Source organism: Choristoneura fumiferana, chromosome 6, assembly GCF_025370935.1.
Source record: "Choristoneura fumiferana chromosome 6, NRCan_CFum_1, whole genome shotgun sequence".
Classification (NCBI taxonomy): domain Eukaryota; kingdom Metazoa; phylum Arthropoda; class Insecta; order Lepidoptera; family Tortricidae; genus Choristoneura; species Choristoneura fumiferana.
In genome coordinates this window covers 12,333,391-12,477,569 of record NC_133477.1, presented here as the reverse complement: position 1 = coordinate 12,477,569, position 144,179 = coordinate 12,333,391, and the positions used below count along the sequence as shown (strand labels likewise).

The following is a 144,179-nucleotide window of genomic DNA, read 5'->3' as shown; positions in this document are numbered from 1 at the left end:
AGTAGATTATCTTCACATCAATATTGAGTTTAAATTTGTCCACATAACACACAAGAATTTCGCCGAACATAATGAGCGAATATAGCTTAGGCACGAGATAAAGTAATATTACAGAGATTCCACATAAAGTATACAACATCGGAGCTCTTTGATAATATGCCTTTGATAGAAAACAATGAACTTGCCGTACACGTTACTTCACTAGAATATTATTTGGTAGGTAATATTCGCGGGCTTTTAAAGTTGCACAAAGTTGAAACGCTCCTATTTCGAAGATATTATTTTTGCTACTCTTAATTTTTTTTAAATACGACATTTATGTAGCTTTTTGTAGTCGAGATTATGCTCGATCTTTTAGCATTTGGCTGTCACTTTGAGCTTACTTTAGCAAAGAACCACGGATTAGTTCAAAACATTTCGGAGCATACCTCAAATACAACGTACGTTTGAACCGTGATTTTACCGTATACCTTAGATTAAATAAAAGACTCCTAAATGACAATCAAATTAAATTATTAATAACCGTTGCCATTTTGTCCATTGTCTCAGAATAAAGTTTTTTATTGCTATTTTATCTAAATTTCTCATAAAAGAGTTCCTCGTCACTTTGAAATCACTGGAATAAAAAGTACAACTTATTTAAGTAAATTATAACATAAAAAAAGATACCTACAAATGAGTTTTAATGATATTTTACATTTAATTTTCTTGGAATATTTAAAAAGTATACTTAATGACTGATGTACAATCAAGGCTCGTTAAATATCTTAAAGAGGCGTAAAGACCGTCTTTCAAATTGTCTCCTACTTTACATGAATAGACGTTAACGATGTCCGAACCACCGGGGAAATTACAAGCGAGCTGTGATTTGACGCACACTGGAGCTACCCGAAGACGAAGCCTAAAGTAGCGGGGCATTTGAAACGTTAAAAATTAAGTTTAAGCGTTAAACTTAGCTTTTACCATCACCTTCAGTTGCATTTTGAACCCTTAAATCTAGAAGTTAAATTGAAATTCCAGAACTTCACTAAATTTCCATGTAAATTTTGGAACATTAGTTTTTTTGTGTTGCACAGAGAACACTAATGCGGTATTATCTTACCCTTTGTTCGTGTTCTGTATGTTGTTTTGTCATCATAATATGCTACACAACAGCTCTCGCGCAAACCATCATTCAAATAATAATATTCGTCTTTCCTATAAAAACTCGCGTCGTTGAAAACTACGAGAAATTGCTAACGCTTTAAGTATTGCGCCTCTTAATTTACCATTAACTAGGAAAGTGGATAAATAATACAAGGGTGACTTTTGCTACAGCGCAAATAGTGCTGGCTCTCTTGAAAAGTAATGCATTTTAAGTGTTCCTAATTAGTTTCTTTCTGAGCCAAGAACAAAATGGTATGGCTGTCGCCAGTTCATTTATATTGCTTGGAAATCTCATTTATAAATATTAATAAATAAATTTGCAATTTTTAAATTTGTAGTACCTATGTTTTTTTGGAGCAGGGATTTGACGAAGTTTAGTGATGGTCATGGAAATATTATTTTCTACACATATATACAGGCACTTACAACGAACAGCCAGTCGCTTACTGTACAAATTTCCTTCACCTCAGTTTATCAGATAAACACATTTTGATTCTACTTCTTAGTAAGGTAAAATCTAGAATTCAATTCTACCATAAAACCCCTATATCAAAATCTCAATTTTCCACAAGATTGCTCGCACAAAGCGTTGTATTTCTTGGAATATTAATTGTCATTTTAAATTCCGGTGGGTAAAGACGGCGCTGAACGTATTTTGTGCAGTCGACAAGCGTTTTCCCTCGAGATAAAGAGGGCGAGTCGTGAGTCAATCTGCTCGTTACGCTCGCTGCATTTTGCGCCGACGACTTGTAAATGATCCACTGTGCAGTGCATTTTTGAATAGAACCCTAGGAATCTCTTAATACAATAAAAACTGATGTTTTTTAAACGAAAAATTAAACGGGGCTGTCTACTCGAGCGAAGCAGGAGGTGTCGTTTGAGTTTTGCATTTTAGTATTATTCATCTCCAGCTTTACTCAATAGTATACAAATTGATCTCGAATCTTTTTGGGCCTTTTCATAATTTACAGTCAGCTTTCTGAGCAGATATTTTGCCGTCAAAAACTTAGCTCAAAAATTCAGTTAAATACATTAATATTAGTGTTTTTTATTACTAATAAATAATGCTGCCAGCATCTTTGAGTCCATGCCGCAGGGAAACCTTTTACATTTTTTTGTAGTGATAGTTTAGATATTACTTACTTTTATTTTACTTTTTGCAATAATTTAAATTTATGTTACTAATTGAGGTACGGATAGGAAATCCTTCAGACAATATACCGGGTGTGGCCTGTAACACAGGCAAATAATTAAAACATAGATCGTACTCGTCAAACTGAACAACATTAGTTCAACTACTTTTAAAAATATATATTTATTTTTTATTTTTATTACACTTTAAAGTTTATTCGAAGAAGCAATGTTAAGCAAAATTTTTGATATTTGTAGCGTGACAGGCGACGTCAGTTGGGTTCTAGGATGGCGTACATTGAATTTACGATTAATTTTGTTAGAAAAAAAAACAAAAGTTAAGTTTTGATTTTAATTAAGTGGGACCATGATGATCCAATTATCGGTGGTGTTATAGCCTCTGTTTTTAATATTATCCCCGGTTCTGGGCTCCACATTGTAGTAACATCGATCAACCGTACCACATTGGCATGAACGCGACGCTTAAATAATTAAACCGTATACACCGCAAGTTCTTCTGACGATGCCTGCATAATTCAGTACTTTAGTGAGATTCCTGCAGCTAAAATTGCTAATTCTGTAGTTACTACCACTATGGAAAGCTACCCCTACGTTAGGAAACATATTATTATTCCAACAATTTCCCGCGCATCAACACGCGGTCCAGAATAGTTAGCATCAAACTAGATGGAAACAGATGCAGGGGCTAACTTTCTGATTTCACACCCGCCAAGTTGGAGCCAACTTCACCGTACCCTCTTTATATCGTATTTACTAGACGAATAGTTGACGAGATAAAAGGTGTTTTGCGTCTCTTGATTCAATATTGAATTTGCTTGATTTAAAATTGTATTCTATTCGTAACTTTTTAAGATTGAGACAGTTTTTCAAAGAAATTGATATTGAAGGTAGCAGATGCACGGATAGACTAAAATTAACTTTATGCAATTCAAGTAAACAAAGCGAATGATGTGTCTGATGAAAAAAATTGGACAAGTGATCACTCCGATGGTTTATGCTCATGACAATATTTTAGACTATCGCGGTCATTACTAATTTTATGAATTTAATTCGGGTTTTGTTTCGCGCAATTGGATTTTACCGAAGCTCGATATTTCGGCACAGTTGCATACGCCATGATCACGAGACGACTGGTATACCTGTCAGTCAGAGGTCAGGGTAATATAACTTTAATCTAGAAGACTGTTTTAAGTTGTCAAGTATCTACGTGGTCACCAGTGCTAAATAATACCAGTCTTGTTTCGGTAAACATTTTGTTCCTGTCGGCTTTGAGACCCTAGCTAGTTTAGGCCCACTTGCAGTAAGCACATAAATCTCGAGTTAGCGTTAAGGTCAGTTTAGTAGTGTCAAATTGTATGGAACTGTCAAGCTTAAGCCTGGATTAACTACTAAATCTAGATTTATATTTTCCTGCAAGACCAGTGTCAGTTGCAAAAAATCTAGTTTGAATTTGCATGATGGTTGAACGAAGGAAAGGAATTACGAACGAGAGTCTATTAGAAGCCCGAAGTCAAAGACTGAGGGCTTTAATGAGTCGATGTTCGTAATTCTAGTACCGCCAATGTTTTTCATCATATTTGCGAGTAAAATTTTATATTTGTAAATGAAAAAATATACTTAATTCTTCCAAATATTGCCAATACCTTAGGCTGCGCTCTTGGCAGCGCCGCCCTCCCCCTTAAGCAGCACGCGTCTGACGTGTGTGTGCTGGTCCTGCAGCAGCGCGCGCGCGCAGCTGCATCAGTACGGGCGATGACTCATTTACCGACTTTAGGCTTCATGACAAGAAAATTTGTACGCGCAATGACTTATTTACCGACCACGGGTTTCATGACAAGCACATTAAGGTCGAGCGTTTTATTTGGCGGGGTTGCAACCAAGGTAGCCTGCATGTTACGACACTGTTTACGAGCAAGTGTGATGAAAAATGCATTTTGTCCATTAAACAGATGAGTGAAGGACGGATTTTCTACTATTATGATTCCTTAACAAGATTGGCAGTACTCACTTTGGAAAAATATATTCCTGTACAACTTAACTAACTTTAAGTATTAGTGGCTTAGCAAGGTACGAAATTCCAAAAGGCAAATAGAGTGTGCTCATGAAACTCGAATAAACAAAATGTTCATGAAAATTCAGGTGGGATTTCAAAACAAATGTTACTAGCTGTCGCTAGGCAATGTACGTTGGCTTTACGCTCGTTTTATATAATGTTATTTGGACGGATCCGTGCTATTTCCGCGACTTGATACGTGATAAGTCCGGGAATGTACGGCTAACATAGCAGACAGAGATGTTCATTTTCTGAGAACGTGGTTCTGCAGCTTGGCTATTTTAGACTTAAAGTATCTAGTCGTAATATAATGATTGGTACATATAATATGTTGTTATTTTACGTTTTCTTGAATAAATGTATTTGTGTGTATGCAATGCGTAGCGTACTTCCGGAGGGTTCATGTTTGTGTCGCTCTACCAACAACTCGCCAAAAACTGCTGCACCATGATGACAGTGTGCACTGGTGACATCTCAACACCAGCGGACGGCGGGGTCGTCATATCCCCACGTGTTTATTATTATTATCATCTTATTATATCACTTATTTTTTTGCATTACATTTGCATAGGATTTGGGACAAGATTAACCCATCGAACGCCCTGCGCGCCACAGTGGTGCGTATTTAAGTACTTGTGATTAGTTCATTTTTGTTACCAGTTTCCATCACCCTTTAACATAGGGTACATGTCCAAAATGACCCAAAAAAATCGTTGGTCGTGCGACGGGTTAAAATTATCTATTCTGATATATTCCGTGAGTCACAGACGGTTCTGACAGAATATCGGCGCTGCAGGCGTCTAACGCCTCACAGCATTATGCTGAGTCAGCGGCCGTTTCACTAAAATCGTGTATTTTTATTTTTGTATTTGTTTTTTGTTTTGATTTTGTTGTATTTGTGAATGTGAATAAATGTCTTCTTTCTTTCTTTTTAACCGACTTCAAAAAAGGAGGAGGTTATCAATTCGGTTGTATGTTTTTTTTTTTAATGTTTGTTACCTCAGAACTCCGTCATTTATGAACCGATTTGAAAATTTTTTTTTGAGTTCGTCTAGGAATGCTTTCAATTAGGTCCCATAAGCAGCAAATTAGGATCTGATGATCGGATCTTAAGGAAATCGAGGGAACTCTTCAAATATTGTAGGGACACCTATGGTAATTTGGATATATTTAGCAGTAACTCGTGCATTTGCTCTTGCAAATCATAATTTGGTGAAGTGGAACTGATGATGAAGACCAGATTTGACCAACGGAACTACTACTATCAATAACAAGTATTTCACGGGTTAAATTTAAATTATCATGATTAATATACTTACCTAGATAAGCGACTAAGAAGAAGCTTTAAGTTAATGATTCTTTCGAACTGATCTGATGCTGAAGCCAGAAGGTAGGCAACGGAACTCTGTTATAAAACAACGTAACTAAGTCGTGTTTGGGCTTAATGGAATCGTTGTGAGATGTTCTTTGGCTACGAATCACTAAAAAGTGAGAAATAAAGAAAATTTTTAACAAAAAAGTAAAACCGACTCCAAAAAAATAATAAAAAAAAAAAAACAAAAAATGGAACCGACTACAAAACCCTTGAAAATATTTTTCTAGGTAAGTAGGTACGTACTAGCTCGAAGTCGGTGACTCAGCACGAGCCAGCAGGAGGGATTGAAACCCACATAGTATGTAGGTGAGGTAGACGACTCCTGCCCACTCCTGCTGGCTCGTGCTGAGTCACCGACTTCGAGCTAGTACGTACCTACTTACCTAGAAAAATATTTTCAAGGGTTTTGTAGTCGGTTCCATTTTTTGTTTTTCTTTTCTTTCTATATAATTTGTTTACGCAAAACGTAACATAGTGGGTCGTGTAGAAGTCACTTTATGGAAATGTGTGATAGACCCTTAAATCAGTTATTATTGTTTTGACAGCCTATGTATGTCTATGGACCGGTCAGTCATTCGGCGTCATTCAAAGTCATTTTGAGACGTTGCACGTCAACACACGTCAATAACGGTCTCAAGGTCAGAGCGGAGCTCTCAGTGTCAATTTGTGCTTTGTGTCATTTAAGTAACTAATCGGATTCGCGCTGTCATCGTTCATCTACCATTACCTCTCATATTTCGTTTTCTAGATTTTTTTTACCGTACAACGGCAAAACCTACTAGACACTGGCAAAATTGTCCTCCAATGGACAGAGCCATATTTTTCTAAAAAAACAACCAAGTAACTAATCTAAGGTCATCTCTATCATATTTGTAGAAATAAGCATTTGTACGGTGTCAGTAACGTGAAAATATAGTGGTGAACTCAATCGCGGTTTAATTTCAACGACATAACCTCAACCCTCCACAAGAAACCGGCGGCAGCTGGCCACAGGAGGCGGCAGCTGTTCAGACCAATCCCAGGGGCTCGGGAGAGGGTCTGCCTTCACATCAGCATCAGCATCATTATCGAGGACCAAGGCTGCGTTGTGGTCTAAGTATTGAACGAAAACGAAACGGGCGCGCACGCACGTTTCATCAATCATAATCAACCAACGACAATTCTCAGGGTGAGAATTGCAACCATTATTAGTTCTAACTTAGGCCGAGATCGGACTAGGCATCTGGCTGTAGGAACTAAGCCTATCCTTATGCCACTATCGTATCCTTCCTTAAGCCAGAAACCTGACGTACGTATGTATAGCAGTTCGGCTGAGGCTGGGCGTCGCGCGCGCTGTGTTCACCAAACCATTGCCCCTGTGGTACCAGTGTCAACCAAATGGGACTTACGTCGACAATCTAGCTCTGTCAGACCATCAGGGAACCACAAAAAAACAGGCGCTAGAAGAGTCTGAAACTACGAAAATAGCGAAACACCAAAGTCTTGTTTCGGCTACCTGTTGGCTTTGAGATCCTGCGTCGATGGGGTACATAGACTCATCAAAGAGTTGCAAAAGCGCCTGGTAGAACTAACGACCAAAGGGCCGTCAACTATCTCTCTCAACGAATTAAATAGTATGACTATACAACGAGGATGTGCTGCCAGCCTTTGGAGCACTATAAACGGACCCATTTCTAGATTTAATTTAGTTTATGCTTGGTTCTTAATATATTTTTCTCAAAAATGACCGTAAAAGTTGACATTATTCTTTACATATCAAAAGGTGAAGTGCATAGTTTATGGTCAGCGAAAAATAAAAAAAAGTCTCTCTCGACAATAATAAATTAGCGCGCCTGCAATCAGTCACAATTTAAAAAAAAAGTTAAAAAGGCCATGGAAATGTTGGCACAAATCGTATACAGCTAAATCTAATGGGCGGTATCAGATATTTTGTTGGAACTTCGGACTTTTTTTATTGGGACTGAAACAGCTTGTGGTGTTTTCGTTGGAAAAATACACATGCAGTTTATTTTTAATGAAAAAGGCGGTAAAGCATAAGAAAAAGAATTGGAATAAAATTAAATGTTATGATATATTTTGAGAAAAAGTTTAGGCTATTTCAGAATTATTCATCATTTTTGAGAAAAGCTTTATATTAGTCTCGGCTGGAATAGCAATTGCTGACTTCGTATTAGTTAAACGGACTCGCAAGCTCTCGCAAGCATACTCAGCCAGCAATTGGCTACTTCCAGGCCACGACAATAATCTACTATTAGTTTTATAATTATGTTACCTTTCTTTAAAAAATAAATTATGAATTTCAAAACAATGTTATTAAATTTTCTATTCAAATCACATTAAATGAAGACGCTCATTTTCAATTACATTGAATTAACTTTATTCAATCAAATCGAAAATCCGCATTAAATATCTATTCACAAAAAATGTGGAAATTTTTTGAAGCAGAAAAAGAAACCGTACAATTTCATACTGAATGCTGACAAGGCGCCACAAATTTTATCTCATTACGATCCGAACAATATCTATAGAGTAATCCCGGGCAGTGGAGCTGAATAACTTTTGCAAAAGTCACTAGCATGGTGATAAGATAATAATTGTTCTAATTTTTGCTAAGTGAATAGAATGTCGACAAAATGTATATAATTGCAATGGCAACAGACGGCAACATTGCTCCCGGGAGGCTATTCATAACACTGACTTACTTAATGGTTGTGAATATGGGAAGACTATTTTGTTCATCTTTACGAACACACTGATCCTCTAGGAGTAATGAAATTAATTAAAATCACATTCAAATTAAGGAGTTACTGCCGTCGCATCCTTCTTAATATTATACATAAATGAGAAAGTTTATGATCGTGTGAAAACGCATGGCTGAATTTAGATAAATCTAAATACGTTGGTAGATAGATCCTGGAAATAACACCTTACGCTGCTCTTAAAAGGTGGTAGGACCTTGTACAAGGTCCGCCCAGATTGCTACCACCATCTTGCTCGCTAATCCTGCCGTAAAGCAGCAGTGCTTGCACTGTTGTGTTTCGGCGTGGAGAGTAAGACAGCCGGTGAAATTACTGGCACTTGAGGTATCCCATCTTAGGCCTCTAGGTTGGCAACGCATCTGCAATACCCCAGGTGTTGCAGATGTTTATGGGCGGTGGTGATCTCTTACCATCAGGAGACCCACTTGCTCGTTTGCCATCAAGTCGAATAAAAAAAAAGTGAGGTACTGACGTGGACAGACAGACATAAAAAAATCAAGATTTTTATAATTATCCTATTGGTTGTGCTATAAGAGCTACCTTCAACCGGAAGTTTGTACCTTAGGTTTTTTTCATTTACGCAATTTGATCGCGTTAACTTCGATTTTTTTTCACTGCTGCAAGGAAACAGCTGAGCTGAGCGAGGCGAGGTAAATGAAGCGCTTCTGTTGGTTCATGAAAAACACATTCCTTGCACCACATCCTCACAAATCCCTAGTGGAAACAGAGCTTAATACCCATCTAAAGAAGCATTAGCGCAGTCCATCTGCTGGTGATTACATTAAGAAAACGCTTAATTACGCCACGTTGTCCCCGGCAAGTTACGGTTTACGAGCAAGACCGTGGGTCTACCGCAATCAAAATGTTACCAGTTTCCAACATGGATGTAGAGATGAGAGAACTTATGATCGATACTTGTTTAATCGCTTCGCGTGCTACATTCGAGTACGTTCGGCAAATAATTAGGCATATACAAATAAACTACCGTGAGACTCACTCATATTAAATATATTGACCCGAATAACTCACGTCTTAAATCGAGTGTAGCTCGACATGTTTCGGGCTAATACGTAGCCCTTCGTCTTCGGAGCAACGCGACTCAGCGGCTGCTGCAACTCGCGCACTGCGCGCCGCCGCTCTTCGTTGACATTGGGCTACGGATTTAGCCCGAAACATGTCGAGCTAAACTCGATTTAAGACGTGAGTTATCCGGGTAAATTTATTTAATATATAAAAAGAAAATTAGATACAAAGGTTATCCTATCACTTCAGAGCCATCTCTTCAGGGCTATTATTGAGGTGGATTGTGGTGGTGCTACTTTTACTTTTAAAATCACGCCTGAAGATGTTTACACACAAAGTATGCAAATTTAAACAAATTGGGACCCATTTATTTATGAGTCAAAAAAGTTCGTTCACAGTCTACGGAACGGACTTCATTGGGGCATATTCGTTGATATTGGTATACTGTTTGTCTAATATGCTTGTGGCTCAGCGTTAATTTGCTTCAGCATTTCTTTTACGATTACATAATCAGGATTTCTTTATATTGCATGAAAATTTAATATTTGTCTAAATCTAAGAATTCCAGGGCCCTGATTCAACACGCTGACAGGTGCGACTACTATTTTCATAGAGAGCCACTTTGAAAATACTTGTATATTACCTGTCCTTTCCAGAGGCACAAATTTGTGCCCGTGGGAATTCGCGAAACAAAAAGCGCTCAAGGTCATGGTATTTTCGAAAAATCTATTTTAGGCACAAATTTGTGCCTCTGGGAAAGGACAGGTAACCACAAAATACTACAATTATAACGCTAACTTGACATAGTCCTAATCTCATGTCAAGGTTCACCGACAGTTCTACATAACCAACACAAAGTTGGAAAACCCCCGACTTTGTCACTTCAAACTTCAATATCTCAAAAACGGTTGAACCGATTTTGATGAAACATCTCTAAGAACCACGCTAGAACCCTTGATTTAAATAAAAACCCGTTTAAGAGCTAAGGTGCCACAGATAGACAGACAGACAGACACACATGGCGGTCAAACTTATAACACCCCTCTTTTTACGTCGGGGGTAAAAAATAAAAGAAAAACTGAAACTATTTTATTCTAAGCCTAAATCTTAGGTATATATTTACAAATATATCACCCAGATCTCTGTTATTAAGAGAGTGTTTACAAGGCTGGCTACATTACCTCAGTGATTGGCTATGCCTCGCTCATTATGTTGACGGAGAAAAAATTTTGGTTATCTGTCAATCGGACCAATTTCCTGAGAAAAGTATTATTATTGTATTGTAAAGTTAGAGTCTCAAAAGCCCATCGTACCGCGTATTTACCACGTGTTATTAACTCTACAGTTAGATTAAGGCTACAGGTTGAAGTGAGGTAGGTAATTATGTTTTTGGCGCTTCCAGAACGCCCTAAATCTGCCCAAGCACGGGTCTGTAATGTTTTCACTACTAAGTTTACAGAGATGGATGGATCCATTTCAAAGTGCACGTCTAATTGTAAGTTTAGGTTAGTCGAGACTGGTTGGAGGGTGTCAGCCGATGTGTTTTGAATCCGACCAACTTAAGGAAAACTTTAAATATTGTTATAGTTGGATACTTAGCGGAAATCGTGGGCAATCAATATTGTGGAACTGCTTTCATCTGTTGGATCGCAAACTTCGTAGACCTAATTTGGTGACATCTTGTTGCGCAAAACTTATACTTGTTACAAATAGGTGGGTGCTGGATAGTTATATTATACAATTATGTATTCAATGTGTCAAATATTACATTCGTTTGTTTGTAAAATTAATCTAGTTTTTTTTTAGCTTTAGTCTTTAGCTGGCATAGGTACTTCTGACCCTTAATAAAAATCAATTAACAGTTTTCGATGATTCACAGTAACGGTAATTAGGTACTTTATATTAAGTAAATATAAATTGTAACAGAATGTAGTAGGCATAACCCGAGATTAAACCTTTAATGAGCTCCCGATATTTCGGTTAGTGATCATTATGCATATTAATAGCATCTAAATATTACGAGTATCTTCTATTGTCTATTACAATACAATACAATACAATACAAATATTCTTTATTGCACACCATAAAGCAGTACAAAAGACTTATAATATAAACACTTAGATTCAGGGTAGACAAGGGTGTCTATTATATAGTTCGCCAAAATTTAATGTAGCGTAACTAACATATTTCTGGAAAAGTATTGTCTTGTGTATTAAACCAATCTAAACAAACCTTCTGCATTCTATAAGATGACATTTAAAAACAATCGTGAAAACAGCATGATTGTCGGTATATATATATTTTATGGTAAACGTTGGTTGGCAAATGAAAGTCTGGGAAACGATTCGAAAAAAAAACACGGTCTACGACCCCTAGAAATATGTCGAATACCAATAAAGTTATAACTTACAGATTAAAACTTTGCGTTTCTTTTGAAGCTCGTAAGTATACTCGTAATTACTGTAGTAGATTCAATAAAAAATAGCTTTGCGCGATTCGCGCGGTATCTGTCACAACTGCTTCAGAAAGAAGACGTTACCGCTTAGATTTCACATTTATCTCAAAGGCGAGTGCTTTGGAAGTGCTCGAGGGTCTTCGTCAGGGTTGCAAGAAGTCAGGATTTATGCCTCGACCCGGCAATAAAACAACGCCCAGCGTGATACGTCCGTATTTAGGGTGCGGGCGGAGACAACCCTATTTCTCGTAGGCAAGTGACTTAAAATTAAAAAAAAAGTTGCTAAGTACGTGTCAGGATCATACGCAGAAAGACATGCAAGAAGGTTGAGACCACCTGTAAGTATAGGGATATCCCGTGACAGATTAGGAGATTCCGCTCCTCTAGAATCAAATATATTATATTCACAAGACAGGAACAATTAATTTATATTCATATACGGTTACATTTAATACCTATCCATTTTTAGGGTTCCGTACCTAGCCAAAATGGCAAAAACGGAACCTTTATTGTTTCGCTATGTCTGTCTGTCTGTATGTCCGTCCGCGGCTTTGCTCAGGGACTGTCAATGCTAGAAAGCTGTAATTTTGCACGAATACATATATAATGTAAACTATGCCGACAAAAAGGTACAATAAAAAATTAAAAAATATATATTTTAGAGTACCTCCCATAGACATAGTGTGGGTGTTTTTTTTTCTCATCCAACTTTGTAGTGCGGGATATTGTTGGATAGGTCTTTTAAAACCATTAGGGGGATGCTGAAACGATTTTTCGATTCAGTGATTTGTTTGCAAAATATTCAACTTTAAAGTGCAAATTTTCATTTAAATCGAGCGTCCCATCTTAATTGAAAAAAATCAGAATGGTAGTAAGTATATCAAACTTGCAAGGAAAACTATAACGGTTAAGTTTTCTTGAGAATTATTAGTACCTAGTTTAAGAGTAAATAGCAGCCTAAGGTATAAAATATACCTAAACTTGGAATATTCCGTACAAAATACGAAATCCTTAGAAAAATATTACTTAAATTTTTCGTAATGGCTACGGAACCCTATTTCGGGCGTGTCCGACACGCTTTTGGCCGGTTTTTTACTATCGATGACCTATTTGTAAACTTATAAAACCTATTCAACTTTGACAGTTTTTATAGGCTTTTATCTAACTTCACATATAGGTAATGTGTAAATATGTAAATACATTCAGGAAATTTGCAAATTTGTATCTGATTGAGCTGAAATTTGATATACTTACTTACCTTTTGTAAATTCAGTGACAATAGAATACTTTTTTAGTGAAATTCCGAATGTCCGTCCAGGATTATCTCCGCAGTAAATACAGTATTTATTACAAAAATCTAGACTTCTTATTCCGTATTAGCAGTTTGATTCATATATTCACATCCGTCACACACCAAATTACATCGATCAGTAGGTACTTACATGTATTACATCAAAAAAAAAAACGCAGTCGAGAACATACTTATTACTTATACGTATTTCCACCGCCAGTTTTTCTTTGCAAAAATGTTGCAAACGGGCGATTACGATTTCGTAAAAAACTATTTCTGCTTCGAACATAAAACGCTATTCCAGACTGAAGCTGATTCTCATTAACTTTAACCAATTAACAGCAAATAAATAGGTAGTACAGTATTTCACAAATATCAGTAGACCCAGTCAAGCCTTTTATGCCCAGCTATAAGTATACCCATTTTTCTTTATTTTTCAATGCTCTGCTTCATTCTACATGTTTTGTGAACTAAATATGAATAGATATAACACTTTTTTTCACCCCTCTTTTAATAGCCATCGCTTCTAATATAACATCCAACTCCACTCGTTCAACACCGTCTCTCGACGCTAAAGCGATTTGTCTTAATTCGGAAGCAAATTTTCATTTCCGTGGCTTACTTCGTTTTCCTTAATTGCCGCGCTATCTGCTTGGTAAATACCTGTCTCCGCGGATTTAGCGCTAATGAAATCAATAGACTGTCTAAACTTCATGTTTAGAATTACGTAACCCAAGTATTCCTTACAAATTAATAAAGTGAAACAATTTAATGAAATCAAATCGGAACCCTTTATGCGCATATTTGAATTTTAAAAATGAATTGTGCGCAGCAGACGCTACGAGTTACACGTCCAGAACACATTGCGTCTACAATACGAATAAAAAATGGTTTCCTATATTTAAAAGTGGATTCAATTTCAGAGGCGTTTCCACAAAAAGTATGTTAATTAAAAATGTCCGTTTGCAAAAATACTTCAACTGTGCATGCTGATTTCAATATACCTACTTACTTGCTGTGGGCTTGAGATAATGTACTCGTTCTTTTGAATACATGTTACATTCATGAGCAAGTCTTCTTTGTGACAGTCGCAAACTTAGTTTGATTTAATTTCGGTGTTTACACGACAGCCTAAACTCATTAACTTAACTCATATTACTTCGACAAGTCTGGTAATTACCGAGTCATGAGTGAATTACTTTACCATATCAAATGCTTTCCGGGAAGCAGTGGAGCGGATCCTAGACGCATATTTTCACACGCCATAAAACGTGGGGCGTAATTTGAAACACTCGGCATTCAGCTGGCTCTGAAAGGTCCCTTTGCCTATGACTCCGAGTTTTGCCCCTTTTGCAGCGTTCACAGCCGTCTCGCACCGAGTGTTTGTCACAATCGTCAGCCGGCAACAATGATCTTTTGACTGCCAGGACTTGGAAACAGCGAGCACGTTTTCGAGTGCAGCTCACTTTAAAAATGCAGAAAATTAGACTCGCAATAAAATAGTTTTCCATGAGTCACAACTATACACGAATTGCGACATTTATTCCTGGCTTGTCTGAGATCGTGTTTTGCTAACTCGGAATTACGATTGAGGCTTTTTTCTCATTAATTCAATCAATTGGATGTAGAATTGATTGCTAAGAATGAAAAAAGCCTTATTTGCAAAAAAATTGGATATGAGATGAGATGAAAAATAACGAAATAGGTTCTTCAGAACCGCGTTTCTTCATTGCAAACATCGTTTGATTTTACGATCCAAATTATCAAGTTATCTGTTTTATTTTCGCTCTTCTGTAAATAAGGGAGATTGCTTTTTCTCGCGGTTATAAAATGGCTATAATAAAACATTATGCGTCCCTGCCGACGGCATTATTTGTGGTTGCACTCCAGCTCTATGGGGTGAAGCGGTAATAAGGCGGAGATACACTGGAAATTCTACTCCAAGCAAGCGTAGAGATGTACGGATTCTATGTACACGTAAAAGCCGGGGCCAAATTAGTATCCCGCACAGTGTGTTCATAACTTTACAGAGGGGCGCGCTGACGTAGTTGGTACTTGGTTTTTCCTGGTGATATTTGCAAATCTTTAATAATAAATGCGCAACATAGGGGAGGGGGCGACGTTTTACCTTATCTGTGTGTAAACCATTGTCACCCATTTATGCGTCATAAATATACTTTTCGGATTAATAATGCATTTAGTATCTGCATAAATAAGGCATCGTGCAGCTGTGGTTCAGTACGTGCCCGCCATGCATAATTTTGTAATGTGTTGACGAACAGATATAGATGTATTTTTTTATTCTTATTTACATATATCAATTGTTTATAAACCTGTCTGGTCTGTTACTTATGGGCACTATGAAAGCGGAGCTATTCGTAATGGCCCGGTTTTATTGCTCGTGAACCCTAAATGTATTACCAATTTACAGACGAATAGGCGGAACTCTTTTTAGAGCTCCGTTAAAAGCAGAAACTTTACTGTCTGTTACTTCAATCAGGTTGGTATTCACGATCACACCCACACCCAGTTATGTTAAGCTTTTGGATGTGCTAAATGAAGTATAGTAGATTGTACAACAAGAGCATAAAACGGGCCATTTAACCCAAGACGTTCATTATAGCCTCCCGAGCCGGTACGGCGAGTCTACGTCGAGGGGGAAATGGGTTTAATGCTCGTGTTTTACACTCTGCTTTTCACTTCGATTGCGAGGAAATGAAAATAGCAACAGTGGAAACAATAATTCATTTTCTATGTACCTTTCATTTTTATGCATTATTATAATAATTCATTTTTTTTAATTTTATTGATTTATTATGATTGGTTTGATTGATTTTTAGTTTTGCATAAATTAAAAATTATTTTAAAAAATGTGTAGAAAGTTTTTTGTTTGTGGCTGTTGAGACCTGATTACCTTGGTCTTAAGTTGGTCTTAGACGATGCATAAACATTTAGAGCATAAAAAGTCATTTTATGTCGCCTAGATGCAGCATAAACACAAACTTTACGAGCATGAGAAGTGAAAAATATTTTACAAAGTATCCTGCTCAAATAGTAGCTTGTACAACAAGAGCATAAAACGAGCCATTTTACCCAAGACGTTCATATAGCCTCTGCTTTTCACTTAGATTGCGAGGAAATGAAATTAGCAGCAGTGGAAGCAAGTGCTCACTTTCTATGTGCCATTTATTTTTCATGCATTATTATATATATTTTTTGTTTTATTGATTTATTTTAATTTATGTTATTGTTTTGTTTTTTGTTTTGTATAAATTAAAAATGAATCGGATGTCATGGTAGTTAAGCATACTTAGTAATGAACTAAAAGAATTTCTTTGCTCACCCGCGACCTTATGATAGCTACCTACGTTTATGCAAGATTTCGTGTAACATTTATATATAACATCATTGTGGTGTGGCGGTGGTGAAAGATGTGTTTGTGTGACTTGTGTGTGTTCTTACAGTATGGGGGTGGAGGAACTGTATGAACACGCATATCTGGCATAAACGTATAGCTATCACAAGGTCGCGGGTGAGCAGAGAAATTATTTTAGTTCATTGATATGGACCTCCGCTAAGTAACGCCTGATTCAATAAATTAGTTAAGCATAGTAGTAAAGCTTATCGATTGAAAATAAATCTTGTAATGAATCTTCTTCTAAGTCGATACAGTGGTTGCGGCTGTCGGTTGAGGATCAGTATCACAAACAGCAAGCCCAGTAGGACTCTTGTCCAGAGTTCGTAGTTGGGTGGAAGCTTTTCATAATCAATTTCGCTATGATTTCTGTGGAAAATGTGTGGGATGTCAACATGACATTAGTAAGACAAAGGCTCCTGGTACGTGATTCAGTTTCCTTGACTGTACCTAGATAACCGCAGGACGCTATGAACATTGGCAGTTTGTATTTTTGTGGGTCGTTCTTTTGAAATTGCGTTTATAATGGCAGATTCACTTTTGATTTTTAGTACCTAAGGCATAGTCGCTTGAAACAAATTTAAGTAAATGAAAAATAAATAAAATAGGTGGCAAAAACAAATCTATAGGAGAAAAGAAAATTACTAAGTAATAACTATTATTGAATTCGTACATAATATAATTTAATATTTTGCTACTAGGTATTACATCTACGCCAAGCTTAATACTTAAAGTAGAACTTATCTTTCTGACCTATGATGTGATGTGGTGTGAAGGCTCTGTAACTTCGAGAAAAACAAATTGCTGAAAGGGCGAACATTACGCGTTAAAAATTCCTTGTTCAAAAGAAAAATGCTGACGTCGCAGTCTGCCTCGGCTCGCTGTCGTCCTTACATAGTTTTGTGTGCTTATCCTTTTTTATTTACCTTGGAACAAGCCTTTTTGCGAACCCGTCTTTTATAGCCCCACTTTAAATTTTCTCAGCTTAGGGTTTTCGAATTTATAAACGTCTATACTTTACGAGTAGGTATTTGTATAGGTATTAAACTAAATGTAAACAAAACAACGTGTAAATCTTCCATTAAACAATCTAAACATTTACATTTCTGTATTGAAAACATAGTTTGTATTACAATGATAGATAAGTAAAATGTTTAAAATCCTTGAATTTACCAAATCTGGCAGCTGAAGTTTGTTTACGTTTAGTTAAATAAGTACCTATTCAAACCAAGTATAATACTGCTTCCGACGCGGCATAGAGCAACACAAATAAAGGTCGTGTTGTATGCATAGTCTATGCATTTTTTTAGGATGTAGGTACTAATTTTGTTGATTAATAAGTTTTAATCACAAAATATTTTTAATGCAAGTGTTTTGCTGACTGAAGTTTTTGTTGATTGTATGATTGTACTCGCATTGCCATTCTAAATACATAAGTAGGTAGGTATAACAAATTTCGAGTCAATTTGACTACTGTCGATCGACGTAGCTGCGCCTAGGTCGACGTCTTCCTCTCTTCCCCTCGATCTCTCCTTCTAGTCACGACAAGATCGCTTACTTTCTTTTTAATGGTAAAATAATCGAAATAAAGGTACCAATAAGCTAAATAGGTGGTGTAGAGCATAGACTATTGATAAATTCAACAGTGATACTGTGCATGGAAAGGGTCACAGTTACATACTTACTATAATGCCATTTAACTTCATTAAAATTAATATGTCATTTACAAGACCGTGACTTGCAACCCTTTATTTCCTGCACGCAGGGGTTCACCCCACTACAAGCCAACACGATAAGTACCTGCCACTTCTCGCGTCGGGTGCAAAATGCAATTAATTGAAAAAAAAGGCCAAGTGCGAGTTGCACACGTAAACTGAGGGTTTCATGAGAGAGGGATTTGCTATGTTTTAAAATTGTAGAATTCTTATAGGTTTATTTTTATTTTATTTTACAAAGGTTAGGTATGCCGTTTCATCGTCCCAGCCTATATACGTCCCACTGCTGGGCACAGGCCTCCTCTCAGAACAAGAGGACTTGGGCCATAGTTCCCACACGGGCCCAGGGCGGATTGGGAACTTCGCACGCACCATTGAATCGCTTCGCAGGTTTGTGCAGGTTTCCTCACGATGTTTTCCTTCACCGCAAAGCTCGTGGTAAATTTCAAATGTAATTCCGCACATGAATTTCGAAAAACTCAGAGGTGCGAGCCGGGGTTCGAACCCACGACCCTCTGCTTGAGAGGCCATAGGTCAAACCACTAGGCCACCACGGCTATGCCGTTTACCTGAACTTAATCAGTTCCGTAAATTTAAAGGAAATTGGTTTTCCAGTACAAAACAATAAAAAGTTTTTTTTTAAACCGCCCATGTATTTTGTACCAAGATAAATTTACAGTCGGTTGTATCATTGAACCAAATATGATAACTTTAGGGATTTCCGATTTCATTTTTATGACCCGTTTCAATATTTGAATTCAGATCTACTGTTCAACTAGACGGCCGCTCGTAAATTTAACTGAATGCTGCAACGTTTCTTTCACCGACCGAGGAAACATAAAAGCAGTTATGGTTATTGGCTAGCGCAACCGCACTTCTTTACAGATATAAACGTGTAAGACGTACAAAGCCTCAAACCGGTATCAAAACTAACGGTATGAAAGGGGTTAATACCAGGAACCAGGGCTTGTATACCTGTGTAATATGTGTGTCTTCTTTACATAGAGACAAAGTCCCATCCTGCTGTCTCTCCCCCTTTAAGTATGTGTATGTACGCTTGGATCTCTAAACTAGGTACGCTAGGCCCTATACTACAAGTGCAAAAATTCGAACTTCGTCTGTTGCCATCCCGCTGGCGCCTATATTATTTAACACGAGAGTGAGAGGGACAGTATGATACGAACTTCGATTTTCGAATTACGTGGTAGCTCCCCAGATATTAATGCTTAGATATTATGCTGTTTCCATCAATAGATAGAGTACTTAATACAAGAGGAAGGTAACAAATCTTCTAAGTAGCTACACTCTTAGCAGAGTGGTCGTGGTCGTCGTATCAGTAGTGAACCTTCAATTGATCCTGGAAAGAGACAATCGTGGTGGTTTCTCCGTCCTTGCCACAGGTACTTGGAGTCTGGAGTTCGTAGTTGACAATAGATTAACGCTGCTGCCCAATCTCACATCGAGTCCCTGGGTCACCTTTTACAATGCCCACGGGAAGAGATGAGTCCGTCCTATTATAGAACCGGACACGGGAACATACCTAACTAGCGGCGCACCCCCTCTCGGCACGAGTGTAGTTTTAGGGTAAATAAAGTAAAAGATGTGAAGTTGCCGCCTTTGCTTAGAGGACTCTTTTCAAAGTTAAATCCATGCGAAGCTGGCGGCTCGCTTAGGTAAATAACATTTAAGGCTATCTATACTTTACTTACCTAGATAAGTTATTTTCTCGTTTGCTCATCGGCTGAATTTTTATTTTTTTCTTCTCTTTAAATACAAACTAGTGTTCTATATAACTGAATTTAAACTTCCGTTCTTATAAAACTAATCGATAGTATATTTAATTAGTGTTTGCTCCATGCAACGTCTGGAACTATGCCAGTGTTCAAAGCACATTAAATTGGCCGGTAGGGCTCCGAACAATAGCAACGGGACAGAGCGTAAGCCCCCGACATTTCTTGTTGCTTGACTTTACTTCGGAAGAATTGAAATAAATTTTACTATACTAAATATATCACACGACATCATCTCTGGCCTTCCTCTGGCCAATAAACGCGTGGCACTGCAGGCCTCACAGGCTTCTTCTCGAAATGAGTTAGTTCACGAGACATTTCTATTCATCTTGTCATTAGTTCTGTGATTTATTGAATCAATCGTTACTTTGCGGAGGTCCATCAATGAACTAAAATAATTTCTTTGCTCACCCACGACCTTATAATATATAAAAAAATATAGGCGGGTACTTCGGCAGTTACAGTGACAAATTAAAACGTGTGTTGTGGTTTGTTAGTCTAACATTTGGTAGCATGGTGTACGGTTGTGTTGCTCTGAAGACGAGCTCTGGTAGAGTTCGAAACGCGTCAGTGTAGTGTGGTGGTGGTGATTACTTTTTATTTATTTATTTTTCAATGAAAAATACAGCATTACAGTAAAATCAATGCAATTGTTTTTTATATTGCTTGTAATAAATACCTAAATGAAATGGTGTACCTACTGCCGTTTCGGCAAAATATTTTTCGCCAAATTTCACTTCCCAAAAAACTTATCGCAGTAGTTTCATTTCCCAAACGAATCTTTAGCATTTCGTATTTTATTAATTTGGTTAAATTATCATTTAGCATAATTTTACATTGTCAAGTTTTATTATGACAAACGTTTATTAAGAAAACGTTTTCTTTTGGCTAATATTATATTCCAAAAAAAATATTGTTCAAAATGACACTTCGCACACGAACCAACCACAGAAACTAACTGCTACCAGAAAAGTAGGTTAGGTTATGTTAGAACTGTGTCCCCCACAGAAACGAACTGCTATCAGAAAAGTAAGTTAGGTTAGGTTAGAACTGCGTCCCCCACAGAAACGAACTGCTACCAGAAACGTAGGTTATTTTGCCATGTAATATTTTGGTAAGAATGCTTTATATCGAAAATACAACTGAGACATGGATGCACAGAAAACCAGAAAAAGAGACCAGCGCTCCATATCCATGTCTCAGTTTGTATTTTCGATATGGTTTCACGGGATACCCGTAAAAGTAACAAATTTGGAGTTGAAATAAAAAAAAAATACAAAAAGACTCCAAATAACCAATCATAATAGAATGCTTTATGCCAAACAGTACATTTGACTAAATAATACTTGGTTATATGAAACATGACTAAGCAATTATTTTTGAAACAATAATTGGCCAGAAAAATATTTACTAACTGTAAAATTGCGATAAGTTGTTTTAGCAAATGATTTTTTGCCAATTATTGATAATTTGAGTAAAATATTTTGGGATATGATACTTTGGGAATAGTTTTTTGCCCATACATTAGTAATCCAAATGAAATATTTGTACGCCATGTGTCATGGTAAAATAAGGAAATGAACTGCTGACTGAAATGTAAAACCTATATTTAGACCCTTGTTTATTCAAATAAATATATTGATTGATTGATTGATGCGCTGTAAAATTTAAAAATTACATTTAAAAAAACACAGACATTAAAAAAAACGTAACGAAAAAAGAAGTTATTTAGGGATTTTTATTCTCGCTTCTCTTAAAGCTCGATAGATGTGTTTGTGTGATTTGTGTGTGTTCTTACAGTGTAGAGGTGGAGGAACTGCATGAACACGCATCTTGCATAAACGTATAGCTATCATAAGGTCGCGGTGAGCAAAGAAATTCTTTTAGTTCATTACTTCTGTGCTCAAACCATTATGCTACCAGAGCTGGATAAGTACGAAACTTATCGTATAACGTTCACTTGCAATTGAGCTTTCATAAACCGCAATTGTACAGAAAACAATAATTAAAGTCTGCCAAATAAAATAAGCTTCCAATAAACACCTCGGTCCGCCATCATTAACCTCTTGCAACAAACGAGAAACATCCCTACTAATTAAACTCTACCCCATGGCTGTTACCTCTCCTGATTTCATTTCACTTACCGGCGAACGTCGATTCGCAACCGATTGCCGATTCACTTTGAGAATTACATACACGTCACTAACAGCAATTACGTGAAGTAATTAACTTGTGACAAACTGTAGTTAGATGTTCGAATAAGTGATGGCCTTTGGAACCAATGTGTTCTTGAATGGCGGCCACGTGCCGGAATTTAAGACGAGCGTGAGCAATCCCATAAGGTGGACTGATAACCAGACGCCTTATTGTATTATGCAGTCAGGGGCGCTCGCTTGATGTTGAAAATCCACATCGTATACCGTGTGACTGAATGGAATAATGAAAACAATTGTGACTCCGAGTGCTTTAAATAATAAGGTGGCGGCGCAGGACCGAATGGTGTGTGGAGTTTTTCGGAAAAGATCTATGTTTAGCAGCAGTACATACCTTTCGACTGACTATAAAACTTTTGTATCCTTTATCATTGTTTCATCGATATGGGTCTCCACAAAATAACGCCTATATCAATGAATTATTATGTAGTAGTTACATCGAACGCAGATACCATTAATAACGGCTGTTATTGGCTTATATTTTCCGCTGTTTCTTATATGTGTACTTTGTTTGTTTATACTTATACTTTATTGTCAAAAAGGAAAAATAAAATTTCTTTATTTTAAAAATTGTTTTTATTTTATTATAAAAAACTTTATTGTAATGAGGTCAGTTCGTAAGAAATAAGGAAAATGCTTTGGTTTATTAAAAGCCGCATGGAAAAACCCATGTTACTTAGCAATAGGTACCTTACCTACTTAGCTTATTTGTCCCACGCAAAGACGAGACGACTAATAGCACAGCTAATAGCTCGTATTCTATTGAAATGATCGATTATTTTAATCGTTGCTAACTATTCATAACTGGAACTTGACATAAATTCTGTATAGTACGTTTCGCTTGTTTACTTGCTCGTTTACATTACTCCCTAGATATTTCTTTAAAATAAAACGTCTTACGGAAGAAAATCGCAAGAACTCATAACTATTTTTAATTGGTTACAGATGTGGTGAGTTAAGTTTTGAACATCGTATTTCATCGGAAAATTTCGTATTTATCCTGCTTTCTCAACTAGCTTACTGAATTTTAGTGAAGTTAATTGACAAAGCAAAATAAATACGACCTTACATATCCAACAAAATACAATGGAAAAAACATTATTCACTATTTCTGTACCTACATATGTAGGTATTTAATGAATCTGAAGAGTACAAGATCTTTAATTTTTTTACTAAGAACAAGCTTATTATGAGACATCGAAAGCATCCAATAATCGGTGTAATCAACTAGCTAATTTAACTAGTCTACGTCAGGCAATTAAGTGACAAATACCCACAGGTAGTTATAATTAAAAAGGTATACGATAAATTGTATCATTAGGGTACACAGTGTGACTGCTGACAGTCTTAGTCAATCACCGTTTATATTTGCTGTGAAAATGGTGCTATCAAATGTTTTTGTGTGTTTAATAAGTTGGATTTTGGTTGATACTGTGAGGACGCTAGGTATGTTGCGCATTCATACTGTTACTTATATTATGGCTAGCAATAGGAAATTTATCTGAGTATTCACCTATTTCATAGAATGTAAAATTTCTTTATTTTACTTTATTTGCAACGAGGTAGGTATCTTTTTCCAAATAAATCTACAAAGTATTTAACACAGTAGATACACTACAATAATAATTTAATCGCTGAACTAACAAGATAAGCCTTAAGTAACTAAGCGACTAGCCGTATCGCAGGCAGCTTTGTCAAGCTATTTTTACCTTTTTACAAACAAAACGTACCATTTAATTGGATTAAGGTATGTCTAACTAGGACAAATCCCGCTGATGGGTCAGTCCTCATAATCCGGGTGCACGTGACCCATTACTCTAGTTTTGATGAAACCTTTTTACCAGATCCTGCCCAGAGCTGGATAATTCTGTTAAGACGAGCGCGTTAATCGTCTAAACGTGATCATGGGATCGAATACACACTTAGTTCTATCAAAAGCATTCTTAACCGAACCTTTAAACTTAGTTGATGACAACTGAAGAAATAAACGACAGACACAGGCTTTCTCTTATAGTGAGGTGTTTTTGGACAGATTTTTGATATCATATCAGTAAAGATACATTTATAAAACAATAAAAATTTTAGTTGAATCGGAAATACAAGTAAAGTAAAAACGTATTAGAAAAATACACTTAAAAAGTAATGTTCTCAAATAATACCTACAAACCACACTAAGGGCGCGATGCTAACTAGATCCTAGATCCTGAAAGAAAAAAATATTACTAACTAACATGATTAACAGTCACGAATTAGGTATTATCATTATATGATAACATTACAATCTCATTTGGTTCCTTACCATAGACAAGGTGTTAATTAAATAACTGAAAACCTCAGACACCCCATTTTGAGTTATTTACGTAACTGCATTTATTTTTGAATACCTTCATTATTTTAAAAGATATTCGTGTGTTTTACTAAGTCAGTAATTCTACTTAATTTCTAACTCTACACTTATGATTTGTATTTACTGACAAATACAGCTTTTTAGAAGAAAATCACGTAGTGACAGCCAAACGGCCAGTATCAAATTACGAAATCGTATGTAACCTCACTAAAATATTTAATTGGCGCCTGTTGCAGTCGTAACTTTTAGAATGGGTACAATAAAAAAGGGATTTAAAAACATAAACACAACCTTATTTAAAACATATTGTACCTAATCAATTCTACTCTCGATTCTGAGCAAACTACTTTCTGGTTTTCAGTTACCAATTTAATTAACACCTTGTATACTGAAGCGTTATTTTATTTTTACTTTACACAGACGTATGCATTAACTGCGTACCGTTATCTGAGTGCCTGGTGTTCAATAACCTGACCAATGCTGAGCAAAAGCGATGGACTACTGATTTCGCTTGCAGTCTGCCTAAGCTTGATGATGGGAACGACTTCGCATTTCAACCTTATAGGAGAAAAAAATACGTAAGTAAATTTTACTTTGCTATCATCGATCATGTTATCTTTGTGTTCATTTGGAATTTTGAATTCGGCGCCTTATTATAGTACAAATATAATGATTATCGACGAATCCATATTAAAGCGCTTAAAATTCTTAGTCCTATTCAAAGTTAAAGTCAAAATATCTTTATTCAATTTAGGCTATATTTAACAAGCACTTATGAATGTCAAAAAAAATCTACCACCGGTTCGGAAAAACCTCTGTTGAGAAGAATCCGGCAAGAAACTCAACGAGGTATATTTTTTTTAAATAGACAGACAGCAGTTATTTTTTGTTCTACTACCAATTTGTATTTATAATCATCACTCTTCATAATTTATTTCATCATAACATTTTTTCATATTGTATTATGACTACCAACGCAATTCTTAACTGACTGTTAACATTTTTTTTTATTAAATCTACACGTTTTTGCCCAATCAAGCATAATACAGCAGCAGAATTCCAACAAAAAGGAGTGATCGCTGGTATTAACGACTTTTAAACATTTTAATCGAATCCTTTGTTAATAAAATTGCAATTTTAGCCAATGTGGCGATTAATCATCAAAGTTGCGTCATGTAGTTCGGCCGGTGCAGCATGATAAATTGCTTTCCCAGCCACATAATTACCGAACTCTGTTTCCCTTCGAACGTATTTCGTTGGGAATTCAATTCTAAATTTCCCTTAATTACATATCAAATAATTGAAACGCGATTTGAACTTGCGTTCGCATTTTGCGGTGAAGAATTGATTGTACAAATGACAACTTGACACTTGAACGTTTTGTTTTACAGATTTGTTGTCCGCGCATAAATTCACAAAATCGGGGAACAATCCAAACTCATATGGCTAGAAATAGCAGTGTCAATAGTAAAAGATCTGTCGGCAATTCTGAAACATTGCAAAATCCAAATACAGATTTAACCTACAATAGACAAACTGAAAACGTATGGCTGAATAACCAAGAAGATAAATCTGACTATTTAAGTAATGATGAATCAAAACAAACTTACAATAACAAATATAATGACGGTAACTACGATAGCCAACGCGCTCCATCATGGCAGCGTAGACCATTGAATTCACAAGGATTCTACAATGGACCGTTTCAAAATCCGAACGGTGGAAATCCATTTCAGAATCCTTATTTTATGAAGAATCCTGACGTTCAAAGTCCTTCTAACGGTTTCAATAGGAATAGTAATGCACGAACAACTAACTTAGGCCAATGCACGGGCTTAACAAGCTTCCCGCCAGAGCCCAACAAGGGATGCTGTGGCCAGGACGTGTCAGATGCCGACAGGATTATAGGTAAGTAGACTGAGTAGCATTCTTTTGTAGCACAACAAAAACGTACGTGGAAGTAGTGCTATTAGTGAAGAATAGTCGTTTTAATTAAAATGAGATGCTGCGGTTTTAATTATTGCTTCGTTTTGATGCGCTTGTTGGTTTATTGGTGAAAATAACCAGTTTTATTTCACTTGTTTATGTTTAGTCTTGACGAATAAGTAGCAGCAGTTTTATTGAATCATTAAACAGTCAAATTAAAGGATCCCCATGACTTCAGTATAAACCTATTTAGATTTTTATATTTTGCACCCTTTTGTTTGTGAGTATAACCTAACCTAACCAACCTAGAAAAATTGAAAAGCCCCTGACCTTTGTCATTTCAAAGCTCAATATCTCTAAAATGGCTAAACATAGCTAATTTCGATCAAAACATAGCTAAGAAACACCGCAACGAAAATCTGTCCATACCTTTCAGAGCTACAACGCCACAGACAGGCATTGGCGTCAAACTAATAACACCCCTTTTTCGCGTCAAAGGGTTAAAAAAGTTTATTTTCATCAAACAGATGCGAATATTGGGAATATACTTTCTAAATGCTAGTTTTAAAGCCTATTTTTTATTTGAATAGCTGCTTGTGTTTTATCAGTGCTTATCCTACATATATAGGCATTCAAACCATGATATCTTAAGTTAGGAATCTGAATATTAATCAATTTCACTGAATATGCCAAGTTTTATGTCATTAATTTCGTCCCGACAGGCGGTCAGACGACGGAGCTCGACCAATTCCCATGGACGGTGTTGCTAAACTCAAAATTTACTAGCGGCAGGAGCCAAGCCGAGTTTAGCTGTGGGGGATCCTTAATCAGTTCACGATATGTTCTCACCGCTGCACATTGTCTATACGACGCGAACGCCCGCCTCAGTGAGTAAGTTGAAGTTCTATGAAGCGCAAAATTTATAGCTAATTCCACCTAAACGCCGTAAAACTGAAGTGTTTCGCGTAAAATACAATGTTGCCAGCCAGTATATTTTAACTTTCATTGCTACTTTTAATGCTTAGTCTTGGTCACTCACGACCTTTATGCGGCTACAGAGACTTTTACTCTTATGTTGTTAACAGGGGAACGGCATACTTATCTACATCTCCCTAAGGCGGTTTGTTACTAATTTCTTATATAGATAGGTACATACGCGGCAAAAAGTTTTCAACCCAGGGACGAGATTTATATAGTTTATTTCATCTTACACTGCACGCAATAAATTAATCATTATTTACAGTTATTCTGATGGGTATTTTTAACATTATCTTTTTTTAGTGTCGAGGTAATTCTGGCAGAATACGACAAACGCACATTTCCAAGGGACTGCGTGGACAGTCGCGGTGAAGGGCAGCAATGCGTAGAAAACATAGCGATGCACGCAGAAGATGTAGTGTTGCACCCGCAGTATGACGACTCACGGTTACAGAACGACATAGCATTAATACGACTTCGTGGTTCCGCTCCGTACACAGGTATTATTTGTTTAGTTTAAGTGTGTATGTACAGTCACCAGCATTAATATCTGCCACAGCGGAGCGTGCAAAAATATCTGACACGTCCTTCCGGCCCTAGAAATAGGGTCGTATCAGATATTTATGCACGCTTGTTGTGTCAGATATTGGTGCTGGTGACTGTAACTGAGTTACAGTTCGGAAACCACGTTACGATACCCACGTGTAACTATGAATTTACGCAACATAGGGCGTAGGAAAACTCCCTAACAATACAATACTTTTACTTAATATTGTTTTAGTAAACATATTTTTGAGTAGGTTATGACATAGGTAAAAATTGTTTAGACTCTGGCCAGCGAAAGCTGTCCACGCATTTTTTACGAAACTTTAATCAGGTATCATTTTTGAGACTGTCAAAATTGACATGTTGTCATTCTAGCCCGGCTTAGATAGTTTTGATACTTCTGCTATAAGAAATAAATAAATTATTTTTTGTTTAATTCAACCTCCCTACCATCCTCAAAATGAAAATGTTATAAGAATAATGTTAGAATTAAAATCTGGTCAAAATGGTCCAGAAATTGATGCGCATGGACTGTACGTAAATGGTCATTAAATTTACCTAGAGACTCCTAAAGTGCATCATCAACTTTCACACATTACTACATGAATTTTGATGCAGCTCGAAGAGTATAATTTAATATCTGGAAAATTTAAATAATTATCTAATCAACAATTAAAGTATCAACATTGTTTAATCAGTCAGCAATGGTAGTCAGCCTCATTTTTTTTATTTGCCGCGGTTTCTCGTGGACAGCAGGGCTACTACGAAACTTGAAACTCGAAGTTCGTATTGTACCGTCCCTCTCGCTCTCGTATTAAATATATAAGTGTCAGAGGGACGGTACGATACGAGTTTCGAGTTTCGTAGTAGCTTTCGCTGGCCAGAGTCTAGTCATTCTATGACTAAAAACCGGCCAAGACATAAATATTCCACTTTTAAGTGCAAATTTTCATTAAAATCGATCGTCCCCGTCCCCCCTCTACAATCTAAACCGGTGGATGGAAAAAAATTAAAAAAATCAGGATGTTAGTAAGTATATCAAACTTTCAAGGAAAACTATAACGGTTAAGTTTGCTTTAGAATTATTAGTAGTTTGAGAGTAAATAGCAGCCTAAGGTATAAAATATACCTAAACTATGGAAGATTCCGTATAAAATACGAAATCCTGAAAAATATTACTTATTTTTTTCGTAATGGCTACGGAACCCTATTTCGGGCGTGTCCGACACGCTCTTGGCCGGTTTTTATCATAGTTGCACCCGTGCAAAGCTGAGACGGCTCGCTAGTTGCGAGTTGTTAAATATAATTTTATTTAATTTCAGATTTCATTCGCCCAATTTGCCTACCCCTAATCAACATAGACAGCCCAGAGTTCTCAAATTTGCCTTTCTCCGTGGCTGGTTGGGGCCGCAATGGTCGTTTCCAATCCGACGTGAAACAATCCACTGTCGTGCATCTAGTGCCGCAAAGAGAATGCAAGATACACTATCCTTACTTGACAAGACGACATCTTTGCGCAGCAGGGCATACCGGAGAGGACACGTGTAAAGGTGACTCTGGCGGGCCTTTGATGAGTCTGCATAGGGGGAAGTACTTTGTCGCAGGAATTGTCAGTGGAAAGAGGGCTGATTCACCCTGCGGATCGGCCGTGCCTTCACTTTATACTAACGTTTATAATTATTTGGATTGGATAAGAAGTAACATTAGAAACTAAATGAGAATAAAATAAAAAATTCAAAATTCAAATTCAAAAAATCTTTATTGCCACCAAAATAGTAAGTAAAACAGAAAATAATAAAAAATGATAAAATTAGTAAATTAAAAAAAACTGTACCTACTTAAATTATGCTGTGTGACAATGGGTCCCGGTCTCAGCATGTGCTGGACCTCGAGGTCCAGCGCTGATTTTCAAACTGGGCCCTAGACCGACCTCGGTCGAACGCGAACAACAAGGAATTCACGGAGCGTATTTGTGAGTATGTGTGATGTGTCTATGTGTTTTGTGCGTGCGTACGTGCGCGTGAGTATACGCGAGCGCTTCCTTGCTTGCGTACATGCGTGTTTGCGTGCATGCCTGCGTGCCTGCATGCTTATCGTGAGGGAGTGTCAGGTTTTTTTTTAAACCGTTTCACATCCATTTATGTTTGTTTGTTAGTACCAAGTCTTCAAAAAGTTAATTATTACATAAGCTATATTAATTATGGTTAGATAGGTACAGTAAATATAATAGGTATATAAAATTCTAAATTCACTGTGTTTGTGACCAAACTCATACGAAACGGCTTGACCGATCTTTATGTTTTTTTTGTGTATATTCGGTAGTTCAGAGGCAACAGCAAGGATTTTTACACTTTAGTTAAAGGTGGAGTAGGTACTTAAAGTGTTTTTATTAGAGTTCCGTGTTGGAATAGGTACGGCATTTATAACAACTCCTGGATTTGTCATATTCTGTATAATTATTATTATGAAAGTACTTACGTCAATACAATTATTAAGCAGTCATGAGGATTCTTAAAAAAAATGGCAATGAAAAGTTTTATATTATTACTGTACTGTCTGTCAGTAATTATTTTATTGCTAGTAATATCACCATCATCATCACCATCCCAGCCTATATAGGTACGTCCTTCTTAGATTGAGAGGGCTAGGGCTGTAGTTCCCACGCGGGCCCAGTGCGGATTGGGAACTTCACACACACCATTGAAATGCTTCGCAGGTTTGTGCAGGTTTCCTCACGATGTTTTCCTTCACCGTAAAGCTCGTGGTAAATTTCAAATGTAATTTCGCACATTTTCGAAAAACTCAAGACTTATTGTAATAATAGTATATTTTTTTCTCTGTATACCAGTTTTCTGTGTCGCTTACTATTACGATGTACAACAAAGATTCATTGTATTGTATTGTAATAAGTATAATAAACTAGATAGAACGGTTTTTGTGTTATTATTACCTAATGCCTAAAGAAGAAAAACAGAGAGATTTATTTTAAAGCGGAGCACTGTACTAATATGAATTATGTGAATTAAATATTCCCCTTACATTTCTGGTTTTTAATGTGACCTTTTGCGTCGCCTTTTTTTTTTAAAGAGCACATAAAAGTGCTTCCGCGTGAATGATCTCTCGTTTTTAAACTCCAGCCACTCTGCCACTTACAGTCACTTAATTAAGCGGCAAGCATTCAACCGATGAGAACCTTACCTAATACGTTGGTTATATAATGTCGCAGGAAAATGGCCAAAACAGAGATTTGAACAAATCTCTAAGGTATAGGTATAACCAAATCAAGCAGGATGTAAAAAATTGTGGATTGATTTTATTATTTGTCTAGAAAAACAGTCATTTTAAAAATCGCAAAGAGATATAAGTAATGAAGCAAAATTAAAAATCAATAAAAGTAAGCAAAAATATGTGATAAAAATGAAGTCTCCACTGTAACATGGCATAGGTGATTTGATCAAATCTCTGAACTGGTTCAGTGAAATTACATACCTAATTATGTACCTAGATAAAATGTAGAGATCGCTCTGAAGCGATAAGGCCGCCTATTGCTTATACCTTAGCGAAAATCTCTATATATACTCGTACTATGTGTTGGTGTGCGTTTCGTCAATTCACTGGCATGTTTCAGGGAGTTTATTAAATCACTAAACAAATGCGGCGAAATGCAAAAGCAGTTGTTTTTTTTGCTGATTTTGTAATTTTGCTAAACAGATTCAGGGATTGGTAAATACTGATTTTTTTCCGGGCAAATTTAGTCATATTCATAAGAGATTTGTTATGGAAATCTCTGTTTTGGCTATTTTCCTGCGACATATAGGTACAACGCTAAACACCGACGGAAAGTGCTCTCAATCAACGAGAATAAGCTTTTACGAACAGAAAAATGTTCCTGAATATTTGAGTTTGTAATAAATATTTTGTAGCGATTTTGCCGTGCTGTTGGCAAGCCTGTTGTTGCGCGTAAATTGCAGCGCAATGCCGCCAACTGCACTGGTGATTTATGCTGCGACGCGAAAAAATTGATAGGTGAAGGTACGAAAACATGGAATAAAGTGGATTTTTATTATGTCGAACGCGATCTACAGTTCCAAGATCAAAGTCAAAGTCAAAATATCTTTATTTAATTTAGTGCACATTTTTTTATTTTTATATATGAACACTGTCCCAAGAAGCTGGTTCCATACTCCAAAATTTCGATTCGACTGCGTAATCTAATTGGTTTTAGCAAGCGAAGCTGTGAGTAAAGGCTAGGTACCAAATGTATTACGAAAAATATTATTTTCACGAAATTAACGATCTTTTTTCTGTGGCAACATAGGTTTGTTACTACTTACGAAGCCGGGAGAAGGCTTGACGGATGATGACAGATTGCGGAAGCAGCAATTGGCCCGAGCATGGACTTACCTACCTGCAGTACTAGAGTGTGAATGACGAATACTTTATTGATTATGATTAGGTATACAAATAACAGAAAAAATAAACTTACGACTATAACTCAACCAACTTAGAAAAGTTGAAACATCCCCGACAGTGTCATTTTAAAGTTCAATCTCTCAAAAACGGCTGAACCATACTCATATACCTACCTAGCTAAGAAACACCACAAGAAAACTCGCTCACGATAAAAAACTAAATCGCAATCGGTCCATCCGTTTGAGATCTAGATAGGTATAATGCCACAGACATAATGGACATTGGCGTCAAACTTACAACACCCCTCTTTTTACATCGGGGGTTAAAAAGGCGAAGCAGCCTGAAGAATAGTGTCTCCATTGCGTGGATCAGTCTGTGGACGAAGTAAGAACCTGTTCTGGAGTCGCCAGCGAGACTCCGACGAGTTTATCTTACACTTTTCTTTGTGTTGAACGACCTGAGCCCAAAAATTTCTGTAAGTGCCACAAATACCAGCAATAAAGTTTTGCATGAAACTATACCTACGCGAAGCATCACTTCTTGTTTTAGACTACTTACTTATTAACTTATTAATACCTTAACGTTATATAACAAGAGCTATGCTGCTAAAATCAGGGCCCGATTTAAGGGGGGGAGGGGGGACGGCTAGCCGGGCTTTTTCCCAGAGTGGCAAAAAATAAGGGGCAGCAAAATTGACTTATTCCTATCTTCCATCCTAGCTATTAGCCATCCACCACCGTTAGTGTGTGTAAAGGGCGGTGAAAATTATCTTCGCCCGGAGCGGTTACATACCTACATACCTAGCTAGAACGAGCCCTGGCTGAACTTAGGCTATAAAAAAAACTGGCCAAGAGCGTGTCGGACACGCCCAAAATAGGGTTCCGTAACCATTACGAAAAAATTAAATAATATGTTTCCAAGGATTTCGTATTTTATACGGAATCTTCCAAGTTTAGGTAGATTTTATACCTTAGGCTGCTATTTAAGAGATGTACTCTGTGTTAAGAGTAAAACTACTAATATTTCTCAAGCAAACTTAGCCGTTATAGGTTTTTCCTTGAAAGTTTGATATACTTACTACCATCCTGAATTTTTTCAAATTTTTTCACCCACCGGTTTAGATTTTAGACGCTCGATTTTAATGAAAATTTGCACTTTAAAGTGGAATATTTCGCAAATTTTAAAAAAAGCCCGACTGCCAAAACTAAAAGGAAGAAAATAAGCCTAGTGGTCTAGAACTCTGTTAAGTACCTAGCTAATTTAAAGTTCAACAGTCGGGACCCATTACTAAGAGTTTTTGAGCGTCACGATTTAAATGGGTCCCGACTGTTGAACATTAAATTAGCTACTTAACAGAGTTCTAGACCACTAGGCTTATTTTCTTCCTTTTAGTTTTGGCAGTCAGGTTTTTGATTTTTTTAATTTAATGTTTTATTTTACACTTTTTTGATATTTATGTGAAAACGGTAGATTAAAATTATTATAACCCATATTATATATTTAGAATGGGCTAATTATTAGCTTTCATTTGATACCCATATTGTTACAATACAAAATATTATTTTTCATTCCTCCGCCATATTTTTTTTTGCAGACGCCATATTGTAATATTATATAGCCTATGTCACTCCGACAGTTATAACAAATCCAATGATACCTCATATGTTAAAATCCGTCTAGCCGTTTAGGCTGCAGCGAGGACCAAAGAAATGGACATACATACCCACATACATACATACATACATACGCTCGAAAAACATAACCCTCCTTCGGGCAGTCGGGTAAATAAATACGCTCGAAAAAACATAACCCTCCTTCGGGCAGTCGGGTAAAAATCAATGAATCGAAAAGTCGTTTTTATTGTACCATTTTGTCGGCATATTTAACATATATCCGTGCAAAATTATAGCTTCTAGCATTGATAGTACCCGAGCAAAGCCGCGGACGGACGGACAGACAAACAGACATGGCGAAACTATAAGGGTTCCGTTTTTGCCATTTTGGCTCCGGAACCCTGAAAAGTAAAGGTTCCATAAAAGGGTCATTACTAAAACCGCCTCATTTTCATGGTCACATTGTTTTATGAATGGGGTGTAGATTTTGGTGACATTTTCGATTATTTTGGATGTCCTGACTTCTACTAAGTCGATCACCTGGAAATTGTAACAGAATCGTCTACCATGTGAATGTGCCCACAAAAACCATACGAAATAAACGCTCGAATAATAACCCAGAAAACGCACACGCAACAGTGTTCGGTTTTTTTTTTTTTTTTTCGAACGGACTGTTGCTGTTAGCCTCAGACGGCTTTTACAGCTTACCGGAGAGAGGGCGAGCTGCCAGATGGGCCGCTCAGCAAGTGGAACAGTGTTCGGTTAGTTTTACTATTACTTATACTGTGGTTCGGTTCAAAGTTCTTTCCAACGAGTTAAAAAGATACATGTCACCAATACCGTTTCGCTCAGTCCACCGGTCATTCGGATTTTAAGGAAAAGAGCCCTCCAGGGAAATCTCGCCCTCGCCCTGATAATAGTGTTTGCTCATTTGAGTGTTCTTCTGCCGTATTATATTCCCGGCGTGTTTAATGGCGGGCCTGCGTTTAAGAGCCGTGCGTCAACACGGGTATATACCGCTTCAAGTGAGGACGAGTGTGCATGTATAAATGTGAGGTAAATCTTGAGGTGATTGTTACTTGGACGATGTAGGCTTCTTCGACACAGTCGAAGTGCGATAGAAATCGAGCAAAAGCTAGGTACTGTATCACTGACCCGCCTACTTCCGTCGACCGAGCATAAATTTCTATTGTTTTGCAAATGCACACACACACACACACACACACACACACACACACACACACACACACACACACATAAGCGCGCGTACCCAAAAACTTTCACATTTATAATAATAAAGTAAGTAGATAATGATTAATTTGCATTGTATAGGTATTGACTAAATAGCGTGTTACTTAGCATCCACCAGCTAGAAACAGAGTCATTTGTCACTGGTAAAAAAAACACGTTCCAATAAAGAGCACATAAATTTGTCACTGCTTTCATCAGTGATCCCTGGGATCCCAAATCGAGCTATATTTACAATCTATGCTCGCCGGTTCCCCATCGGCGGGAAATTTATGTAAAATCAATGCAACAAATAAAGAACGATACGGTGCGGTGGTAAATATATCCGTTTCACACGTCACAATTAGTACGTAACCCGCTGGGATGGGATACAGTTCGGGAATCGATACACCGCTTGGTATAGGTACATGGTTCGGTCGTTGTCCGATCGAAAACTTGTTTTGACATATTTGACTCTTAAAAAATCACAGGCTGTTGTCGTTTTAAACTGGAATAAACTTTTCAACTAGTTTTCACAACATGACATTTACTCGGAGGTAACTACTATTGTAATACTGTACCATCACCATCAGCCAAATAAGTGGTCTATCAATTTTTAAACAAGTTCCTTTCAAATGAATATGTCGCTAAAGTCGAACTTTTAAGTTGACAGACACGTCTATTGGCAACTCCATTGGCAATATTGTTTTATGACATGCAAACGATTATCAACTTCAGGGTGGTAGACCACATATTTGGCTGATGGTACCTAAAACTTTTGCATCTTCATGATCTCACGTAGGTACAACACTGCTGCGTCTGTACCACATGTATTGTATTTTCTTTCTTTCTTTTGTATTACAAATAAAACCCTGTAAGTAAAGCTTTTAGTCACTTCATTTTAGAGATTCAGATATGTAAACAAAGCCTTTGGCCTGCTGCTAATAATGACTTGCTGCTCGATGGTTTTCGATTTATTCCTTATTTATTTTTTAATGAGTTTCATTCAGAAAAAGTATAACTCGCTCACTCACTGAGCAGTATACGAGTACACCTAATTGGAAAACTTTTTGGGTAAAATATTTAAATCTTTTTCGCCAATTATTTCGGTTCCATGGATTCCATTTGCTACTGATATACGGATTTTCACATTTTGATTGAACCGGGTATGTACTTTTTTTTTCATGATTAATAGTATAATTTTATGACTTTCTTGCTTATTTACGTACTGTAGTCCTTTAAGGAAAATTAAATTATGATTTAATATTTTTTAAGAAATCTGGCGGTACACGATTCCACCTACAGTCGAACCATTTTGATTCCTGACCCACCATAGAACGTTTTCACTGTAAGTGTCGTAATAAGTTCCGTTGTCAAGCAATGTGATGTCATTATGACTTTCTTGCTTATTTACGGACTGTAGTCCTTCAAGGAAAAATAAATTATGATTTAATATTTTTTAAGAAATCTGGCGGTACACGACTCCACCTACAGTCGAACCATTTTGATTCCTGACCCACCATAGAACGTTTTCACTGTAAGTGTCGTAATAAGTTCCGTTGTCAAGCAATGTGATGTCAATATGACTTTTTCTGCGTAAAGGTTCCACAGTGGGTCACGATTCAATTGGTTCGAGTGTACAATTCCGTGCGACCAAACCACCGTATGTGCACCGTTTTTATCGCATGCTCTCCACACCGCTGCTTAAAATATACGGAATCGCAGTGACGTGCAGTATTAGGTCAGGACTTTACCGAACAAGTCTTGTCGTTTACGGCCCTTCACTGCGATTACGCACCGTTTGCGTATTTTAATAAGCAGCGGGTGGCAGCGGTGTGGAAAGCATGCAAAAGCAGCGGTTTGGTCGCACCTTTAAACACTATTATTATTATTATTTATTATTCTTTACTTTGTATTAACTTGCAATGTACCTATTTAAATGTTCGAATCAAATTTTAAAAATGAAATTTCACCCACTTCTAGTGGTCGAATCGTTTTAAAATTTGAGATACGAGATACGCCGATTTTTTCAGTCATTCATAAAAGTATGCTACGCGGTCGAAATTAAACTACAAGTACGTATACAGGTACGAATTACTCTTAATCGAATTTTAAGTAACATAAGCTCGTTCCTAATGTTTATTAAATTCTAAACCCGTAACACACAGTCACAAGTAATTAAATGAACGATTTCAAGAGGATCCGGTCGGAGTTTGTTTGCGGCCCAGCCTAGGGATTTGACGAAACACTTTCAAGTCAAAAAGATCTGCTCGTGAATCAAGTCAACCATAAATACAAGGTTGTTTCCGTTCAATAGCTCTAATCCCTCACATGGGTATTCGTGCCGAAACGTGCCTCTTTTATTGGCATCTCTTTGTCGTACTCGACAATTTCATCTATTGCCATCCCAAAACTAAAGTTATCCGTTATCTACATATGAATTTCAAAACAGAAGACATCTAAAAACCAAAATTGTTACGGACAGCAAAATATAAACATGAAATTCTCTTTTAATATGCAACGAAATCCCAAACTCTAAACTCGTTTTATGTGTAAGCGTTAAGATAGCGCAGCCGTTTGAAATTTCGAAATTTTTACTTATAATATAACAAACAATTAACTAGTATCAAAAATCATCATCAATAACTACCTACATTATCATTAACTATTACTACAACTGTCAAGCATTTAGTTCTTTGCCATATTAGATATGGTGACTTATTTAACCGGTAGCCGAAACCTAATGTTTTTGCAATTTGATTGATTTGAGGGTGGAAACCAAAAAGGTAGAATTAATTATTTGATAGTTAACCATACAAAGTCCACCTTGTGCAAAGTCCGCCCGGATTGCTACCACCATCTTGCTCGCTAATCCTGCCGTGAAGCAGCAATGCTTGCACTGTTGTGTTTCGGCGTGGAGAGTAAGACAGCCGGTGAAATAACTGGCAACTGAGGTATCTCATCTTAGGCCTCTAGGTTGGCAACGCATCTGCAACACCAGGGGTATTGTTTATGGGCGGTGGTGATTTCTTACCATCAGGAGACCCACTTGCTCGTTTGCCATCCAGTCAAATAAAAAAAAAAAGGCCAATTGGAAAAAAATCCGTTGTGACACGAAAATTATTTTCATAAAAATCTTTTATCTAACGACGTTGAGATGTCCAATTTTTTGAAATTCACCTGTAAGTTTTTAAGAGTCGATATAAATTTTTATAACTTGACGTTTTTAAATATCGTAATCGGAATCGCTAGCATGACGCTCACATTTTATATGCAACAAGTTGACCGAGGATCTTATTCGCCGCCAGTTTAGCTCCGACGTCAGTCTTATCTAGACTGCACTCGGAGAACTAGCAAACATAACCGTTATCCGTTATTTAGTACTGTTTACATCCAACTATAGTATTATCTGTTTGGAAGCGGTAATTTAAACACCTACAAGCTTAATAAAACTTGGTATGGCGCTGAAGAGAGTGGTGGCCATAACTGGATGTGACAGTGGACTCGGTTATGCTTTAGCGGCTAGATCAGCCCGTGAGGGTCTAGTGACGGTAGCTGGGATGTTGAATGGGATTGACACTAAAGCAGCGACTGCTTTGGCTAAATTGACAGTCCATCCTTGCTCCTTGGACGTCACAAAGGCAGAGAGTGTCACTGATTTTGGAAAGTTTGTGAGTGATCTACTTAAAAAAAATCCTAGTTACAGTGAGTATAAGTGACTTATAAGATGTAGTTAGAACTTCGCTGAAAAAAATAATCTACCCACTTGAAATTTTACTAAAATATTTATATCTAAATACTATTTCTTACGTAGATGCATGGATTGTTTTTAAATAGTTATTCTTGTAATGATTTTTTCTACTGATCAATAGTCGGATAGTCATATTATTACATCATCAAGTTAATTAGCTCGTCGAAAAAATTTGTAAACTATATGTTACATTAGGTATGATTTTAATACTGATTTTCACGTTATTTTTGATTCAATGGTCGTACAAAGTGGCTAGATTTAGACAACCTTTTAATTTCGTTAGTTATTTATAAGTTTGTTTTATTTACAAGATAGTAATTATTTAAAACCATGTTACTTTCAGGCTTACATGCAGTAGTCAACAACGCTGGAGTAATGACGATAGGAGACTATGAATGGCAGACGCCCTCGATGATAGAAAATACAGTGAACGTGAACCTCCTAGGTCCAATGAGAGTGGTCTCGACGCTCTTACCGCAACTTAGGACAAGTGTAACTGAGGTCAGTTAGACTACAAATGGTAGACACTGTCTGTTCTATGGGTTCTACAAGAGTAGTCTCGTTACTCTTAGAAAGGAAGAGAAAGATTTTTTTATTTACTTAGAATACATACATACAGATCTTACTACAAATTATTAGCATGAGTGCAGCAAAGGTAAGTTAAAGTACAATTGACAGATACTGTCAAAGAACATGATCATTTTAGGTTTTATGAGAGTAGTCTCGACACTCTTACCACAATTTTAGCGTGAATGCAGCTGAGGTAAGTTAGACTACAAATGATACTCACTGGCAGAGAATGTGAACCTCGTAAGAGTAGTCTCGATACTCTTACCTCAACTCATTAGCGTGAGTGCAGCTAAGGTAAGTTAGAATAAAAATGGCTGGCACTGTCAAGGACATGATCCTCATAGATTTTATGAGAATGGTCTCGACACTCTTACTGCAACTTTAGCATGGGTGCAGGCAAATCTAAATTGGTGGTCACTGGCAAATATCGTAAATTTTATCAAGCATGCCTATGACCAGCCGCTCACTGTAGCCCGGTAATCCTGTCCACGTATCCCAACCCTATAGATTCCATATCGCTTCCTGCCTGGCAATAGTTTGGCAACTCTGGATGACGTCCGCTAGCATATCTTTATAGTGTTTTAGGGAATAGACCTTCATAGTTGCGCCCATTCCTATCTCATGTATTTCTTTCCAGGGTGCATCATCTCCCCGTGTTATAAACATAGCAAGCCACTGCGGCCTTCAGCCTTTGCCAGGCTTCGGAGCTTACAGCGCCAGTAAGGCTGGCCTACTGGCTTGGACACAGGCCTTACGTTATGAACTGGCAGCTCACGGCCTGACGGCAGTGGCCTTTGTGCCTGGTGAGTCTGGTTACGATCTGTGGTGTAGTTCTAGGTACGTAGATAGATAACGTATTCTAGAAGCTTTGGACCCGAGGCCGTATTGTCAAACGCGCTGACATTTGTGATCGCATTCACCATCTCCCTCTATCCTCGTCCATAAAGTTAGCTACTTTCTTTGCTACTAAGCATCTTTCAAAACAAGAGACAGTTGAATAGCAGTAGGGAGGAGGTTGAAGTACAAAGTTAGAGAACATTATAAGTTACTAGATTTATGAATGAGGGGAATAGTTTGTACAACACAAACATCAATTTTCATACAGTATATTGTGTGATCGTAATAATCGCGTGGTAACGCAATCACCCTTCATTCAACTGTCAAATTACCAGAAACCACTTAGTTAAATTGGTAGCCCATACAACGCGGTGATTTTAGTCAATCTTGATTTGAGCAATAGCCATTAGAAGGGGATGGTAGGTAAATGGGTCCGAACCCACCGAAACGCGAACCCTACTTTCATCACATTATTTTATTAAGACTTGAGGAGAGATGGATGATTTTGTGAAATTGGGAGTTTGGGGAGGGATTTTTTGAAAGTTTAGGGAGTCTAAAGAGATTCTGTTTTAAGTATTTATAGACGTAGGATCGAAGTAGATCCAATGATTAAAACGAATATGAAACTTGAAGTATAATATCCTACCCCAGAATATCCTACAAATGTTCCTAATCTATTCATTTGATTTTGCAGGTGGGTTCATTGGCTCCAGCAACATACTATCAAGACAAGCCACCCAGTGCAACACGATGCTTGAAAGTTTAAGTGAAGAGCAGCAGTCTTTTTACGAAAAAAAAATAACAACTCTGCGGGATTACCTGCAGAACGTTTCACAGAATAACAAATATGATTCTTTATCAGATGTAGACATTTTAGAAACGTACATAAAAGCATTGACAGATGATAACCCCAAAGCAGTTTATAAAGTAGAATCATGGAGATACACGATTTATTACAACTTACTCAAATTACCATTTCCTGAAATTGCTCATCGCTGGCTGATAAAGAAATTTCTTTGTTTTCCTGATGTTTAAAACAATCTGTTTTGTTAGAATTTACGTCCAAAACACCAGCCAATTTTCAAAAAGTTTCTTGAGCAAAACATAAATATGTAGGTAGTCAAAGAGAAGTAAGTTGACGAGCCTGAAAAGATCTGTACAAGCTTCCCTTAAGATCAGTTTAGATACCTAGTGTTAAAAATATGTCAAGGTTGGTAATGAAAATAAATAAAAGTTACTAATTCTACCTACTAAGAGGTAGAATGAGTTATTTTGCTCCTTGTATAATATTCATGTCTCACGGTTTAGATCTTGTCAAGCTCTCTCACTTGTACTGCAGACTGTACAAAATTACCAAATAATATGAAAAAGGCGTTCAACAAGGTGACCCGCTATCACCCAAGCTATTCCCCAGCTCACTGGAAGATATCTTCAAAAGCCTGGTGGTAGCTTGGAAGGCAAAAGCACAGAATAACTAATAGTACTACCGTACAGAAGGGACCCTCTCGAACAAAAGTCAAGTTTAGGTATAAATCGTTGCCTACTCTTACGACTTGCACGCGAAATTGAAACTTATCATGTTACACGAGCGTTCATATTCCGTTGGGCACCGTTGACTCGAAACCGGTTTGGCGCCAAGAGCACAGAGTTCCCACTCGCCGATGAATAATGATAACAGTGGGTACTAATATGAATTCAATAAGCTACCTTTAATAAATAAGTAAATAAACTTTAATGGCTAAAGCTACAAAACAACAATATTTTATCAGCAACAGCAACCATTTGGTAGTAGGTACCTCTTTGTTCAATCTTTATTGATATTTTTGTTTAGTTTGTTTTAAGTTGGCTTGACAAAGTGCCTACTTACTTATAAACAAACATTTGAGCAAACTTAGTTACTTAGGCAATTGTAATTTGTTTTAAAATGGGTCTAAAGTGTTTACTTTTAGGTGAATTAAACGGTATTCAATCAATAAGCAATCGATCTTTGATTGTAAACCATACGAAAATCTACTAAATAAGTACCTACCTGTCGCAAAACTATATTCCTTTAGATGCCCTAAAATCCATGTAATACCTAACAATCTTGTTCTCATTATGCACCTACTACTCTTACAGAGTATTTAACTATATTATTATGATGGTATAAATTAAATGCAAGAAAATGGCTTCTTACCTTTCAATACCTATCTTTCGGAAGGTTGAAAAATGATAATTCCGATTCTTTTATCTTCTTTTTATTTATACAGCCGGAAACAATTTCGAAGTCATAGTTTGCAAAAAAAATAATTTGGTGGGTACCTACACAAATCACGTGCGACGCGTCCAGCATGCGAGCTAAGCCGGCAACCCACTGCCGTGCACCCAATGGTTGGGTGCGCCGGCCGAACGTACCTAAACTGCGGAGTGCTCAACCCCTGGCAAAAGGTGTTGTCGGCGGTAAAAGATTGACAAATCTTCGTTTCGCCGATGACATAGTCGTTTTTTCTTCTACGGCCTCAAAGCTCGAACATACAATACATCGACGAGTACATTTTTACTTGGGCCAGATAGTCTCTTTCAGCGCAATAGGCGCATCTTAACCTACTATGCCCAAACATGATCCTGAACCTAGATTCAGAAGTCCAAGTTGAAGGTTTGCCAGAGGGCTATGAAGCGCAGCATTTTGGGAGGGAAAAGGGTAGATCGGATCAGGAACACCACACTGCGCTCAAAAACCTGCATAGCAGATGTCGGAAGGGAAACCGCCAAGCTGAAGAGGGACAGGGTTGGCCATGACTGCTGCATGCACCCGGAGAGATGGTCACAGGTTAATACCCTGTGGGCGCCCCAAGATGGTCAACGGTGGCGCGGCAGACGAAGATAGAGGTGGCGACACGACTTGGACGCATTCAGAAAATAAGATTGGTTTTTTGGAGTATTTCTGTATTTTTTATTTCAACTCCAAATTAGTTACTTTTACAGTCAAATCCCGTAAAATCCAGCACGGAATGCAGAGAACCTGGGTTCGATTCCCAGCGCTGGTCTCTTTTCTGTGTTTTTACTGTGCATCCTTGTTTCAGTTTGTATTTTCGTGGCATACAAAAACGACTGGCAAAACTTAGCTGCTGACTGCCTTTACCCAGCAGTGGGACATAGAAAATGGCTAATTATAATTAAAATAATAATAATAAAAAATTATATGAGTTTGCAAATAGTATAGATAAATACTTATGCTTATTTAAATCGCAAATACGTAACAAGGGGCACTCACATGTGCGCAAACAAACGCATGTTTATTAATATTTGTAGAATGTAAGTACAAACATTGTACAAATATTATTTTGCGCGCTAACAAAAGTGGAAATCGAACCCAATCAAACACTATGTCAAATGTTTGAGATAGATTCGTGTGCGCTTTTGAGGTATGCGAGGGAGGTATGTCAAACGCCGACATACCTAGATCGTTTGTCAATTTTTGCTTTACAATGGAGGTTCATCTACTTACTTATTCGTGGGAATGTAAATGACTCAGCTTTACGTTTGCAACAGTTCAATTTTGATTTACATTGATGCTTGCTGAATTTTTGAAAATATCTTTTGGGCTGCCGAAAACAACTTAATTTTCATCACACTTGCTCGTATTAGTGTCGTAACATGCAGGCTACCTTAGTTGCAACCCCCCAAATAAAACCCTCGACCTTAATGTGCTTGTCATGAAACCCGTGGTCGGTAAACGAGTCATTGCGCCTACTAATTGTCTCGTCATGAAGCCCAAGGTCGGTAAATGAGTCCGTGCCCGTACTGATGGCGCCGCGCCGTGCGCGCGCTCTTGCTGCAGGACTACATGGACCACCACATGCACACGCACGTTGCGGCGCATGCCGAGGGAGGTTGAGGGCGACGTTGCCAAGAGCACAGCCTAAGGTATCGCCAATATTTGGAATAATTATATTTTTTCTTTTACAAATATAAAATTTAACTTGTAAATGTGATGAAAAACATTGTATGTCGCACGGGCGGTACTAGAATTACGAACATCGACTCATTAAAGCCCTCAGTCTTCGATTTCGGGCTTCTAATAGACTCTCGTTCGTAATTCCTTATTTACCGCCCTTAAGACACAATGTACTATTACGAACTACTCGCACAACTTTTACCTTACCTCTCCGCTTCAAACCGTATTATCATGTTAACATGCAGAACCCACCTTCCTTCTCTTATCAATCAAACATAATAAGTACATAATAATACACACAGGCCGAACTGTCACGAATGCTTAGTAAGTTAGTTAAACAACCAACCTAGCAAACATCCATAAACACATGCATGCAAATAAAGGAATAAACTAAAAAAACAACAGTTTCCTTTTCGCAGTCGAGTAAATGCATGGACTTAGTACCTTCGCTTTACCCGGAGGCTTCACTAAAAAGTTAAAAACCACTAAAAACCCATGTTTGACATGAACATTTAATTTTCTTCAACGTTTTGTTTGGCGGGACGAGATTCGTTTCCGCGGGTGTAGTTATTGTACGACCTGGACAATGCTCGACCGATTTTGTACGACCTGATAATTCAATCACATGTCACTTGGAACACGGGTCGAGCTTTATCACCCTGTACCGATAATGTTCAAGGTGCTATTGGACCACCTGATTTTCAGAGCCTAATAATCGGAGCACAGTTTTGACAGCAATCAATCGATTCGCACGATTGATCATGTTTTTCGTGTACACTGAATATTAATAAATTTAGTAGAAAATAATTTAATTTGGTCCTGGCACTTCGCCGGCCGCTGCCGTGGCACGCTCGCTACGCTCGCTCGGCTCGCGCATTGTGGTCACAACTGGACCTAACGCAACCTAACACAAATATAGGTCATTCGATCCGATTGGATTCCGATTATAACGACTTACAATAACAGGTGGAGCACTAATATGCATCATGAAATTATCTAATGTATTGAAAATAACAACATACCCAGTTAAAACAGCTTTCATTTGCGAATCTTTCGTTGCCAAGCAATGGATCCAGTTTTTACAAAAGACAGACACTCTATGTTATGGGCTATCGTATCCTAGTCTTTACTAATAAAAAAAAGAAAATGACATTGACAGTGACAGACGTGACAGCTATGTATTGACACTGTCAATTTGACAGTTCTATAAATTCCGTTCGCCTTCGTTCGCATGTTCTTGGCTTGTATAAAGCGGCTTTTTAAATACGGGGATTTAATCACAAAGTAAAGCATAATTGAATAACTACACCAAGTGCGTAACAAATGATACTTAATAATCTGATTCAAGCCAGATAATTATTGTCGCGCAGAAAACAATAATGGAAGTACAAGTCGGTCCAAACGCTCATGATGAACCGGTAAGATTATTATTTCCTTTAAATTAAGTTCGTATTCAAATTACACTACATTGTATACAAAAGTTAAGAAAAGTTCGCTAATACGTTTATAATTGTAATTTGACAAGATGTAGGTTAGTAAGATAATTTTTATCTCAATCGTCGCTAGGCTAGATGGACATCACACTGGTGGTTTTATGCTCCCTCTCGCGTAGCCAGCTTCTCATGACTTGGATTATCCCACTAACGTTGATGTGTTTGTGTGTGTGCGTGTTTTTCCGTCTTTATGCTGAAACAACAGACTGGACTTGCATAAAATTCGGAACAGATGTAATATATACCCAGTGCATTTAACACCACTCTATCATTTGTCTTTCATCAGTATATAATTATCTTTTTTCAAAAAATTATGAAGAGCAAGAAGACTGAAATCTAAGTTGAATGCGAGCAAAGCCATATGTCTAAGAAGTTATTACATATTACCCTGACTGATTTCAAGGTGAGTGAAGCTGCAGACAAAAACGAATAGTTTTTTAACAAGTATTGTTCATTTAATTCCAGCATCTCCTGTATAAGTTACAACGCAAAGTGAAGGTATTTAATACAAACAACCTGCTTCCAAACAGAGGTTACAACTTAGTGGCTAGCGTCAGCAAGTATGGAATTGTGTTTATTGGTTTACCCGATGGAAATCTAGCAGGTACATTATAAATTTTACTGGTTATGCTTGCATTGTTTGGATAAATCTTCTAAACTACTTCTTACTACTATGTATGCATAATAATATGTGCATATCGGTACTAGGCATTGCAGATACATACTTATGTACAAATGTACCCATTTGGATACATTTTAAACATTCAAGGCTTTAAAACAAACACTCAAATTTTTTATAGATGGAAAATATTTCCGTATTATCCCATGAAGTCCTATGGTTGATATTTGGCCGCAAATGAATGAAAATGGATTCCAGCCTAAGCACACAAAAATTAAAAAGTTTATAATTAAAAAAAAAACTTTTTTGCAGTTTATTACCTCAAGCAGCTCATTGATAAAGAATGTGATCCACAGCACATGCTGGTGCAACTCCAAGAAAATCCGACCCACATATCTGTCAGCTGTGACCAGGAACTCCTGGCAGTTACTGGAGGACAGTTGCTTGTCGTTTACAAAGTTGTAGATTTTCAGAATCAGGTAAAGAATTAAATGAGACACACCTTCTTATTATTTTCTAATGGTAGATCACTATCAAGCTTGCTTAGTAAGTATTACGATTTTATTGAGAAATGTAGCCATATGTACATATTTATTTATTTATTCCTAGGATTCCATACAAATTTGTAGGTATTTATGAATATCCAGTGTTAGCAGAACCCTGCTTGTTTCTAAGCGAAATGTATGTAGTGTGGGATTATTTTAGACCAATTACATATATAGACAGACAGGTCCCTAGAGTCTGGCTAATGAAAGCTGAACCTGCAAAAACCTGGCAAATTCAAAAATCTTTCATATGGTCCCAGGTATTACCACAGAATAAGTAATAGTACAAAGTACAGAAGCTTCTCTACCATACAAAAGCGACGTTTAGGCATAAGCATTGTGCCTACTTTATGCTTCTCTGTTTTTCGTATAACTCATGAACACTCGCTTGGGGCATGTGTAGGTACTAGGGTTGCTACTCCCGGAATACACTACCTACTGAAGGTTAGAAATTTCATCATCATCAAATTGCACATTTAACAATGAAATTAATTAAAACGCTTAATACAGATGATTAGATATTGCTTGACACTGCTTTTGAGATGACAGCCACATTGGATTTGTTTTTTTTTGTGAACAAAATCGCAGAGTGAGCCACGCAGGGTGACCAAAGTAGGATTAAATGTCTTTTTTTTCTTTTGTTCATTTTGGTAGGTACTAAGGGAGAAAACACGCGTACTTTTTCATAATACAAAAGCCCATAGTGATAAACAACTACACTCAAGTCACGGAATAGATAGATAATACACAATAGTATAGTACAAGCTCAAGTGTCTTCTAAATACTCTTTGGTCTGTTGCTCCATGACATTTGAATAATGTTGCCACTCAAATAATAGCTAAGTTCATCTTTCATTAGCCAAACTGTTTAAAAATAAGTTTTTAGATTTTTTCTATAAGTTATAAAGGATAAATTCATGCCAAATATCAAGATTCTAAGACAGCTCCTTGTTTAATGACTGCATATGTTTTGATTGCATTATGCTGTAGAGCAACTAGAAAAATTAATACCTAAATAATGGATGCAAGTTTTATTACATTTATCTGGATAATTGGTTATTACATTTTATTAGTCATGTCAGTCACCTTTTTTTCGTTTATTTTACAGAATGTCTCTCCAGCATTGTCTGTGAAATGTGATGTAAACCCATCAACTTTTGTTTCTGACTTGAAATGGAATCCTTGCATCCCAGACACAATAGCTATTGCATTCTACGATGGTACACTCACTGTCCTGCAAGCCAGCACTGGTCAGGTTAAAAAGGTGCAGTCAAAAGCGAGGTAAGCAAAAGAAAGTTTGAATTGAAGTTTTTTTGATTAACATGCCATTGGTTACATGGAGTGTAGATTAGACTAGTGGGTTAGACAACCCCGATGGTAAGAGAAGCATAAGTTAGATATATTTTCGGATGCGAAATTTCGCGGTGGGTCATCAGACATCACTAAAGTTACATAAAAAAATTAGGTTCATACTTTTTAAGATCTTCATCACAACATTTAATGCAATAAAGAGTTTGAGTTTGAGGCAACCCAGTGGGAACTGAGTTGTTACGGAGTTACGCCGCTGCATACCATTATGGTAAAAATAACCGGCCAAGAGCGTGTCGTACACGCCCAGGATAGGGTTCCGTAGCCATTACGACAAAATCTAATAATATTTTTCCAAGGATTTCGTATTGTGTACTGAATCTTCCAAGTTTAGGTATATTTTATACCTTAGGCTGTTATTTACTCTTAAACTACTAATAATTCTCAAGCAATCTTAGCCGCTATAATTTTCCTTGTAAATTTGATTTATTTACTACCATTCTAATTTTTTTTTAATTTTTAGTGGGGGGCGGACGCTCGAATAGATCACTGAATAGAAAAATTGTCTTAGCAACCCCCATGGTTTTAAAAGACCTATCCAACAATACCCCGCAATATAGGGTGTCGAGAAAAAAAAATTACCCCCAATTCACGTCTACGGGAGATACCCTAATTTTTTTTAAATTTTTTTTTATTGTACCATTTTGTCGGCGTGACTGATATGTATATTCATGTCAAATAACAACTTTCTAGTACTAACGGTCTATGAGCTTACCCGCGGATAGACAGACAGACAGACGGACAGACATGGCGAAACTATAAGGGTTCCTAGTTGACTATGGAAGCCTAAAAATGATAATGATATTTGACAAAGCGTTTTCGCTCGTCTTTTATTATCGAGACAGCTAAGAAGTGGAAATCTCTGTCAGCTTCTGTGTTCCCTGATAGTTACAATCTGGCTGTCTTCAAAATTAGGATGAATAGGCATTTATTGAGCAAGCATGCTCCATCTAAGTCCATAATCTTCGCTTACTATCAGACTTGATTGTGGTCAAAGTCAAGCCTATTTTTGTATAAATAATAAAAAACAACGAGTCAAAATGCTTAATGCTAACTTATTTTGTTTACAGATGCATCTGCTGGAGTCCTAAAGGCAAGCAGCTGGTGGTGGGAAACAGTGATGGCACCCTCTATCAGTACAAGCCAGACCTGTCACCTATGAAGTCTGTTCCTGCCCCAAACATTTTTCAAGGTTCACCAGTAGAAGCGCTGGCCATACATTGGATATCCACTTACCAGTTTGCTGTGGTCTACAGGAATGCTGCTGACAACAGTCGACCAGGTAATTTGTTAATTTATATAAAAGTATCCTGACCATAAATAAATGAGAGCTACATGTCGGTAAACAGGAACAGAAACAGTCTATTTACATTAATTCTTAAGCTCTTATTTAACTTGATGTGTATGCTTAGTTCAAATCTTGTAAGTCAGAATTGACCCACTTCTACTAGTATACATAGGAGATATGTAGGTTGCCTCTTGCCTGTCAATGCTGTCAACAAACAGAGCTTGTATTAAAATTGTTTTTTAGGATCGGTCGTATCTAAGGTAGCATGTGAGACTGCAACTAGAGCAATGAAGTGAATGTGAGATTGATATACTTAGAGCAAAAATTTTCTCACGATGCGCACATCAGAAATAATGCAAGTCTTTGACTCCTCAGGAAGTGAGATATTGAGATGCTCTGCTTATAAAATTTTGATTGTTTGATCTCTATTTACAGCTGTAACTATTGTAAACACGCCTAAAGCGGGGCAGCCGACGTGCCTCAACTATGAGGATATTTGCTACAGCATGGGTAGCAACCGACCCTGGTATTACTACTTGCATGGAGTTGCACAATGGTAAGCTTGCTTAATTGTTTTTTTATAAAGACTAGAGTCTAGCTAGTATTATCTGTATGTTTTTATGTGTGTTCAATAATGTCTCGATTTGATTTCTTATTTGTTTGGAGGGGTAAATTGATTTCATCAAAATAATCTGCAACTGCAATATTTGAAGAAAAAAAGTTATTGGCGCTCATACCTTAAAATTTTACGCAGAAATAATAATAAATAATAAATATCACGGGACAATTCACACTAATTGACCTAGTCCCAAAGTAAGCTTAGCAAAGCTTGTGTTACGGGTACATACTTAAATACATATTAAACACCCAAGACCTGAGGTATTTTTCATACAAATATCTGCCCCGACACGGGAATCGAACCCGGGACCTCAAGCTTCGTAGTCAGGTTCTCTAACCACTAGGCCATCTGGTCGTCTAAACGTCGTGGTGGTGGTAGTTTGAGGGTGTCTTACTTGCCTAAAAAATGGCAGTTATTCCTTGTCTTAGCATTGCCATACTGAAAAAAAAACCTACTGTATAATACTATACTGAATAAAAAAATTCTTTTTAGGAACATAATACTTTGCTCGTCGTCAAACAGCATGGAAATGGCTACATTGGGAACAGCTGATGGTGCTAATTGGTTACAGTGGTGTCAGGTATGCAATCAGTTTGTTAGCGTTTAGTTGGAAGTGAAATAGGTGAGGGCACCAGTTATGGACAGGAACCAATAATGGAATATTTTTTTCTGCTAACCCAATATTAAGAAACGGACGCTACTGAACAATAATTGGGTTCAGAGAAAAAAGAGTTATGACAAACATTACATTCGGACTTCCAATTAGTATGCCCCTTTAAAACATCTCTTTTATCAAGTACATACATATTTTTTGACCATACATATTACATTATACAGTCGAGGTCAAAGATATCTTTACACTTTACTTCCTTGTCGCTGTCACTTCATGTTTGAAGTTTTTCATAAAATTGTCTGATGGCATACAGTGACAAGGCATCTATTATAGTGTAAAAATATCTTTGACCTCGACTGTACCTAAAAAAAGTATAACATTTAGGGGCTGTTTCACCATCCATTGATTAATTTTATTTAATGGATAAATGTGATCCCGTCTCCGTCTATTCGAACAAAACAAACAGAGACGGCATCACATTTATCCGTCAAATAAATAAAAATAAAATAAATAAATAAATATCACGGGAAAATTTACACCAATTGACCTAGTCCCAAAGTAAGCTTAGCAAAGCTTGTGTTATGGGTACTAAGCAACGGATAAATATAATTATATAGATAGATACATACTTAAATACATATTAAACACCCAAGACCCGAGAACAAACATTCGTATTTTTCATACAAGTATCTGCCCCGACACGGGAATTGAACCCGGGACCTCAAGCTTCGTAGTCAGATTCTCTAACAACTAGGCCATCTGGTCGTCAAAAATAAATTTAATCAATGGATGGGGAAGCAGGGGGTAAATATGCAAGTATTAATTTGCAGCCTGATGAAGCGCGGCCGGAACTGCCGCTCACTGACAAGAAACAAGAGAACTACCCTGTGGGTATTTGCTTTGACACCGCTGCTATCCATCAACTGCCTTGGGGTAATTTGACAGTCATTTTTATCACCTATTTATAATAATGTCATGTCTGATCCTCGCTGGCTCGAGGGTAGAGTAAGTGGAACGGTGGCTCGAGGTGCCTGATGGCATTAGCCATTTCCCAGTTTCCAGTGGAAAATAAAATTTAGATGGCACTTTTTGAGAGTGCAGAAGTGATGTAGACAATCTCGCTCTGACCTGATCAAGAGCTAGAACCGGCGGTATGCATGATTATGGATGTTTCAGTTCTGTGATTTGCCTGTACTACCGAACCAATTGAATCGTGACCCAGAGTGGAACCCTTTCTTGGAAAAAATCATAGTGACATCGCGTTGCTTGACAAGGAAATTCATTATAACACGGTAAGAACGTTTCATGGTCGGTCAGAAATCAAATGGTTCGACTGTACCTACACTACCTTGAGATAAAAAATGTCCACCATCCCCTTGTCGCATATAGATTTAAGTCGTGCAAGAAAGGAACAGATATTTTCACGGAAGCTACTGTATCTTAACTTGACAGATATAATTTTAAGGATATCGTCATCTATCTTTTTTCGTGAATTCGAAGTTCCTTTGTAATTCGTAATTCGCATGTTTAGCGACACATTGTTGGATTTAAAAAAAAGGTTTTGCACTATTCTGGTCAATGATGAATGATGGATGAAAGGGTGGATAGCATAATAGTAGATTGTACAACAAGAGCATTAAACGAGCCATTTTACCGAAGACGTTCATATAGCCACCCCAGCCGATACGGCGAGGGTGGATAGACACGTCGAGGGGAAAATGGGTTTAATGCTCGAGTTTTACACTGTACTTTTCACATTGATGGCGAGGAAATGAAATAGCAACAGTGGAAACAATTGTTCACTTCCTATGTACCTTTTATTGTTTTGATTTGATTGATATTTAAAAAAATATGTAGAAACTTCTTTGTTTGTGGCTGTTTACACCTTGATTGCCTTGGTCTTAGACGAAGATTTGACTTTATGCACTAGAGCATAAAAAGTCATTTTATGTCGCCTAGACCCAGCATAAACAAAACTTTACGAGCATGAGAAGTGAAAAATATATTAAATAGTCAGTAAATATCAAGCGTTAAAAAATGAATTTTTGTTGCTACAGGTGAAAATGAGATACTGCCGCCCATGCCGATGCTCCACGTGGTCTCCCAAACGGGCCTCCTCACCATTTTCAACGTCATCAATTTGAACAGACAGTCACCTCTGATCACCGCCCAGCCTCAGATGCTGACCTTGCCCGCGGGTGCTATGGTCAGGTAATAAGTAACTTTGAACTAAGAACACACTTACTTATTCAACTCTTACTTCCCGAGTCCTGGCATTTTTCAACAGATGTAGTACTTAAGACTTAAAGTGGTTTTCCACCGGCGAGGCGAGACGAGACGAGAATTGAAATTTGTATGGCAGCGCTCGCGGCGGCTCGCGGTGGGCGCGCGAGAATGCATACAAATTTCAATTCTCGTCTCGCCTCGCCGGTGGAAAATCACCATTAGACGTGGGTCCGCTCTGTTATTTTGGATATTATTTCAACACTTAAAATTCTTTATTCCAATCAGTAATTTGTGCTTTAAAAAGTACATTCGACCGTTCGTTCTTTGTGGTAATTTGTTCTTTATAAAGTATGTAAGGACTAGCAAGGCTAGACAACAAATAAATTTTACTTACACTATTGCTTCAAGTCGGCGGGTAAATTTCGAGGATTTTTAGCCCTCCGGCCATCGGTCATACGCCATTCGTTGTCATTATTTTTACCACAACGGAAAGAAAAGTCGCAATAATTATCGTCGGGTGTCCTTTGTTTTGCCGACTAATTTGACATCCAATACCATAAAATCGACAAGGATTTATCGAATTTTCAGTTCTCATGAGTATTTTATTTAGCGTAATTTTGTTCTACGTACAGTCTGTACAAAGAAACAAAAATATGGATAAACGACTTTATTTATTTATGTACTTAACATTAAGGTTCGTGTATACTTGTTTTTGTAATGTTTTGGCTGTATCAATGCATTCGAATTCTTCTTATAGAAAAAGCAGTTCAACGAAAATTACATGTTGATGGTTGACCTTACTTACGTAGTGTCATATAGAGGCCCAGTTTTAGTTGTGATTGTGACAACTATGTTACTAATTCAATTATGATTTTATACAGTGCTGAAGTAGAACCTGTGTCGAACCCACCGGCTGCTCCGGCTTTAGCTGCCGCGTTACAAGCAAAGGTAAGCTTTTTTGTGTATATTTTTAGGGTTCAAAAAGGAAAAAGACCCTTATGGGACATTAGAAATTTCCATTATGGCCTGCAAAGTATGGGAACCCTCTGTAGGCTTTCCATTAATTGAGTCCGGTTTTTTGAAGACTTTCCTTCGTCACCATTAAAAAATATATAACAAATAACAAAGGTGCTTAGGTGTTAATCTTGCCCAATCATCTGCAAAAATACTCATGATTGACTTTATCCTCGTAAGACACAACGTCCTAAATTTAGGACATATGTCAACTTCAATAATTGACATTAAGTTCCAAATTCTAATGATCAAATTTGTGGGTCTTACGAGGTTAAAACAGTGTTTTCATTATTGCTCTTTGCAGCCAGCTCAACCTTTGTTGCCGACTCCACAGCCGGCCCAGGCGGTGTCGGCTCCAGCACAGTTTGGGTTGACTACTAATACTGCTAGCAAACCATTTAGCGCGCCCCAGCCTCAAAACCAACCGGCTTTTACTACAAGTAAGTTATCTATACCTATAAAAGAGCAATATCGTCACTACTTTAAAAAAAAAACTCGTACCTCATAATAGACAATTTTCTGAGTGAACTTTCTGAACATTATGAAGGTTCCATTTTGTTGACATATTGATTTTAGATACGAGATTTTTTCAAAGTAGTGACAATAAGTTACCGAATGACTGACTGACTGACAGATATTACGGACAACGCACACACTAAAACCCTGAAGCTAGCGAGTTGTGGCAAACATTTTCAATGAATATTCCTTGAGGGTCACAGAGTTGCACTAATAAGCGATTTTTAAACATTCCCGCTAAAGAGAATAAAAGTTTATTTTTATTTCAAATTCGCATTGGCCCAACGCGGATTTCCCCAGAGTTTTTTTATAACTACTTTATTTCATATAATACACTTATCTTACTTACGGACTTATCACGCTTAACTAAACAAGTAGTAATTACTTCGACGTTTCAGCCACGTCGCAGTGGCCGTGGTCACGAGTAGATTGAAGTGTAGGGTAACACATTTGCTTTCCAGTGCGAATCTTTCGAACTAACCGCACTTGATGACGATTAGTAATGGCACCTGTATCTACCCGTGGCGGGTCATTTATTCTGCGCTTCAAAGTACTGTAATTTCCCTTTGCTTTAACTGGCTCACTGGCAAAGCAACGCACCACCACTCTTATATCTACTCAGTCCGGGGATCCAACAACAATAAAAGGTCGCCCCCACTCCACTGGTCGTGACTTATGCGCTGGAGACAAGATATTACTATAGAGTAGGGATGGGGAAACTTTTTCCTTCGCGTGTCAATATATACAAACGAAATATATGCCGGCCAAGTTGTTGCATTTTTGGCTATGTTATTTAATGAAATAAAAATATTGATATGTATTTTCTGAAACACTAATTTATTATGCAATATTTTCGATTTTCGCTCATCCCGCCCGCGCTCGCAAAACAATGCGTGATTGTTGTATGCAAGCTGCATGGCCATTGCCAATGAGAATGAAATTTTTAACAATATCTAATCTTCTCTTGTTTTTTGTTTGATGGTCGCGGACCGGATTTCAAGCCTTCGCGGGCCGGAGATGGCCCGCGGGCCGCAGTTTCTCCATCCCTGTATAGAAAATACACTACAATCACTAAACGTTTGATACAGTCAAAGTAATGCTTTGTTAAAATATTATACTTTTTAAGTTGCAGCGCCCCAGCCTCAAGCGAATGAACCAAAACCACCTGAAACCAAACCAGCTGTAGTGGTACCAACGCCTACTCCTGCACCACAGCCGCAGGTAAACAGTTAACTGCTTTTTAGGGTTCCGTACCTAAAGGTCCAAATAGAACTCCATTGCTCTCGCTCCGCGTCCGCTAGCTAATTATCGTTCTAGCAACAATCTTTAAATTTTTACAGGATGTTACACACTACGGCCATAGTTAAACCAATGAAAAAAAAATATTTACTTCTTCTGCTTTTTCTTGAACATAGCTTGATATAATGATGAAATACAACTAAAAATTAAACATAATTATTTTTATTACATTATTTTTGCTTTAGCTTTTAACTGTATCTTTTAGTTTTAGCTTTTCTTTTTGATTGCATTTTTAGTTGCTCTTAATAATTGTTATTCTAATTGTACAATATAGTGGTATGGAAACACTTGCATACAAATCCAAACAGATATGACCGAGTTTTTTCAAGTATATTATTAAAACAGTTACAAAACACGGTGAACAATTTTTAAATTTTAAAACTAACAGGCTCAACCAAAACCTGCTCCAACACCGCAGAAAGATCAAACGCAAGAACTGAATGCAGCGCTCAAAGCCGAGCAAGAGTTAGCGAACAAACAGAAGGCAAACCAGGAGTTGAAAAGCATGCTTATCAGGGAAGTGAACGAGTTTCAAATGGAACTCTACAAGTTTGTGACGAAGACTCGGCAAGCACAGATCCAGGTTTGTACTTTGTTTTGTGTGTTCCGGTTCCGTGACTATTTATTATTTATCGATAAAAGTTTTTGTCTTAGGCCTGTACCTTTTAAACTGTACCAACTATGATTGCTTTAGTAACAAATAATAAATATAAAATTAAGTAAAAAAAATACCATACAATACATGACTCTATATTGTACACCATAAATAGTATACGGTTTCAGAAAGCAGGTACACAGAGATAAAATCACAAGGCGGCCTTATCGCAATACATAGCGTTCCCATACAAAACGTTGTTTTTCGGTATGGTATGGTATGGTATGGATTTTAGACCTTCAGTAATTGATATTGAAAAGTTCACAATCATATTCAAGGAAAACCTCCACACTTTTAATTGCAACGTGACCATGCACGTAGTAAATAATTTAAATTAAAAATAAGAAAACCTTTTGTTTTCAACATTGAAACGACATAACGTTAACCTCACTAATACTGGTACGATTATAGTTAGTACCCTTAGCTAACTGAACCCGGTAGGATTGGTCCTGCTTACATATCCCAAATAACACTGTATCAAGTAATCATTTACTTTGATTCTCTTGCAGTTCCACCGTGAACTTCAGGCTATAAGTCCAAACTCGGAGCTTCAGAATCTCGACGCGGATGCGATAAAGAAAGACTGCTCTCTAGAAGACTTGCGCAATGCCATCATCACGCTGAAGTTAGATTTAGTTCGCGCGTGCGCCGTTGTGGCTGAAGCTCGTACGCATTCAGAGTAAGTATTTTTGGTACCTATTTTTATTTCATGAACTGATTCCTTTTAGGTACCGAAGAATTCTCAAATGACCACGAACTATTTTTTTAACTTTCGCTGTTTCATCATCATCATCATCATCCAGCCTATATACGTCCACTGCAGGCACAGGCCTCCCTCAGAATGAGAGGGCTTGGGCCATAGTTCCCACGCGGCCCAGTGCGGATTGGGAACTTCACACACACCATTGAATTGCTTTGCAGGTTTGTGCAGGTATCCTCACGATGTTTCCTTCACCGCAAAGCTCGTGGTAAATTCAGATGTAACTCCGCACATGAATTTCGAAAAACTCAGAGGTGCGAGCCGGGGTTTGAACCCACGACCCTCTGCTTGAGAGGCGATGGGTCTTTACCTATTTTACATTGCTCGTATTGGTACCTATTTAGTCATACTGTTTCGTTCTGACCTTTTATTCATCATTGTAATTATCTCCGGCCTATACCAGTCCCATAGCTGGACCCAGTGCGGATCGTTAACTTTTCACAAAACATTGTATTGCTTCGCAGTTGTATAAAAGTCTCCTCACTATGTTTTTCTCCACTGGAAAGCTCAGAATAAATTCAAAATATAATTTCGCACAAACATTCCGAGTAAAGTGTAAGTCCAGATTCAAACCCACGACACTAAAAATTGTTGGATTACAGTTACAACATTTCTGAACCCACTAAAAATAAACAACAATGGTTTGATTGATCCAGACATTACTTTGCGGAGCTCGGATGTCAAATGAACTACACTTCTTTGTGTTTTAGCCGAGAAGCAATGTAAATTAGTATACATAGTTTAACAATGGTTTAATCCATCATTTCTTTTGCAGCGCCAAAGACCTAGACCAATGGACGCAAGCCGACCCTCTGACCACCAAGCGAGTGGCGTCTGTAAAGAAACTCGCCTACTACGTACAGTCCCAGCTGGAGCAGGCTCACCGAGCTCTGGACTACAAGTGGAACCAACAGGCTGAATTGGACATGAAGTTAAAGAAGTGAGTAAAGGACGAACCCAAGAAGCAGATAACCAGTGGAAGACTAGGCGTAATTTTTTTTGCAGGTCACTGATATCCTGTGGGGGATAGGCAGCGCTATCATTAGGAATCCTGGTTTTTTGCCGAAATCATTTTTCCCAAATTATTTATTTACCGACCGTTTCATATTGACGAGTGGTTTTTTTTCAGAATTTAAACTATTCAAGATTTATGTTTCAGACTATCCTGTACATTTGTACAGGATACATAGGTTATAGGTTAGGTTTGTTTTCTAACAATCCTGAAGCACCTACAGTTTAAAAAAATCCTCCACGAAAAACAAAATAATAATTTGGGAAAAATATAATCAGCGAAAAATTACAGAATCTTGTTATTAGCTTCCGCAATGGTAACGTAATGTAAAGTGACGGATATATTTAAGTGAGTACCTACCTGTACTTATCAAAAAACTGTATGTCGTTGTACAATTTCAGACCAGGCCATAGAATGATCCGGCCAATACTAGACGACGTGTACCAACCACTGGTGAGGCAGCAAGAGATCTTGAGCCGGCAACAGGCGCTTCTGAAAACACTGAGGAGCACCCTCAATGAATGCAATGTGACTCCGGCATTCAAAACTACATCTATATTGAGAACCACACCGTTCAAAAAGTAGGTTACATCATCCATTTGTATAGCTAAATATATCACTGTTTTCACTACCTCGTGCCTACATCCTTCCTTTGGGAAGGGCATAAGTAATAATTATAAAAGTCAAAAGTCAAAATATCTTTATTTAATTTAGGCTATAACAAGCACTTATGAATGTCAAAAAAAATCTACCACCTACTATAATTGGACTTGAGAAATAATTGGACATAAGAAATAATTATAATTGGATGGCCTTTGTAAAGTTCATAGTGAAAAACTAGTAGGAAAAGCCGGAGACTTTTTCCTCTATTTTTCCTGAACATCTTAAGCTCTAAGCAATATAGTTTGAAAGTTTCAAAAAGATATTCCTAAAAAGTACCTTTGGTAGGCAGGAGGTGGATATGGTCATAGAAGATACGCTGGTATTGTAACGGCCTAGGCTCAGTGTTGGCTCTAGCACTTCATCAAGATAGAGGGAGATTGTCTATACCGCTTCCGCGCCTCTCAAAAGGCGCCACCTGCCTAGGTGCTCAAAAAAATCAGAACACGCGTTTGGAATCGAACCTAGTTTCTCGTTATTCCCTGACGCGTGTTATTATCATCATACACTAAGCAATCATCTGAACAACAATATATTCAAACAATGAAACTATAAAAATACTATACTTATATCTAATGGAGACTCCGCTATACAATCATTATTTTATAGATATTATTTAAAACTAGCCGTTACCTGCGACTCCAATTATGCAATTTTCCGGGATAAAACACTATCCTATGTCCTTCTCTGGGATTCAAACTACTTGTATACTGAATTTCATCTAAATCGGTTAAGTGGTTTAGACGTGATGGAGTAACAAACAAACAGACTTACAAACTTTCGCATTTATAATATTAGTGGGATTCTAATCCACATTCCTATACACTTAACCTATTTTCGTCTTTTGATAAATATGTCAATACAATTTCAGAGACCCTCTTTCAAAACTGACGAAAAACATCCTGAACATGAGTATTGAACCGCAGAGCAAAGAAAATAAAAACTTGTTAACGTCACAAAAGTTGGACGCCCTTCGAGACATGCTCTCAAACCACAAAACTGTTAAAATTAAGCCTGTGAATGTCGAGATGAGACATCATTTGACGGCTATGCGGATAAGCTATGAGAAGAGTTTGAAAGAGAAGGCGAATGAGACGAAAGCGGTCAAGGTTGAGCCTAAACCGGCGGTTCAAAACGGTTAGTATCTAAATTTATACTGATATACTTGAGGACGGCTAGTAAGTACTAATATATGGCGCAACAAAGCGTGCATAAGACTTTATTTTAAGGGGCGGTAAGACGAGTCAGATATTAATGCAGATGACTGTACATACAGTAACTTAATCACTTTGATTCTTTTCCCAATATGTATGTACAGTCGAAGACATAATTATCTATACACCGATAGCGTCAAATATATGTATACAACGACCTTATAGCTAGTGGCATAAAGGTGTATAGTGGGTGTATATATATTTTTGACGTTTTAGTAAAGTATACATATTTATGTCCTTGACTGTATATGGCTCTACATTGTAACTTTTCTCCGCGCTATACAAATACTTGTACAGTTTATCAATACAGAAATGAATATCAATACTTTTTACGTGGAAATGTAGTGGACAGAGTCCTTTTAACTTAAATAATTAGTCATACTGATATGACAATTGACTTAACACGAAATACAGTCTGCTATGGCTGTGACCAAGTTTAACAACTCTTAAATATGTTTAGTTTCAGTAACAGCTCCACCAGTTAGTATAGTGAAGAAAGAGACAACATTGGAAGTTAAACCACCACTATTAAGTCAACCACCGACACAACAAATGCCTATCACCGTGAAGAAAACCACTGCACCCCAAGTTGTCAGGACTCTATTTACCGAAGGTAAGTTCAAAGGGACGAGCTACCAAGAAAACGACTCTATAAAATTGCCTTATGTACGTGGGGGAGGGGAAGTCTATGTCCAACAGTGGACGTCCTACCGCTGATATGGTGATGATGATGATGATGATGAAATGCGCCTATGCTAGCCTGCTTGTGCAATTTCGCATTTTACTCTTGCTACAAGCATACAATTTTCAATTCTGATTCCAAGCAATTAGGTAATTAGTAGAATAACCGGCCCGGGCGACTATACATAGATTTGCCCGACTAGCCGACTCATCGCCGCTGAGGTGACCGACTATTCGAGAACGCCGATCTTTGATTTCTGCAAGTGCGGATGTATTCGGTAACGTTCGTTAACCATTCGTAATGCATTCGTATTTTGAAAAATTTGTTTTACGAGTTAGTGCTTTACTTGGTGCTATACTGGTCGACTGGTCTCAAATTATACCAAAAAAAACAAGACAATACTGTGAAATTATCTAACTGTAGCATTAGGAATCTTTATCATGTGTTAAAAGAAAGCTTTTTGGTTATACAAATTCAACAAAAAACAAAATAAGAATCAACAACGCACCAGCTCGAATGTGCTCAAACCGACCGACGACGCGGTGACTAAATTCTCTGTTCACTACACGTCGGTTAACAGGCAACACTCCCAATGAATTTAGAACATCACTAGTTTATATTCAGACCGTGATGTGAGAGGTCGCAATCTTTCATGATCCTATAAAATCCTTTCAGAGCCAAAACCGGAACCGGCCAAGCAAGTCCAGGCTCCAGTTATACCCTAAACAGCCGCTCACGTTCGCCACGCCAACCGCCGCCCCAGTCAACACTCGCAGTGTACTCAAAGACTTGCTTCAGAACAAACAAGTCACTATTGAGACGAAGAAAGATGACAATGAAAACACTTTTATGGGGCAGAAAATTTGTTCGCCTTCTTCTGCCTTCAATTGTATGTATATATGACTGATTATTGATGGGCACGTATCTGAATACCGAAAATTGAAATGTCGATTGTTAAAATATCGAATTTTGACCGTCGATATAACCATCGAATCAAACCTCACCTTAACTACTTTCGATATTTTGACCGTCGACTTTTTAACTTTAGATATATTAGTTTTCGATATTCAGATACGTCGTTATTGATTTAACTGTAAAAAAAATTGCTAACTGATGAAACTTGGGACCAATTATTAACAAATTTTATATGACCTTCAGTAATTGTTTGAAATTGTATACCTTGTTTGTACACATATACACATACATGATAAATTTGACTTCTTCACACGACATTTTTTTTCCAGTTTCTTCAGTTATTGTTGCTACACCAACCTCATTCACTTCAAAACCTATATCGGAACTAAACAACATGTTCACTAAATTTGCACCGCAAGCTTTCGTGCCAGAGTCGAAATCCAGTGAAACTGGTGAAACCAATTCACTTCCACTGAAAGTTGATGCTAAAAAAGAAGAAAAACCTATGTCTAATCTATTTGCAATGAGAACTTCTACGCCTCTACAAGCAACTCAAAATGTACCTGACGTTTTAGGAGGCAATTCAAAAACGTTTACATTTAAAAGAGTAGAACCAAAAGCAGAACCAAAACTCGAACCGAAACCTGACAAGGTAATCGAGAAATCTAAAGAAAATGTACCCGAAAAGGCTAGCGGGAACGTGATACTTTCTATTCCGAAAGTAACCAAAGAGGAAAAGAATGAAAATGAGACTAAACCGTTGAGTGCACAAAATACAAATAAGCAGCTATTTGGCTCTAACACTCAACCAACTGCAAGCTCTCCCACTCCCAGTGATTTTACATCAGGTATGTCATACATTGTACAATCATAGTTTCAATGCAATTTTCTATGTGATGATTAAAGCTATTTTAATGCCACTTTAGATGAAGTTCCGAAGCCCATTGCGATTAAATCGGAAATCAAAACTGAAGCATTTAAAGTCGTGCCTAAGTCGGAAACAGCTCAAGCATCCTCATCTTCAATATTTGCAACTGCAAGTGCTACTATAACTGGTAAGACTAATAACAATAACAGGCAACGTCATTTAATTTTTTTACTACTTTTCTATTTTTTAAACATTTTTTCTTCAATTTCAGTGCCTAAACCACAATCTATCTTCGGTTCAAGTGCAGTTTCTTCTTCAACACCTGCAGTTGTTTCTCAAACAGTCACAATTGCAAAACCTCAGCCAACTTCATCAGCATCATCTATATTTGCAACAGCAGTCGCATCTTCTCCCTTATCATCTCCAACTAAAACGGAACCTGCAATATTTTCTGCAGCGGCTACTACAACTACAGTTTCATCTCCGACTAAAACTGAATCAACTTCAATCTTCGCCACAGCGTCTACAACCCCATCAAGCGTGTTTGGGTCATCGACTTCTATATTTGGTACAACAACGACTACACAAAGTTCTGTCTTCGCTACAACGTCAGCTACTGAAGCAAAACCAACTGAAAGTGTATTCAGTTCGACAGCATCGACTGCTTCATCCATTTTGGGTCGACAGCAAAATCAGTGTTTGGTACATCAGCTTTTGCTACCACAACCACTACAACTGCTGCTCCAGTTTTTGCTGCTCCTACTTCCACTCCCTCTTCCGATATTGACAGTACACCATCATCTACCCCTACTGCTTTCGCAACTGTTACTTCGACTACTCAGAGCGGATTTGGTTCAACAATAACAACTACACCATCAGTATTTGGCACTCCGGCTAGCAGTCCTTCTATTTTCGGGGCACCGACATCCACGACACAGCCATCTGTATTTGGCGGCACTCAAACTTCCGTATTTGGGAGCCCTCAGACATCTCAAGCGTCTATTTTCGGAACTCCTGCTACGACTCAAGCGTCTGTGTTTGGAACTCCTGCTACAACACAAACATCTGTGTTTTGGGACTCCGACAACTCAAGCTTCTGTTTTTGGAAGTCCAGCGACTACGCAAACGTCTGTTTTCGGAACCCAACAACGCAAACCTCCATGTTCGGTACTCCGACAACTCAGGCGTCCGTGTTTGGAACGCCTACGTCAACGAATCAAACACCTGTATTCGGTGCTAGTCAACCGTCTGTTTTTGGCGCAGCAGCAACACAATCGTCTGTTTTTGGTACTCCGACACAGACTAACCAGGCATCTGTTTTTGGGACTCCTACACAAACTACCCAAGCGTCGGTGTTTGGGACGCCGCCGCCACTCAGGCGTCCGTATTCGGATCATCTGCTCAGATTACACAAGCTTCTGTATTTGGAAGTCCCGCTCAAACGTCTGTCTTTGGAGCACCTGCTACCACAGCAAGCGGTTCGCTGTTTGGCGGCGGGGAATCTCTGTTCGCTTCGGTTAACATTTCTACCACTAGTGCACCTTCCCAAAGCAGCGAGAGCATATTCGGAGGAGGGTGAGACCATATTTCTTTTCTATTTTAAGTATTAAAATCACTTTTTTTCGTCAACAAAAAAATGTGTAAGTAAACGCGAATTGAAATGATTGCTAGTGCAATAGTTTTAGTAAGTATATGTTATTAGCTTACTCAGTTGCTTTTTGCTTGTAGGTCGTCTGGAACATCAGTATTCGGCAATAGCAATACCAATGTATTCGGCAGTAAAGCTACTTTCGGTCAACCGAACACACAGGCTTCGGCTATTTTTGGCGGATCGTCAACTTTCGGCCAAACTTCGGCTGCGCCTGCTACCAACTTCTGGGGCAGTAATAATAATAGCGGAGGAGGCTTTGGATCTACTGGATTTGGTGAGTAATCTAATACCTTTAAACGAGCAATTCTTGTATATATTTATATATATAAACGGCTCCAACGATTTCGATGAAATTTGGTATGTAGGGGTTTCAGGGATAAGAAATCGATTTAGCTTGGTCTTATATCTGGGAAAACGCTTGTTATCGAGTTTTAGCACGAGCGAAGCTTGTCGACCAGGTACCAATGATAATATGTATAGGTATTAACAGTAACCAAGTGAAGTCAGAAGAATATTCCTGTACAATGAACTATAAACAATTATTTTGCTCACCCGCGGCCTTACGATAGCCATGTCCATGCAACAAATGTGTGTTCATGAAGCTCCTCTACCTCCACACTACACTGACGCGTTGAACTCAATCAGAGTCCACCCCAAAAGCTACACATTCACTAGGTATGCTACCAGATGTTAAACTAACATCTATGAGTTAGGAGTTTAAAATTATTTAATCAATTAATTAAGATTTTGAAACCTATCGTCAACCGAGAAAGGTTGACATTACTTAGTTAGACGTTTGTCCAAATTTAGTATGTGTAGTTACATGGTAACGCGAAAATACGAATGTTTTCCCACAGGCCAGCAAGCGACCACGCAAGCGTCGTCAGTATTCGGCACCGGCAGCTTCAGTGCGCCCTCCGCGCCCGGACAAGCCTTCGGCGCCGGCGACAGCAAACCTTTCGGCTCGCCGACGCAGCAAACTGGTACAGACTTTATTTATACGGCTTTTCTTCTTAGAGCACCCCCACGTCAAACTAAGGCAAGCTATACTCAACTTGCGGCCCTCCAAACTTCTATGGACGATCCACACGTCGCTTGTAAAATTTTATTAGGCACGTAATTTTTTTATTATGGTTCTGACCATTAGAGAACCATTTTGCCAGCTTCGAGTGTATCTTGCCGTTGTTCGGTAAAAGAATCTAGAAATTTATTATAAAGGTGTAGTGGATGAAAAGTGACAGGGCAAATGGGCATTTTCAGAATCAAGTGTAACCTGTACTTTTTTAAACCTAACAAATTTGGGTTATTTCTACTCAGAATCACGAGCACTGTCGATTTAAGCAATAAAAAAAAGTGTCCCACTTTTAATTGACAGTTTTGTGACGCAGTTAACCATACATGTTGTATGGACCGTCACAAAACTGACTAATAAATCTTATATGGAAAATTAAGGATAATTAAGGCAAAACGGGTACATTTTTTCTGGAAACCCCCAAATAAAAATGATATTGACATTCAATTATTTCAATTTAAAAGTAGTTGACTATCATTGCTGCAGTAGAAAGTAAGCTGAGACTGCTCTAGTTTATACTATACTATAGGTCCAGGGGTTTGCAGGTGGTAGGACCTTGAGCAAGGTCCGCCCGGATTGCTACCACCATCTTGCTCGCTAATCCTGCCGTGAAGCAGCAGTGCTTGCACTGTTGTGTTTCGGCGTGGAGAGTAAGACAGCTGGTGAAATTACTGGCACTTGAGGTATCCCAGCTTAGGCCTCTTGGTTGGCAATGCATCTGCAATACCCCAGGGTAGATGCTTATGGGCGGTGGTGATCTATTATATTACCCACTTGCTCGTTTGCCATCCAGCAGAATAAAAAAAATGTACCTACGTAAGCCACGTAAGGTGGGAATGATTATTTTTCTAGTTTAGCTGTCATGACCTGTCTATTATTGTAAACATTATCTAAAATGTATACAATGCATGGTACCTAATGTAAACGGCGTGATCGCAGATCAGCGGATCACGTTCCGATGACCTAATAATCACAACACCAAAGATTAAGAAAGAACACACCTATCAGTAATGAAAGCTATCATTCTTTTACAACGGGTTATCATATATTAGTATATTGTTGTAGAGGCTCGAAAGTAAGCAATAGATGAACGAGTAAGTTTGAAGGCCGACCCGAACATGACATGAAATTCTGAAATGGGGAATGTCTGAAAAATTTGAAACGCTTGAAACTTTTATATCAATAGGAATAACCTTTCTAATTAACAGAAAAAAAAACATCAGATTTTTAAGTAGCATCAATTAATTTAAAAAAAGAGTTTTTTTTTTACCGCCAAATTAGGACAGTCCGGTCGATTACGGGTTGTTCCATAGTTCAGAATAAAAAACGGCGGAAAATGCTATATCAAGCTTATATATTTATTGCTCTTACTATGTGGCAGGTGGGTTCGGCAGCGGATTTGGAGCTAAAGCAACCTTCGGTCAGCCCGCTAGGTAAGTAACTACAACTACTAAAACAGTATTGATGATGTTCTCTGCGACATATCCGTCGATGGCGAACCCTCATATGCTGCTATTACATGAGTGTCGTCAAATACTAAGTACTGCTAGCGTACTCGTATAACTTGGAGTAAGTACGACCAACAGATGTGACATTTAGGACCTACACTAGCTGGCGCGGGTGCACGGAGCGAGCGCACACATGCAAGAATACTAACTATTACTACCTAAAGAAACGACATTCACCTCCTCCGGCCAAAACATCGTCGCCTGCGACGAGGCAGTCAACGAGGAGTCATACCGCGCTTGCGTCACACGGTTGTCAGTATTCAATCACTGCGTTGCGTGTTGTAAATTTGTCTCTAATATTAAATTATACTTTGTTAGATGCGAAACTTGTGAAAGTAATTGCTCCGAGAATAAAAATGCTTCGCTATTGTTCGGTATCACATATTTTTTCAGTAATTTGTTTAATATAAGTTCTTATCTGATTGAATGAGGTATTTACACTCATTCAACAAATAAGAAAAACGTAACCACCTTTAGTGACGTCATACTTATAAAACCCATCTCATCATTATTATAGCTACAAAATTGAGTGACGGCAAGCGAGAGGCGCGGCGGCGGCGAGCGACGGTCCTACATAGTTTACGCACACATTTGGCGCGTGTACAGACATTATGTTGTTTTATGTAGTAGTAGCAGGCTATCTCGCGCAGGCGGTTGTATGGACTGTCATGGGCCTGACGGTAGTGCGGGTACAAGTAAAATCCGCCGCTCGCGACGAGTGCAGTTAGGGGTGCGGTGTGCTCATACTATCTTTCAATAGGCTTCTACCCGTTTCGTGCAAACCGCTTCAGCTAGCGTAGGCCCTTTAATTTAATTTTTGTTTCTTCTTGCGGCATTATTTTCAACTACAAAGTCACTAATAAGCAATAGTGACTTTCCTAGGCTTCGCTTGCGTAAACCATTAGGTCTTTGAATGATTTAAGGACTGTTTCACCACTTGTCGACTAACTTGAAGTGTCAGATAAAAGTAATGCATCTTTGTTTATTCGGCAAAACAAACAGACGGCATCACTAATATCCGTCACTTGAAGTTAATCCCTTAATCTAAATCCGTGCAGGCGTGAAAGAGTAACAATGACATACACTGTTTGCAAATATTTGCATTTTTATTGGTTCGCGAATATTAACGAGTTGTTCCTTTAGTTTCGGCTCACCCACGAGCTCTGGTTTCGGCGCTTCGGCCTTCGGCGTTTCAACAAGAGCCCGGGAGGTTTCGGCACGTCAGCCACATTCGGCGGGGCGGCGTTCGGCGGTTCGGGCTTTGGCGGCGGTTCGCCGGGTTCCGTATTTGGAGGCGCCGCATCACAACCAAGTAATAGTTTATACGGTTTTACTTACTAGAAAAATAAAAAGGAAGTGTTTCTCATTAATAAGTAATTTATTGCTGAAAGTAAGACAGCCGGAATAATTATTACATACTAGCTTTTTTGCATCGATATCCCTCAGGAACTCTAAAAATTTCCGGGAAAAACTATCCTATGTTCTTCCCAGGTTTTCGAACTATTTTTATACAAAATTTCATCTAATTCAGTTAAGTGGTTTATGGGTGAACTTTCGCATTTATAATATTAGTAAGGATTAGACGACAGATAGCCTAGTGGTTAGAAAACTGGCTACGAAGTCTTAGGTTCCGGGTTCGGTCGATATTTGTACAAAAAAGGAATAGTTTGTTCGCCTATTTGAATGTTCAACATGTATTTAAGTAACCGAAACTCTAGATTATCGCCCAATTTACGTTCGTCCACTAAATTAATGTCACCTGCAGGTTTCGGCTCTCCGACACAATCCAACGCTACGTTCGAGAGCTTAGCCACTCAGAACACACTGACATTCGGCAACTTGGCGCAACAGTCGCCTCAGCAAGCCCAGCCTGCGCCAAGCTTTAACACGTAAGTATTAAAAAGTTAGAAATTTAGGAAAAAAAAAAGAATTATCACTTTTCATGATCGTAAAGTTCGTATTTATGCTGGATCTAAGCGACAAAATGGCTTTTTATGCTCTAGTATATAAAGAAAAATATTCGTCTTAGACCAAGGCAATCAGGTATCAACATCCACAAAAAAGTTTCTACATATTTTTTTTATAATTTTTAATTTATATAGGTCTCCATTTAAGCTTGGAAAATCCTGTCAGGTGGGGCAAATATAGTCTTAGTAAAAAAATATACTATAAATACCTTGCAGACTAACATAAATATTTATAATCAAAAATATTTAAACTAATTTGGTGACAAAGCGGCAACGGTATAAAACCTAGCCCTAAACCTGTCCTAGACTTTGAAATAAAACTACCGTAAAACGCAGATATATTTATTAAATTAAGTACATAGATCCGATCACTCATCTATTATGTATTAGCAGATTAGCAGTAGGTATGCCAGTGATAGTGGTGAAGTATAAGGTGCATGAAAAGAAGTGTTTGTTTCTTGACGTTGGCGTCACAAGCCATAAAACTGTATAAAAAATACTCTTAATTCTGAATGTGAAAAACTCAATATTTTCCTGTTTTGGAAAAATAAATGGAACACAGCCATGTCCACTAACATAGATACCTAGTAAACGTGTGTACCTACACACAGGTGTACAATAGCATGAAATGTATCTTTCTGACTTTTACTCTTTTATCATGCTAACGGTATTCCGGATTCCCCCCCATTCTGATTGCGTACGACAACTTATATCCTGCTCACACCGGTGTCCGTACTGTCTAACACGCGGGCACTCGCAACCACAGTAACCATCTTTTTCTACCGACATCCTATATCGTGTAACAAGTGGTGAAAGCGATTATGATTCAGAGTCCGTTAGACAATAAAGCCTTGGGTCTTAGGTCACTAAGCAACAGCTACCCAGTACAGAATAATCATTTTTTCTTACCAGGTCACCATCATTTACCGGTTGGCGCGGCTGATGACAACGTCAGAAGGAGCTTACAGTTCGCATAAGACATCATCATCATTGACTTGACAGTTGAACTGTAAATTTGTTGTCATTAACCCTTTCTCAGGCATATTGTGTATACAAACCACAATGGCAAAATTGTCCTCCACTGGACAGAGCCATATTTTTTTAAAGAAACAACAACAAAAACAACCACAAATACATAACCTCGCTCTTTTTATGTAGTACAAAACAATTCAATTTCTGAAAAATATGATTCGCTTTTAAATTAATCTTTCACGGGGAAACTATATGAAACTATCATCAAGGGCGTGAAAAAGGGTTTAACTGACCAAATAAAAACGGATACTGGGATCAACCACGGTATTGGCAGGACCATTTAAAGTATCGACGGAGCTGTATCCTACGAATTTGATTGAATAATTGAACTGCTGAGAACATTTTCATGACTAGTTTCTACCGAGTTTAATTTGTCAGTTATAAAACAAGAACAAGTATGTAAATGTGTGTAAAATATACGCGTCGACGAACATCAGTCTTTTTTTTTAGTTGAAAATGTGGTGAGTTTGCGTAATTTTCTCATGCCAATTTTGATCAGTGTCTGATATTTTAGTCAAGGGAACTACAGTGCGATCATAAGAATATAATGACACTGATAAATAATTACTTTAAAATGTGATTTTATGTGTGTGAATTGTACCTACCTATTCAAATAGATATTTTCGTTATTTCAGTCAATCGATTTGCCTTAGCTTTGTGACAGTTATAACCTTGTGATTAATTACAATATTGAAAAGTTACTACATAATGTTACGAAGTGTATTAAAATTATGGAAATAAATTAATAATTGTAAGTACCTGTGTTTTCGTGTTTTTCATTCCTACATTTTTGATCACACGAATTGATTTTATTAAATAAACGAATGTTATAAGGTTTGTTGATTAGGCTCCAATATTTTCTGTTTTCCCTATGAAACATGATTTTATAATGAACCCTGATCCTGTTGTAATTCCATATTATTATTATTTTAGTCCATTAATTCATAAAATCGATTTCCTTATGATCCGGAGATCCAGCTACCTACTTACCAAACTTCATTCAATCCGTCTAGCTATCTTAGCGTGAAAGAGTAAACAACGGAAACACGTAAACGTCGCATTTATATGAGTAGGATGTTATAGGTGCTTTGGAACTAGAAATCTATTTCCTGCAACTCAATATGATTCCAAAGAACCGTCCTTAGTCAATCTTTTGAATGTATCACGACGTAGTTAACTTGAGCTACAAACTTTTATTCACCTCATCCCCGTCCGATGCATAATATCACATCCTGCGATCCTTTTGCCCGACGCAAACTCGGAAAGATCTACTTTTAAAAAGTTCATTCGTTAGTTACTGCTCGGACGCGGAATGTAAGAAATCCCACGGTTTGTTAGCGACTTTTCTGGATATTATAATGAGTCTCGACTCGAAGTTATCTCGGCCCATTGAATTGTAAAGTTTTCCCTTTGACTAATGACTAGGATGGATTTAACTTATTGAGTCAAACTTCGACTTTATTCGCGCTTCGTGGAAATAAATGTGCAAGTGAATAGCATAATGTACAGATGTAGTGAATAATGTTTTTTCATCGTATTTTGTCGGAAAAGTTTGTATTTATCTTGCTTTCTCAATTAGCTTTAGTAAACTTCAGTAAGCTAGTTGAGATAGCGAGATAAATACAAACTTCTCCGACAAAATACGATGGCAAAACTGTATTCAATAGGTACAATCAGCAACAAAAATATACCTTTGAAAAACATACGTTTGAAGTGCCAAAAATGGGTCCATATCGGCTCGCATGCTTATTGAAAGTCCGAGTGTAATGTTTGTCAGAATGATCGTTTGTCATAATCATTTTTTCTTTGAATCCAATAATTGTTCAGAATTGTTATAAACAAACCTAACCTAATATAATATAATATAATATAAATATAATTTCAGAAAAATGCATGGTTTCAGTGGGAAAAACCGGCCAAGAGCGTGTCGGACACGCCCGAAATAGGGTTCCGTAGCCATTACAAAAAAATTAAGTAATATTTTTTTAAGGATGTATTTTACACGGAATCTTCCAAATTTAGGTATATTTTATACCTTAGGCTGCTATTTACTCTTAAACTACTAATAATGCTCAAGCAAACTTAGCCGTTATAGTTTTCCTTGAAAGTTCGATATACCTACTTCCTACCATCCCGAATTTTTTAAATTTTTTCCACCCACCGGTTTAGATTTTAGAGGGGGGGACGCTCGATTTTAATGAAAATTTGCACTTTAAAGTTGAATATTTCGCAAACAAATCACTGAATCGAAAAATCGTCTAAGCAAACCCCTAATGGTTTGGACCTATCCCACACTATAGGGTTGGATGAGAAAAAAAATCACCCCCACTTTACGTCTATGGGAGGTAAAGTTACCCTAAAAATTTTTTTTTTGAATTTTTTATTGTACCATTTTGTCGGCATAGTTTACATATAATTATATCCTTGCAAAATTACAGCTTTCTAGCATTGATAGTCCCTGAGCAAAGCCACGGACGGACGGACAGACAGACAGACAGACATGGCGAAACTATAAGGGTTCCGTTTTTGCCATTTTGGCTCCGGAACCCTAAAAATCTGACAAACGATAATTCGGCCAAAAATTACGGTATAACTAGCGAAGTGTATGCGAACTTTGGCCCTTCTTAGCTAGATAATGTACCTACCGTATGTACCTGGAGTACCTACTACCTGACACTTAAAACGCGATGCCAAAAAATATCCCGTGTCTAAGTACCCGTACGTATACTATTCTTTACCTACTCTTCAATTCTTTTTAAGTGCGGTAAAGCTCTACCTTCACGCACGTAGAGTGCCGAGTGTTCTTAAAGATTGACCCGCTTTGATAGCAAGGCGGAAACTGGAACTTATCAACCTTTACAGCTTTGTTAGGGGCCGTATCCTAAACTCAATGGTTTTGGGTAGGTTTATATTTGGCACCTTGTTTCATCTGAGACGTTAGGCTATTGTGTTCGTACCTACATATAAGTAGGTATTTGTGGTTCGTCCACAGTGAAGCTTTGTGTTATAAAGTAGTCAAGGTGAACAACTTACTAGTTACTTTATTATAGTTATATTTCAGTAAATGCGGGTTAACCCTTTTCCAGGCATAGAGCGTATTGATCATTTAAATAAGAATCTTGAATTTACAACTAAATTTATTTGTACATAATCAATTGAAATCGTGAAAAATATTTTTAGTTTTTTAATTAACCCGTCATTAGTAAACAATATACAACTATGATTTGTTTTACAGTAACGTATCTAAATTAGCGGGGCATTGAAATGGTTAATTTATCATACCTAAGTAAGGTAGGTAGTAATTAACTATGCCAGTAGTAAGGTAGTAATTATATAATATTTGAAAAACTTAATAAATAGATGGAAAATATACGCGGAAATATGTCTTGTATGTCTTGTATACGTTACGTTTTACAGAAACACGATTAACATTGTTTTACCTATATAGATGTGTTTTTAACCCCATGCAGTAGGTACACAGGTACAGGTACAAACAAAGGCGAACGTCACAATCATAAAATGTCAGCATTTAAAATATTATCTAAATAGAATATATATAAGTCCTTGCAAATCATACAAAAAAGTCACACGAAACTTGGACGACAAACGCAGCACAGTAAATCGATAGTCAACTGCACATTTTTCTAAAAGACCTCGTTCATTCCAGACGAGAATGCATCAAAAATTCAGAGAGGGCACTTAAACGCGTCAAAGAGAATGAGGTTGAAACCTAGCCACTGATTTCCAGATAGGTATTCTGGATGTTTTCAGTATTTTATCTCTTAACTACTTAATTTATTGAGCTGGCTGGATGGTTTGTTTGGACGTTATCGATATCGAAATTAGAAACAAACCAACCTCCGTTTTGACCACTGCCTGTTTAAGTAGGTACCTACCTTCGAAGGTTGTCACGAATAAATAATTTCTTTCTTTCTTTCTCACCAAAGTATTATCTAACATACATATCCATGAAAACCTAAAAACAGCAACCTGGTCAAAGGATTACAGCTTTAATCAGATGGTGCTACTTTTATTGGCCTGTCTGTATTACCTAAGATCCTACCAGGAATATACCTATATTAGGAAGTAATAAAATAAATGCTAAAGTTTTTGTCAATTTGTGTACGAACGTGTGTTGTGTAGTGAGTACATTTGTTTGTTGTTCTTTATGGATTTAGATTAAATTAGGTATGCAAATGCTGAATCTGCAGAATAACACAAAATACTACCTTTATCTATACCTAAGCTAAGTCTAGAGATTTATAACATTTTGAACAAATATTCTTCATTCAGCATAAATAAATAACAACTTTTTTTTTTAAATTCCCGTGAGAATTTTGCGAAAGTGCCAATAATGCCGAAACCAAGAAATGCACTTACAATAGGTATCTCAGTAAGCCATTAGAAGCAGTATCACAATACATGTAATTCATCATCATATCATATCAGCCATAGGACGTCCACTGTTGGACGTGCCTCCCCCATAGACCTCCAGTTGCCTCGGTTGGTAGCGGCTTGCATCCACCGTGAACCCGCGACTTTAACCAGGTCATCCGTCCATCTCGTTGGTGGACGTCCCATGCCGATCCGCGGTCTCCACTCGAGAACCTTTCGGCCCCCACGACCATCTGTTCTCCGTGCTATATATGTATGGCCTGTCCATTGCCACTTCAACGAGCTAATTCGCTTGGCTATGTCGGTGACCGTTGATTCGATCCCAAGCATAGCTCTCTCCATAGCTCGCTGAGCAATTCTAACATGGTAATTAGTCTTGACGAATGAAGATGTCGCGTGTATTTCAGCGCAAGGTAAACAACGATCTCGTTGGTGGAATGAGGCACATAAGTTGGGATTGCAATTAAGGTGGGAGGCTCTAAGGATTCGTACACATAATTGATTAGAAATTATTTGTTAAATATAATAAAAAGGTAAAAAAAACTGAAATTAAGCACTGAAGTAAACCTACACTTCAGCTAAATATTAAGACCAATAACTTTATTTAGTTAGGTAGGTAAGTAGGTATAAAAAAAAACCTATACCTACAATAATAATGAATCGCCGAAGATCTACGCCTCTAGTGTGTGAAAAGTTCCCAAATCGCACTGGGCCTGCATGGAAACTACGGTCCATGCCATCGTATTCTGAGAGGATGCCTATGCTCTGCAGTGGGACGCAAATAGGCCGAGATGATGATAATGATTTTGTTTTTTATTTTACAACTGCGTCAGTGTACGTCTCCCACCCGCACCTTGGTTCCGGATTGAGCGTATTAGCCGCTACAGCGCCCGGTAAATAGCTACTTTTCCACCCCTGTCACAGCTGTCAGCAAAAACGCTCGCATAAGTAATAAAAAAAATTTTCAGAATCACTGATTTTACTTATGTAAAAAAAAATTTAACCTAAACGTTATAGATAATTAGGTAAGTAGGTACAGTTAATCAAAGTTTCAGATAAATTAATAGCAATTCTTCTAAAACTGTTCCATGATAGTCTTTAAATTGACTTAAATCTTTTTTATTTGTGAACCGATTCGAATGAAATAAACACCAAATTGTTGTTATCCAAGGACACGCAAGCACATGATTGAAAACCGCATTTTTCTAGGTCCGTTTCTGAGATTTAGCGTGAACCAAAACGCATAGACAAACAGACAAACCGACAAACAGACAATAATTCTAAAGATCAATAGAACCCAAAGGTTTTATATTGAGCTATAATAACAAAAGTAAATGTCACAGCTTTTATTGACACTAATAGTAGATAGAATCCTAATCAGATATTATCTTTGAAAGTGGTAATTAAGTCTCATTTTTAATTGAAAATGATACCTACAGACACAAGTGTAATAAGTAACAGTACCTATTTACCTAATCCTATAGTTATTTATTTATATTCCATTGCTTACATGTAGTTTGTTAGGGGGTAATTGTTTTTTCTTTTTCAGGTCGGTAAATACGGAACTCTAAATAGAGCGGCGTGCAATTAAATTTTATTGAAGTGGATGTGTTGATTGTTCCAAAAAGTGTCACAAGGGTCGCGAGTGTCGAGAGGCTCTTGGCTCTCGGCTGGAGAGCGAGTCACCCATTCGCTTTAGTATCAATCAATAGTAATATGATTTAAAGTTTTGAACTTCAAATAAATTTATCCAAAAAACTGTAACTGTTATTTATACCTAGGTATCTGAATTACACTTAAACCTAAAGAAGAATACCTACTTAAACCGTATGTCGTACTTACCTTGAGGTTGTTAACATGTAGGTAGGTATTTGGAATCATGGTTGAGCAAGTTTGATTACTTAAGTATACACCCAATAATGTAAAATATTTTGAGTTTTCTTCGGATTCTCTGATTAAAAATTTGGCTACGCCATTGACGCGGTACACGTTGAATAACAAGTAATAAGAGTTTATGGACACTAAATCGATCTGCAAGAAAAATTATGCAATTTAAATTAGGTACAAATCCGATCCGATATGATATGTGATTGAACGAAAGTGAAGCGAGTGCTGAATCGTCGATCAAGTCGCTCGATTCAATAGGTTGGTCCGGTTGGTCGGAGTTAGTAACTCCTCGAAGTCAATAAGTTTTGAAAGGTCAGGTCAATAAGGGATTCGGCGGATCCGCTTGAGGATCTGACTCTTTTGAATCTTTACATCCGGATTTACCCATCTCTCATTGGGAGGCTTTGAGTATGAGTATTGTTTTCGAGAATACCAGGCCAGGAGATTGCACCTCCCTGTAACATAAAGAAAAATATCTCCCGTGCACGACTTACAGTCGCGCACGTCGCTGGCCCAGTCTGCAGTACCCACAGTCACGAATACGCTTGAAAGCACAATCATATATCGAGCTCCGTAAACAGGGCCGGATTAACCCTATCGGGGCCCTTAGGCAATGCAAATCTCGGGGCCCCTTTCCTTACTTTTTAAAATATTTTTTCTCTGTTACTTACAAAAGTCGAGCCGATCAGATCGACTGCTTACTTCAGTCTCTTTTGCTGCAGCCTCACCTAACATGCCTGACTTATTGCTTTTTGCTTTAATTGAAATAATCTTAATGAATAGTGTTACGGTCTGGTGCAAATGTTACAGTCCTTTGACCATGACCCTGAATAACTTTTTGCACACATGGGATCAATGGGGACTTTGACACTTTATTCGTAATGGTGTAGCTACCCAAGGTCTCCACCAAAATTCAGCTTTGTCGGAATTTATGGAAATTGAAATGTCTATATTGAGCGGTTGCTCACATAATCTCGTATGTCAAGGTGTTTTGGCAGAAACAGCCTTGGCAACCTTATATATTCCGGAAATGAGGGTCTACCTAACCTACCGACTGGAATTGGTTTCATGCTGGTATCAGATGGGTAAATTTAGGGGTTCTGGTCACCTTTGAGAGCGTCTGCCGAGCACTTCCGGCAAAAAAAATACTGACATATTTCGCTTTTCTATATCTACCAGTACATCGTGAGGAAACCTGCACAAACCAGCGAAGCGATTCAATGGTGCGTGCGAAGTTCCCAATCCGCACTGGGCCCGCGTGGGAACTATGGCCCAAGCCCTCTTGTTCTGAGAGGAGGCCTGTGCCCAGCAGTGGGACGTATATAGGCTGGGATGATGATGATGATATCTACCAGTAAATTCCTCACTGATGCCATGACTATTATTTCAGTATCAGATGGGTTAAATGACACCCCTTTTTTCGCACGGGAAGTGACTATTTTTTGATACTTTCGGCAAGTTCCGCCGTGGCAGACTATCAAATTTGGACTCAGCATCAGTTTTATGCGAAACCATTGTGCGTTTCAACGCGGTATCAAGTAGGTTCGAAATTTTGCAGTCCGCTCTCCGGCTATAAAGCTTCGATAATATAATCTGATTGTGTGGATCATCCGGCCCTGTCCGTAAATAAATTTCAGCATTAAATAGCTCAGCTAGTGTCTTACTGGACACATTCCATGACTCCTCGAACGCACCCTGTTACGTCACTGTCAATTAGCTGTCACTGCTGACTGTCACTCTGTGTTTGATGAATGATGACAGAACAGAACAACACACAGGGCCCAAAAGATTACTGTTCTGTTCATTAATAAATTAGTAATCTCAGTTATAAAGGATTGCTATAGTATTTACCAAAACATATTTTCAAATTATAGATAAGTATAATTAAAATGATTAAACTCTTTTTAAAACTATAACTAAGGAATAATTAAACTGTGTGTGTATGCGAATGAATCATGTTCGGAAAACAATGCGTGCCCGTCTGTTTACTTTGCCTCTATTTTTGTTCGTTAACTGTGGGTTCAGACGAGGTAAAAGTCGAGTTAGTGGACTGTAGTACATTGCGGCTGGGTCAGTACATATGCCCAGATCCAAGTATAAACCAAATAGACCCAGATACACAGCAGTTCAGAGGTTGTGTTCAGGGGAAGGAGATTCCTTCGGAGGGGGAAGCTGAAGGTAAATATACGCTTAATAATGCTACATGATTGTTTTATAATCAATCATCATTCTAAATATCGGTTTTTAATTGTTATAGTGCAATGCATAGCTGCTGAAGGTATAATATGTGAAGGAACAAGAAACTCAACATTCAAGAGGAAGATGCCATGTAAATGGACTAATGGATACTCCTTGGAAATAGCATTGCTTCTTTCAGTGTTCCTTGGCATGTTCGGACTTGACAGGTTCTACCTTGGCTATCCGGGCATTGGGTTGGCTAAGTTATGCACATTAGGATTTATGTTTTTGGGCCAGCTGTTGGATATAATATTGATAGCTGCACAGGTAAATATTCTATTACTGTAACCATTTTCAAATTTGAATATACTACTCAAAAAAGAAAATAGAATCTACACCTATGTTTCATTGGTAAAACGAAAAACTAATAAATATAAATCATTATTACGCTCCTCGTCTAAAAATGGTTTTATTACTACAACGTGATACCATACTAGTACTTTTCATTGAATTTAATGTATTCAGCTAATACATACATATGTATTTTTGATTTCATTTTACTGATGAAACTCAAGTGCCCCTTATTTCTTTAAACTAGCATATACATATATAGGATAGTTGTAAGTGTTCAATTTGATTCCTTTGCTGTGGAATATGAAGTAGAGATGCTAATTAATGGATATGCCACAAGCCCTGATAACAGCAGTAAAAGGCTAATATAAGTATTTATAAAATGTATAAGAGATACATGTCATTTTTATATTTATATGTTACTGACATGTTCTATTTTTGAATTTTTTGAATTTTGATTATTTTGATACAATTATTATGTGAGAAACCCAATTGTATTGAATAAATTTATGTCAAAGTCACCCACTACTCTTATTTCAGTCTTTGCCACTTGTTGTATAATTGTTAATTGTGATATTTATTTATTTATTTTATGTCCACAGGTAGTTGGACCCTCAGATGGGTCAGCTTATGTGATACCATATTACGGAGCAGGGGTCACCGTTGTAAGGAGTGACAACGAGACCTACTTACTGCCTCAGTCAGACTGGCACAACATCACTTGACAATGGGGAACAATCTCTTTTGTGGAGGATGAGGACTATGAATGGACATGATTCTGGCAGTTTTAACCATGTAGTGTGTTAACCTTTTTTCAGGGCCATAAAAAAAATTGCATGTGACAAGAATTTGTCTCAAGGTTCAGAATCATGCCGAGAGTAATTAATTGGTTGATAGGTAACTAAAATCAAATTACCATCTAATATGGACTGTTGTCAGTGCTCTGTCAGTCCATAATATTATCCAATAGAGTACTTTTGCAACAATATTGTTGACTGATAGTCATACCATTGTCTTTGGCAGTCGTAACTCGAAAATTACTGTCTGTAACTGCTAATACTGTGCTGCTAACACTGGTGGTGAGGACTAGGGCAGATCCGGCTTTACGGCCAGGGGGACACATGGTCCAATTGTAGTTATTTTTTGAAAAAATTGAAACTTATTAATTGTATTTTTTTTGTTTCTTAATTCTGCAATCAGCAACTTGAGTCATAATCAGATAGTCTGAATTATTAATTGTAAAATGACGATAATCAAATAACAAAATTGATTTTCCTCTTTTGTTGCAGAAAGATAGGAATTTCACTAAAATCAAAATGACTGTTGTCCTAGACCCAACCCTGGGCCCGAGGGTGTGATCATAACCCCATGACCCATGCGTAGATGAATTCATGGGCATTTTTACTTTAAATGACGCAACCTAATTTTTTTTTCAGAATTGGCTAATCCTGGGTTCTTCGTATCACAAGCAATATTGATTTTGACAAAGAAAAAAACATCCCCAATATTCCATAAAAATTTTATGTGTCCATTTCGTAACAACCCATATAAACTATATGAAAAAAGTCACAAAACTGACAAAAAAATTAGGGTCACTTTTTTTCTTCGTTTAAATCAATAGTACTCGTGATTCTGAGTAAGGAGAATCTCTTAGAAATACCTAATTCTGAAAAAGTTATGTTGCGTCATTTAAAGTAAAAATGCCCTCATATCAGTTGTCAAATACCAGTGTTGGATCTATTATGTACCTATTGGAGTAACTATGTATTATGTAATCTGTGCTATTGTGGTTGATTAAGAAGCTAATGCCTCAAAAATTGTTAAAAAGAGTCACATGGTTCGACTAGTTTTTCTAATGTTTAAGAAATCGAGAAATCAGCGTTGTCGAGATAATACGCCAGTAAGTCAGTGCAATGTTTCTTATTTTCGATCACAGCGCAAGTGGCTTTCGCCGAAACTCACATTCTCCACCTTCTCTACGGCATTCTCTTTGTTACCTCAAAGAGCGATTTACCTAATTTACTTCTGTTCATTGCTCTCAGAACTTCCTCCTTACAGTCCCTCTTTAAAACTCGAAATTTTATGTATATTAATTTACCGTCCAAGCCACTCGGTTGTGAAACTCCCTGCCGATAGATGTAAGGCGGGCAAGTCTTTGCCTATTTTTATTAAATCTATACTTAGGGAGCACTACTATCAGTCATCTTCCATATAAATGTTAAAGTTAGTTTATTTATATAATTATTTATGCGTGTCCATCTATTTAGTTTTATTGTGTATGTGTATTGTATGTACGGTTGGTTTTGGTTTAATGTATTTTTGATTTACTCTGACCTACTGTCAATTGCACCACCTGCTAAAATCTAATCCTTACTTCTCTATATTGTAAAGGATGCCTGGAAGAGATCGCTCTGAAGCGATAAGGGCGCCTATTGCTTACCTTATAAAATCTCTATATACCTGTTTTTTGTACTGCTTTACTATGTGTTGGTGTTCAATAAAGAGTTATTGTATTGTATTGTACAATTACATATCTTGCTTGTTAGTTAACGCGTCTCTCCCCTATTACATTACATTGATGCACCGAGTGACAAAACAAGTTGTGTCCTCTCATGCTACTCATCTTGTAAAACATTTGAATCGTTCTTTTGTAAAAAAAGGTAGAAAAGTAGGTACCTTGTGATATTAATCGAATTATTTATTTCTCTGTGTACAGTTACTGTTACTTTACAAGAAGAATGTATGGATAATTGTAAGTTATTTTAGATGGTGTTTAATCAGGTATTAGTTTAAATAAACGTGACTTAGATAGCTGATTAATTAATGATAATCAACATCGAGATAGTCTATTATGTGAGGTAGTTATAAGAATCAAATTCATTTATAAGTATCAAAATTATGGTAAGAAATCCCAGAACAGTGTACATAATTAGAATGTGTGATTCTGAAAATAGGGAACATAAATAAAAGGATCATATTAAAATTGTCATTGTTGGACATTGATGCAGAATTTAAGATTTTCCTGTACTTTTCTTTACATGACTAGAATAATTAGCCAATCAAGTCAATATTCCGCATCTGTGATCTCAAATGAGCAGATGAAGTATTCATTTGAATCACTTATTTAAAACAAGGCAATCAACTGCTTGTATTGTGACTTATAGGTATTTGTTAATGTGTACATAAAAATAGCTGTAACCAAATAGAATAAATAAATAAATGTTTTTTTAAAGCTTAAATTTATTTGTAAATTTAACAATTCCGCTAATTTAATTACACTACAATTATAATTGTCTAGTTTGTGCCAGGCACTTTTTCTTCATTCATTGTTGCTGGTTGGGTTTCTTGTATCGCTATATCTGTTGGTGGTGCAGTGAGGGTAAATATAACTGGTATACTGGATAGCAATGGATTGCCATTCTTTTCTAATAATCTTACCCAAGATAATAAGGAATCTCTTGATGATGTACCTGTAAAAGAAATTGTTTCAAGAGGTCTAATAGTAGAGTACCTAGTAATCGAAATACCAAAAATTACATGGTGCTGTAAAAATTGACAAAGTAAGGAGGTTAAAATATATTTGGCCATTTTTTTTTATAAATAGGTTGGCAGACAAGCAAGTAATCACGTGGTGGTGAGTGAGCGCCACCACCTATGTATACTAGAAAACCTGCAACATCAGAGGATTGAAGATGTGTTGCCAGACTAGAAGATTAAGGGTTTCCCTACATATATTGACGCGGAATCGGCAAAAGCCGGAAGAAAAAAACGCATGAGAGATAAAAAGGTATGACTCGGCCGACGCGTCGACGTCTTTTTCGTTCTTATTGCCTGGACATAAAGGTTTTTTTCTATCAGCTATTGCCGATTCTACGTTGATAGATTTGGGGAGACCCTAAGACGTGAACAATTAAAAGGGCTAAGGTTGAATACTTAATAGCTATTTATTACACTGGCTGACACATGATGGAGATCATATCAATATTATGCTCACAAATACAAATCTTACTTATTTACTGTATTGGTACATGGTTATTTACCTGTTGCACATATGGATAGAATAGTGCCATCGTCTTGTTCATGCACTGTACATCTTTTTGAAGGCAGTGTAGTGTGACCGATAAAGCCTGGTATACCTGAAGGCTTCTTTAGGTTTGAAACATCTGGAACACACAAGGTATAATCTTATTTAACTGTACTGTATTTTTAACCCCTGAGGCAAAAAGAGGGGTGTTGTAAGTTTGACCGCTATGTGTGTCTGTCTGTGGCACTCTTAAACGGGTGGACCGATTTGAATACGATTTTTTTTATTTGAAACCTGGTTTTCTAGCGATGGTTCTTAGACATGTTTTATCAAAATCGGTTCAGCCGTTTTTGTGATATTGAGCTTTGAAGTGACAAAGTTGGGGGTTTTCCAACTTTTTGTTGGTTAGGTTATATGAAATAAGATTTTGATTGAAATCATGATTATAGTGAAAAAAGTAATGTACGGTTAAATAACAATAATAGGGAAAAGCAAACTAGGTTTTCTTGAATATTTTTTGAAATAGAAGCTTTGACCAACCTAAATAACACTACAAAAATAACATTTATGCTTTGGAGTGCCTTACCATCAGGATCGGTGTCATCCTTTATCTCTGGTCTTATTTTTCCCAGTAACAAGAAGTAAGTCACGAATTGGTCCCTTATACAGACTTTATAGGGGCCCCTTATGACCAATGGGTCATCTTCAGGTTGCTGAGAAAGCAGGACCTTCTGGGACTCACTCTGTGCACTGACAATCCAAGTTTTGTCAAGAGATGCTTCAATTTCTTCTGTCTGAAAGACAAAACAAGTTAAAATTTAGTCCTTAACATAGCAGTATGTGGATGGAAGGATGATGTACCTAGTTCATTGATTGAAAATAAGGCGAAGTACCTAATGTTGGCTAATATTTTAAGTGTTTATACCTGCTGAGCTGGCAACGTTGCATTTTTGTTAGTTTTTCTCGATTATTCCATAAAAATTGAATGAAAATTAAGAATGTTGTCTGATAGCACTTCTTAATATATACGTTAATGTGTCTACTCCAATAATTATTTGTTATAGACTTATATTTTCTTTAAAAACCGGTCAGAAACATTAATTCGTTTTTAAGGAATATAAAAGTCTATCACAAATAATTATTGGATTGTACACATTAACGTATATATTAAGAAATGTTCTATCAGACATTTTAATTTTCATTTAATTTTTATGGAATAATCAAGAAAATCTAACAAAAATGCAACGTTGTCAGCTCTATATAAACGCTCTTAATATTACAGATACAAGAGATTGTGAGCGACTGTCTGAATGTGTGTGAATTCGGTAAAATCCTAGAATATCCAAGTGTAAAAACTAGTAGGAGAATAAAGAAAACAATTTTCCAAAAAAAAATACCTACCTGCCAAATTTCAACCTTTGTATCAGGATCAACAGAAGATATCCTCTCAATAGCTAGCCTTGCTAAATCTAATACGTCATTCGGAAGTTCGTCTGGCAAGTACCATGGACTGAGGTTTTTGAACTTTGGCATCCAATACATCATGCGCCAAAACTTACGGAGTGGTATGCCTCTCCGACCAAATGTGTTTAACAGGATTTGCTCCAATTCAGAGTCCGGAATCACACCTGAACAATAAAAAAATTATAGTATAGCGTTAAATTTATAATATGACGAGTTGTATTCAAGTTCATAGTTAGAATGCTTAGCTTATGCCCACAACTTCATCTGTCAAGAATTTGTTTATTGCTATCCCGCAGAACTCTGCAATTTTCCAGGATAAAAACTATGTCCTTCCCAGTCATTTCAGTGGTTTAACCCTTCTTTGCATGGTGATGAAAATTTCCATCATAACATTGTCCTTTTAATTAAAGGTAGTTTTGTGGGTGATTGATATTTATTTTTAAGACTTCTTTCTTTTTTCAACAACAGTACAGCATGAAACGGAACATAATTGTGAAAAAATAAATAAACAGAATTTCGACATTTCAAATTTGAATTCGCCGGCTCGCCGTTTTGCGCCATTTACGAAAACTGCTGACCTTCTAATTGTATTCTGGAGGATATTACTGCAAAAATATTGATTTATGTGGAAAAATAAATGTCTAGTAGGTATGTAATTTGATATTATTTTACTTTTTGTGCATACATTTTCGAAATTCGAAAATAAAGTAACTCGAAAGTACCTATGTGATGGAAATTTACATTATTATGCAACAACTTCGCTCGTAAAGTATGGTGAATAATTTTATTATTCATACAATAAATAACTAATTGGCCAAGTCTTTGTTTCAGCTTTGCCAATAAAAAATTATATTATATGTAACTGTTTTCTGAAATATCACATATATTAAATACTTTGTAACTGTTGTATAAAATACAACATTTCCCATTAGGAAATACAGGCATGATGTTTGTGTGTGTGTATAAAATAAAATAAGAATAATTACCTACATAAAAAAATGTTTAATTTATTTAGTACTATGCTTAAGATCAGAGTTTGCATAATATGGATATTTCCATCATATTAAAAAAAGTATATTTCGTTAATCTTATCTTATATATATTTTTTACATTTTTATTTTAATGTAGAGGTCAACTAATATTATCCTGATTTAATTCACAATTAAAAAAAACATGCAAAGAAGGGTTAAGTGTGAACTGGGCCCAATTGCATAATAAATTGCAAGCATATAGTATTAGTGAATTTCAATACAAAATCGCTATGGTTTATATGTCAATCCAATGAAATTATGAAAAGTGTAAACAAAGACGCCATTTACCCGACCAATAGACATTTAGTGATATGAAAACCTAGAACCTAGTGCAAAATCATTAATCTGTTCAGTAAATCGATTAATTTATTAATTAAATAGATAAAAGTTGAAATTCCAAAGACAGTTTATTCAATTATAAAAGCAGTAACCATTTTTTAATTTTAACATAAGTAAATAAAAGTCCCTTATTAAATCGAGCATTAATTGATTTTTTTAATGTCAAATTTTCCGCCATCTCTATTCTAGTCTACAGATTATACCCATGTTTTATTCAAGAAATAACATCAGATTATGATGAAGATTTTCAAATGAAAATTAAATATTGAAATCCAAGTGAATTTTGGTCAAAAAAGTGATTATAGTATGTCTAGCTAAAAGACACGAATTACAGATGAATGTGTTATTGATGCAATCCACTTGATGTTTACTTATACAAGAATTTTGATAAAATCAGTTTATATAAATTGGATTGATATGAACCATAATACTATTAGCTTGAAATTTGTTATGTAGTTGGGCCCACGTAACAGACAGGAAGACAAAGGTTTTTTTAAGTATAAAAATACATTTGTAATACCAGTGAGCTTTATGGTAAAGGAAAACATTTGTATGGAAATCTATATGCACATGTGAAGAAATTGAATGGTGTAGGTACCTATGTGAACTTCCTTATCTGCTCTGGGCATGCAATGTAACTACAGGCCAAGCCCAGTTCGAAGAGGAGAGCCCTGCAGTGAGCCATAATATAGGCCCAAGATAATAGCAATGGTAAAACTTAGAAAAAAAATAGCTGAATAAAATGAACAATACCATTATCCTCCATTTGTTCGAGTAAGTCAACAGCACACTGCTGTTGCTTAGGATAGTGCATGAACTCTGCTTGAAATACATTATCCGGAACCATCTTCCCCTTTGGTAACACTTCTACTAGCGCCTTATACACTTCCAGATCTTTCTGTACACCAAACTCCTTCATTCTACCTAAAGCTGCATAAATAAATTCTACGTGACCGCGCCGCCGAGTGTCCCGGCCTTCGAACATCTTGATCACTTCTAAATACGTCTCTTTAGTCTTTTGAGGTTTCGTTACAAATGGATCGTACACAGTGACCTTTTTTTCTGAACTTTCCCACCGCTGAAGTATTATATTTGGCGGCCTAGATCTTAGAATATTTCTTAACATTTTCGTGGCCATTGTAGGTTATATGGTCGTTTTGAAAGAAAGATATATGCACATGCGCAGTGTTCAATTGAAAACTATCATTTGCGATTAACTTTTCTAAGTTTTATAAAATCCATTTTATTATTTCTTAGTTAAATATAGAGAATATAATAGCAGATAAACGCAATGCAACTTTCACAGCTGATATTACACCTTATCTGATCAGCAGGGCTACTACGAAACTCGAAGTTCGTGTCGTGCGGTCTCTCTGACACTTAAACTATTTAATACGAGAGCGAGAGGGACGGTACAATACGAACTACGAGTTTCGAGTTTAGTAGTAGCCCTGCTGATACTGAACTGACAAGTGACAGACGTCAAGTAAGACATGTCAAGTGCGGTGGAGTTTGTCTACAGCAATTATTATAATATAAAAATAAAATAATTGTAATAGTAGTACATAATTTTTTTGGCTTTATTTTCATCCGTATTTTATTATTAAGATATATCTTTTTAAATGACAGCGCGCTGCAAAAATATCATTCGCGCTTTTTAATCTGTCAATGTCAAAATTCTGTTTGCGCGGCAGGTTGTTGCCCACGTAACGTACTTTTCTCATTCATTCTATACTAATTTGTAAACAGTTGAGTTTGATAAGGCATTGCGGTAGGACGTCTTTCTTCTCTTCAAAACTTGTCTACGTATTCAGTTACGCGAAATATAAATTAAAATTAAAAGTTGTTCAGTGAACGTGGATAATTTTATCTTGGTGATAAGTGTTAATGTTAACATAGAAAAAAGGTTGAAATATTGACTAATAAAATAAAATTAAGTGCAAAATGTATCGTCAAATATTTATTGCGTTCTTTTTATGCTTGGTGCTAACTACGTCGGGTAAGTTATCGAACTTCATTTCTTTTTTACTTTCAATTGCTAATTTACCTACTTGGCGTTTATATTTAAAAAAAGGAAAGAAAACAAATTCGCGCATGTGAATGTGGTCTTGATTCAAGGTCTTGTTACAATTATTTACGTTTATAACAACACCTATGTCAGTAGACTAGACAGCAGTGTCGTCGGGTCGTGACGAAGTAATACCTACGTAATATACTGAGCGGCAAAAAATCTGGCCCTCAAATGTATGCAGAATCGTTAATTTTATATGAAGGGTGGGCCAAATTTTGTGCCGCTGAGTATATTTTAAAAGTATGTGGTCATACGTGATATTTTTTATAAGTTATGACTTCAGTCGTCTTTTAAATACTGGACACGACGAGATAGAATTTCTAGAGCTGAACAAAGTTGGTATTTAATTTTTAGTCTACGAGTTGCTTTAACGGCCCATTTGCAAAGAAGTTTTAGTGGTTCAATTAAAATAAATATCATAAAATTATATTGTAACGAGATAATAATATGGTTTTATTAACGTTTAATAATGCTTGCAATTGTACAGGCACAGGCTATACCTACCATAAGTGGGAGTCGCCGAAACCGGGTGATGAACTAAATCACAATAGTTATTAGAAAAATATAAGTTAAAAAAAATCTAAGTTTCTTAGGCAAAAAGTTAATATTTAAGCGGAAAAGTAAAGTTAGTGAAAATTAATACCGTTTTCAAATTTTCTTTGAGTACTTGTATTTTTCAAAGACTAAATTAGACGGAAATGGCTTTATCGAGGGGTTTTCGAAATAAACGATCACTTTACTTAAATCTTAAATCACATTACATAAAATAAAATGTTTTCGGACAAAATGTATTCAGATGAACTTTTTTAGTGATTGTGATAGGTATTAAAAACGCTATTGAGATACTTCTTCTAATAATTTGAACACACTCGCTCAGAAACAATGATACTAGACAAAGGTATTCATACATATATATCATAGATATGGTCAGGTATGGCCTTTTAGGCGACTATGTTTGGCCAAATTTCACTTATATAGCAACCCACCTTTCGCCGAAGTTTCATTTGGCAACCTAATCGTTGGCATAACTTTACTTCGCATTTTTATTACTTCGCAACTTTTTTATAATTATTGCATAATTTTACTTCATCATCATCATCACACTTTTATATGGCAAATACATAATTATGTAGCAAGTGATTGGCTTAGGCAAATAACAAATTGTCAAATAATATTTGGCCAATTTTTTATATTGCAAAGCTTTAGTTTAATTTGATTTGTGCGAGTGAGCGAAGCGACCAAACAAGACGGTTCAGAGCAGAAGCGACTTGGATAGTTTAGGTTCAGAAGGCTAAGGCGGAAGCGAAGCGGAGCGTAGCTCACGCTCTGCCTTCGATGTTAGGTTATTTTTTATAGCAGCCGGGATAACTGCCACTAGGAAAGTAGGTTGGATGCCATTCGATATGTTGCAAAATTAAGGTATGCCAATCAATCAATATGCAAATAAAATCCAGATAATAATTTGCATAACAATAATTTATCAAATTATTTTGGGAAATGATATCAGTGCGAAACGTTGAGTTGGGAAATAACATTTCGCCTATATAAAAATATAGGATAAATAAAACTAATAATTTGCTAAATAATTTTCGCCGAAACATTAGTGAGTAAACCATCATAGGTACATAGTTCTACAGATCGAGCCGAGAATTCTATGTTTTGTGATTTTGGATATTAGTTACTTACATAAATTCAAAGTTCATATTTCATTGAAAAATTTGTACTCCACGAAGTACATTCGGCAGTTATTCTTACAATTGATTTGTACCTACTTTGTGAAGTACACGAAGACTTATGAGGTTAAATAGGAAGTCTGTACGACGACCATTTTAAAGTAGGTAGTTGATATGTAACATACTAACCCTAACACGTGTGTAATGTCCTAAGTACCTATATTTTTAGATTTTTTCAAACTTACATGGGCACATTTGAAAATCGATATTAATTTAACTAAATTTAGGTATAAAAAGTAGCTCTAGCAATATTGATACAATGTAATAAAATTTAATAAACAAGGTCTTTTTGCATTTCCATAATGATTCTAACTATTGCTCACAAACTTCGTCTGATTTCCGTGTCCATGATCCCGTGATAAGATAAAACAAGGCTTTTGTTCCTCGCCGATAAAATACAATTAGTTAAAAGATTTTTTTAAATTGGTTCAGTAATTTTTGAATCCAACTCCATTCACCCATATATATTTGAATCCATTACGAACAAACAAACACTAACATACAATTTTTTTTTGTCTTATACCATGTTATAATATATAATAATAGTCATTTATTTTCGGATTCATTTTTTTTTCAGTTAAGTATTTCAAGTCAGTATTGTTAGCTTTAAGAGTACCTATCATTCCCATAAATAATATCAGTACGATTACAGTACTGTAGGTATGTCAACTCAAATCTTGATTAAGCATTTTGCATTCCTGATTTCCTGCCTTCTGAGAATGCCATGATCGCTTAAAATGCCTTTTCAATATCTTATGTATGCAAAACTTTATTTTAGCCTTTGCTCGCACGTTCATTAGATCTAAATTCACATGGTGGTATTTGTAATTGTTGCTGGAAAACAAATCTTTATACAACGTTGTACGTCTTCAGCCGCTCAAATTCTTTTTGTTTGCAGATAGGTACAGATAAGAAATATTACCATGTTTGTGTTACCGAAGAGTTGATTATTAAGTTTTATTGTTCTTATTGTATGAACGTTTTTCTCTTGTATGCATCTGTTTAGGAATGTTTTTTTTCTTTGGCAGGCAGGTATTTAAATTCACTTTTTATTATTCTCTAAGACGGCTCAAGTCTTCGTGGAAATTGAGATATGAATGAAGTATGTAGGTAGGTACGTTGGTGTGAAAAATACATTACGACAGAGATACCTACAATACAATGACTCTTTATTGTGATTAAATCATTTTTTTTCTATGTATAAATAATTTTAAAGCTGAAGTTTTTATTTTGAGTTAAAACGTAAAATGGAACAGGTGTATTATGTACCTACTATAAATAAAATAAAAAACTCATTACGTCCTTAGGCGTTATAGGCAAAGAAGGCCATTGGGTTTTATTTAGGGGGTTGCAACCAAGTTAGCCTGCATGTTATGATAGCAGTAAGCATTGGGTTTTATTTAGGGGGTTGTTTGAGTAGTCTAAGTCTGGTGAAGTCAGGTGCGTCTATATTGCAGGTCAGGTTTGTTACCCTGGTAAATGTTCAGTATTTTTTAATTGTGGTTGACAAATGTTTTCATTTCATACATCTATCGATGTCCAATACCGCGTCAAAGGCCAGACTAAATTTGAATTGAAAATCAGATCATCTGCTAATATTTTCCGGAACAATTTAAAGACACCTCAGCTAGGCCCTTTTGGAACATTTAAGCAAATAACTTATATGTAGATAAGGCAGTCCCTTACCGTACGTATAACTGCGTATACAGCTAGTAAAATATTTACATGCCTACTTTCCAGGATTGAAGATTAATAATTTATGATTTTAATCTCTGTGTATATTATGTATGCAATTAAGTAGTACTTTCACAATGCAATAGCTGTTTACTTTGATTCTACTGATCGTAGCTATAAATTAAAACCGGTAGCTATTAATTATTAATTATTTTTTGAATGGGTAATGTTTAGTTGCTCTACTAATAACATTTTCAATATTTTGTCAAAAACCGATAACAGTAAAAAAATATGAAAGCGTCTTTAAACTAGCAGTTGCACATGACTACGCCTGCGTAGAACACGTTCATCGCTATCCTGCGGGAACTGTGCACTTTCCCGGGATAAAAATGAGCATGGAATAAACAGGGTTTCTATTCTACATTCTAGTGAATGGTTTATTGAGATTTTTTTTTTGGGTAGTTCCAGATTACCCTTACCCAATCTCCCTCCAGATGTTTCGAAACAGTGCATTCGATTACGGGGAGATTGAAGAATTTGCGGGTACATACCTATATCTTTCTCGGTCTACCCTCTTTCTTGCGCGTCCACTGCGTAAACTCTCGTACTCGAATTTGTGGCATTCCATAGAGGCAGAAAGATTTTTGAGGCTTTAAGCGGCCAAGGAATGCATTACAGCGTGCCTTGATCTATAATTTCTAGACTTTATCTTTGAATACTTTATGTCTTAATCTTACCAAAATATTATGAGCACTAGTATTATAGTTGTGAACGTATTTACATTCACTATAAAGTTAGAATAAAAATAAAAAACTCCGCACTCGCGTCATCCATTGACGTACTACCCACTTATTCATATACTTACAAGATTTTTACAACCAATTTAATACTATGACGCCACAACCTCATGCAACTACTCGCGGCGCCTAGAAGTTCATTGTAGCCATCTAATGAGAATGACACATATAATATGTGTTTGAGTATAATGTACCTATTTTTGTGCGAAGTCAGAGCGGGGCGTGTGTTCACTGGGCGTTGGGCCAACCACCCACGCCATGATCTTCCCAATATATTTAAATAAAAACAAGTGAACCTAAATATGATTACCATTTGTTTTTTAACCTTCGAACCTTTCGATTACAATTAAGGTAATCATCGTAGTCCTACAGTACTAATTGGTAACAACTAGCAAGCAACGAGGTCCGCCGTATTATTGCTCGAGAAAGAATTGATTGGTCAGATCTTGCGGTCATGGCAATTAAGATCAAATGTGTTTCAGCAATTTGATATCTATTGCGCGTATGTTTCTGTTGAACTTTATGTAATTCTGAAGTGTGTCTTAGGTATGTATTTTCTTATGAAAAGTTCAAAGAAAAATCATGGTAAAATACTTCACCCCAAACCTTTTCACTATGTATTCTGTTCTGTTGTAGTATTTAATTTACCGTCAATGTCAATTTGAAAATATTTTTTCTTTACCTATAGAACGATCAGCTATTTGTCTAATTCATTTCACTTCATTCAAAAAAATATTTCCTTCGATTTTACAACTGTTTCCAATTCATTGAATCATTATAGTTATACAGTTTATTTAGTTGAACCCAAAACAATAAATATTTTGGGCTGGCTGTAGGTATAGTCAGCATAATCTGCTGCTACTAGTCAATTAACACAACTAGCGATTTGTTCATATTTATTCTCCCATTGCACTATTATTGTGCTTGTGCCGCCACGCTTCCACTCCGACACTCATGAATTTTTCACACGTTTTCTCGTTTTAATATTGTTTCAATTGGCAGCAATAAAACCGTGTGATATTTCACGAGACGAGTTGGATTAGTTTTGTACATTCTTACACAATCCTGGTTACTATTAGAAATAGGAGATGCTTCAAGTGGAAGCATAAGCATATGACGGAATGTTATTCAGTTAAGTTTTTCGTTCACAGTTGTGAACAACACATTAAAAGTTAATAAAAGTGACAATAGACCACAAAACGTTACAAAATAAATTGAGGCAAAAAGTTTCAGACTTACATTTAATGAAACACAAATAATTCGCGACGAGCGCTTACCTGGCTACCACATAATACAATTGTCCAAAGAAAAACAAAATAAACAAACGATAGGTAGGCACATTTATTTTACGACTATTGGTTACTTCGATCTACATAATTCCACATGATACAATAGATAGCGGGTCCCGCACTTGTGTAAACGATAATACGTAAATATGAATAAGTAAGTACTTATCCGTTTTCGGATACACGGAGCAATGTTTTCCATTGCCTGAATATCCGGAGGCACCCCTTATTTGTACACGTATAAGTGAAAATATTGCAAATAATCTATATGGATTCATTCTTTCTGCCAAAGGCTAATCGGGATTTATGGCAGAGCCGCATAGTTCGGGGCGGGATTCCAGTCGGATAAAATTGTTTTATCCGAATTTATGACCCTGCAAGAGACCGCTTAAACATTTTTGGCCGGAAAATCTCAAACAAATAAATACATTAGTTTCCCCTATTGTAGCCCGAAACCTTTAAGCCGATTATTGTTATTAATTAGGTTTTGTAACATATTCCTTCAATATAGCAATTAAGCAGCATTTACACGTCGGATACCTAGACGTAAAGCGGTGTTTCTAGAACTGTACCAGCTGGTACTAGCCCGATAAATAAATTAGCATAGCACGAGAATCGACAATGTCAAATCTATAGATTATCTAATTTTAAACGATGTAGAAGTTTAGTCCGAATAAAATACAATTGTTAGCATATTTTTTTTTAAAGTAACACCCAAATTATTAATCACGTGTTCAAAAATTTAAAAAGCCTTCAACCGCCTAGTTATAAAATAATTTCTGCGTAGCTGGCTGCTTGATTGCGTTAGCTTTATAACACACAAAGCATCGATCATTACTCTGTCAAACCCTGCCCAAAACGCCCGTTTTAGCGTCAACACTGAAACACATTACTCAGTATTGGGGGTGATAATAAGGCTCGATTTCCTTACAAAAGTTGGGATGAAGTCAGCGGCCCGTACAAAAAGTTATCCCATCTGAGTGCGATGACAAACGAGCGCGATGCTGAGCCGAGACACCACTGAAATAGCCGATTTGCTACGCCATCATTCCAAGCCTCCAGCTTTATGTACGCCGCTGATTCCTTTGGGATCAGCTTGCTTTCATGATGTCGTTACGGGAGAACATAAAAGCAATTTTTCGCACTCAAGACCTATTTTAGATATTGACCATTGATCGGAACTTCTGACTAAGTACTGTAAATTTTACTCAAGTACAGTTTCTAGTGACTTTTTTTAAAACTTTGACTCAAGAATCTATTTTGAACATAAATATAACCTTCACGTGATGATTGGTCTAGTATTTAAGTGAAAGGTTTCGGCAACTAGTCGTAACAAAAACAAATTTGCGGGTAGGTATGACTGGTAGAGATATTAAAAATGATAACGATAATATCGTCTATCAAGTCCCTAGGGCTATCGTATATCTAGATATATAAAATTTGCGACGCGATTGTGTTATCATAATATGCGGAAAGTTTCTTTTACGTAATTTTCTGATTACGATGTCGTGATTTCATTAACGATTTACGCATTAAAATAAAAGCCGTTTGTTCGTTACATATTCTTGAAATATTAAATTTTTATTTCAGTAAATGTATTTGTTATCGGAGAATTTTCGTATCTCTATGATCTTTTATTTGAGCAATAACACATTGCACAATCTCGAAATCTGACCCAAAAAACTGCAAAAAATAAACTTAATCCTTCTATCAATCGTGATAAAAATCTTGCCCCAATTTGACGCATCGTTTCGATAATATCACAAATTCCATTAAAACTTTTCAAAATAGATTAACGCGTCACGCACTGAATCGAAACATGCGGCTGGAAGTGATCTACACAGAAATTATCATGAAGTTAACAGACTGTGGGGGGCACTCTTATTTATAATAAAAAGAAATGTTATTCATGATAACACGCTGTAAAATATTGATAACGGCATGTTGTTGCTTAATCTTTAAAATTACCTACGGGTTAGTTGTGTTAATAGATCATCGGAAAGTAATCAGATCAGCGATCACGCTATTTACATTATTGTGTTGTTGTATCACATATTTAATGTTCATTTCCAACTGATAGAGATAGATTATTACATATAAGGTCATCGAAATATTTTTACTGTAGACTTTTTTCACAACCGGAATAAATATAAAATGAATTAGCAAAGATGTCCCTTACTGTATTGTGCTTCAAATTTCAAATCGCAAAAGTTTATTAAAGTTTTGTGGGAAGTTTACTATGATTATTACAATACAATAACAATTATTTATTTAACTATTAAGTATACAATTTATTATTAACTTTACGTAATGGGCGAATTTAAGGCCACTGCAGGCGCCAAATCTGCATTGTACGACACGACTTTGGTCTTGTAAAGTTGTGACTTGGTCCGTTACCCGACTTCACTAAAGTTTGTCCATTTTCGCAGCTTGAAGTTAGCCGCCTTATTATAATGGTCTTAAAATGAATTCCCTTTCAGACTCTACAGCAGGTAATTCAATTAAAATATCTAAAACTACGGTAAAGCCGCTTAATCTTGTAAGTTTGAAGAAAAATAATTGAATTAAGTCCATGGCGTGTGGTTACACTTAATACATTAAACAAGTTTAATCATTACCGTGCTATGAAACTGTGATAAATATTACTTCTTATCCATTATAACTGAAAAGATTTTGTTTCATTGTTAATTTGGAACTAAAAAGAAGTATATAAGTTGCTATCTTGCTATTCGATTTATTTTGCAAATAAAACCGCCTGTTCGTCTTGGCTCAACTCTACCGTCTTGACAACAGCAAATTTTAATCGGTGGAATTCCATTAGCATGCATCGTTCGAAACAAAAACCATTTATACTTAAGTGTAAAATGAACTAGCTCAGTACCCACCGACCATGAATCGAACGGTTGTGTACCTACCTACTGCATAAAATTACGTTTCTGGAAAGATCTCAGTTGCTTAACGGAAACTCATCTATAGAATGCTTATTTTGATCACATAACTAATAGATAATAAGATAAATGTTATCGTATGTATTTCTCTCTTAATCTATGCGTGCACATTTTCGGCTCTCCTATTGCAAAGTATTTTCATAAGTTATATCAAATTACGATACTCATCAGTGAGATGTGACGTGATCCTTTTTTAAAACCACAATCTCTACAATATCCCATCTTTTTGGCTTCATTTTAGCCATATAAGCGCCACGGCTTTTAGCTCATGTGACATTTCTATTAAGTATATTCCTCCTGTTAATTATTTCTTTTTATATTATCATAGTGAAACTTTTGTCTCGTAATGCTTAACGATGTGTTACGTCTGATCTAACACATGGTCACTATAGCAATGGTTTCATAGGCAGTGTTTTCATTAGCTTTGTAGGTCATGCGTTTGCTCTGCAGAAACCTCCACAATTGTCTCATCGGGAGTTGTAGCGATCTGCTGATAAACAAAAACATCTGGCAAAAAATGATGAGAGCTCTTGATTATTGCTTTTGTGGCGCGTGCAGTATTTTAAGCGTCATCGTTACTTCATCTTAGAATTACGTAAGTACTTTTATATATACGTTCTAAATCTCGATGTGAACCGATTGAATTTGTATGGAATAAAAAAGTAGATACGGAATAATAATTATCAGCTTACCATCATAAGTAATAACTAATGACTCATTCAATTACTAAGTAGCTGAGCAGCAAATTAGAGTCAAGACGAGGACGACTTCCATAAATCAACTATTAAACAAACAAAGATTATTGAAACGATCGCAGTGTCAAGGCAAGCCTTCCTATGGCATCTCTGCAATTCCATAGTTTAATTGACGGTTCTATCTACTTGCTTCTCAAATTAGTCCTCGATCATGCTTCGATTGGATGAGAGTGTGTGCTGTACCGACGCACGCGCTTCACACACGGCAAAAACATCGTACGATGCGAGCCAACCAATGGCAGCTGGCAGCGTCGTGGGCTCGGCTCCCCACCACGACTACGGAATGTATGGTTCTTAGAACGGCACTGTTAAAAATAACTACCTGTTTAACAGGAGGGAGACACACGCGACGGATAGTCGAGGCCATTGCCAAGATATCTTTATTTTAGTTTGTTTTTCAAATCTAGCTTATCGCTGTGTTTTCTACGTAGTGAAAGTTAGTAAATGAATGGAAATATTCATGTAGGTAGATGTACTTACATTTACCAGTAGTTTGATAAATAAACTCGACGTCATGCAGTCAGTATCAGACGACAGTTGATTTAACTTGCTTGACCATAGTCTTTACGGGACTCAAAAGGTTAAAATTTAAATCCTAAATTTCTTTCCTTAGGCGTACCTAGATGAAATTAATTAAAGTACAAATGGTCAGTATCGTGGTATGTGTCGTTGAATTCTTCAGCTGTTAAGTGAGATAATATTTTTAGAGCAAGCAACCAATGTAGGTAACTGGCCTGAAACCAATTAAAAGTTGGTTCTCTGCCGTTTGGTCAAAATATTGTTCGCAAATGTTTCATTTCCCAAGTATCAAAATTCTCCGGAGCCATATTATTTTCGGAACTTTCATAAAACAAACCTAACCTAAACCTAACCTAACCTAAGTGCTCTATAAAACCATAAGAAAATATTCTGAGAAAAATTTTTGGTTTCGGAGAAATTTGATACTTGGGAAATAAAACATTTGCCAAATGAAACATTTGGGAAAAAAATGTGTGAAACGGCAGTACACGTTAAAAATTGTATGATAACAACAATACACCATTTAAGCTAAAGACGAGTCCGGAGATAGAACAACGTTTCAATCTCATGTGTGTCAACAGCTGACGGCGCATGCGCGACACGTGTTAACTCGATCTGCCAACACTATACGCGACGTGATAGCAAATTCCCTTTACATTGCACGGTCAAGACATTCACGGATCAGCAGCTGACTCACAACGCACGCAATGTATTAGGATATTAGGAAATAGTTCGCTGCATCACCAGTCCAATAATGTGTAGGGAGCCGGCCGTAATATGACAGTCAGCGCCGGCGCCGATTGCTACGATACCTACTACACCACCGCATGGTTTTTGATAAGATTAGCGTGATGTTTTGCAACCTGATACGAGTTTACATAAGTTGTCTTATTTTTCACATAATCGAATGGGGGATGACCAGGGATGACCCGTCAACTGTGATAAGTAACTACATGAATGTTACTGGTATTTATCACATTAATTTTTCAGTGTTACTGATGTAAGAACCTCCCTTGTGATTGTGAGTGATTTTCAAAGCTATGGTGTATTTTAGCTTGGATTTTAAGTTCAAAGCTTTGTGTATAAGTAGGCTTGCTTGCTTTGAAAGTAACTTGCTATAAGTCAAATCATATAATATTTTCCCTCAACCGTCTAATATAGGTAATTATAAAAACTAAATAAGGTGCAGCGTAGTTTATAACGTTGAATAATTTGTAAACAGGGGCGGGCCCACGGCGGACCTCTGAAAACAAGTCCCGTTTTACGGTTGCCCAAGTGCCCAACTGAGCTTTAGATTCAGGCAGCTAACTTTAACTACCATGAGACACAGATATAATAATTAAAATTGATGATCACGTATTAACAGTCAGGGTATTCCCGATAGGTATGATTCTAGCCAATTCTTGGCTCCTCACGAATTCCTGGTGAACTCTCAGTTGGCTTTCCTTTCGAGCTCACCTTAAATAGGAGCCACGGATCAGAAGGAGGTTAATTTTGGATTCAAGAAGTTCGTATGCTATGCTAAATAAATATGAAATAATACTGCGTAAATATAAGTGCCCCGCCCCCCATTTGACAGTCTGGAGCATTTTGCCCACGTTGACCGGGTAAATTTAGACTCGCGCGTCACGGGAAAGTTAGTGCGCGAGCGCTTCTTGATTGTTCTGTTTACATGTTTTTATGAACACACCTTAATACGCACTTACGAGGTTTTTAAAAACAAATTTATTGCACGAAGTAAACATAAACGTTTCTAAATTTTTCTGTACTTAGTTGAAACATGATGTTTGACTGAAATATTGTGTAGAAGTAGTTGGAAAACGATTAGGTACATGAAGCAGCTGGTGAATTGTCACAAGACATTAAATACGTAGTTAAAGTTAGTCTTCTACGAATTGATTGATACCTAATGATATCAATGTCACTACCTACTATTCCTAAGTTCCTTTATAGTTTTAATAAATATAAAGAGTTTTTTTAAGGTTTTGCATAAATGCTAAACGATGTCGTTAATCTTTCAGACTGCTTACCTACTTTAGATTTTAAGGGCCACATACACGGTACGATTCGTATGTACGATCCGTCGCTTCAGACCGATCGAAACGACGAATCGATAGTGTAAATATGTCAAGATCGTTAAGGATTTACTTCATCGAAGAGGATATCGGAGATCGCAATAAAATCCCATGCATCACGAATATCGTAACGATGAATCGACATTGTATGGCTCTTTACGATCAATCGTCACGATTTTCATCAGATCGATCGTACAGACGAATCGTACCGTATATGGGACCCTTTAGGAACGAATCGTGCATTCGTGAATGGGGGATGCTTTGTTTATGTCCAACAGTGAACGTTCTACGGCTGATACTATCATGATGATCTTAATGAATCGTGTATTACACATAAATTTATTTTCTTTAGTAATAATTTGGCTACATCTTACTCCAATATCTAAATAAATAAACGTTGTTTTAGAAACGTTGAAACGCCTTAGGTACCTTCGGTTGGGCAGGGTTCTATCAGATATTTGATAGCTTTTCAGTCTTTATATGAATTATCTGTATGAACAAATAAACGAGTCATATATCCTTGCGATCAAAACTTTGACTCTAAAGTGCTATGTTTACTAATCACAAATTTGTATTTAACCAGGTGCAATCAAAGAAAACTGCAATAAGGAAGAAGACCTGTTACAACGTTGTTCCATGGACTTGCCCGTTCTCAGTTCACCGGAAATTTCCTTCGCCCTGACTAGGGAGGAGCTTGACAAGAGTTGCATGTAAGTTACCAACAATCTTAGCATAGCAAACTTTCAATACTTAACCAAAATTACAAGGTACTTAGCATCATTTATAGTGTAGGCAATACACATGCGCCGAATAGGTGTTGTAATAATAACTCTACAACTCCTATTATCATAACTTATGAATTATCAAATTATAAACGTTTGACAGTGGCATTATGTTGACTATAACTGACATTTAAGAGCATTTATTATGATTTTGCCCATTTGTACTAAATCATAAATGTCACCTTAGAACTTGAATAAGGCTAAAATTTAAATAGTTAAGGTACTATATAGCCATAGGTAATGCAATAGGTATGTAGGATTCACTATCTCACGTTCTTTATCATTTCCGTGAAGCCTTTCAAATTCAATTCTAATAACACTTTTACGAGTACCTAACCATTTAATAGAAATAACGACGCTGTAAACTAAGATTCAGAGCCACAGCTCCGAGGCTGTATATTTTACGGCCATTCTAGTCGCCAGCGAGGAAAATGATATCCAGTCTCGAACCTAGTTTTAGTGAGGAACGACACTTTGTGCAATCTACAAACGCCGTTCAAAGCTATCTCCGTAACCGCATGAAATGTATCAGCCAGGATCAACTTACCCAGCGAGAAAATATTTTGTAAATTGTCTACCGTTGTTCGACTAATGCCAGCTACTTGTACTAACTTATGTTCAAATTCAACGATAAAGTTATGTCCTCAATTATTTTGTCAGCGACTTTTTTTTTTTTTTTTTTTTTTTTTTTTTTTTCGAGGGAGGTGGAGAATGCTCATAGAATACTGCCGAGCCGGCCTCGGCAGCATGCCCGACTCATCTGAGAATTGCTCACCAGACGCCTACGGACTAAACTCCACCCCTGTGGAGTATTGTACTCCAGACGCTCCGTGCTTACGGTATACACTTTGCGTCTGGGTGATTTTTTGTATTGGTGTTATGTGTGAGATTTGAGGTGAGTTATTGTTTTAAGTTGTGTGTTGTTTGTTTAGAGTACCTATCTGTGAGGAATGGGTTGGATGAGGGGTTTGTTGGTAGGGAGAGTTTTAGGTATTATTGAATAGTTTGAGTTTTTATGATGTGTTCTAGTAGGGAGTGGAAGGATTTCGAGGTGGACTCTTTGGTCAGGATATTTTGAAAATCGGTTGGGTTTATGGAGAGGTTATTGCAGGTAATGTTCAGATCAAGGCGTTTGGGAAGAAATCTGGGGCAGTGGAAAATGAGGTGTTCGAGGGACTGTTGTGTGGTGTGATCGCAAGGGCAGAGGTCGTCGTCTGTAATTCGGAATCGGTGTAGGTATGCTTTGTGATATCCATGGTTGCTAAGAAACTGTGTTGTTGCGAATGTGAGCGTGTTTTGGGTGAGATAGGTGATAAGTTCTTTGTAGGTGGGAAAGAGTGTTTTAGTGTAATGGCAGTGTTCGGGTTGTTGTATAAAAGTTCCATTTCTGTATTTAGTATTTTTTGTTGTGGTATTTTATGTAACTGATTGGGATGAGTGTGTAGTCTGGTGCTTTGCGTAAGTTTGCTGCTAGTTTGGCAGCCTGGTCTGCTTGTTCATTGCCCGCTATTCCGCTGTGAGCTTTCGTCCAGTAAAAATGTGTTTGTAGAGTATTTGTGTGTGTATGTATGAGTCTATGAATGTTGTTAGCGATTGGTTATAGCTATTGGGGTTTCCTAGTTCTTGAAGGGCAGATTTGCTGTCAGAGAAGAGGAGTAGGTGTACGTAGTTATGCTGTGTAAAGTGTGTAACAATGTGTTGGATGCAATGCGAAATAGCGAGCAGTTCCGCTTGGAAAACGGAGCAACGGTCATGGAGTTTAAGTTTTTTGGCGACTGGGGGGCCGTTTTGTTTGTGTAAAATGTATGCCGCGCCTACTCTGTCATCATGTCTACTTCCGTCGGTGTATGCATGAAGGGTGTACGCTGGTTGTGTAATATGTGTGTGTGTTTTGTGTGTGTCGTGATTATATTGTTTAGCGTTGTGTCGTCGTGGATGTCAGAGTGTGGGATGCTTCTTCTGTAAGCGGGATGAAGAAGAAGAGACGTAGGGGGGACCGGGGTCTCTATTGGTAGATTGTGTAGTAAGAGGGGCGTGTGTCCCTTAATCCTCGCAGATTCTACAGCCGCAACGCTTTCTATTTTAGAGGGAAGAGGAGCGAGTTGGGCGAGCGTAATTGAAAGAGGAGTATTTATCGTTCTAAATGCATGAGTGATTTTAATTGCGACTATTCTTTGGAGGGATAGTAATTTAGTTCTTATATATTTGTATTTGAGAGCACTGATCCATATAGAGCTCCGTAGGTGATTATGGGGACTATAACTTGATAGTAAATAGTTCGGATGTTTTCTGGGTGAACACCCCGTGGGTCTGATGAACTGTTGAATCTTATGTATTAGTTTTTAACTCTATCAATGTTATTGAGTACGTGTTTTGTGAATCTGAGTTTGTTATCAATGGTTATGCCTAGGTATTTAATGTGAGTTATGAATGGAATGTGTATATGACCTATGTGAATGTGTGCGTGAGATGCTTTTGGGGTGAAGGCTATCGTCTGCGTTTTGTCCGGTCCGAAGTCGAGTTTAACTGTATGTCCCCAGTCAACCACGGTACGCAGTGAGTTGTTGGTTGCTGCCTCCAGTTGAGCTGTAGTTTTGGCGTGGCATATAAGGAGGATATCATCCGCATATGCCTGAAGGTGGCATCCGTCCTGAAGTTTGGTCTCTAGGAGTTCATCAATAATGAGGTTCCACAAGATTTGGTCCGATAACTGATCCCTGTACGCACCCTCTTGTCATCTCTTTGGAGACAAAACAGTCTGCAAAGTTTATATTTACTCTCCTATCTTTGATGTAGCTGAGTAGAATGACATACAGATTTCTTGGGCATTTTGTATGTTTGAGTCGTTTGAATATGATAGGCCACCAGGCGTTGTCGAAGGCGGCGCGGATATCCAAGGATACGGCCAGGACCTGCTCCCGTTAGCTCGCGCCGTTTTTGACGATATCTAGCGCGTGCTGAATGGCGTTGGTGGTGGAGTTTGGAGCTTGAACCCGAACTGCGTTTTTAACATTTGATCCGTCTGGTAAAGGTGATACACAAGCCTGTTGACTATGATTTTTTCCAGTAATTTGCCAAATACATTTACGAGCCCTATTGGTCGAAAGGATGAAGTTTTATTGTAGTCTGCTTTATTCTGTTTAGGTATAATTTTGTCGTAGTAGTTTTCCAAGCGCCTGGAAAGTAGCCTAAAGTTAAGCATCTGTTGAGTATGTGAGTGATGGTTTCTGGAAAGAGCTTGGCAAACAGGTAGCAGATATCAGATGTCAGGTGATCGGAGCCCGGTGCCTTTTTGTGGTTAATGGTTTTTAGGGTCTCTAGAACCTCAGTAATAGTGAATGGCGGTTCATCTGAGGTGTCTGGACTGAGGTGCATCCTTTCCCTGAGGCGTTGCTGTTCGTCTGTATCATTGTGGTCATCCTCCGGATAGAAGGCGTCAAGTAGAGCTTTGGCTGTATCGTGGCTGTTTTTGGTGAATGAGCCGTTGGGCAGTTGGAGCGTTGCTGGGGGTTGAGTTAAAGGGCGGGTCTTGATGATCCTGTGGTAAACTGACCAAACGTCCTCTTTCTTTTGTCTTTGACAAAACTCTCTGAAAGCTGCAGTGGAGGCAGAGCGACACGCGTCGGAGTATTCCTTCCTGAGTTCGTCTCTTTCTTTTAGAATAGGTTCTAGGGGGGAAGCTTCTGGCGCACCGCCTTTGGCGAGTCTTGAATGAATAATGAATTTTTCAATTATTATGAGCCACTTAAAAATAATCACTCCCTAATTAAGTACCTCACAGAAGTGATCCGTAACTTTATACAACTTTCAAAGTTTGAATGAAAGCTGTAAAGTAATTTATTACCCTTCAAGCATTAATTAAGTTAGACATTGAGAATAATAGTTCGGCCTTTAACAGTTCAGTATCATGGTAAGGCGATATAGTCTTCATTAGTTTACGTAACTTTCAACTTGCGAAAACCGGGCAACTTATGAAAATGGGAACTTTAAGAAAATGAGTAACTTTTGTTAAAGATAGACGTCAGCATGGGAGAACTTCCCGCGCTGGAATGTTACGCAGTTAGCTCATCTTAATTTAGTGTTCTTGTTTGCGGTAAATAGCAATTTGAAACTAGTTGTCCGTCTGACTAACTTCGCTGAGCGTTTCATAGAAGCGCTGAATAGCCAATGAGTTCTTTGATGGTGTGAATAGATGGTTCAAGCGAAGTTATCGCTGTTTCGTAATTGTATTGTATTAATTATCGCTCTAATAATTTTCTGGGTACAGTCACCAGCATTAATATCTGCCACATCGGAGCGTGCAAAAATATCTGACACGTCTTTCCGGACCTAGAAATAGAGTCGTATCAGATATTTATGAACGCTTGTTGTGTCAGATATTGGTGTTGTTGACTGTACTTTCCAGTGGTGTTTATTGGATATGAAACAAGAAATTTTCTTAGAAAGGATCGTACCGTTCTGTCACCAAACGTCAATCTGAAATGTCAAAAAAATAAATAATGTGCCATGGACAAAATTTAACTTAGAATTTCTAATAAATCAAGGTATTGTGAAGGTATTTTGATAGCGAGTAACGACGTAAACGTTTATAGTTCTTACATGGATCGCCGCAAAGCGGCATCAAAATCAATCAATTAAATTAATGAAAGTTTGGTCGTTCGACTTTAAACAAAGCAGACACATTAACATTGAATGTCCCTTTAAATTTTACCTACATTTTCAATTTCATTTTGTTTCCATTTTGGCAACTGTTAAGTCCACATTGCATTGACGTTAATCAATGTGATCAAACAAGTACTAAAACATGGAGATTTTGGAAACATTGTTTATATTGAAACTGAATATATCTACTGATTTTGAATAGCTGAATAAATTGCGTTTAACAAGTTACTGAATAGGTTTACATTTCAGGCACCACAAACTGTGATAATGATAATGATACGCAATTAAGAAGCTAACTTTAATGTGTCATAAAATGGGATCTTACTCTAGACTTAATTACCGACAATGTAGCATGAAACAGCTCTTAAACATTACGCTATTATTATAAACTGGTCAAAAGTGCACTATTGACAACAAAAGACAACTAGAAAACTAGCAAATACACGCACTTACTCGTATATACACATTTCTTGATTTCTTTACCGTGTCTAACAAGTGTTCCACAGTATCAATCTCGTTTTGTTTTCAGAAATCTTCGCTCCGGTATAACATGCATTGACAATTATACCAGCGTTTGCATGGAGAAACACGAACAGATAGTTTTCAAAAAGATATACGCTGGTATCAGCGGGGTGGTTAAAGAACTGTGCACCCGAGGGCCTTACCAGGACGAATATTTGAAGCATGCAGACTGCGTCAAGAATGTCAGGGCTGAGTACGAGACGTGTAGCAAAAAATATGAGATCACGCTGACGACGCTCAGCAATCATCAGAAGAGCGACCAGTACAGCACCGATGAAGATGTTAGCCATGAAGATTATTTAAGGACTGTGTGCTGGTAAGCATATAAACTATCATTTAAATTTTCATGATTGACTAAAGCTTCAGTGGCTGGATGAGGATTGAATTCGAGGCCGAGCGGCTTTAAAAACGTATTAGAACAACCGCATAGCATATATAGCTTCGTGTTCCACAGTTATAATTTTGGTGGATACTTAGCCACCCTTGAGGGCTTACTACATGGCCAAAGTATGTAAAAAGTGCTCTAGGAGCTTTTCACCCGCTCACATTCGTAATTTATCAAAACCATTCAACGTTTAAGCCAAATCAAGGCTCAAAACCTCGTTAACAGTGATGTTTTCGCAAGCGAACAATAAATATAATTAATAATTCCGCCGCATTTCTCATTATCTAACACAGACATCTTTAGATTGGCCTTAGACAATTTGATTTCCACAAATTAAACTGTCCGGGAACTTATCAAGGGGAATCCGGGAGACTACTCCAAAGAGTCGTCGGAGCCTTGAATATTGAATAGCCCTCGTTAGTAAAATATTTTACCAAAATCGAACTGTACCCTGAGAAGTAATTACTCGTCGCAGGCGTGACTCTTCGCAATATTAAGTGGCCCATGTTTATAATGCTGTATTTCAATCAATGGAAATAGGACAGTTGTGTTTTTAGCGGTCGCCAAAACCCGTAACGGGGCTGTTATGTTAATATTCTACAGATATGTTTTCACAATTTCCCAGCAGAAAAACATATCAGAAAAGGTTAACGCGTATCCTTTTATAATTGAACCTTTGATATTTATTTTATACGCTTACTTGTGAAGTTTTTAAACGAAATGTTGTTTTAATGGTCCACTGGTCGGTATGTTTCGCAATTACAATGTGTACTTTTCATCATGTCTCTTTTTAATCCCCGACGCAAAAATAAGCGTGTTATAAAGTTTGACCGCTATGTGTATACCAGCTCTTCAACGGGTGGAATTTGAATCCGGTTTCTTATTTGAAATCAGGTTTCTTAGACATTTAGACATGAACAAACAAATCGTTGTTTTAAGGTGGTGACACTGGACACACAATCAATCAATCATTTAAATTTTTGACTAATTAATTGAAGAAGATTCTAAAAACCAATCTTAATTGGCGTGTATAAGTTTGACCGCTTTTGTATGTCTGTCTGTCCGTGGCATGGGTGGACCGATTTGAATCCGGTTTCTTTTATTTGAAATCAGGTTTTCTAGCGATGGTTCTTAGACATGTTTCATCAAAATCGGTTTAGCCGTTTTTGAGATATTGAACTTTGAAGTGACAAAGTCGGGGGTTTCCAACTTTTTGTTGGTTAGGTTAGGTTATTCTACTAGGAAAAAAAAATGCACACTGCACCTACGAGCTTCACGATGTGTTCTGTCATTTAAAAGATAACTTTTTACACCAATGCTAATTGAAAATACAAACTGAAATATAGATGCACAGAAAAACCAGAAAAATAAGACCATCACTGGGAATCGAACCCAGGTCCTCGGTATTCCGTACCGCGTGCTATACCGCTACACCACTGATGGTCAACGGTACCGACACGAATTTCTCCTATGCACCTCATAACTCAGCTTGTTTGTTTGTTTCTTATTTAGCCACTTAAGTAGTGACGCTAGCGACATCTATGCCGTAGCCCTCATCGAGAAACTTTTTTTCGGCACTCTATTGGAACTAACCGCTCACCCGGACAAGAGATATCGTTACTAAGCAAATAAATTAAGATTTTAAAAGTAAAAATTTGGAATTGAAATAAAAAATACAAAAAGATTCCAAAAAACCAATCATAACCAATGCTAATCATCTTTCTTTAATGTTAATAAAATAAAAAGGAGGTTGCTGGAATTAATTAGACGTCAAAAAGTGCCAATCGGCTTTTCCAAAACGGACGCGGTGACGCTCGTCCCGTGCATTCTATCACGCAGCCGATCTGCACAAAGCGTCATTAGTGTTTTGTGCTCATCCATAAAAGATATCGAGATTAATGACCACCAACAATCAATCAATTTTATCGACGTCCCTAAACCCCCCCTAAGATGGTGTTCTGCGATTTCTCCGCTCCCATTGTGACCGTTAATCTGTTTATGGATACCGCTCGAATTTTATTCCATAGAATTAGGGACACTCAAGGACTCATTCAATGTTAATGACTTCGTTATCCGCACGTTTTACTTCAATTGAATCGGTAATTTCTCCATAATGTGGAGAAACGTTTTATGGATGGAGATGAGTTCGAGGCTATCATGGCTATCATGCCCATTTTCCAATCTTGAAATCAAAATATATTGAACAGGTCCCGCGAAGGCCAACTACAAAAAAATGTTAGTAACCATTATGATCGCTTAATTTTGACTGGTATTTAATTCTTAATTCGCCATGTTAACATAAGAAAAAGCCGCTCAAGTATGTGTCAGGCCACACTTATATGTATGCGGCAAATATCCAATATTCAGTTTTCATCGACTATTAGGTACTCATTAACTTGTAAAGCCTACTAGGCTGTGATAAGATTAATCCTCACTTTACGTGTAGGGGAGGTAGATTAAAAAAGTCGAATTAAGTACCTTGCAGCACATTTATTCAAACCGTTTTTGCTATTCAAAATACGCATATTCCCCCAGAGCTATTGATTAAATTTCGTAGTTAGTTCAACTTTAGAAAATGTATGCGCCCCTTTCCGTAATGCTTCTAAAGCCGAGCAGTAAATACGTCCATACAAATATTGTGTCTGCAACCCATTTAGCTACGGCACTGCGTCTGGACAGTCCCTCTATTAAAAATCCTCTATCATAGGATTTACACATCGCTGCCTGTGCTGGCACAATGGAAAGATAAACAAATATACCGCCTATTTTTTCAGCGAAAAATGTTTCGTAATATTAACAGTGTTCGCTTTTTTCTCTTAATTTGCGATAGTATGTACGAGCTGCGATGAATGGATATAAAAAACTGTCCCTTTAATTTACAATTTTCATCTTACACGTTTGTAAAATATATTCAAATAGATGAATAATTTTGGGGGAGGCCTATGTCCAGCGGTGGACGTCTTTCGGCTGACATGATTATGATGAAATGAAAAATATGTTTTCATTTATCTTCTTTACAATTATAGTGGAATGAACACGCACACAAACATCACGCCTGTATTCCCAAATGGGGTAGGCAGAGCACACGAAACGTTACCGCTTCGGAGCCACTTTTACCAATTTAGGTAGTGGAATTCAATAATCTAAAAATATAGTGTAGGTAGGTATATTGTCTACATAAATTTTCATGAAAGCGCCGTTTCATTATTCGTTAGTGTGTGTGTAATTCCTGCCAATATCACAATACCTGAGACTTGGTATTTACTTTCGTTTCTTTTTCAGCTCATTCCAAGAATATCTTCTCTGCTCGGAACAAACAGTGCAGCGAACGTGCGGGGACGATGCTGCCGTATTCACCAGTAAATTCCTCAAGCAAATGGCATCCAATATTATTAAGGTTTGTTCTTATTCTTACTCCTCAACTCGAAATTGCCTTAATTATGACAACAGTGCTAAGTGACAGCGGCTACAGACGACTAGCTGTCGAAAATATGCATGGCCTTGGTGGTTATTTTTATAATATTACAAATGAATCCCAACTAAACATTTAGAGACAAAAAATTGGGCTGTCGTGTATTCGACGATGGTCTCATTATTTATTAGACTTTTTAGGGTTCCGTACCACCACGCAAGAAAAGTATTATTTTTAATTTTATATAATATATTATTCTGAGAGGAGGCCTGTGCCCAGCAGTGGGACGTATATAGGCTGGGATTATTATTATTATTATTATATTATTATAAAGTTTTTTAAATATTTTTTCTAAGATGGACTCGCGCTTGACTGGTTTTTCTTATTTGTTGATATGCAGTAGACGGAATGATAAAAGACATAAATATGTATGTATAAAAACTGGTCAAGAGTGAGTTGGTTTTAGGAGGGAAAAATAACTTTGTAATTTGTTAGTCAATTTTCCCACTATACTTTATGAATTTAAAAAGGTTTGTGGTAAAATTGTATATAGGTATTGCATAGATTTTTCCTCTGACTGTACGGAACCCTCGGTGCTTGTATTTGATTCGCATTTGTTCGGTTTTTATTTAAAAGGTCACACCTTTATAACACGTTTGATCAACGGATTAATTTCTTTTTTTTTGTTATTTGCAGAATTTCTGCTTGGAATACAGGGATCAAGAGTGTGGATTGCCTGGCAAGGCGACCCATACATACCATAACTTGCAATTAATCCTCCTTGGCATCTCGGGACACCTAGCGTTTCACCACGCTGGCAACCTAGTTCCAACGTAAATTACAACATAATTAAGTTTAGGAAAAGAAATCGAATTTTGAAATTAGAACATCCAATGAGTGGGCCGTTATAATCGTGTGCAAGTCTGCGGTGTGCGGTGGACTGTAAATAATGAGTGAATGAATATATTGTTTTGTTTACTTGATCGTATGCATCACTTTCAGAATAACTATGAACGCATAATACATTTTGCTTACGCGTACAATGCGTTAAATATATTGCCTATTACATAAGAAAGGGTTTAGTGGGTTCTTTGAGAGATAAATCCAAAACAATGAACCAAAGTAATTGTTCTCTCGTTCTGTCTGACATCATTTTTGGGCAAGGATTTGTGTTACTATCTTGTATGTTGTCATCATTGTTATTGATTATACACTGTTTCTTAATTATAAGATAAGACGAGATTTTTCGTAGCTACATTTTTAATTGGCATTAAATGCAAAAAGTATTGTGGGCTAATGAAATAGCTGTAAAATTAAATCGTATTGCCATGATTAAATACGAACACTGAAATAGGTTGATCAGAGTTGTGTCTTAGCTCAAGAGTACCGACATTATAATCAGCAGAAGTAAAAATATCTACCCATGGAACCTTTGACACTCCATATATTTAACGAACATTTAATGTTTAGTTTCTACAACTTGTTATAGATAATTTAGCTAATTTTGAAACGTTACCTATAGATGTGTAAAAATTGCATAGAAATTTCTACAGAAGCTGAAACAGCCCTTCCGCCCATATAGCATAAAGTTCTGATGAACTCCTGTTTTATTCATATCACTGGTTGATCAACAGATATCATAATTCATAATAACTGATATGATTCGGCGACGGCGTCGCTGTTCGTAAAGTTACAAATGGTCTGCATTTCAACAGAAACGTCACTGCCAACTGCCTGCCTACATTTTGTGTTGCAGTTCCATTGCAGACGGCAAAACTGCACGCAAACTTACCATTAGCTGTGATTGAATTGTATGGGTAGTCAGAAGTTGCAAGGCACGTTTCCGTTACAATGCAGTCAGTCCACCTGTAACGGTTCTTAGTGATTGATGGATTTATTAAAAAAACTAAAAAATATCATTGGAATACGCAAATAGCTCCCTTAGACGGCTCTTAGATTTCTTTTGTCAAACATTCTGCTAATAAAAAGCACTTAATTTGTAATTTTAACCACCAGATAATAGAAATTTGTGCTACTGCACTATACTTGATTTTATGTGCTTCAAATAAATTTGCACTGTTCAGCCCTTACTAAAAACAATCAATTTAGTTCATTCATTCAATTCATTCAAAGAGAAGGTACCAATTGAATGAAAATGGCATAGGGTAACGCTTAAAGCTCAAGTTCAGTCAATAAAAAAAGGTATCAATATTATGATATCTGTTGATCATATAAGGTCTTGTACCTATTTGAGCCTTCAAATTATGCTCAGAACATCCTGTGATAGTTTTAGGCATAAGAATAATCGCTTAATTTATATTTTTTAATGAATTCCTATCGAGTGTTTGATAATTTAATTTAGGTGACTTAGTGTATTTCATTTTCCAAGAAAATATAGTCTTGAAGACTTTTAGCTTTTATTACGTTTTATAATTGTATGATTAGTTAATTTATTTACAAATGATATGAATAAATGAGCGAGTCCTTAAATCGTTAGGCAGATAAAATGAGATATTGCTACAGCGAGTAATACACTGCCGAAGTCCAAAATAAGACGAGACCGCAGTTTTAGCTGGGCGGCAAAAAACCCAGAGGTTTTAAGAGTTTCTTTGAAGCACACTAACCTTTTTTTTACCGAACACACTCCTAGTTTCCATAAAATTTGTAATGGTTAAATTAATCCTAATTATAAGTAACTTGCCATCTGCTTAAGGGTGTTTGTTAACTGTTGGGAGGTTCTAAAGTAAAAAAAAAACTCTAAGTCTGTTCTATCGGGAATGCAACAAACGTCTCTATCGTTAATCAATAATTATAAAGCCTCGTGTAGATGGTGCGAAAATTATTGGTTTAATAATATAATAAATATGACGGAAACCTCGAGTATTTCAGCATCATCATCCTCATCATCATATCAGCTGTAGTACGTCTACTGTTGGACATAGGCCTCCCCCATATTCTTCGTTCGTCGATCCTCGGGTATTTATTTATATTACCTATTTATAAGGAACCATTTTTGTGAATCCGAAAAACATGAAATGTAACTACAGTGTTTTTATTAAAATCAAATACCTACAGGGTAATTTTGTCTGTAGACTTTTAATGAAGAAAACAGTTGTTACAATCTATTACACCATCACAAAAGAAAATTCAATTTCCGATACAAACTTGCTCCCTATTTTTTCGATTCCGCCCCAGCTTTTGCGAAGGGACAAAAACTCATTATATAGACTCAAGCGGTAAAGATACTAACGTATTAATTTACCCCATTACCTATTTATGTAAAACTACGTATGATTACATATCATTAACTGTACCTAAAATCTAAATATAAAAGTCATAGTGTAAATGCGTAGCATGTCAACTTATTGTAAATATTTTAATTGTTGCCGATACCAAGTTATTCGTTGACTAACGAAAATTAATTTTAATTAATTTAGCCAATCCGTATCCACTAGTTAATGATTCTAAAATAAAAAGACTTTAGTCGGTTAAAACTTTAATGTTAAATAAAATGTGCGTATTCTAAACTTATGTTTTATTTTATAAAACTCCTTAAATCCTATGCTAATTGCTTTCACTGGGCAATCACGTAAATGGAAAAGGTTTATAGTAATGAGATACCTACTGACTAGTAAATGAGAGCACACATAACAAACAAATCGCAGAAGAATAAATAAGGATATTAGGTACATAATTACTGAGCTTTGATCAATTGTTAATATTATAGGCCGCCTATAGCGAAGGTTATAGACTATAGAATGGAACTGACTGTTATGCTACTAATATTCTAAATATGAAAGTTTGTGAGTACCTACGTGCTTGCATGTGTTTTCACGCTGAAGCAGTTGACCGAATCGGGGAAATTTGGTACGTAGATAGCTTGAAGTCTTGAATAGCACATAGTCTGTCTACCAGTGCTGGTTTTCAACCAGCGATATGCTGAGCTGGGACCTTTTTATAACGACAACTGTAGACTGTATACTGATCTTTGGAGTGTAATTCAGTAAAATAAAACTTTTTGTTTTCTTTCCGCGCTGCTTGCTTTCCCATTTTATTAGTGGCCAATTGCTAGACCACCACCTTAAAAGTGAACGGTGATCCCAAAATCCTATATTGCTCTCGTGTCTAACATTTTTTAATGCGCTAATGGTCTCCACGTGGTTTCTGGAATTTAACTATCAAGTTGCAAAAACTACAATCACCGTACAACTTGCCTCTCAAAGAGAGTTTAACTTGACAGTGGCGAAATTGTCCTATTAATTAGGACAGAAAAACCATATTTTAAAAGAGAAGAAGAGAGTCTTTCTATCTATTATTTATGCCGATGTCCCTGCGTGTGTTCAAATTTCAACCGCTAGGATTAGAGACATGAAATTTGGCGGGCATGTTTTTATGCAACGTCAATGAAATCCAAGATGTATATATTTATTTACTATTCTGTTTATTAAGACTCATTCATCAACTCGGCATTATACTTTCAACTTACCGCCTCATTTAAAATTACATCGTCGTGATGACAAGAAGCTTAAATTGAAGGTTTGCTCAGACAGTCCCAAGGACGTCGAAATATTCAATCAAAAGGATAAAAAGAGCGTGCAGAAGTGTGCATCCGATGTGCCGGAAAACGGAAAGTCCGCGGGTGGACTGCTAAAAAATTTCCTCTTCGGTGGGGCTACTACGAAATTCGAAAATCGAACTTCATATTGTACCGTCTCTCTCACTCTCGTATTAAATAATATTAGCGTGCGGGACGGCAAGATACGAAGTTCAAATTTTGCATTTCGTAGTATACGGCCAGGGTTGCCTGGCAAAAAAATTCAAACGCTCTTTGTTCGTAGGCTTGCTCGGTTTTCCTTGTAAACGGACGGGGCTATGTAGAAGAAATTCCTTGTCATTTCCGGATTTAGGTTCATTATGATGGATTTCCTATCTTCATCATCGTCTCGGTCTATGTAAGCCCTACTGCATGGCCCAGGCCTTCTCTCAGTACGAGAGGGCTTGGGCCGTAGTTCCCATGCGGGCTGAATGTGGAGTTCCTTCACACACAAAATTAAATTTCTTTGCTACTGTGTGCAGGTTTCCTCATTACATTATGTTTCTCATTGTATATTGCTTAATAAACCTAAATGCTATTTATTTTATTTATTTATTTATAACAGTTTACATTTTAGGCTTACAGTATAACACCAAAACGCCTAGAATGCTAAAGATAATAAATCTTACTCAGGGTAAAATTTATGTGTTATGATAAATAACCGAATTATATAATAGTAACATAAAATCAGACATACCTATTACTAATTAATTATGAACCTATACATATATTCGAGTATAGTGAGCAAATAACTCCGTGAACTTTTTAAAGAGAAACCTGCTCAACTTTTTCGATCTGCGAATTGTAGGTAAGTACATAGTATGGATATAAGTTATTTACCTACAGTCCGTAATTAAAAAAAGCTGAAGTGGCGATAGACCACATCGTTCGAAAAAAAGGTCAAGTAGGTACCATTGGAGAGAAAGGTGAAGTGGCGACCATGAACCAAAAGATGCAGCGTTGGTAATCTATCCAGTAGGACTGAGTCGACAAAAGGCAAACGGTGAATGCAGGTAGGAGTTGATTGAGGGCTGTCGTTTTTTGTCTTTGTAGATGGCGCCACTGTTGCGTGAGGTTTTTAAGTGTGGCTTTCAAAGTCTGTGTGAAAACAAAGTGTAAGTTAAAATCATATTAAATACACCTTAAAACCGTACCATAAAAATATCGAGCAACCACAGTGTTGCGTAGTCCCGTTTTGTTCGGAAAAAAGGGAGGACAAAAATTTCCGAAAGACAAAACTGTCTCAAAACACAGACATTCATTGTCCCGTAACGCATAATTGCTATAATTAATTTCAGGTAATGCAAAATATTCACAAAATTATTCTAATTATAAATAAACCCGCGTAGCTAACCCAAAAACTATGAGATTTCACATTTCGGAGACCTCACGCTACACTAGCGCCTCTAGCGGCGAATTCATACGCGATAGCCCTCATTGGAAGGCTTTTTTTCAACAGTGGGCGTCTTCTGACTGCTGATGATGAGGATGAGGTAATTTAAAGACACACGTAAGGAAATTTTCTTTAGTACAAAATTAATCATTCATTTCAACTTTTTATGAATTTCAATTAGTAGAGTGCCTAGTACAGAGTACAGCAAGCGTCCATACGTACTTTTTTAATTCAAAACAATGTTTGTTTACTTATAACTAATATATCGTGTGTTTGTTTTCCCCGCTTCATTCCTTCTTTTCAAACTTTCAACCAGTAAAACTTTTGTAATTTGGCATTTGATTTATTATTTTCCAAGTTTTAGAATACCGTCGAAAATACTGTGTATTGATTTTTATTCCGATTTTTATGGTTCCTTAGCCAAATGGCAAAAAACGGAACCCTTATGGATTCGTCATGTCTGTCTATCTATCTGTCCGTCTGTATGTCAAAGCCATTTTTTTTCCGAAACTATAAGAACTATACTGTTGAAACTTATTAAGTAGATGTAGCGAGAGTCCTTTTTGTGATCAAGTGCGGGTAGTTCGAAGGACTCGCGCTGCTAGGCAGACTTGACACCCTGTACACTTCAGTCTACTCGTGACCACGGCCTCTGTAATGTGGTCGAAACGTCGAGGTAAATAATATTACTCGTGTGTTTTAGTTAGCGTGATAAGTCCCGTTTGTGGTATTTTGACTATTTTCCATATATTATATTTCTGGAATCCCATGCATTGGAGAAAAATACCTTACTTATATAAATAAATAAATATCAATACCCTTAAACGACCAATTCTTGTTTGTTTATATGTATATTTCGGGGATCTCGGAAACGGTTCTAACTATTTCAATGAAATTTGGTTTAGATTAGTTAGGGGTTTTTGGGGATGAACTCGATCTGGTTTGGTTTTATCTCTGGGAAAACGCGAGTTTTCGAGTTTTAGCCTTAGGAAAGCTCGGTCGCTGAGGTACAAGATTTGATGCACACCTAATACTCCAACACAATTATGGAAACTATACATTGAAAGATAAGTCTTATGTACTAATTTGTGAACAATAAACACTGAGGAATCCGTAGTATTTTTTGCCGTTCTCTGGAACACTTTGCTTGAATACAGCTCATTCCGAAGATAGAAGCTTTGTGAAAGTAGTGGCCATTTGTCGTCGTCGCTCGTCGCGAAATGGCTGTTTGCTTTGGAGCCAAAACCGTTGGGAGAGTAGCCTACTTAAAAATTACTTCACCGACCCATTTACTGTGGCAACGGTTGTCATATTTTTTATGTTTACATGTTATTGGTGTTGATAATGATTCCAATTTGTCGCTCAATTTAGTACTTATATAATATAATGTATAACTACATTATATTGCTCTTTACATTCTTCTATGGCTGTGTGCTACATTATGTTCTTCTAGTGCTCTTTCATTAAGGCGAAGTGGAACGGAGGTTTGCAGAATCGCCAATAATTTTAGTTGAAATCCATATCTTATCCTGCTTCCTTACCGCTTAGCGCTTTTTTATCGCTGTTAAAGATAACATACTTATATATTTCTAAAGTGCACTTTTAATCGGTGAAAATCATAAGATTGTTTTAAAATCGACTTTATGTGTTTAGGGTTCTGTACTGTAACATACATGTATTTATAATTAATAGATTGGCAGAGTTATCATGTACATTTCTAGATGTGTGTCATATCTTATTATTGTTACTTACCCAATTCTGCAATAAACGTTGTGCGGATTGCTTATTGCTTATGCTTATATTTATCTAATACGAGAGTGAGAGGGACGGTACGATACGAACTTCGATTTTTAAATTTCGTAGTAGCCTCCCCAGTATTGTGGATTGACTGAATATTTTAGTTAGGCAACCATTAGGGTCAGTACAGACGGGCTGCATTCCTACTGCAACTGCCTATTGCCATTTTTAGGGTTCCGGAGCCAAAATGGCAAAAACGGAACGCTTATAATTTCACCATGTCTGTCTGTCTGTCTGTCTGTCCGTCCGCGGCTTTGCTCAGGGACTATCAATGCTAGAAAGCTGTAATTTTGCACAGATATATATGTAAACTATGCCGACAAAATGGTACAGAAAAACTTCAAAAATATTTTTTTTAAGGTACCTGAAGTGCATAGTTTATGGTCAGCGAAAAATTAAAAAGTTAAAAAGATTGCAGGCGCGCTAGCTCGACAATAATAAATTAGCGCGCCTGAAATCAGTCACAAATTTTTAAAAAAGTTAGAAAGGCCATGGAAATGTTGGCACAAGTCGTATACAGCCAAATCTAATGGACGGTATCAAATATTTTGTTGGAACTTCGGACTTTTTTTATTGGGTCTGAAACAGCTTGTGGTGTTTTTGGTGGAAAAATACACCTGCAGTTTATTTTTAATGAAAAAAGGCGGTAAAGCATAAGAAAAATAATTGGAATAAAATTAAATGTTATGATATACTTTGAGAAAAAGTTTAGGCTATTTCAGAATTATTCATCATTTTTGAGAAAAGCTTTATATTAGTCTCGACTGGAATAGCAATTGCTGGCTTCGTATTTGTTAAACGGACTCGCAAGCTCGTCCGTTTAATACTCATACTCAGCCAGCAATTGGCTACTTCCAGGCCAAGACAATAATCTACTATTACGCGGCGAGCGCATGCATGAAGCCCTTGGTTGTTTTATGCGATAAACGCTTCGTTAAGCGCAATGCGTTTAATGCACATCAATATTGTATCAGATAATCTATGCGCTTGCCGCTGCGCTCACCACGTAAGACAATGTTCGGTAATAAGATTATCTGATACAAAATTGATGTGCGTCAAACGCATTGCGTTTAACGCAGCGTTTATCGCATAAAACAATCGAGCGCTATCTCATCTTATAGCGTGTGGCAGAAAGTTGTGGTGGTAAACGACTGCGATTTCGAGTTCGTTAGACAACAAGGCCTCTGATGGAAATCGAGTTGTTAGGGGCCATGTTGGCTGGTAGTTTCAATAAATATGCAAAGGAAAGTATTAAAGCCACTTCAGCGTAATCGAACGAATGAAACTCAGTTTAAGCTGCAAATCGATCACTTCCTTAGAGAAATCAGCAGCGAGCCCTAATGAAAGCCGATTATTCGTTATTTGATCGCAGCAAATGCGCTGAAGTTGTACTTGGAGCCAAACTGGTAGAGGTTACGGGACATAATGGAGTCTACCAAATTCCTATTTTTTAGACATGTAATATGTACACTAGTCTTTATCTGTGGCTTCGCACACATGAAGTATTAAGTAGATTTGGTAGATGTTTTTTTTATTCAACTGGATGGAAAACGAGCAAGAGGGTCTCCTGATGGTAAGAGATTACCACCGCCCATAAACATCTGAATAAAAATACAGGAAAGAGCAATGTAAGAAAGCACACACACACACACACACACACACACACACACACACACACGCACGCGCTAACATACGTGTATAAAAAGTTAAAGCCTTTACAGATGTTTAGCTCCCAAAATAGATAGATACTAGAAAAGCAAGTTTGGTGTTTACAAAAACACCAAAAACAATTTTTGTTGACGCCAATTGTGTTCGTCATCTCATCATTAATAGAAACAACGATGTAATCAACAATTTTTTATTGTTTTAAGCATTGTGTTTAGTAAGTCTTAAGTTATTGTTTAGAATAAAATAACATTGTTGAGACAATCGATTACGTGCCAGTGACATCGTATCTTGCTACTCTGATTCAATCATTTATTTATTACAAGCCTTTACAAGGGTCTTCCTTGCGTTAAGCAGTCAATTAATTTGTCTGACACATAAATGAAGATTCCGGGATTATAAACTAGGTACCTAAAAGTACTAAATTCCCGTAGGATTTTCCAAAACTTAAAATAAATAAATAAGTTTACATTGTTTATAGGAAGATTCGTGCAAAGCTTTTCTTTTGTCTTTTAGATAGCTAGCGGTTGAGGCTTCAAGATTTTACGTTCGTATGTCCCTATTCCGTGAATTACTGAAGAGGAATGTAGCTTATCAGTTATTTTCAATATTAAGCTATGCGTAAAAGAATCCATACTTCCATACTAATATTATAAATATGCGACAGTGTTTGAATATTTGTCCGTCTTTCACGTTGAAACGGAGCAACGAATTGACGTGATTTTTGGCATAGAGATAGTTTGTGGGTCAGAGAGTAACATAGGCTACTTTTTATCGCGGAAAAACGCACAGTTCCTGAGGGAACAGCGCGCGATAACCGAATTCCCCGCGGACGAAGCCGCGGGAAAAAGCTAATAACAAATACACACTCGCAAGCAGCGCCAGCTCTAGCCCTTGATCAAGGCACGTTTAAGCGTGATTGTCTACATCTATACTGCTTTCACGCCTCTGAAAAGACGCCATCGTAATTTTATTTTGCACTGGAAACTGGAAAATGGCATCCCTTGCCATCTGGCGCCTAGAGAGCGGACGCTCCACTTGACCTCCCCTAGGGCTGGCGCTGCTCACAAGATTTCACATATTCTATCCTACAATGCAACGTTAGTCAGTATGCGTGCGTGCACGCTTTTGTTACTCCTTCACGCTAAAGCAGTGGATTGGTTTGTACGAGTATGTAACGTAGTACGTAAATAGCTGGATGTCTGGAAGGGAAATAAATTGGGTTCTGAATATTATGTTTCAGCATATTTACATTTTGACAAAATTCACTTTTTTTTTCATTTATTTACTAAATAGACAAACAATTTAACATTTTACAATAATGCAATGAGCAAAACCATACTAAGGTTTAACTGCTGTTGAATTCACTCACATAACCATAAGTAGGTAATTAATCATGATTTATCTTTAGGCTAGGTATACAGGTAAGCTTAACACACAGTTTCTATATCACGTTAGGTAAATTGCTTTAACAATGCGTTTACAGTGGTGTGGTGTTTCACACACACACTCGTAAGTATGTTGTGATCGAGTTCGTTAAGAATATTAGGTAACAGTATTCCCACCTCCGTTTTCCATACACATTGTTACATTTTGGCAGTACAAATATGGGTAGGTAATCTAATTTTCTAAGGTTTTCCGGTCTACTGGTTTTTTAAGACTTCCAATATTTTCTATTTCGTCACTAAGTACGAGTATTTTGGTACTGTTATGAATATTGTTTATTTTACAATATTTAAATATGTCGGTCTCAGAAGTAATTTTTTTTTCCTAACATGGTTAGGTAAGTATAATTGATTTTAGTAGACTTAGCTGTAATCTGTATATCCTATCTATGTAGGTTTTATAAGTTCTGCCATAACTGCTAAGTCTTAGGATGGTATACATTTTACCGAATTCGAAATGGTCATTTATGTGGACGATTTTCTATTTTTTACTTAATGACAGTAGGTAAATTGTTTAAGTAAGAAGCCGTGGGTAAAGCCTGATTAAAATATAAATAGGATTTTTCTGAATTGAATACGTCAGTAGTTTGGCTACAGCCTTATGAAATAAAAGAAAAACCTTATAAGAAGTGGAGTGGAGACTTGGAGCGAACTAAAGGATTGATGGGGTGTTAGCGTTAGTTTGGAACTTTGTATCTCTCGGATTTCACTAATTAAGGAAACGTTTCTAAATACGTACGGCTGGCGTGTTCATTATGAGAGTACAGTTAACGGATAGGTAACTACGTCTTTATCTTCTGTCATCACCATATTTTCTTTATTATTTTCCTCTCTGTTAGAATATTGGTAATGTGTATCTTTCTGAAATTAGGAATGCGAAAAGTCATGAGTGAGTTTTCAGTCTTTTATGCCAGAATGGCTGGGCGGATTTGAACGAAATTGGTAACCTAGATAGTTGGCCCTCAAGAATAATATATTGTTTGAAAGCTAGTCGGTCAAAAATGGTTCGTAAATATTTTTAAGCTGAAATTTGGTGTACTTATGTATCTACTTGTAAAACCGGTGACAATTAAACAATCTGGTGGTAAATTATGGTGGTCTAGCCAGAATCTTCTTCGCAGGTCGAAACACTTATTATTATTTATAGAATTTTCGGTAACAAAAGCTATTCTATGTACCTAATCCTTCTTAGGGTCTCAAACTATCTCCATATCATATTTCATTACGATCGGTTGAGTACTTACTTGTAATAGACAAACATACTTAATAGTAATAAACGTATTACTTAGTAGGTAAATATTGAGATTGTTAACTAACGTTGATGTGCTGCTTTTTTCTTACGAAGGTTTGTAAATAAAAAAATAAACTTAAATAAATAAATAAAAACACTTGACACCAATTGACTAGTCCCAAACTCAGCAAAGCTTGTACTATATCTGATCTATTTATCTCTTGTCTATATCTCTTGATTTTATTTTTTCGTTTGTCGATGGAATGACAGAAATGCAAGCGCAATAATCCGTTAAGTGTGTTACTGTTTGTCTGTTATATGCAATTTCACGTCGGTGTAGTGTTTTAGTATTGTTAAGTGGATAGTTGATGCGTTGCTTTGCTTAAGTGGAAATTGGGGAAGACATTTAAGTGGTGCGTATCTAGTCGCATAAGTTTTGAAAGTTACTTGGAAATTTCCGTACAAAATACAAAATTCTTGGAAAAATATTAGTTAATAAATAAGTATGGTATGTATCTGTGATTTTTTTGTAATGGCGACGGAACCCTATCCTATAGACGTGTCCGACGCGCTCTTGTTTGGTTACACTTTAATACTGCCATAATTATGGCTATACCTATCAAGAATACTTAACGAAGAAATCCATATTCTTAACTGTATTAAAAAAACGGAAAAATATTGAGAAGTCACTAAGCAAAAGCGTGTTGCGTCCAAATAAAAGAAGCACAGTGAAAAACAGTATAAAAACCCTCGATATAACATTAAACTATAGGTCCGTGTTTTGTTGTGCTGTCGCCACAATTAATGGTGCCCGCTGCAGCGAGGTCCCGAGCGACAATCATTTACTGTGGCGGGATTTCTTCCCTTAGCGTATTATGTGCAATTGAAACACTTTCAACTTACGAGTATGTTGCTGTGGTTTTCGGGCATTTTTTAATAATTTGAGAAAAGATCAAACTTTGAATTTTTGGTTTGTTTACGGCAAAGCTAATAAATACGTATAAAATCAGCACATCAGTGACCCCTGAAATCATTTATCAGTGTAAACATTCTCAGGTTAATGTGACACCATTCATCATTATCTCTGGTACACAAAAAAAACTTACTAGTCTAATATATGTATATGTCGGTGGCCGATCGTAAAACACGCCAAATCATGAAATTCCTAGGCATATCATGAAATGGCGCCAGTTCATGATATTATGCCTAAAAGTTGGCCAGACATATCACGATGTGCCTGAGAAATAATACGGCAGATGGATTAGAGCAACGCATTCATCGATATTTCTAGCCTTATACCGGTTACATCGTGATATGCCGAAAAAAAAGAAAAAATTAAGTACGATGAGCGAAACGAGGAGTGGTTAGTATGAAAAGAGCCAGAACCGATATGGCAGCGTTTCATGATATGCCTAGGAATTTCATGATCTGCCTAAACTGGCCAAATTATGAAATGGCGGCGTTTCATGATATGCCTAGGAGTTTCATGATCTGCCTAAACGTCACTAGGCAAATCGTTAAACGGTGAGTTTAACGACCTACCTACTACTGCCTACCCTTACTGCAAGCCACACTCTGGGTGTACTATAACTGTACTGTTAACTAGATGTAGGGGATGTTTCACCACCCATAGATTAATTTTATTTGACGGATAAATGTGATGCCGTCTCCGTCTATTCGAACAAAACAAAAAGACACGGCATCACATTTATCCGTCAAATAAATTTAATCAATGGGTGCTGAAACAGGGCAGTAATCTTGCTTTAACTGTCTAGAGTGTCCAGATTGTATTTTCATGCTAGCTTTTGCACGCGGCTTCGCCCGTTAGGAATTCGGTTATCGCGCGCTGTTCCCTCGGGAGGCTGTGCATTTTTCCGGGATAAAAAGTAGCCTATGTAACTCTCGGGTCTATAAACTATCTCTATGCCAAAAATCACGTCGATTCGTCGCATCGTTTCGACAAATGTTTGTATAAACACACACACACACACTTTCGCGTTTATAATATTAGTATGAATTTCAAAATATTAAACGAACAAGACTTCTTAAGGTTTCATCTTCTACAGAATTTACTTCATTGTTTTTAGTTGATTGCTATTGACTACCAGTATTAAAGGGCTCGAGGGTATCACGGAACAATAATTAAATTATTAGGGAGGCTTAGAACTTGACGCCATTGCGATTTAAATCAGCACCCCACGTTCAGAAATAGTTTGTTTATTGTTGTGTCAGTTTAAAATATTTTATTTGCAACAATGGCAATTGCCCTCGGCGATAAACAAATGCGGAGCAACTTCGCTGAAAGGATTTGGAAAATTTGTGAAGTTCTCAAAGATTATTGTTGTTCATTATTCCTTTGTGATGGTTGGTTGAAGATTCGGAACGTTATGAATGAGTCGGTGCTTTTATTATTTTAGGCGATTGGCTAACAAATTTTAATTACTTAAACGAAGGTCTCTCGAAAGCTGTACTTGTTTAAAGCATAAATAATAATTTTGTTCATCTCAAAGTTACTTCAATTATAAATTGAAATTAAACGTTGAAGTTGATGTTGTAGTATGGAAGAAATAATACAAATCTCACTAAATTATTTCAAAAATTTCAATGAACATTTGAGAGCACCACTCGATTGTCATGAGCTGTTGAAACAGGATCTACTCAAGGTTTTTTTACGTTAATACTGGCCTGGTTTGTAGTTTATTAGCCAACTTAATTGACTGAATTGTTTGTTTCAAAGCTGCTAAACATTTTAACTTTACACACAACTTAACATCTTTAAATGTCAACTAATCGAACATTTTGATGGATACTTTGAAGTGAGTTTCACGTAGCTAAATACTAGACCAATCACATCCTAAGAGCAGAAAGTATTATGAAAAAAAAAGTCCAGTTCCACAATTGATGCTCTGGCATTTGCCACTGCCACCGAGATACTTTTCAAGTGGACTTCTTATTCGTTCAGTCAACTTCTCAGTTTAAAAGAAGTGATAAATCACAAAAAAAACTTATAACAATAAATTGAACCGACTACAAAAAACCATGAAAATAATTTTCTACCAGTCTGAAGTCGGTCGGTGACTCGAGCACGAGCCAGCAAGAGTGGACCTATAGCCATCTACCTCACACCTACGCACTATATGTTGGGCTTCAATCACTCCGGCTGGCTCGTGCTGAGGCACCGACCGACTTCAGTCTGGAAAATTATTTTCATGGTTTTTTGTAGTCGGTTCAATTTGTTTTTATAATTTTTTTTTCGTGCTTTCTAGTGTAAATAATCTAAGATACAATACTTTAATATCAACTGCTCGTTACCTTTTACGAAAGGTTACTTTTTCCGATGCAGAGACGTTAATTATTTAGGAGTCCTGGTACTTCACCACCCGTTTTACCATATGCATTACGAGGAGCATAAATTGCTTAGCAATGTGTTAAAGTTATGAAAATTCAACCCGTGAAATACTTGTTATTAAGTAGTAAATCCGATGGTCAACTGTGGTCTTCATCATCAGTTCCACTTCACCAAATATGATAATTTGCAAGAGCAAATGCACGAGTTACTGCTAAATATATCCAATTTACTATAGGTGTCCCTACGACATTTGAAGAGTTCCCTCGATTTCCTTAAGATCCAATCATCAGTACCTGATTTGGTGCTTATGGGACCTAATTGAAGACATTCCTAGATGAACGCAAAAAATAATTTCAAATCGGTTTTTAAATGAGTTCTGAGGTAACAAACATAAAAAAATACAACTGAATTGATAACCTCCTCCTTTTTTGAAGTCGGTTAAAATAATTTAATTTATTTGTATAAATTAGTTCATTTATTTAATTATCAAGACTCTCTTGCATCCCCTTGTAAGAATAAAATAGACATAAATAATAAATAAATAATAATAGATAAATATACTGCAATGACAAATACTTTTGTGTTGTTTTTTTTGTACCTAATAATATTGTTGTCTTGTGTTGTGAATAAATGTATTTTCTTTTCTTTCTTTCTTTCTTTTTTCTTACATTGTTGACCCCTCTCTGAATCTTCTTACGTAATAAATTTGTATTAGTACCTTACCTATTAATGTAATGAATGAAATACTTAAATGAAGCAAACAAGAACATTTAAATATTTGAGTCGTATTTTTATTACATTGACATCGAGGTGTAGGGTAAATAAGTCGTCAACCCAATCGAATTCATCAATCATACGACATTTAACTTCGTTACGCAACGCCCAAAGTTGCGTACGAAGCGGAGAAGGCGACAAAAAATATCGTCCGGACAAACGTTAAGTAGGTACAGTCAGCATAAACAAAATAAATAATGCCCTAGTTGACTCGGAATTAGAGCGCAAGCTCGGAAAGTTAACTCATTTCCTTGAAAAACTCCCGTTGTTGCGCTGTTGAGGTCACGTCTCGAGCCAGGACATTAGGTGCGTTTCCTCTCTGTAATTACATTTGCTAATATTTTTGTTTGGTCCGCTTTAATACATCCTTTACGGTTGTCTGGTTAACCCACGTTAGGTATCCCGGTAATGACGTCGTTTGTTATTTACCTATTCCCTACTTCCAAGTAGCTTTCGCTTTCTACTCTGTATGGACTTCAAGTCAACAGTGTCTTTTCGGATCTCGGCTAGAAGAGGGTAGACGACCGGGTCAAGACGTTTTGTGCGTCCTACATTTTTTATACGCAACGTTTTGTTTTTACTTTATTCCCCCGGAAATAAAACATTTGCTGCTTTGTATAGTGTTCTATTTTTACTAGTGATAAATCACAGTAATGGAATCATTGAGCCTTATAAATTCCCAATTGACGGTATTTTCACGGCACGTTCTCACTAATTTGAGCTAAATACGAATAATTGATGCTGATTCGACTGATAACGAATTTGAATAAATAGATCCCATCAAAACATAAATGTGAAATGGGAGCCAAGTTCAATATTATGATACAAGTATGCCTTGATTGTTGAGTTTATCGACAAAAGAAGTGCCAAGTGCCAAGGTGCCAAGTTCTATGGTCAGTCCTGAAATTTATTTATAACAATATAAAATATTTTAAATATTTTATAACAAATTAAAATATAATTTATTCTTATGACTGATATGACTTGATTATGATGGGTAGTCTAAGGTAAAACAGTAAAAAGACGGAGTATTTAAGGAATCACATTTATTATTTTCGGGACAAAAACTATAATGTATACCGAATTTCATCTAAATCGGTTCGCGGTTTAGACATGAAGAGGTAACAGACTTGCAAACTAGCGGATTTATAATATTTAAGTTTAATTTGTTAAATTTAAGTTTTATTTAGCACAAATTTTGATGAATATGGTACCTGATCATAATTACTTAAATAAAAAAAAGTTCACCGTAAAATGAGTAATTCCTTGTTTTACCTTATTGTTTTGACATCCAGTCGAATATAAAAAAACGTGTAAGGTATTTTTTAAACTTAGCTGTTTTTAGTATTGAATAATAATTTGTTAGCTGTTCTATTAAAGCCTATTTCCGAAACTTGCCTGATGCAGTTGTAGAGTTATAGTTTTAGAAGGTTAATGGAATGTGTTAGAATCTTTAGGGGTTGCCGTTCTAAGTTTGTACACCCGCATCGTCAGCGCTGATACTGAATAATTAATGTTTTATTGAGTCAAATATACCCTGGCCTTACCCTAAAAGGCAATTACAGTTTAAAAATAACTTTAAAATTATTGAAGTGGAGGCTGAAGTAAGAGGTCTAAATCAGGTGAGGTCAGTAGTAGAGCATAAAGATTATAACCGGCCAAGTTGCCAATTTCATACATTTTTTTTCAAGTTTTTTATTATTTCGTAGAAGGTTTTAACAGAAAAAAAATTAAGAAAGTTTCGTAGAAAATTTTAGAAATTTTGACGACTAGGTATATGAACTTTTCTAATGTAAATCTTACGCGTTAAATTACAACCGCTAGAGGGAGCTTTTTTATGCAACTTAAATCAAGATATGATTTTCGGCAACTCTTACGAGAGTTTTCGAGGCATTCTGTAATTGGACGAAATTTGGTAGATAGCTGTAAGTATGGAATAGTACATAACGTACTTTATATACGAAAATTTGCACGGGATCGGGATATCCAAAACTTCAACCGCTAGAACTAGAAACATGAAATTCGGCCTGTCTTTTTTTTATGTAACATTAGTGAAATTCACTATGTAATATTTGGTAAATCCCTACGAAAATATTAGCAAAATACCGAAAATAAATTAAATTGCTGGTCTTATTTCAGTTGAATTGTTACGCATACGGAACCGCGGCTACAGAAATAAAAATGTCTCTCCTTATTTCTACATAAAATTTCAGGGATTTTTAACATCACTCAACGCTCAACTTAAAAATCAACCAAATTTTAGGCATAAAACTGAATAAGAAAAGGCGGTGTAATCTGAAGCCATCTTCCTTTATCTCGAAAGGTTCATTTTCCCGTAAAAGCCGTACACCAAATCATGTAACGAGTCTTTTGAAATATATTCAAGAATTTCAAGTAAATTTTTCCCCTAACGCCTCACATTTCAGTTTATCGAATTAGCTTCGGAATAAAGAGTAGGCGGGAATTATTCACATAGCTGGTGCGATTTGCATATTCTCCTGGCTATGTGACAGAAGGTTTCTTAAGACCTTTTTATTTAACTTGATACTGCCTTAGTTTAACTAAAAAGTGGATATAACGGACCACACTATACTAACGCCATCTAGCGATATTCCGCTTCTGTGAAAACCCTCATTCGTGTGAAGAATTCGTTTATCGAGCACCTGTGGAAACTGTAAAATTTTCCGTGATAAAACTATATAAGTACCTAATAATATAAATATGTCACTCTCGAACCAAGTTTCATCTTAATCGGATTAGCGACTTAGGTGTGAAAAAGTAACAGACAAACAGAGCTTATTTATTTTGACACTTACAATATTACAAAGAATGGACGACTATTGCCATACTTATTAGACGTGTTGTAGACAATGGCTGATAAACTTAATATGAATGTAAATACTTTGTACGTAAAAATTTCTTCCGTATAAAATTTCAAAGAATCATTAGATACAAGTTAATTATAAACATGGTCAATACCTTTTTAAATAATCTTACATTTCGTGGATGTAACGTTCAGCTACTAAAAAAACAAATAACATTTGAGCATTGAGATTGTTGACCAGCAGTGGTGTAGCGGTATAGCACGCGGTACGGAATACCGAGGACCTGGGTTCGATTCCCAGTGCTGGTATTATTTTTCTGGTTTTTCTGTGCATCTATATTTCAGTTTGTATTTTCAATTTAGGTTTTTCGGGATGACCTTTAAAGTAAAAATTTGGAATTGAAATAAAAAATACAAAAAGATTCCAAAAAAACAATCTTAACATTTGAGCAGCCACTCTCTACTCTAATAGACATAGTTATGTTATGTTTCAGTTTCATGTTTTAATAAACATTGAATAAACAGAAACAGAATATCCAGTGAAAAATTGAATCCCAAAGCAGCCGAATAGCAGTAAGTGCATCCTGTTAAGTATCCTTCCCATTCCCAGCAGTAGGGTGAAGGCCTGATCCATCGCCGTATCATATTCTATAACAAATTGAACTAATAGAAGAGGTGATCGTTGCCCCTCGGGATCCGTTGAAAATGGGAAATATTGTGTTCTCTTAGATCGAAAACAATTATATATTTTGTCAGTTAAGCTTTAAGGGTTGCCCACACCAGTGCTCAAGATACGTAGATGCACGTAACCGCAGTGACGCGACGTGACTCACATCACTTCTTGACACCAAACTTCCAAGCTGATGCCTACAGTACATTTTTCACCGTAGTGTGTCAGCGTATTTTGTACTCGACGGTACTCGATAAAAGCGTGACGGAGGGTATGTCCCTGCTTTTACAGTGCTTCAGTGTAATTTGAGTAGCGGTGTGAATCGTATGCGATAAAAGCGTGATGCGTGAGTCACTTCACTGTTTTATAGTGCGTCAGCGTATTTTGAGCAGCGGTGTAGATCGTATGCAATGCAATAAAAGCATAATGTGTGAGTCATATCACCTTTACAGTCAGTGCGTCAGCGTATTTTGAGCAACGGTGTGGACCGAACTCGATAAAAGCGTGGTGTTTGAGTTACTTCACTGCTTTTATACTGCGTCAGCGTACTTTGAGCAGCGATGTAGACGGTACGTGATAAAAGCGTGACGCATAAGACACGTCACTGCTTTTACGGTGCGTCAGCGTATTTTGAGTGCCGGTGTACAAGGCTCGGAACCGGTTTATAAAATAGCGGTAAATACCGGATTATTTCGGTTTAACTCCGAACTTTCATAAGAACGCGAACGTTTTTAAGAAATTAACTATAACCTAAATAAACCGATTTATTCGACGAGTGACAGCTGGCCGGCCTGCGGCGGGCGGCGATGTTTATCCTGCGCCGGAATAAACCGGTTTTTATTGTTCTAAACCGGTTAATCTGACAAGAACTTTATGTAAATGTTCCCTTAAAAACCGGTTTAAAAATAACGGTTTCGCGAACGAAACCAAAATAATAACGGTTTGAAAATTTAACCGGTATCCGAGCCTTGCCGGTGTAGCAGATCCTTTAAGGTGGAGTTAAGATAGACAATACTTCTAAAGATCTTGGTACTTATGTAGCAACGATGTTGCGGTGTTAAGTTATAATCCTTCGGGATAGAAGTGAGTTTCGTTTACTTTATTACTATTAGCGATCCGGGTGAATAAACTTTGAAGCGTCAGGCATGTTACGTCCATTATTCCAATCAAGAAGAGCTTGATTGAGCTTGGACACAAAATTTTTGGGGATGTTGGCAGTGCCGGGCTAACCATGACGACGCCCCTAGACAATGCTCGCCCAGGGCCCTTTGTCAGCCGTTCGAATCGGCTCCTTTCAACATCAACTTTCTAAAAATTAGATCTACTACAAAAAACAATGAAAATAGGTAATTTTCATCAGCTCAGGTCGGTGTTATTATTATTGCATTATGTTATTGCGTTATCATAGATCCTTGATAAGTGTGCAAAGTTTCAAATTAGTCCGACGATTTGAAGGGGGAAGGGGAAGCGGAATTGCCACCTTGGTGGTGACAATCTGGCACCGCTTTAAGCGGAACTTTTTCCCACGCAAGATTAAACCATAGTACCAGCTTCTAGGGAACGCATTCCCGGAGCGATACAACTTAGACATCATTACAAAAGAAGCCTAAGAATCTCTCAAAGGACCTGTGATACCCCTCGAGTTTTCGGTTGTCCACAGGCGGCGGCGATTGCTTCCCATCAGAAGACCCGCATGCTATTAAAAAAAAAACACTTTCAAAGATTCTGTTAAATAGATACATACCGCGTGTTAAAAAGATTTAAAGCAAAACCAAAACGCTCAGCAAACAAATTCCTTTCTAACGCTTGCGCGCTTAATCTTTGTGTCGCGACGTAAATGTCTCATGAATTTAGTTCGCTTTACTAACAGCGTCACTGCTGTGTACCAGCATATTTTACTACGTTACTTTGCTACGGTTACAATTTACGAGTGAAGCTTTTCATTGGAAAAATCGAGCCACCGTTATATTCGAAAACACTCTAATTCTCATGGGGTTTAAGGGCTGATGAAATGCCGTGGTTATTGATACAGTGTATTTTTTCATAGTTTTTAGGAATTTTTAGCTAAAGTGCATGCATCTCACAACGATTCTATTAAGCTCAAAAAAGGCATAGTTATATAATTTTATAACAGAGTACCGGTACCTACGGTCTTCTTTATCAGGGTCCAGTTCACTAAATGATAGGTACTTTCTGAATGTAAATATTTGACTTGATATTAAAAATGCCAAAATCGCTATAGGTGTACTTTAAAAATTCGCGGGTTGCCCTCGATTTCTGTAAGATCCCTCAGTATGATGTTCTTTAGAACTAAAAAAGAATTTTGAAATTCGGCCGACAATTGGCGGAGTTATCACGTAATAAACATACAAAAAACATACACACGAATTGAGAATCATCACCTTTTTTGAAGTCGGTTAAAAATATTAGCTAGAAAAATATTGACAAGAATGAAATTTATGAGCTGATGTTCTAGATCTAGAAATATTGATATGTGAAATTACATATACACAGGTAAAACAATTTACCTTCGAACTATCGTTTATCCACAGCTTCATTTGCTAAATCATTAACCATTCATTGATTAATTTTATGTGACAGATATCTCTGATGCCGTCTCTGTTTGTTTTGACCAAATATATATAGCTTAATGTTCGTTGAAAACCAATTTTTTGAAATTGTAAAAAGTAGACAACCCATTCATCAAGCGCCATTTATTTTTTGAAGTCTGTTCAAACCTAACCTTACTCTCCATTATTCCAGTCTTCCGCAGACCAATACTATAAACGCAAATTCCTCAAACTTACACAAAGGAATATTTGCATTCCTATCTAATTCACGAACAACTTGCAAAAACGAAACAGCACGACAAACTCTACAAACAACAAAGTCAGCTCAATTAAGCTGCTCCAATATTTTGCTCAAAATCTTTTCTCTTTTGCATTTAACAGTTGTAGAATTGGGGCACGGCCGTAATAATTGATAGGATTATACCTTTCATCGGGACGGCTTCCTACGTGATCTCTGTACATGATTGGTGGATGCGACAGAATTTATTTACTAACCGTGACAATAAACGCGTTATCTGCGTCATACAAATTCATCGGTTTTGGACAGCGCGCTATGAATAAAATATTTCCGTTTAAACTTTTGAACGGCAATTGTGTTAATTTTGCATGCTTTTAGTTGTTGGGAGTTCGGAATGTGTGCTATTTGGTGATGTAGTTAGGGTGGGAGTCAGTTGTGCGTGATGAAATGATAATGACCGGCAAAGAGTGCAGTGCAGTGCAAGTCAAGCCAAGCGAGAAGGAAAGTCTGTGTTAAAACGCATAAATTTGATTTTCCTAAATTGAAAACGCATAAAATTACAACGCATAATTATAAATACGCATAACTATAATTAAGTACAGGTAATAATAACTTTGCGTAAATTTAATAATTATAACGCTAATTTTGCTAATCATTCAAAACCAATAATCTTAAAACATAAATTATGACTTGGCATATAATTCCTAGTACTTAGTACGGAGGGCCCATAGTATCAAGTGTCCACATAAGATAATGTGCTAACGCGACAGAGTGAATTTGTATTTGAATCCTACAGGAATGAAGTTTTCTTACTACCTTATTAAAATCGTGGTTCCTTATTAATGTTAAGTTGTAGAAATTATAAAAAATATCAATTAATATCTGAAATTTTTAACAAAATCTAGGAATTTAATTTTAATCTAGAAATATAGGGAATTAAGGTTTTTTTCAGGAATTTGTTTTACAAGAAAGTACCAAAACCAGACTGAATTAACAATAATTTCGTTATGACATTTAAATTACAATAAAGGAGATCTTCATTGTTTTAAGGAACTACAGTTTAACAACAATTGTCAACAACTTCATATCCAGAAAACTTTACTCATCTCGTAGATACCACTTGTCACTATATATACCTACCACGTTAACGCAATGCAAAGTTTCTAATAAAAAAAGTCTTTCTCTGTAAATAAAGTAGGAGCGATATTTTTGTTGCTCTGGCGCCTTGAACTTGGGTATTACTAAATCCGAACTCAATATCGTTTAAGCGATACAGTAGCAAGATTACCCGAACATTTAAATAAGCATTGGCAACTTCTATTCAGAACTCAGTCGACCCAAAAGTCAATTTTAGCCAAACCGTCTGGCATTACCGCGAGTCTTTTGAAAAGGGTAAGTACAACATTCACTGGGAGCAGAATCTAGAATTTAATACTCAGGGATCCGTATTAATTTATACCTATTATTTATTCCGCTTCAAATATTTACAAAAGTTTTGGAAGCAGAATCATCTGTCTTTCTCTTTTACAAGTACTTATTCTATCCCTCTCGCTCGCTTTCTCGAATGTCTCGAGTACCTACCTATCCTTGTCCCAAGCTTTTAGAATGTTCCGAAGACATGTTGACTGCAACTTGGCCTGAAACGGTCTAAAATTGGATTTTCAGGAAATGGTGTTATGTGAAAGCTGATGTCCTGAAACGGCCTGAATATCGATTTCAGCCTACTGAAAACGACTGCAAGTGGTACAAATAAATAAAAATGATTTTGCAGCTTTGCTCTTTCACGGTCTTCGTATCAACATAGTACCTACTCAGTACTGGTAGTCTTCAGTGGCGAAGCGTCCATATAAGCCTATTCCCATCGGCTTGCTCAATATTTACAAAATATGACTACAGGATATACATGATTTATGAAAGACTAGCCGTTACCCGCAGCTGCGTCCACGTAGAATTCGGTTTGCACTATCCCGCGGGAAATATGGCATTTTCCGGGATAAAAACTATCCTATCCAAATCCAAATTTCATATAAATCGGTTCAGCAGTTTGGACGTGATGAAGCAACAAACAAACAGACTTACAAACTTTCGTATTTATTATATTAGTGGGATATAATTATGATTATATGCGATCTTTGCTTCGGTTTTACTACGAAAATATCTAACGCTACGCAGTGGCTTCATATATGCTTCATCCTAAGTAATCAAGACTACCAGTGGGTAGTCTTGATTACTTAGGATGAAGCATAATTTTTTGACTTTTGTGTGAGTCGTGTATTTCCGGTCGCGTAACTTCTGCTGCATTTGGTACAAGCCACACTGAATCAGCTGATGGTGACGCGGCGCGGACGTGACGCTTGGACGTCTGCGCCTCCGTCCCGTCCGCGACGTGCCCGTCCCACGTCTCTTGTGTGTGGCTTGCGTGTTTGGTTTTATTAAAAAGTCTAGTTTGTGTCACACGGCGACTCGAAATGAATTGTGCACAAATTACACTTTTGTATGAGACCAAAATTACACGACTCACAACTCGAAAAATTCGTTCGTCTGACTTTACCCGCAGTCGCTAAATGTATTAGTCACTACCGCTTACGATTAAGTTACTTACATTATTTTATACCTACGTGCCCCTAAAATTTAAAAATACCCGTTACCGAGATTATTGGAAGTAAACAAGGGCTTGATGCGGGTAGACGTGTGCAGACAACCCTCGGATGCAGCGAGCACCGCTTGATCTGGTTAGTACGTGCCCCAGTCTAACAAGGGGTCTTTGATGGTTGCTTTTCCATGTTTTTTATTGGAATGTGTTTTGGTAAGTAAAAAATTAAATGATCAAACATTTTTGAGGAGACCCTAATCATTTTAACATTCTCGTTAGAGTACCATAAACAGGGTGACTTTGACTCGAACTGGCGGCGAACTTAAATTAATCTTGAATATTCCAGCAGTTGGCTAGGATAGTAATTATGACTGAACATCATTGTAAAGTTTTTTTATTAGTATTTTATATAAGTTTACAGTGTAGTTACGCCTTTGACGACATATACTCTGGCGATACATTTTTATTTTATTTTATAGGGTGAAAACGAGCAAACGGATCGCCTGATGGTAAACGATTACCGTCGCCCATGGACACCTGCAACACCAGAAGAGTCGCAAGTGCGTTGCCGGCTTATTTACTTAATTGTTGTTGTTTTATTTATTTAATTGTGTTTGTACTTACATACTTACATAGGCATCCTATCAAGGCTCCCGTTTTTCCCCTTTGAACCCTAAAGATAAAGAATAATCATTCATCATCCCATCATCCCAGCCTATATACGTCCCACTGCTGGGCACAGGCCTCCTCTCAGAACAAGAGGGCTTGGGCCATAGTTCCCACGCGGGCCCAGTGCGGATTGGGAACTTCACACGCACCATTGAATTGCTTCGCAGGTTAGTGCAGGTTTCCTCACGATGTTTTCCTTCACCGCAAAGCTCGTGGTAAATTTCAAATGTAATTCCGCACATGAATTTCGAAAAACTCAGAGGTGCGAGCCGGGGTTTGAACCCACGACCTTCTGTTTGAGAGGCGATAGGTCAAACAGAATAATCATTAAACACAGTTAATTCACATTTTTCATCTTTTTTTTTTAAAATTACACCCGTGCGAAGTCGGGGCGAGACGCTGTAAACAATACATTTATGATTTTCATAAATTAAAGACCATAAAATGCAGATCCTTATACCTAAAGCAACGTACGATTGGCAGTTCAACTAAGCAGCTAGTCAAAATAATATGCCAAAATTTATGTAGTTACTTACGAGTGTACAGTGTACATTAGATATACGTCATTACAATATTAATGGAATGAAATCTTTTAACGATGATAAATCGTTTATTAGCAATATTTTACCGGCCTCGGAAGCTACATTAATACAGATTTAAAAAATTTGAATTATGCTGTTGTAACTTTTACGTGGTAGGAAATTACATCCATTTATTTCGAGTTAGTACCTGGGCGATCGAGCTTTGCTCGGGGTTCTTTTTTTTTCAAATAGTGTTGTTTTTGGAAAAGATACATAGGTATTTATTATAGATCAACTTTAAAAATAAGACGTAATCTTAATCATATACGATTACATCTATATAAAAAGCAAAAATAAAAAAGTCTACCCGACCTAAATTTGAGCCCTAGACCTTCCAGTTTGCAAGTTATCGAAATTACCGATCCTTTTGCGCGTGAACCAATATAATAAAAATGCCTCTAATAAAATAGATAGGACAAAGCTTGATCAATTGTACGCTCCCGAAAGCATCCCACATTGAAAATTTCTTCGAAATCGTTAAAGCCGTTTCCAAGATCCCCGAAACACATACAGGAATTGCTCGTTCGCTCGTTCAAATACAAGGTGTTGATTAAATAACTGAAAAACTCAGACACCAATTTATTTTTTATTTTAAGTTAGTTGATTGAATTTATTTTTGAATATCTTCATTATTTTAAAAGATATTGGTGTGTTTTGCTAAGTCAGTAATTGTACTTAATTTCTAACTCTACACTCATGATTTGTTTTTGTCAGTTGCACTTTGACGTTTTCAGAAGAAAGTCACACAGTGATAGCAAACCGGCCAGTATCAAATTATCGAAATAGTATGCAACCTCGATAAAATATTTAACTGGCGCCTGTTGCAGTTGCAGTCGTAACTTTTAGAATAAAAAAGGGATTTAAAAACACAAACATAACCTGATTTAAAACATAGTGTAATCGATTCTACTCTCGATTCTGAGCAAACTACTTTCTGGTTTTCAGTTATTTAATTAACACCTTGTGTATTTAAGATAATTAATGAAAAACAATATTAATGCTTGCTTGAATGCTTCACTGTGAATATTCACATAATTAAATCACATCTGATTTAAGTTTTTTTTATCGAGATGTTACAAAATGTAAAGATATGTTTAACCTAGAGTTTACATATCCGACTTAACCCTTAAATTGACCCTTACCTTATAATCCAAAAAAATCTTTATAAAAATACAAAGATAGTCTTGAATCATGTTCGTTGTGGTGCACATTGACAATTTAAGGGAAGTAAAAAAAAATCAAAGAAACCAATCTCTTCTAAATCGTTTCAGTGGTTTAAGCGTGAAGAGGTAACATGCAGACGGACAGACAGTTACTTTTGCATTGATAAAAGTTTAATCTCGCTAGCTCGCTATTTTTATCGATTTGTTTCATTTAGGACCAAATTGATGTAATTCTTTTAATCGTTGATTGCTTATTTAATCGTCCGGTTAATCGTTTCAGTATTCGACTCAATCGACTGCATTAACGTAATCCCCTTTTCATTTAAAACCCTGCAAATTGCTTGCTCCTTATTACTGTAATGTTTACCTATTCAACTGCAAAGAAGTGATTAAGTATAGTTAGGACATTGATCCACTATAATCCATGTGCAACATACGAGTTTATTCCCAATAATATTATAAAAGCGAAAGTTTGTAAGTCTGTTTGTTTGTTACTTCATCACGTCTAAACTGCCGAACCGATTGAGATGAAATGTGGTATACAAATAGTTTAAGTAACGAAAAAGGATAAAATATAGTTTTTATCCCGGAAAATTGCATACTTCCCGCGAGATACTGATAAATGAATTCTACGCGGATAGAATCGACAAGGAAAGTTACAAATAAACTATCCAATACATGAACTGTGAAAAATTACTTTTCTCAAACATCCAAGGAAATGTCGTCCTTATCTTCGTGATCATAGAACGCCAAGTACGTCATTGTATAGCACTTAATTGAAGATTCGTTCTATTTTCAAATTAGAGGATAGTAATGGAATTTCATACAACATTGCCGGCTAAAGCCAGCAAAGAGATTACTTTTTGTTGCAAATTAGAGGATAGTAATGGAATTTCATAAAACATTGCCGGCCAAGGCCAACAAAGAGATTGTCTTTTGTTTCAGTGGGTTTTATTTCTTTTATTGACTATCTATGGCATACTGTCAATTTAAAAAAAACGTACGTAGTTCGTGAATGTGTATTTACTATTTAATCTTTTATTTGACTAGATTATTTAGTGAGAATAAATCAGGTATAAAATAATAAACAAGGATTGTGATTTATTGTTAATAATTTATTAAAATAACCAATTAATAAAGTGTCCTCATTTTATTTTATAAATAAAATTATCACAAGATTTGGTGGCAAAAACATCAACCGGAAAAGCTTACAAAAAAATAGCTGAAAAAGAGTATTTTGGCGGGAGTAGAAAAAAGAAACAAATAAATATACGATTTATACCTAACACGAGTGGTTTTTTTATTCAAATAAGTGTAATTGTTTCCGATATGAGTTCATCATCAAGTGACATGGTATTATTTCCTTGGATTTATTTGAGGTGCTTTTCTCAAGCCTCGTCCGCGAACAGGGGTTATTGGCCTCGTTAACACTCGGCCATCTATTACTACTCGGCCGGCAATCCCCTATTTCGCGGACTCTGCAGTAATGTACTATTGCTAAGATAGATAGCTACGTCTATATAATTTGCTAATGTAAAATTACTCTGCTAAGATAGTTAATACGTCTATGCAACATATTATGTGAAACATATTATTATGAAAAATTACTTTGCTAAGATAGTTATAGTTACGTCTATGCAACATATATTATGTGCAACATATTAAAAATTACTTTGCTAAGATGGTTAGTTACGTCTATGCAACATATGTGTTTGTGCAGCACCTCCGCCTCCACACACTTTTGTTGCATGTACACGTAGCTGTTGAGTAGCGGGTGAGCAAAGGCACAGGGCGGCCACGCCATACAAAATACGCGTTCTTGAATCTACATAGGCACGACGACGTCTGTACACGCGTCAATGTGTGCGTAAGACACACAGGGCTGACTATCGCAAAACCCTAGTACTATAGGGTATGTAGATATGGCTTAGATGTGTAAATAAATGTAAGTAATCGTCAATCATATATTTTTATTTAAACCTACTTAAAATGTGTCTGTCTATGTATTTAAGCATTATTATTTTAAATTACAATAAATATATGACTACGAACTTAAACGAATTATTCGGTAAGTACCTAATTAGTTATTTCATGTATTAATCGCGATACTTTTAGAAAGCATTATTTATTTACAAAAGGAAGTAGGCAGGGTAGGAACCTCTATTTCTCACGCGCCCATTGACGCGGATTTCACGGAAAATTATGTGACTTTGTACGAGCGACAAATTATTAGAATATTATTGATTTTCGAGTTTTTAGGAAATAAATACACATAAATGTTTTATAAATTAAAGTTTATAGTTTTAATCATTTAAGACCTTATTAATTAAAGATTACTGACCTACACTAAAATATTTCCTTTTAAAGGATTTGTCTCTGAACATTCGATTGTTAAATCGTATGTAATATGTTATTTTTGCCTTCTAATTAGTGTCGTGCGACGGTACGAGCGACATACATCGCGTTGCGCGCCCGACTGCTTTCCTGCGGTTTTCCTGCAATCTGCGCTTGAGGGGTGGGGTAACTCGAACCGGTGCGGGGCGGAGCGTGGCCATTCTGTACGTCAGTACTATTATATATTCTGTGGCAAAGGGTAAAAAACGAACAAGAACAGACTTACAAACTTTCGCATTTATAATATTAGTGGGATGTTTATTGCATGGCACATTTTGAATAAGGATAAGGTATAATTTGAGATATGTATTCTTTTTTATCAATCCTTACCTTATCCGTATCCTACAAAGGCGTCTCCTGGATCCAGGTCTGTTACAGCAACAATGTTTCCGGACGATTGGACGTGTGGAGTGTCCATGAGCTCATTGAACGACATTGTAAGGGGGCATTACAGACGGTCATAATCGGCTTCAACAGAATGAAACTGCTAGTGCTATTACCTCAGGAGCGAGTCTAAATACTCGGTGAATAGCGGAATTGGGCATTAGAGTGCTTGTACTCGTAATTGCTCATTTTATTGTTTTATTTGTTAATTATTTATTTACGTACACGAGTTAATACAAGTATTTTAAATATAACTAGGTAAAAGGCACTTACTCCCTTAACAGATCTCAGTGAAGGAAATTGAATCAGCCTTTGTGCTAGTAATGTGCTGTTGACATCTCATAAATCCAAAGAAATCATAGCGAAATCGGTTATGAAATGGTTCCACCCTGGTACGTGATTCAGTTTCGTTGACTGTACACGTGAATAAAAACTAACCGGTAAGAGTTCCAGATAAGCAACTTAGACGAAACTAAACAGAGTTGCCGATAAGGTACGTCCCTACTTATAACAATAATTTATATCCCTCCGGCGTCTTATTGAGCACATAACCTATATTTTAAACAATCAATAGAAATTTTTCTTTCCATTGCAAATTATAATATACAATACAATAACATAATTATATTTTAACAATAACATTTTGCTTTATATTGCTTCTTCGAATAAACTTTAAAGTGTAATAATTTTTTTGATACTAATTATTTTTTAAAGTCGCTGAAGTAATGTTGATTAGTTTGACGAGTACGATCTATGTTTTAATTATTTGCCCGTGTTACAGACCACACCCGGTAGATGTCAGGTGGGTCATTATCAAATTTTATGCAGGTAAATTTGTCCCGATCTAAAAATAGCTTTTTACGTTTACACACTTCCCATTTTGATGGATAAATAATTAAGATTCTTGTGCCGACGCACGGTTTAACATCTGGGAGATGAAACGAATGCGATTTCCCTTATAACGTTTAGAGAATATAATCGTGTCTTGAACCGTTTAATCCTAACACTTTTTATTCAACATCTCACCAGAATTTTGATAAACACAAAGCCAAAATAGGAGATTAACATACATTTAAGAAATAGATACCTACTTAACGATAACCGTTGTTAAAGTTATCTCCGCGTTACGCAGTTCACTTGCACCAATTATGGGATTAAGAGAGATATCTCGGTTCCTAATAAGTGCAGGTGAGTTCAATTCCGCTTGGCAGTAGACTTGCGTAGCTATACTGTTAGGAAACGAGGCGTACTAATTGGTTTTTACCGTAATACTGCTGCGGTAATACTGAACATTCTACATTTTATTGAAGTAGGCACGACAATAAAGGATTAAAAACGAATAAAAGAGACTTGAATTTGCAATCAAGATTGTTGCTATGCTTAAGCATTATGCGCGTAGAACTGATTCTAAGAGGGATAATACTAATCGTTCCTGAAACCAACGAATGATTTATGTCACCAGAGCAAAAATGTCACAAGAGCGTAGCAGTCTACTATGAATGTTTGCGGATTGCTCGTTGAGTAGCTTTGAAAAGTAGATAGTAACACATAACGTAGATTGCTCAAACTCCAAAGCTAATTTAATCAAACGTTTAAGTAAACTGGCAGCTGCATTGTTATAAGCTAAATAAATACCAGTGAAACGAAGTCGAAATCAATAGCTTACTTACAATCGCTTCCTTCAATTAACTTGTCTTCGATTGTAAACAAGAGGCAGACTCTTTGCATTCAGAATTGAAACTGCCAGACTACGTACATTTTATTTGCTTCGAATAAGCATCTGGCCCTATACTATATGTATACGAAGTGCAAAATTTGAACTTCGTATCTTGCCATCTCGCTGACGCTTATATTATTTAATACGAGAGTGAGAGAGACGGTACGATACGAACTTCGATTTCGAATTTCTTAGTAGCACCACTGTTTAAGGCAAGGTTCGTCCGAAAATTTCGGTGGATTACGAGGTATTTTTTTAGTTATTACAAGGTATTTTTAAATTGATTCGGGATATTTAAGCGGATGGTTGAGTAAGTTTGACAATTACTCTATATAGGGCTTTTCAACGGCGTTCTTCATTAAAAATGGAGTCACTACTTTGACGTGTTACGTTTTGACTATCAAAAAATAATAATTAAAACATTCTGAAAAATATTTACGAGGGTGTTCAGTTAAAATAACCTAATCACTTGCTGAAATATTCAATATTCGTTTTAAAATACCTTACATAGACTACTAATGTACAGCTACGACGAAACATATTTGGCAGCAGATCGCATAGACGCGCTTTCATTAGCGAACTTCACTTTAAGAACATATGTTTCTAGAAATGAAGTGCATTTCTTTTCTTCGTTCATCGACTAGATATTTCATTAGTTTGCTAGACCTCCTCTGGCAAACTTGTGAAGTAGTAGCAGTGTGTCATAGAATAAAATTAGCTAGCGCCTGCAGTATTTATATAAAATCACTTTAGAATTAATGAATCGAAAGTTTAATATTATCGAATGTGCTACGTACATGTTTTAGTGATAATGATTAGGCACCAGAATTTCGGTTTGGCAGACAATAAAATTATTATCGTAGAGTAACGTTTTACAGCTCTACGGGACTTTACGTTACGCATCTTTACGTGGCACATAAGCGCATAAGTTACGTTTTTTTGAGAAAACTTTTATTTTTACTCCTTAGCGGTTCGTCGAACATGATTATATTAGAAAAAAATGCACCGTTTCTAAATTTCATTCACTTTTACATCATTACACCACCGCTTTTACACTAGTTTCGAATTATATTTTCACAGATGTGATCTCCAAAATTATCTTTTTGTGTGAAACGTATGCACAGTGTGTTACTGTCAGCCAGGCCTTTTTTAAGGAAGGTTAAAGTAACGTATTTCTGTAATTTAACCATGACATTAATTTAATTAATAAACTAAAATTCCGACTGTTAACTTTCTAACAAAATTATAATTGCCAGCAATGTACAGCAAAGTAAATTGACAAGTAATTAAGTGTAAATGACAGCCGACAGATACTTTGATTATTATTTGACAATTTACTTTGCTGTACATTGCTGGCAATTATAATTTTGTTAGAAAGTTAACAGTCAGAATTTTTGTTTATTAATTAAATTAATGTCATGGTTAAGTAACAGAAATACGTTACTTTAACCTCCCTTAAAAAAGCCTGGCTGCCGGTAACACACTGTATACCTTACCGCTACATAAAATCGAATCGTAACTGTTTGAGCTCATTAACATACCGTTCAACCTTCAAAAATCCCAAGATACCTTCCAATAAAGCGTCTTGATCAACGGAAATATATTTTCATTGTACGTAATAGAGTTTCCACTGGCCCTTAAAGGTGGGCGGCGTGAAGTAGGCTAATGAAGTATTTGGCGCCCTCGTCGAGCCGTGATTCTTGATGGAATACTAAACACTGCCCGGTGAATAGTTTAACAAATACCTATAGGATTGAGTGATAGATCTGATTATTGAGAAGAAATTTACTCCATTATAAAAAAATATATTGTAATAATATCGCTTTATTGATATATATTATTGATGACTCTGTCCGCATAGAATTCGTTTCGTTATCCCGCGGGAACTATGCATTTTCCGGGATGAAAACTATCCTATGTCCTTCTCTGGGACTCAAACTATCTGTATACCGAATTTCATCTAAATCGGTTTAGTTATGTTTTAGACGTGATGAAGTAACAAACAAACAAACAAACAGACTTACGAACTTTCGCATTTATAATTATTAGTGGAATTAGTGGGATTCTGCCCGTGTCGAGGTTGAAGGAGACACTATCAGTTTTTATTTATACTTATAGACCTGTTAAACTCACTATATCTATTAAAATACACATCAAAATTCGGTGTATAGGTAGTTTACATATTTTGTTTTATACTATGTAATGATCGGTGACTTTTTTGCAGAAAAATCATCTTTGAATTCCATTATTTTTGCTAAACATCAGTCCAATTTTGCACAGGGGAGAGTGCACCTGAATATTTCTGCATCCGAATAACCTAAACCACTCGAAAGCATAAATTGCATTAATCATTTCTTTAGTACCTATGAATCACAATCTATTAATTCAATCTTCAAGCGCCTTTCTTTTACTAAGTTTATTATATTCGTAGCCAGAAGTTTTAGTTCACAGTTTATCAGCTGGTACAGTGATGTGTGGCCAGACTGTCGCGGTGTTGCGAAGATGGATTTAATCTGGCAACACTGGTACACGGTGAATCTGTATGTGTTGTAGTGTGGCTATTATTCAGCGCTTTCCGATATTTATAGCCTAGTTGGCGAGGTTTCACACGTACCTGTGTGTTTGGGACAAATAAAAACTTGCTTTTTAGGGCTCCCTTCGTCAAATGGAAGAATCGTTCTACCTAGAATAGGTAGGAACGTGAGAATAT

The 144,179-nt window shown here is 36.8% G+C and overlaps 6 protein-coding genes across 6 annotated transcripts; 5 read left to right on the top strand and 1 right to left on the bottom strand.

Moving 5' to 3' along the window:
- Positions 1 to 23,695: 23,695 nt before the first annotated feature.
- On the top strand, positions 23,696 to 30,414 carry LOC141429091 (phenoloxidase-activating factor 3-like). Its single transcript, XM_074089283.1, has 6 exons — positions 23,696 to 23,834; positions 25,156 to 25,313; positions 26,127 to 26,643; positions 27,384 to 27,552; positions 27,943 to 28,139; positions 29,508 to 30,414. Exons 1-6 carry the CDS (start codon positions 23,768 to 23,770, stop codon positions 29,897 to 29,899), a joined length of 1,500 nt encoding a protein of 499 aa, XP_073945384.1. The 5' UTR covers positions 23,696 to 23,767; the 3' UTR covers positions 29,900 to 30,414.
- Positions 30,415 to 38,735: 8,321 nt separating this feature from the next.
- sro (SDR family oxidoreductase shroud) lies at positions 38,736 to 42,576 on the top strand. The gene is made up of 4 exons (XM_074088663.1): positions 38,736 to 39,143; positions 39,533 to 39,690; positions 40,397 to 40,562; positions 41,291 to 42,576. Exons 1-4 carry the CDS (start codon positions 38,897 to 38,899, stop codon positions 41,629 to 41,631), a joined length of 912 nt encoding a protein of 303 aa, XP_073944764.1. The 5' UTR covers positions 38,736 to 38,896; the 3' UTR covers positions 41,632 to 42,576.
- Positions 42,577 to 45,747: 3,171 nt separating this feature from the next.
- On the top strand, positions 45,748 to 70,884 carry LOC141428694 (uncharacterized). Its single transcript, XM_074088700.1, is given in 31 exon segments — positions 45,748 to 45,951; positions 46,492 to 46,630; positions 46,958 to 47,124; positions 48,298 to 48,470; positions 49,628 to 49,839; positions 50,281 to 50,401; positions 50,957 to 51,044; positions 51,908 to 52,010; positions 53,135 to 53,288; positions 54,185 to 54,251; positions 54,622 to 54,757; positions 55,960 to 56,054; positions 56,521 to 56,715; positions 57,297 to 57,466; positions 58,323 to 58,487; positions 58,961 to 59,140; positions 60,091 to 60,356; positions 60,894 to 61,099; positions 61,791 to 62,004; positions 62,360 to 62,878; positions 62,957 to 63,085; positions 63,170 to 63,568; positions 63,571 to 64,263; positions 64,266 to 64,473; positions 64,627 to 64,823; positions 65,407 to 65,532; positions 67,003 to 67,054; positions 68,273 to 68,316; positions 68,319 to 68,441; positions 68,895 to 69,018; positions 70,009 to 70,884. Coding segments are annotated over 31 exon segments (5,535 nt in total). The 5' UTR covers positions 45,748 to 45,912; the 3' UTR covers positions 70,040 to 70,884.
- Positions 70,885 to 78,159: 7,275 nt separating this feature from the next.
- Positions 78,160 to 82,114, top strand: bisc (TM2 domain-containing protein 1 biscotti). Its single transcript, XM_074089281.1, has 3 exons — positions 78,160 to 78,588; positions 78,668 to 78,915; positions 79,542 to 82,114. Exons 1-3 carry the CDS (start codon positions 78,366 to 78,368, stop codon positions 79,662 to 79,664), a joined length of 594 nt encoding a protein of 197 aa, XP_073945382.1. The 5' UTR covers positions 78,160 to 78,365; the 3' UTR covers positions 79,665 to 82,114.
- On the bottom strand, positions 80,089 to 87,141 carry ECSIT (evolutionarily conserved signaling intermediate in Toll pathway, mitochondrial). The gene is made up of 5 exons (XM_074089280.1): positions 86,551 to 87,141; positions 84,365 to 84,591; positions 83,550 to 83,757; positions 82,980 to 83,102; positions 80,089 to 82,409 (listed from the first exon to the last, which is right to left on the bottom strand). Exons 1-5 carry the CDS (start codon positions 86,933 to 86,935, stop codon positions 82,234 to 82,236), a joined length of 1,119 nt encoding a protein of 372 aa, XP_073945381.1. The 5' UTR covers positions 86,936 to 87,141; the 3' UTR covers positions 80,089 to 82,233.
- Positions 87,142 to 87,531: 390 nt separating this feature from the next.
- Positions 87,532 to 112,945, top strand: LOC141429088 (uncharacterized). The gene is made up of 5 exons (XM_074089279.1): positions 87,532 to 87,796; positions 100,239 to 100,365; positions 105,629 to 105,937; positions 109,289 to 109,403; positions 110,115 to 112,945. The coding sequence occupies exons 1-5, from the start codon at positions 87,742 to 87,744 to the stop codon at positions 110,253 to 110,255; spliced, it is 747 nt and encodes a 248-aa protein (XP_073945380.1). The 5' UTR covers positions 87,532 to 87,741; the 3' UTR covers positions 110,256 to 112,945.
- The last annotated feature ends 31,234 nt before the right edge of the window (positions 112,946 to 144,179 follow it).

Coding starts and splice junctions, on each gene's coding strand:
- LOC141429091 (XM_074089283.1), top strand. CDS start 23,768: ATGGTGCTATCAAATGTTTTTGTGTGTTTAATAAGTTGGATTTTGGTT. Junction 23,835..25,155: donor TGATACTGTGAGGACGCTAG/GTATGTTGCGCA, acceptor TACTTTACACAG/ACGTATGCATTAACTGCGTA. Junction 25,314..26,126: donor CTTATAGGAGAAAAAAATAC/GTAAGTAAATTT, acceptor TTTGTTTTACAG/ATTTGTTGTCCGCGCATAAA.
- sro (XM_074088663.1), top strand. CDS start 38,897: ATGGCGCTGAAGAGAGTGGTGGCCATAACTGGATGTGACAGTGGACTC. Junction 39,144..39,532: donor TAAAAAAAATCCTAGTTACA/GTGAGTATAAGT, acceptor TGTTACTTTCAG/GCTTACATGCAGTAGTCAAC. Junction 39,691..40,396: donor TTAGGACAAGTGTAACTGAG/GTCAGTTAGACT, acceptor ATTTCTTTCCAG/GGTGCATCATCTCCCCGTGT.
- bisc (XM_074089281.1), top strand. CDS start 78,366: ATGTTCGGAAAACAATGCGTGCCCGTCTGTTTACTTTGCCTCTATTTT. Junction 78,589..78,667: donor TTCGGAGGGGGAAGCTGAAG/GTAAATATACGC, acceptor TAATTGTTATAG/TGCAATGCATAGCTGCTGAA. Junction 78,916..79,541: donor TAATATTGATAGCTGCACAG/GTAAATATTCTA, acceptor TTATGTCCACAG/GTAGTTGGACCCTCAGATGG.
- ECSIT (XM_074089280.1), bottom strand. CDS start 86,935: ATGGCCACGAAAATGTTAAGAAATATTCTAAGATCTAGGCCGCCAAAT. Junction 83,758..84,364: donor CAAAGGTTGAAATTTGGCAG/GTAGGTATTTTT, acceptor TTTGTCTTTCAG/ACAGAAGAAATTGAAGCATC. Junction 82,410..82,979: donor TCTATCCATATGTGCAACAG/GTAAATAACCAT, acceptor TTTCTTTTACAG/GTACATCATCAAGAGATTCC.
- LOC141429088 (XM_074089279.1), top strand. CDS start 87,742: ATGTATCGTCAAATATTTATTGCGTTCTTTTTATGCTTGGTGCTAACT. Junction 87,797..100,238: donor CTTGGTGCTAACTACGTCGG/GTAAGTTATCGA, acceptor GTATTTAACCAG/GTGCAATCAAAGAAAACTGC. Junction 100,366..105,628: donor GAGCTTGACAAGAGTTGCAT/GTAAGTTACCAA, acceptor TTTTGTTTTCAG/AAATCTTCGCTCCGGTATAA.